The sequence below is a fragment of the Xenopus laevis genome, chromosome 9_10S, assembly GCF_017654675.1.
Source record: "Xenopus laevis strain J_2021 chromosome 9_10S, Xenopus_laevis_v10.1, whole genome shotgun sequence".
NCBI lineage: Eukaryota > Metazoa > Chordata > Amphibia > Anura > Pipidae > Xenopus > Xenopus laevis.
Window position 1 is genome coordinate 81,952,089 of NC_054388.1, and position 144,179 is coordinate 82,096,267.

The 144,179-nt window shown below is 37.1% G+C and overlaps 1 protein-coding gene across 1 annotated transcript; it reads right to left on the reverse strand.

The window, feature by feature from the left end:
• Nucleotides 1–8,651: 8,651 nt before the first annotated feature.
• col5a2.S (collagen, type V, alpha 2 S homeolog) lies at nucleotides 8,652–114,531 on the reverse strand. The gene is made up of 54 exons (XM_018239031.2): nucleotides 114,253–114,531; nucleotides 59,208–59,429; nucleotides 58,852–58,865; nucleotides 56,789–56,821; nucleotides 56,081–56,113; nucleotides 55,856–55,909; nucleotides 53,398–53,493; nucleotides 53,080–53,160; nucleotides 52,624–52,668; nucleotides 51,385–51,438; nucleotides 50,378–50,431; nucleotides 48,468–48,521; nucleotides 48,102–48,155; nucleotides 46,770–46,823; nucleotides 46,228–46,272; nucleotides 44,324–44,377; nucleotides 43,663–43,707; nucleotides 42,613–42,666; nucleotides 38,308–38,406; nucleotides 37,433–37,477; nucleotides 37,256–37,354; nucleotides 36,359–36,412; nucleotides 33,727–33,834; nucleotides 32,930–32,983; nucleotides 32,696–32,794; nucleotides 31,335–31,388; nucleotides 29,599–29,697; nucleotides 29,469–29,522; nucleotides 29,337–29,390; nucleotides 29,060–29,113; nucleotides 28,558–28,611; nucleotides 26,772–26,816; nucleotides 26,590–26,688; nucleotides 25,513–25,620; nucleotides 25,375–25,428; nucleotides 24,271–24,324; nucleotides 24,137–24,190; nucleotides 23,050–23,103; nucleotides 21,745–21,852; nucleotides 21,101–21,154; nucleotides 20,658–20,711; nucleotides 19,493–19,654; nucleotides 19,307–19,414; nucleotides 18,952–19,059; nucleotides 18,499–18,552; nucleotides 17,475–17,582; nucleotides 16,435–16,488; nucleotides 16,247–16,354; nucleotides 15,740–15,793; nucleotides 15,223–15,330; nucleotides 13,929–14,217; nucleotides 12,668–12,858; nucleotides 10,750–10,989; nucleotides 8,652–10,529 (listed from the first exon to the last, which is right to left on the reverse strand). The coding sequence occupies exons 1-54, from the start codon at nucleotides 114,344–114,346 to the stop codon at nucleotides 10,383–10,385; spliced, it is 4,482 nt and encodes a 1,493-aa protein (XP_018094520.1). The 5' UTR covers nucleotides 114,347–114,531; the 3' UTR covers nucleotides 8,652–10,382.
• Between the last annotated feature and the right edge of the window lie 29,648 nt (nucleotides 114,532–144,179).

Genomic DNA, 144,179 nt, shown 5'->3' on the forward strand with positions numbered 1-144,179 from the left:
TATTCAAAGGACTAATAAATTCCTGTTAGGACTTAGATCAAGGAGCCCATCCAACATGATCATCTTGCAGCCCTATGAAGAAAATTGTACATGAAATATGGAAACGCATTCCATAATATGACCAAAGGAAAATGAAAAGTAGAAATGATCCTTGATGACAATATTAATAATTTGGAAATATATAAATATAAGCTAGTATTGTTTTCCAGAAAAGGTGGCAACCCTACACAGAATCCAGGCAACCCAAGCATTGTTATTGCCTCAATCTCTCAGCAAGCACTAAGAATTCACACATAAGCACCTGTACCTACATACTTCACTATGCCCACATAAGCATAGGACAGTAATCTCCAAGTAGGAATGCATTCTCAAACTAAGAGTAGTGCTCCATTTGTTTTGCCTGCCTAAATTATAAGCTTTGGATTCTTAATCTAACATGATGCTTAAAAGAGACAGGGACCCAGATGCAATTTGCAGTCGGAACCATAATAAAACAGAACCCTTGTAAGAGAAGCACATCGCCATAACGGAAATCCAAACATTGACTGGGGTAATGGGGCTGCCAAGTTAGAAAAAGCTAGCAGGTTTGTAAATATGCTGAATGACAACTTTGTATTTCAGCTCGTTCAAGAACCAACTAGTCTCTTTCGGATCTTGTTATAACTAATAATACCAAACTCAGCTTTAGCATTTGCATGGGTGAGCATTTACGGAATACTGATCATAACATGGTCTCCTTTGAGATTATGTTGCAGAAACAACTCTATAAGAAAGCAACTAAAACACTAAATCTGACAGTATAAGGGCATTGCTGCAACATATTAAGGGGGAAATGCTTTTCACAGGGTTAAACACAGAACAAAAATGGGACTATTTTAAAATGCTGCTTAGTAAATATGCATGTCAGTATATTCCGCTTGTAAGCAAGGAACGTTGTTGGTTCAATAGAAGTGTTGCTGTTGAGGTGGGTAAGAAAAGGCTTTCAAGACAGCTGGGGCAGATAAAATGTTTATCAGGTACAAGAAGGCAATAAATCAAGCAAAAAAAGCTTATCAGACAAGCTAAAATCCATATGGAAAATGGTATTGCAGCAAGCAGTAAAAAGAATAAAAAAAATAAAATAAACAAAGGTCAGGTGCCAGATGATATTCATGTCAGGGTACTAAGAGAGCTTAGCTCTGGATTAATTGAGGTCTGGCACTGTGCCTAGAGAATGGCGTATTGCTAATGTGGTGCCGCTATTCAAAAAGGGACCCCATTCTCAAACCATAATACTATGAGTTTGACCCAGCATGGTTTTATGTGTAATAGATCTTGCCAGACTAATTTAATTTCCTTTTATGAGAAGGTGAGCAGGGACCTCGATTCTGGGATGGCAGTGGATGTGATGGCCTGGAACATAGTATTGGTACCTGGATAGAGAACTGGCTAAAATATGGTATATAAATATTTTATTTGGTAATATAATGACCTGGAGGTGGGCATTGAAAGTACTGTTTCTATTTTGCTGATGATACTAAATTGTGCAGAACTATAGGTTCCATGCAGGATGCTGCCACTTTGCAGAGTGTTTTGTCTAAAGTGGAAAACTGGGCAGCAAACTGGAAAATGAGGTTCAATACTGATAAATGCAAGCTTATGCACTTTGGCAAAAACACTATTAAGTTATACACTAAATGGCAGTGTGTTGGGAGTTTCCTTAAATGAGAAGGATCTAGGGGTCTTTGTAGATAACACGTTGTCTAATTCTGGGCAGTGTCATTGTTGAGGTCCCATAGTATCATTGGGAGCTGTGCTGATCCTATTGGACCATTTGTAATCAATTTGGACTTTTAAAGGTTTTTGGATTTTTCTTTCCGCTAGTAATTGATGAAAAAAAATGTCAAGGCTTTTGTATTCATTAGCGCACTATTCATCGTTTTTTTTTTTTATTCATACTTTTTCTAATCAGATCTTCTAATGACTTTCATGCTGTTTGAGAAATAGAGTTTAATTGTTGTTTCAAAAACCTTTAAAACCACTGAAATTCGACCTTTGATAAATGGTCCTCCCATCTCAGGTTGGCGGTGTTTAAGTTAACTAACAGATAATGCATATTTCTGGGGCAACTGTTTTTATATAGCCATGTATGTTTCATTTAATCATATTTGGCAACCAGTGGGAAAAGAATCTGGGGATACATGAGAGTCTGTGTTTAGGGATATTGTGCTTTTCCTTCTAAATTGTCTCTCTCCCACTGTAGTATTGCAAACTAAATTTTTTGCTTCATAAAGTCCAAGAGTGCCCAGGTTTAGTGCTCTTTTTAGCCTTTACATTATCAGTAAAGTAAAAACTTATTCTCCCTTTAAGAATAAAATATTAAATTATACATATATATGGCAGCAAAGTTTAGCAGTAAAACTTAAGAGAAATCCCATAAAAAGAACTTGAAAAGCTTGGAGTCAGAAACCTCTACCTCTGGGAATTCTCAAGTAATCTTTTTACAAAAGAGGGATTCAGGAGACAACTATTCATTAATTGCCAAGGAAGTGGCAAGGTTAATCAATCCTGTCATTGAAATGTCAATCAACAAAGCATTAGACAAATTGCATTTGGAAATAGGTAAAATCTCCCATCAACTGGGAAGCCACGATAAGAGGTTTACAGAGCTGGAATCTACTATCTCCACCATCTCTGACATAACACAAAAGAAAACTGAATTCTTGGGGGAAAAAGTAAAGTAAAAGAAATGTTTCTGAAAATCGATGATCTGGAGAATAGATCACTCCGGAATAATCTGAGATTTGTGGATATCTCGGAATCACATAAAATAGACTCTTTAGCAAAATTAGTCTCCAAAATTATACCTCAAAAGCTGGGCATCCCTCTGGTCATGAAATGATATGAAAATTGAAAGACTACACAGGATTGGATCCTTGAAAGATGTCCATCTCACCAGACCAAGAGTGTTTATTGCTCAATTCCTTGACTATTTTGAGAAAAATAAGCTCTTTCAAGCGTACAAAAAATCTAAAGGCTTGGATTTAGAAGGCAACAGAATTCTCATTTTCCAAGATCATTCAATCTTCCTATCTCAAAAGAGAAAAGAATTCTCCAATACCTGTCAGTTTCTGTTGAATCAGAATAATAATTTTTCCTTATTGCACCCATCAAAGTTAAAAATTATTCTACCTACAGGAATTTACATTAACAGTGATCCCAAAGATGCATCTCATTTTGTCCACAATATGAAGTATAAACAAATATGCAACATCCACATCCACTTGGCATAGTTCAAATTCTCCAGCATCTAACTCTCTTTCCCAAAGAGACCGGAAACTTGAAATGTCACGTCATCAAGCTCAACTTCCTTCAGTGGAGCCAACCAGGACCAGGGTGGCACTCAAAGGTCAAGTTCTAGATCCAGATCGCCTTTTTCATCAAAAAAGATTTCTCCCTGTCTCTCCAGTGAAGATGACATGGTGTTCGGATCTTAATAGTCTTGAGGTGCTGCGATTTGTCTGGTAGTTTTCTTCATTCCAGTTACCTTTCTTTACAAGAGGGTTAATTGTCCTCTGTTTCTAGGGAAAAAAGGAGGTCCGTATACCTGCTTTCCTAGGACATGCAGTTTAATATTGTGTATTTAGCTATAGTTATTGATTCATAGTTTTCCCCTCATCATAAGAAAGGAACTAGAATTGATTACATCCTTTTATCAAACAATCTGTTTGATAAATCAATAAAAGCAGACAGAGGCTCCATTGATCATTCGGACCATGCCCTATTTTCAATCTTACTTTCCAATCCCACTTTTAAAAGAGATCAGTGTCATGGTCTTGCCCTGTAACATTGGCTGATCATCCTGAATTTTCTAAAATGCTTTCTGACAGATATTTATTCCTTTATTCCTCTCCGGAATCCCAGGTACTGATTGCAGAAGTGAAATCAGCCCCTTTCAGAATTTTTAAAGGAACCAAACAAGGGTGCCCCTTATCTCCATTACTCTTTAATATTTCTCTTGAACCCCTGATTAAAGCCCTAGATAATTTGGACTCTTTCCAGGGATTAAAAATTAACAAAGTTCATTTGAAAATTCTAGCATTTGCTGATGACCTATTACTGTTAACTCAAAATGTCAACAATTCATTGGAGGAGATTTTCAAAGTTTTTAATAAATTTGGTTCATTTTCAGGTTATAAATGAGACATTAACAAGTCAGAGTTATTGAATATCAATTTATCTATACCTGACTCTTGCTTAAAAACTCTAAACCTCAAATTACTTACTTAGGTCTCAAAGTCCCATCAGATCTGAGGAAACTTTATACTTATGAATCTTACACCAGCCATCAATAAAGTGTCTTTGCTTTGTCAAAAATGGAGAAATGCTCCACTGGATTTGAAAGGGAAAATAGCATTCTATATAATGCAAATTTTTCCCAAACTCATCTATCCTTTATTACATTTACCACTTCTAGTAAAGCATGGTGATATAAAAAAAACTTGATTCCTCCCTGACTAACTTCATCTGGGGGAGTAACAAACCTAAAATAGCTCTTTCAAAGTTACATTGTCCCTATGAGTTAGAAGGATTAAGAGTTCCAAACTTCAGGATGTTTAACCTAACTGCTATTACCAGGTATTTAATTAAATGGATATCTGGGGGAGAAAGATATACAAACCCTAAATTAGAAATTCAACATGATAATTTGGAAATATTACATTATAAACGAAGAGAAATACACTTCAAATACAATTCAAAACTGATCCTCTGTTCACGGGCTCTTTATTCACATGCAAACTACTGTTTCTAGTCATGGATTTAATCATACTCAGAACGCCTTTATGCCTATTTAACTCCTATGGAAAAACTTGAGTTCCAGTTGTCCCCCTTTTCTCTCTTTCAGGAGAAAAATTCTTTCTTTAATGATCAAAGACATAATGAATCCAGCTAATGGCAATATAGTTAAGTGGTCCAATTCTAAAAATATGAACAACTTAAATCCGGGAGATTACTCTATTTATATTTGTATATCAAGAGTGGTTTAATAGGAGTCCCAGATAAAGAGTCATTTGCCCTCCAGAAACACTGGTTAGCTGATGCAATTCTTGTATTCATTGAAAATCCTAATCTACTGACAATAGATCATATTTTTCAAAAACGATGGTCCCCAGGCTATAATAAAAACATCCTCTTCAAAAAGTGGCGGATAAGTGGTCCAGATAATTGCAAACATAAATCACTCCCACCCAACTTTCACGTTCCATTAGTAATTATAATGTGATTTTTATATCAGAAAATTGGAGAGTTCAACATTTTAAACTGGTCCATTTAGGCTATGGGAAAATGTTCAAAACATTTACAGGCTTATTTTCAATGTCCTTTTGTCCTAAATGTTCCCAGTTAAATATTGACCTGTTTCATTACTTAGGGAGTTGCCCTGAAGTTCGTAAAGTCTGGCTTGCCTTGGAAAATTTCCTAAATCTTAAACTGAAATACCGCTTCAAATTAAACCCTGTCACAGCATTACTACACCTGTACAAACTAGGGCCATGGAAGAAGAAACATTTAAAATCCCATAATCAACTCTTCAACAACATTATTATGTTGTTTTCAGCAGCAACAAAACAACTGTTATTCTTGAACTGGTTACTTGTCACAACTCTGTCAATAGAAGATATCTTGTCTCTCCTAAATCATCTCTGTTGGCAAGAAACGATAATGATAAGGATGGCTGAACTCCATCATAAACAATCCTTTTTATGACATTTGGTCTATTTATTGGGACTTTTTTGACAGTTGCAAATCCTGATCTTTAGAATTGCTTCAATTATAACTTGTAATGTAATGGCTATTTCCTCCTGTATATCGCTTACAATTATCTTTTTGAGCATTGTTAGGTTTGGTTTAATTTAGTTCGCTATCCGTAGACTAAGACAGTTTAGATGGTGTTGCCACCAATGAATTATAGCCTGATACTCTTCCATTCTATGTACACCCTAAGCTGTAAATAATTGTATATCAGTCCATTGCTGGACTTTTGTTATAATCTTGTTTGCTTATGTAAAACACAATAAAAATTTATTAAATCCAAAGCTGCACCACAAAGATCATACCTGGATAAGATCATTATTATAAAGCTGGAGCTGTATGACACATAGATGTATAAAGATGCACCAGTAGATGTATAAATTTGGTACAGAATATCAGAGCAGTAAATTAAGTGAAAGAGTGTGTATAATACCTATATTTTAATAAATATTGGGTGTAGTAACCTATCCCTATACAAATACAATGCTTTTGGGGTGCCAATTTTGTGGCCAACCACCTGTAAATGAGATCACAAACTTTTTAACCTTGGATCAATGCTGTTCTGCAAGAATAAAAAAAATGTTGCTTGGTGGCATGGCGCTCTGGTAGAGAGAACATTGGGCCATTGATATTTGTACATAAGAAAAGCATTGTCCAATGGTAAAAAGTGAACAGTTTTTTATTGGGTATGGCTAACTTGCCACCCAACAGTAACTTCAGTTTTCCTTCTTCTTTGATAAAACCTAATGTAGCCTTTTTTCAAGGGAACTAAAATCATTCTCTTCTCTCCTTTTATTTAATTTATTTAAACTTCAAAGGTAAGCTTTGCCAGGCCTATTTGACTTATTAAGGGCAAATAAAATATAAATAATTTACTATATGATACCAAATCCTATTTTGTTTAGCAGGGTGGTTTTTTACCTGAAGAAGCTCCTGTCTGCCCTTTCAAAATACCATATGGGTTCATATTCAGCTGCAGCAGTGAGAGGGGCTCCCTTGTGGGGAAGCTGGTGATAGGAGTACAATGTGTGGGCATGGCAGGGGTCAGTCCTGGTCCCAAAGTGATGCAAGGGGCTGCTAGAAGGGGATTCAGTTATTGGAGAGTGTTGTAGGCTGACCCTTTATTATAACTGTTTGTAGTCTTCAGTGGATATTAAGTATTTGTTTTACGGTTGTTATTGGTATTACATTTTGCTGAACATTAAGGGGCATATTTATTATGCTGTGTAAAACGAAATTCACAACAATTTACCATGCCATGCAAATGGCAGATTTTATTCCATACATTGCTTCTGGCAGAAGTCACTCCAAGAAAAAAACATGTAAACATGTTACGCCGTTTTTTACTATGTTCTTTACACAGGGAAGCCTGGTGATGTGTGGTCTTTGATCCTGATTTATTTTACACAGCATAATAAATATGCCCCTAACTTTCACCCATTGATAAATATTCTTCTAAAATTTCACAGGAATGAATTGAAAGAAATTGAGTTTGTATGGTGAGCTCTAATTTCACACTATGATAATCTGCCCCATAATTAAGATTACAGAATGTAAGTGGTTCCCTAAAATGTTATTAAAAAGACAAAACCTATTTTTATGAAGAATATAGCTGTACTGTAGCACATTCTATTGTACTTTGTGTACTTATGATCAAATCGTCCCTGGTCTGTCATGTTTATATTGGAGATTTGAACCAGAGTTTTTTGGGGTTTTTTTTTTAACATTTTGAAACATAATGTATGTTCAACTATAGGAGAATCTAAAGTGTATTAATGTGAAAATTTGTTATCATGCTACAACAGCCACAAATGCCAACATCTAGAATCCAATGAAAAGGTAGATACAAATTCCACTGTATTTTGCTACCTTTGTACCAAAAAATGATTCATAACAATTATGATTGATTTGCAAAACTTTGTACATTTGGTATAACTTGTTGTCAGATGTATGTAATTCTTCATCCACCAGAATATAAAAGAAAGTTTTAATGTATTTCAAAGATACATGGTTACGTTTATGTGTAACACGCCCTTTAAATATTATACATACTGTAGTTCTTTTCCAAAGAAGCAACAGACCTTTGCACACCTTTAGTGATGGGCGAAAACATACGCCAGGCTTGAATTCGCGGCGAATTCCCGTGTTTCGCCGCCGGAGAATAAATTCACGAAAATTCGCCGGCTAAAATTCGCCTGTGGCAATTTCCGATTTTCACAATTTTTTCGTGAAACCGTTTGATTTTTTCGTGAAAAGGTTCGAATTGCTCGATTTTGCGTGAAAACGTCCGAATTTCACAAACTTTTTAGCCGTTTCACAAATTTTGCAGGAAATTCGCGAATTTTTCGGCGACGCAAAACGGGAGAGATTCGCCCATCACTTCACACCTTCTCATTTTAAACCTATAATTAGGGAACACACCAGAGTTTGTCTTGAAGAAACTTATTTAACACAAGTGTAAGCAAACCTAATGTTTTAGGTAAATATTTTTCAGGTAAATATTACCCTTTGGGTATAAAGAATTAGACATAATGGCTCATTTAAAATGTTATTGTAACATGTATTGATCCTATTCACTAGAGATCCAAATTGCACTTTGCATATGGTACTTGTGTTCATACAGTAAATGAGCCCTCAAAGCATTGTGTTGTCCTACAATTGCCAATGAATGAGCTACTGGGATTCAAATTTATCAATATTTTGGTGTGCTAGCTCCATTTTTATTTGATGAACCCAGGAATGCCAGGAACAACATTTTTTGTATCTGGATCCTTGAGGAAAAGACAAGTTTATGAAAAAAGAAATATTTGTTTATGCATAGAAAAACATAGCAAAAAAAAGAAAAAGACACAAGACAGGAAAAAAATCTCTCTATATATATTGCACTCACTTGATAAAAAAAAGATTTCTTTATGGCCTACAAGAAAATTCATATGACAAAGCACAGTTCAGCTTAACATTTAGAAAATAATATAATTTAGGGGCATCTGTAATTTTTTTTTTATTCGGGATTTTACAAAAGGAATTTTAGCACCATGAAACATATACACGGCCTCTCCCCATCCTCTAATGAACAATAAAGGAATAGCACCTTTTCATTATTGGACATGATAATACAACTTGCATCCCAGCATATAGAGATGAGGTAGCGTTTGCTAAGCAATGTTGGAACCTTTTGTACTTTGTTGCTAAAAGAGTAGGATGCTTTCCATGTACTATAAGTAACAATTTTGAAGTAAGAATTCAAACACTTCAGTTGTTTGTTCGTACCCAATGAGCAATGAAGAATAGCAAAAACATAGCTACTGTATTTTGGAATTAAATCAACTTGAAAAAGTAAATCAATTAAAAACAGAATGTGTTTCTTCTGCACTGCAAAGGGTTGAGGCTGATTCCATTTTCAGTATTTCTGGAGAAATAAGTTAATTTCCATTTTAAAAATGGAAGAATTTACCAAGCTTTACAATTATTTCATGCAACATATAATTATAAAACCAACAGGACATAGAAGGCATTTATATTAAATCAGATCAATTTGTTCCCCCTCATGGCCTCTAAATATACAAGTAAACATATGAAGATCAAAACATACAGAAGTCATGCAAAAACAAATTTCACAATTTTAGTGGTTAGGCTTAATTGTAGTAGAATTAACAGCAGCCAAAACTCCCAAATTAAGTATAAGTGTGGCATAATCAGTCTGACATAAAAATAAGGCCAATTAATTGCTCGTTGCTAGGTTTTTTTATGAGAAGTCTAAGATGTTCTGACAAATTCAAATCCATTATTCGAGACTTTCCTGTCTGGAAAATATTCAGTTTTGGTAAATCAGATCAAACTTACTAAATACTACTGAATTACCTAGTTTGACCTATCATACATCTGCCAAAGTGTTTGTTTTACGTATATGTCAGTTGCAAGTTTTCTCTTTTATACTCTTCATCTTGAAATCAGCAAGGCCACATCTTTGAACTCAACTGATGGATATGACTATACTAGTGGCTGTATTCAAAATAAGAGATTGGTTTGCCTTGAGAAAAATAATTATTTCCAATTAAAATGATTCAAAAAGTCATTAAAGCTGAAGATATCTTGAGAGGTATCACAATATGAAATGTAATTCATTATATCGAAACCTTCCGGGGTTTTAGAAATCTTAGCAGGATCCCAAGAGATGTGTTTATCCCAAAATAAATGTAATAACAATTTAAAGGTTGGTGCGTTCTAGCAATATTGTTGTATTCCATGGGGATGGATATTTTCTATTATAAGTGAGTACTGAAAGGAACTGAACAATATATTTTTTGTGACCACACAGCTGTTATTCCCTTTTTACATGTCCATACATGAAGAATACATTTTCTTTGGTTAAGAATCATCACAAAAGGGTCATTGGTCCTCTCAAATTACATTTCTGCTCAAAACTATTAAAAATGAATGCAAAATAAATACTTTGGAAAGGGGCAAGGCCATGAACAAAATGAAAATAATGGAAAACAGTATGTACATTTGCTGGCAAAACACCAGCTATGATTTTTCAAGAGTCTCAGGATTAACTTTGACAGTCTTATTTCTTTGATATTCTTTATCTTTTACAAGAAACAAACTGGCCCAATGTCAACTCCAAACTCTTGGTCTGCACTGCCAATGTCCACAGGGGCAATGTCGATAATAGGTAGGCGTGCTACTTTTTGGGTTCTGTATTCAAAGACAGTTTTTCCAACATTTCCATTGCGTTTCTGCAGAATTAAAGAGAAAGTTCACAAATGTTAATAAATCCTATGCTATTATAGGCCAAACCAAAATCAAATTCAATTTCCAAAATAACAGATCCTAGTTGATGATACAGCTGCATTATTTAAAATATGTTCTGCTATCAGTATTATTTGTGCTTACAGAAAGATTTCATTACTAGTGAAGAAAATATTCCCAAATGGCCCTAAACAAAAAGTTACTTACCGAGCAACTGTCTTCAAGAACTGTATACCTAAATCGGCTGTTTCCTTCTGCTCTAATATCAAGGTCATTTGCACCTTTAAGGATGACAGCTTTTTTCAGGTTTTGTGTTTTTTCATCCAAGTATCCAACAGCATTTTTACAATAGTAGGTTATATTCTGAGAAGCTTCCTTTGACAGAAGGCGGAGGAAGGTCAGTTGGGTGACAGCTGTATTCGGTGATTGAGTGTCTCCATAGACAAACTAAAAAACATATTTATATTTACTAATCACAGAATATATAGGTACAAATGACTATCATGTAACTAAAGTTATTTTCACAGTAACAAATTTCTTTTCAATATGACATTTATTAGTCTTATATAAAGAACAAAAAAAACAGATACACTGGGGGAGTCAATATGTTAGGCACCTCCTGTGAATCCAACACTAGGGGCATATTAATTAATTAATTAATTCCTAAACTTACTCTTGTTTTATGTAGTTGATTGCTTCGATTTTTCAGATCCTCATTTGTAAGCATTTTTTTAATGAACTGGTTTTTTTCAGTTGAAAAAAGTGACCATACCGTGTGTAGCCTCTCATACACTGTCTATCCACTTGGGCCTAGGGACATTAGAAATGTGGCCATGCTATGCATTGCCCCTCATACAGGATCTGTACATTAGGTCTACTGCTGATTATTCCAATACTGTTAGAGGTTAGCCCATAGAGTGGTTTCTCAGGCAGGTTTCATACAGATAAAATCTGAACTTGATGTACTTGTGTATTTTTATAAATTCAACTGTTATGTTTTATTATTTGACGTATATTAGTGTAGGGGATCATGTTTTTCGGTCTATGATATTATCCAGCCTGGTTATAGGTTGGATAGCTGTCCGAGCACCCCAGTGCATCCCTGCGAGAGGAGAAGGACCCAGGGGAGTGCCTGATGTTGGAGCCACATGCACAGGGTTACAGATAGATCTGATAAAAGGAGCCCCTGCTGCAACAGCTAGCCAGAGTCAGAGAGAGGCTGAGAGAGAGAAAGTGCAGAATGTAATGTTAAAGAGCTGCAGTACTATGTGAAATTGTGTGTTGTGCTCAGCTGGACAGATGTGAGTTTCAGCCTAGAAGGAAAGGTTGCCCTGCATTCCGTTTAGTGGTTGGATGCCAGTTGCAACTCTTGTGTGTCCCTGGTGTGAGGTGAGGACATGTGTTTCTCATGAGCCTGCCACATTGGGGCAGGCAGTGCTATCTGGCGATTAAAAAGCTCTGAGGAAAAAGGAAGTTTTAAGGAGTGGAGAGAACTGCTAGTTACTAGACAGAACCACATTTGCCCAGTCTAGGAATATTATTGCATTGCACTATTTAACCTATTTTTTCTTTATTCTTTATATAAAATTTCTCTTGGTTTACTGCAAACTGTGTGTTTTATTTTTCTAGTGGAATTCCCCTGAGGTGTGATCTTCAGTGCTCACTAGGTGGAGGCACTGTGTTGTAAATCCCAGTTCCTGGTATCTTTCACACACAAAGCAAACTTAGGGCCCCTTGATTGCAAAGGGTTAATCGCTTTTTAAGAGTGAGTGTAACCAAGATAGGGTTATATTAGTAATAAATGTGCAAAAGCCAAACAGTGGCATAAGTGTCTAATTGTATAAAATGCTAAATCCAGTTTTAAACAGTGGTTAGAACACAGCTACAACGTGTTTTATTATGATTTATTTGATGGATTGCACTAAAAATTACAAGATAAAAGCATTTAAAGCACATAAACCTTTGAAGGAAAAATTAAAGGTAAGATTCACACTGAAAAGTGTTTTGTTACAGTAAAGTCAACATTCCAAAATATTATTAGAAAATAATTAGTAAGTAATTTGGTATGATTATTATTGCAATATACAACACATTTAAATGTGCATTTTGTAGATTTCCTACTTACTTGAGAGCCTTTGTTCATATCAGCGCCATACCATATTGGCTTGAAGTTATCCACTCCTTTACCAGTCCACCATGTTTTTCGAGGTATTGAGGATGGATTTGCAGAAATACACGTTTCTCCAGTTTCCATGTTACAGAAAACCTTTACAGCATCTTCTGCGCATCCCTGATTAGGATCTATCCAATATTCACCTTTATAAATTACAAAAAGGAACCAATTCAAACTGGTGATCATTTAATAATTGTTTTTTTTATCTTTATCTTGTAATAAAATAAATCTCCAAATATAAGACATACTGTAAATGTAATCTGACATTTGAAAAGGTTACTTTTTCCAAATGATCCAACCTTCTTGATTAAATCCAATATTAAACATCCCTCCTTCTCTGTAAGTCAGAAATACTCAGATCAATGAAGATAAAAGAGTGGCTTAATGTGTAGGATTTTACTTAATAAAAGTTGCACATATTACACCACATCTAGCAACCCATAACTACTAATATTTAGCCAGGGCAGTTTGATCTGCAGGTACTACTAAGGTACTACTGTCCCTTCCTTCAATATAACCAAAAGCAGAGTTAATGAAAAATATACATACATTCAGGGGCAGATTTACTAAGGGTCGAAGTGAATTCGAGGGAATTTTCGTTAAAAAAAATTCGAAATTCAAAGTAATTTTTTGGATACTTCGACCATCGAATAGGGTACTACGACTTCGAATTTACTTCAACTTCGATTCAAAGTAAAAATCGTTAAATTCGTCCATTCGATAATCGAAGTACTGTCTCTTTAAAAAAAACTTCGACTTCAATAGTTCGCCAAATTAAACCTGCCAAAGTGCTATGTTAGCCTTCTACAACCATTTTCTAAGTCTTTAGAGGTCAAAGGAAAATCGTTCAATCGAACGATTTTTATTCGACCCCAGGATTGCAAATTTTGTTGAAAAAATTTAGAATTAGATTTTCGAATTCAAAGTTTTTTGTACTTCGCAATTCGACCCTTGATAAATCTGCCCCCTAGTGTAAGGAGTGTATTAAGGCAATACAGTGAATGACTAAGGAAGAAACAGGGCTCATAATGCAAGTTTTGTGGCTGCATCCAATGGGAAGAGCACCGAAGTAAAGGAAAGGAAAAGAGCATTTAAAAAAATAAAACATTTTTATAAATAGGCAGAATATTAAACTTCTGGGGATCGATCAGCATTCCCCAGTTCAAGCAAATGGCTTTTTGCAATACTTAAAAAAAAATAACCTTCCACTTACCACTCTTCTTATTAGAGTGACAAAGTTTTAGATCATCACATGTGCGTGCTGGGTTCTCCTTGGATCCATCAGGACTACGCATCGTTGCAATCTTACTGCTTAAAGATTTTATTGTAGCATGAACACCTGGGTCCGTTTTGTTTCCATCACCAGCAGCTTCATCGTCTGTGAATTCAGGAAGTGGTTCTGGCATAGTATCATCATAGCCACCCATTAAATCATCAAGTGCTGCAGTGAGAAGTCCAGGAGGACCAGGAGGACCGGGAGGGCCAGCATCTCCAGGAGGACCCTAAATACAATATGGCAATTAACTATCTTCAAACACACCACAGAATTAACACTGGTAAAAAAAAAACGACCATCGGGTGATGATCTCACCCATATTATTTGGCAATGTCCCACCCACAATAAAACCATAATGGATTCAAATTAAACAACTCCTACCTAGATTCATGAATATGACCAAAACAGACACATGTCCCTTCCTTATATTACATAAGGACAACATGTCTCTAATACAATATAAAAAATTGGTGATTTTAATTTTAATTTAATTGTCAAGGCATTAATACCTTTTTTCTGGAAAACCAACATTATTCCTACAGCTAAAAACTGGGCACTTAAAGTGCATGAGATATACCCGTTTGAAAAATATAAAACATAATTAAACAAACCAAAACAACAGGTAAAATTTTACCAGAAATGGCTTCAGTTTTTAGAATCTCCAGGATATTCCTATATTCTCTTACCATGACCCTGATGTGACCTGTAGCTATATTAAAATAGCAAATCATTGGATATCCCCCACCTTTCTGCAGGATAATGCTGGCTGCCCTCTAGCTGGAACTTGATGTTACTTGTTACTGTCCCCTAGCTAGCTAGGAATTGGATGCTTTTCTTTTATCACTGCTGCTTGCTTGCTTGTTATCTTTTTATAGTATTCATTATGTTCTAACTACATAATCTGTTTTATAAATCTTATAATTACTGCTTTCTAAAAGTTTGTTTCATGCAATGCATAGTACTATGTTCTACTGCTGTCCATTTACTGACATTGGCTGTATTATATAAGTAGTGATGGGCGAATTTGCGCTGTTTGCGAAACGGCGAAAAAGTCGTGAAACGGCGCTTTTTTCAATGATTTTTTTTTGACGCCGGCGAATTTTCACCAGCAAATTTTGGGGCCCGTTTTGCGAATTTATTTTTGCCCATCACTATATATAAGTCAAAATAAAGAATTTATTAAAAAAGAATAAACCAGTGATAATATAATAGATTTAATGCACAGGATTACCTCTGGTCCAGATTCACCTAAAGTTCCTCGAACACCAGGAGGTCCAATTGGACCAGGTGGTCCTGAATTACCTTCTTTACCAGGAGGGCCAACTGGTCCAGGGGGGCCCTATAAATAGACATTAAGATATTATGAAACATTGCACCTCAGTTACCAGTATTTGTAGTGCTAAGTGGATCTATGATGCTGTATTTCAGCTATAGGTCATTATTCCTATAATGATTGCTATAATCTTTCAGCTGTTATTGGTAGTTTCAAGTTACAGTGGGGTTATAAAACCAAAAATCGAATTTGGCAAATGATGGCCTTGGGCTGTTAGAAAAACTCAACATATATAGCATATGGGGTCAATTCTATACTGCATAAAAGAACACTTATGAATCAGATACCAATGATGAGAATATTTAGAGACAAGTATTCCTATGTTCATAATAATCATTTTTTAATAATGTACTTTAATGCCATTACATGCAAACCTGTTGATAATGAAGTGGAATGCCTTTCAAAATACACTTACTCTAGGGCCAAAAGGTCCAATAGGTCCAACACTACCTTGTTCACCAACTGGACCCTAAAACAGAGACAAAAATGCTTAATTCAGCAAATTTAATTGCAGTGCATTGTATCATTACAAGTTTTTAATACCTTAAAAAAGGTACACATGAATTCTCTAATTAAGGAGGAACTATTGTGATGAAAAAAATAATTTAAAACAAATATACTGTAGAGTATGAAAAAGCAAAGACTAATGCTTTGTTTTTTTATTAGCTGCAACAGATTTAATACTATTTTTCCCATCTTATTGCATTACAGATTGCATGTGTGCAAGATCAGCCCTCATGTGATTAATCTTTCAGAAAATGAACACATCTAAATTACCCCTGTGCTATTAGAGGATAAAAACAATAAACAAATTATACATTTTTGAAGAATATTTTCACGTGCTATATTTATTAAAATGTACACTACAAAACAATTTACTGTAGATGGCAGTTTCACATGAAACAAAAAAAGATGTACTTACTGGGGGACCTGGAAGGCCTTGCAAGCCTGTAAAGCCTCTATGCCCTTTTTGGCCCCTCTCACCAATTTCTCCATTATCTCCCTTATCACCACTTGGGCCTTGTGGACCCTGAAGAAAATTGGACAAATCAGACATTCAGTTTTATGGTTCAGTTAACAAAAAACAAACAAAATGGCAAAATAACTTACTGGAAATCCACGTTTCCCAGCTCTGCCTGGAGGACCTACCGGACCCCGAGAGCCCTTTAAAAGGACAATAATGTAAATATTAATAGCATGTAAAATAAATTAATTTTTTTTGTGCAAGAAATTGACATTGATCTACTGATCTAAGCAAATAGTCTTATTTGTATACATATTCCCTTCCACTTGTTAAAAACTGGACAGGTGATAACCCCATATCTAATTATTTAAAAAAACTTTTGCCTTCACTTACAAATAATTCTAACCTCATAATTATGAGGGTAGACTGTCAAGGTTGAGGTTGTTTTCTCCGGAAAAAAGGCGCTTGCGAGGGGACATGATTACACTTTACAAGTACATTAGAGGACATTATAGACAAATAGCACAGGACCTTTTACCCATAAAGAGGATCACTGTACTCCTTCAGACTAGAGGAAAAGAAATTTCATTTGAAGCAACGTAGTGAGTTCTTCACAGTCAGGACAGTGAGGTTGTGGAATGCACTGCTGGGTGATGTTGTGATGGCTGATTCTGTTAATGCTTTTAAGAATGGCTTGGATGATTTCTTGGACAGACATAATATTAAAGGCTATTGTGATACTAAATTCTATCGTTAGTATAGATATGGGTATATAGAATTTATGTGAAAATATGGAGGGGTGTGTGTATGGATGCTCGGTTTCTTTTTGAGGGGTTGAACTTGAAGGTCTTTTTTCAACCCGATTTAACTATGTAACTACTGTATGTAACAACAGTAAAACTTCTATTACACCAATTAGACCGCTCCCAGCTTACTCTCCCCCCTGCGCTGCTCTGTGTGCTCCTTGTTGGGTGCTCTGTCTGCAGCATCCACCACTGCTTATCTCACACTAAACCAAAAAGAAGACGGCACTCCATTCAAGGAAAAGGCAGGTTTATTGCAGATCCCTGTGGGATCTCGCGCCCCGTGAGATCCCTGTGGGATCTGCAATAAACCTGCATTTTCCTTGAATGGAGTGCCATTTTCTTTTTGGTTCGGTATATAACCACAGTAAAGTACAACTTACCGGTTCACCTCTTTGTCCAGCATCACCTGGGGAACCTACTGGTCCTGGAGTTCCTGGAGCACCTTGGGATCCTGCAAGACCCTCAGGACCTGGGTCTCCACGATCACCCTGAAATGTATTTTAAAAGATGTTGGTTATAGCCTGGTTATATCCCTGTAACTTTGACAACTTTGACAACTGTATATAGGGCATTAATTTTTAGATGATTCTGCCTCATAGGATAGACTATGAGGTGCTATGGGATTTCAGCTAATACAACCCTTTTCTTATCTCAGTATTGGGAATGTGGATAGCTTATTTTATCAGGATTCTAATTATATGGTACTGGTGTACTGTAGCAGGTTTTGAGGATTATCGTAATGGGAAATTACCAAATTATGAAAATTATTTTCTTTTTGGTTTTTAATCCCCTTTATATATTTTTGCAGCTGTATATTACCATAAAAGAAAGCTATGAAAAACAATATAATCCATAAAGGAAAAAGTAATTCTTGTAGGTATATATTATAACATTGTGAACTGGGATAAATATTATTCATTGCGTAGATAAATAAGACCTATCGGTAACTGACTAAGTTATAATACGCAACAACAGCTACCAAGAGTTAAGGCCAACAAGTTATCATACTGATTTACAAGGGTTGTTGGCTCAGATAACGTGTTACAACACTTGGGGTTTCCAGATAAGGGGTCTTTCCATAATGGATCTTCATGTCTTAAATCTACTAAAAAAGCATGTAAACATTAAATAAGGCCAATAGGCTGGTTTTGCATCCAATAAGGATTAATTAAATCTCAGTTTGGATCAAATACAAGCTACTGTTTTTATTACAGAGAAAAAGGAAATCACTTTAAAAATGCTGAATTATTTGATTATAAAGGAGTCTATGGGTGGGAGACAGCCTTCCCGTAATTTGAAGCTTTCTGGATAATGGGTTTCCGGATACCAGATCCCATACCTGTACAACAATTAAACTCACATCAAGAAATAATAAACAGATAATGATCATAAACATCCTTTTACCCGTTTTCCAATAGCACCATCTCGTCCAGGGGGGCCATCATTACCAGGGGAACCCTTAAGATATAAACAGTTTTCTAATTAGCTTTATTATCAGGTAAGAGCATAACATTCCCTAGTATCCATAACCCATGTGATCACCAAGTCACAAATCTTCTCTGAAACTACAAAGCAAACTTTTCCCAAAAACAACATAACATCATTTTTGCCTTTTATTTCTTTATCCTTATAAACGGCTTAATGCTACTGCCCAGTAGGGAACAAAAACATAGCATCACACTTATAATAGCATTAAATACTTAGTTTAACCCTTTTACTAATAATGATAATGTTTGTGATGGCTGACCCATTTATCGTTATCTATATAACTAAATTACAAGGAACTTAGAGATATCATGAAAACTAAAATGGTTTATACTACAGTTATTTCAAGCATCTTTGATTAAAAAAACATACCTCTGCACCTGGTTCTCCAACTGGACCATTAGTACCAGGAAGACCAATAGGGCCTGATGGACCTTTGTCCCCAGGAGGACCAGTAGAACCCAGTTTTCCAGGAGAACCCTAAAAATCAGAACAAATTCTACCATGACTACAATTATACAATGAATCTGATAACAAATAAATGTAATGCAACATCAATTATATTGCATGGCCTAAATTGCATCTACTGTATAAATATTTTATTTTAAATTAATGAATCGCATTAAGGGGAACAATCATTCTGGCAAGCATAAATGTATTTGTGGCAGATGTTTAACAATATATTGAACATTGTTTATAGATAGATTTTTTATTTTACTTGACTTACCGCTGGTCCAGGAAGTCCTGGCATACCTCTTTCTCCTCTTTGACCAGGCATGCCAACAATACCCCTTTGACCAGTTGTTCCAGCTGGACCAGGTGGACCATCAGGACCCTGGAAATGAAATCTAATTTAGACACATGGATGCTAAAGATTTTTTATAAACTTTTTAAATAAAATTGTTTAACTTACAGGCTGACCATCATCTCCAGAGTCTCCCTTATCACCGGGACTTCCAGTAGGGCCAGCAGGTCCTCTATCTCCAGTTCGGCCATGTGCTCCGGGGTCACCACGTAGACCGGGTGGGCCTTCTTTGCCAGGATCACCAATAGGACCAGCAGGGCCTACGGCTCCCTTTATTAAGGAAGACAGTAAATATTAGTAATGCCTAGAAAACTAATTGTTTTATTTGAATGTTTCTTCTGCTGAATGAAAAGTCTAGCAAAAAATCTGCTCCTAGTTCCTATTATTTTATTTATGTGCTGGTTTTTATTTTTGCAGCCTTCTTTTTTCAACATTATGGGGCCTATTTATTAACAATGGAATTGGGATTTTTCCACAAATCTCTAAACATTTCAAACATAGTTTTCTTATATTTATAAAGAACTCCAAAAATGTTAAATGTATTTAGTTTATAAACCAAGAAAACCTTTCATGCCAAACGTTGCCAAGTAAAAATTGTTGAGGTGCTATAGAAGTCAATGGGAGCTGCATTGATCTTATTGGACTGCATTTAATCAAATCAGACTTTTTAGAGGTTTACAGTTTTTTTTCACTAGAAATTGTATGAAACTGTATTCTAAGTATTCATACTCATTAGCACATTGTTCAGCGTTTTTTTAATTTGCACTTTTTATATTCAGATCTTTAGATCGTATCAATAAATTCATTGACAAGCCTCCACTTGTAGGAAATTTTTTTTTTTTTCTTTCTTAATCTGCAGTTAACAATTTAACTCTCCCTATGGGGACTGTTTATGTTGTTATATATAACCTGGGTAGAAGCATACAGATACAGTAATTGCTAAATATTTTTAATAATTTTTATTATTTCTCAAGGTTGGTGTAACAGTCAAAACATTTCCTTCAATATACGGGCAGCATGTGGAGGCTTAAGGTCAGATTTTAGTGGTTTTAGGGGTTTTTAAAACCACTAATAAACTAAATGTTTTGGGTTTGTTTAGCATTAAGCTACTTTGCTCCATATTACATAAAGATAGATAATTCAGAAAACCCTAAACTTAAAGTATTTTGTATAATCCTGTAAAAGATGTGCATAATGTTAAAATGTACAACACTCACTTTTAAACTCACACAGGACTTTTAAAACAATACAATTTGTGAAGAGATTTACTTACTGCTGAACCTGGAGGCCCAACTCTACCCGCAGAACCAGGGAACCCAGTTGCACCCTAAAAAATAATAATACAAAGTCAAAGCAGAATTACAATGAGCATGCTTGTGAAACTCATTTTAACAGACATAGCATGAATATAGCAGTAAAGTCAGAAAGTGGGGTATGCAAATCTTGGGCTTTTTAACTAAAGAAAAATGGAAAATTTAGGAATGTGAACAGCTATGCACACCTATGTAAGTTCTATGGACACCCACCAAAAAATAGCAATGTAGATGCCAGATGCACTTTAAGTGCACCAAGAGACATTACTTCTGCTATACAAATGGCTTGGAATCCACCATCACTGGGTATATTGTACATATACCACAGACAGCAGAAAAGGTAAAAGTTGACATTTAAGGGTTAATAACTAAAACTCGAAAAATAGACCAACTTTTTACTTACCGGTGGCCCTTGAGTTCCTCTGCCACCCTTAAGTCCAGTAACACCAGTAGGTCCCTAAAAACATTAGGACATAAAATTATTTAAAGTACTTCTACACATAATACTTTAAATTGTTATATTTTATTCCAGTGAATAAAACTGCTATAGATTAATGGTCAAAATATGTAAAATAATTTATATTTACAAGGACATTTACAAAGGATTAGAAAGCTTAAAACCACACTTTGCTGAAGAAATATTATGTAAGATAATACGATGTTAACAGCTCACATTCACTAAAGAAGCATAAACTGTATGTAATTTATAAGCATGTTTCATTTATATTCTGGAGCACAGTGTCTCTGCAGTCTCAGGTCTTTATCAGTTTCACTGCTGCATACTCTATAACCCTTACATGTAATAGAGGTACCAGCTATGTATTAAAATCATACTGATATTTTTATTAAAAAAAACTACATTATCATTTTTAATTTACAATGACATGTTAAACACCAAATCCCTCTTCAAACAAGGACTGCAACAATTTGTCTGAAATTGTGCAAAAAAAAACTTTGGCACCTCCATAATTACCTAAATTATAACTTATTTTTCAGTGGCCATGTTCATCTTAACTTGCTTTCCACTTTATAGTATTTCATACTTACATGTGGACCAGGAGATCCAGAAAGTCCCTGTGGACCTGGAGATCCAGCATCACCTTTTTGGCCTGGCTCACCAGGTTCTCCTTTCACACCAGGTTGTCCATCAGGGCCCTAGGAATAATGATATGTTTGCTCACTTTTAGGCTCATGGTGCACAGGGTGTATTTTCCAGCATATTTCAGATGATGGAAAAGTCCACAAAACAACCACTGCCTCTTTGCGTTCATTTGAATGGGAATACGCTGGCACTTGAGTATTTTTTAGACTGAAAATGTCAGTGCCAGCTCCAACATGTGGCATTGTTGGTATCTCATGATTACCCAATGGTGTCTGTGTGGTACATTTTTTAGGAGATCAGATGCCCTTTAAATGTTTGGCAAGAGTGGAGTGTAACCCTAAAGTAAACATGGAGCTTATATAATGACTGAATGTGGGTAAATGATGTATGTGCAACAAGTCTGAAAGTAAGTGGAGCTCAGTGACTTCAGTATCCCAGAACAGCTTGCCTTAGTTTAGCTAAAATTACATGTGCAAACAGCTGTTGAACAAGACAGGGAGAGTGAGTTTTCACAGGGGAAATACATCTGTAAAGCAATGGTTGGCACTAAAATATTCTAGGAGCAATGGTCAAACATAGTGAAGTAGCATTTTAATAAATAAAATAGGCTTGAACAGCACCAAATTAAATGATACGAGCATGGACAGACGTTTTATTTGTTCCAGTGTCTGAATGGGATGAATTCAAAAAATGTTGCAATTATGTCATAATGCCAGAAGTGGACTAATAAAAAGGGAAGAGAAAATAAGATGTTCACTAAATAGGCAACAGGGAGAAGGACAACAGTTGTCAGTGCCGTGCCAAGTTCTGGGTGCCAATACCCACTGGTCATTTATATGGACTTACTTTTCAGACTTCCATTTCCAGTTAACTTTGTTTATAAAATAATTTTTTTGCACTAAAAGTTTATCATTCTTTTTCATTGGGTACCCAACATGTCTACATCAGGATACACAGCACATGGACCCCTACTTACTAGTTCTAAACCTGAGATATATCCTGACAGAAATGAAGAAAATCAAAACTACATTACAGAATTTGGCACATTTTTAAATGTCTTCTTTATCCCCTGCTCATTAAAACAAATTAATGCTCTGCATGTATGAAAGCATATCAGAAAATTGAATATAGGAGGAAAACATACATCCAAAAATTACTGTAGTGGAAATGCAAATAAAACATTGAACATTTAACATTAAAGTCATCAGGTAATTCCAATTACTTCTTAGCTACTGATACTGTATACGTACTGGTGGGCCAGCAAATCCAACAGGGCCAGTTGGGCCATTTTCTCCTCGGGAACCCTAAAAAATCGAAAAGTTGGTCTTGAATATCATCTATAAATCATAGTATACAAGCTAACATGTAATGCCCAAAAATGTGGGACAATTTAATTCTATTCTTTTTTGTGGCCGGTGTTTAAAAAGTGTATTGTTTAGGTATGACAGAGCAACATGGAATGGCAACTGTCTACCCAGCAAGATTGTCAGTATTTACAAAACACCAATATATGAAAACATTTTATAATAGTTATTTTAAGGGTTCTGTTATGGCTACATGACATCTTCATCTTCTACAGCATTTTCTCATTTTAACAGGGCAATAACAAGATTTCACAATACTGTAGAATGGAAAGCTTACAGTATTCGGATACAATAGGCTTTCTGTTTTCAAGAAGTAAAATCTATTTGTAGGTGTGGACTTTATATGCCACTGTTCCTTTAAGTGTAGATTTTTTCTGTACATCCTGAACTGCTACTGCATCTGCTATCTGTTGGGAAGGAAGAGCTTCGGGGCTGATATATAGATCATTTTGTAATTCTCTATTTGAAATATTGTAGCCTACGTGTACTTCCTTCTTTAAAAGTGATAATAACTTTACTTGCAGTTTGAACCTTGTGTAAGGTGCCAATTTATTTTAGGCTGCCCTACTGGCCGCCACCACCTTTAAACAATATAATATACTCTACCCTTGTCTAAGTAAGAAAAAAACAACCCACACTGGAACCTGGAAACTTGATGTATAATTTAATAATTTTAAGGTTCTTTGGAATGCTTTGCAATTTGATGAAGAGCCCCAGGATTAGTATATATTCTTTCAAAAGTGATAAGCTGACTGCAAAATGATATGATATTGATGAGTCATGATTGTCATACTGAACATACTGTAGAGTACAGACAGTATGTGTAGAGACAGTATAATAATGAAAGTATCTAGAATAAATATTGCAAATAGTAACGGGTAGCTAAATATTGATAAAACAAACTGTAAGGCTGTATTTCCTTTAATTTTACAAACATTGGTGAAGGGAAAATTAGAGAAATGAAAATACTCACTGGAGTCCCACGTGAACCCACAGGACCTATTGCTCCTCGTGGTCCAGGCTCACCCTAAGAAAAGTATAATAATTAATCAAACTTCCTGTGGTTTACTGACTAAGATGCAGTTGTTTGGCTATTAGAATCCATACCTTCTCCCCAGATGGACCTGCAGAACCATGGGGACCCAGAGGGCCAGGCAGTCCCTAAAGATAATGGAAGGTAGAATAAAATGTTACAGCACTTAAAACCCCTGTGGAAACATTTTAATGAAATACAAGCAGGCTTTTAATCTCCAATATTGCATATGTGCCAAGTATATACTGTATAAGTGTACACATATATATATATATATATATATATATATATATATATATATATATATATATATATATATATATATATATATTGTATGTCCTGTGCATTATAAGGAGTTACATGACCTGTATAAAAGAACTCGGCCTAAGGTCTCAGAAATTATATAGTAACATCTCTCTGTGACCATTAATACCTGTATAAATTACAGTAGTGTGTACATTATCCACTATCTAATACATACAGTAATTATTATACATAATAATTAATAATACTTCATGTAAATAATATAGCTATAACAGTGTTAATGATGTCAGCAGTTATAATCAATGCTTAGTGATGTAATTGATCTCATATGACTCATTGATACTTGTATGATAAAACAAATAATGTACTCCCTCACCTTGGAGTTCCATGACCTGTATAAATGTATTTATATGGTTATGGAAGTTGTCATTGACATATTTTCCTTCGACTTTATGGGGTACAATATTAATTTTGTAAACTGAATTACTTCTTGAGCCTCCAACTGTACATAATAAAAAGCAGTAAAATAAGCACATAATAATACTGTTAGCCAAGGTCCAGTATCCTATAGCAACAAAGCAGAAGGTAACATTTACTGGTCACTTGTTTAAAACCAAACATATTGTTGGCTGTATTGGTTCCTGCACCTTTGTAAACATACTGCCTTTTATTACATATTGGGGGATAATTGAAATTCAGAAAACTAATATAAAACAGGATGGTGTTTCATTCCTTTACAATATCATTATTAAAATGTAAAGCTTACATACGTTAGACATCTTATACACATTTAAATAACATTGCAATACATGCAAAAGGTAAAGAAACCTGGTGATAAAAAGGTTAAGAAATGCAATGTGGTAAGTTTGCTTAACCAAAATTAAATTCTGACACATAGCAGTCATTTTACTTACTCTTGCACCATCGTTGCCGGCTGTACCTTCCGAGCCTTTTTCTCCAACATTTCCCTGTATTATAAAGCAAAAAATGGTCACTAAATCTTCAGAACTACATTTTGGAAAACATATAGATGGATATAAAATCAGACATACCTTATCACCTTTTGGCCCAGATGTGCCAGCTATACCTCTCTCTCCGGGCATGCCTTGTAGGCCAGGTGGTCCAACATCACCAGGAGTTCCAGATGGACCTGGGCTTCCCTAGAAACACAAGAAACACACGTGAGCCTATATTCCAGTATAACGTATGCTGTCAATTCTATTGGTTATTTATAGATACCATAAAAAAAATCTAAGCCTGATTGTTATAGGTAATAATCTAAAATTATAATTGAAATAAGAAAAAATGGGCACAGTATTTAAATAAAGGAGGTTTCTATGGCTAAAACAGGAGAGGGTACACTGGCAGTACAGTAAGATTATAAGTACTATATTGTGTGTACATCCAGCTTATGCCCCTGCAATGCTACACAGAAATAGTAAAAAAAAAATGCAGTGCTGCACTCCTCAGCCAAGAACCTGTGCATTTTTAAAAATACACACACCAGCCTAGGAAAGAAGTTTCGTCTCATTGGTGGTACCTAATAAAGTGACTGCATCCCTGTTATCCCCAACTGAAATTATCAGTTGGGGATATACAAATTACTCTATAATGCCCCTGTGACATTTGTGTACCAGACCCGCTGGTTTAAGAACAAAGATATATCCTTATAATTCAAACATAGACTTTTAGTACTGATACATACACTTTGACACAGATACACTCTGCATATGGCTGTATCTCTCTCGAGGTATATGCATCTGTTTGAATGTACAGTATTCTTTGATGGGGCTTGCATGTACTTTTTTGTGTGTGTGTCTGTGTGTGTGTGTGTGTGTGTGTGTGTGTGTATCAACATAAAAATTTATAGTGAGTATATCTAACTTAGTTTACATGAATATCAGTTTGCATTTCTTTTAAAAAAGTCAGCATGTAGACATTAAATTCTTTTCTGCATATAAGAGGTAAAAGGTGGCAAGCATGTACACAAAAAAAAGTGTATGTATCTTTATGCAGTGTACTAAAGGAAGTGTATATCTGTATCAAAGAAAAATAAGAAATATGTAGAAAATATATGGCTGTCTTGTTTATAAACTGTATTATCAAACATAAGGAAACTGTGAAATTACCTTCGGTCCATCAGGTCCATGGCCTCCAGCCATACCCTTTTCACCCGCTAATCCTGAGGCTCCGGGTTCTCCTCTTTCCCCTGGATTACCACGCTCCCCCTAAAAATAAAAATAAAGCTCTAAATATCCCAATTAAGATTTTAAACATAATTTGGCTTCTTCAGGTACAATAAGAAACTTACTCTAGGACCAAGTGGGCCTGCAGCTCCAGGATCCCCTGGTACACCCTGTTATCAGAAATAAAATACAATGTTATATTCACTTATATATATAGTAATGGGCGTATCTGACCCGCTTTGTAGAAAAGATACAAAACGGAGAAAATTTCAACAAATGCATTGAAATCAAAGGGTGACAAATTTGTTTGGCATGTGACAATTTTTTTTCACACATCTATGGGCGTCTTTTTCACTGCGAAACCTGGCAAAATAAATTCATTCATCACTACTTATCTACAACTAAATATTTAACATGTAATTATTTTGAACATTTTTAAAATGTAGGTATAGGAAAAATGTAAGTGATAGCCCCTTGTTTATTGAACAATACTATAATAGTAGGGCCAAGAGGTTACCCTTCATATATTTAGACTTTCTCAGCCAAACAGTGTTTGGATGTTAAAACAAAAATCTCATTGGTATGATCAGTTCAACAATTTAGCCTGACTGCAGAGTTTAAAGAATGCAACTTGCCCTGAGGTATTGTCTATTCCCAACTTGGAATGACCATGGCTTATTTATTGCCTTGGGAAATGGACTGGTCACAGGAATAGGAATGTATGGAATGATCACTGGGAAAGATGAACAATAGCGTTAATGATCAGCTTAATGAAAGACAGGCTGAGAGAGCTGGGATCCAAATGTTCCCATAGTCAGTCTGTGACACAATTACTAATGCTTGATGTATATTTTATTTCATTATAGACTGCATTTCATTGAATTGAATTAGCTTAGATTGAATTAATTTCGTACCTAATATCTGGGATTTTGGACTGGTATATACTATGTACTGTATTCAACAAAAGTTAATACCCAGTGTGATATTGATGCATTGAAAACCTCTTCCTCCTTAATAGAGTTAATTCAGATGTGGAAAATAATATTAAAAATTCCATTGTTCATTAACTTTTGGATATGAACAAGCACATGCATCCCTTCATTGACTTGCATCTATTTGATGCTCTGTACCTTGTGTAACATGCATATTTGTCTGCACTTCTGGCACAAGGTGCAGTGTGCCGCTTGTTTGTAAATGTCCCTTCATAATTCAACATCCACACTTAACAATGCAGAAAATTTCTCCATGCCTAATTAATGTCCATATAAATCTAACATACTCCATAAACATCACTACTAAGTCTTTTAAATACAATAGCTCATGGTCTTTTTTTTTTAAAAAAAAAAAGTGAATTCACAGAAACAAAATGATCCTTTCTGTAACTCAAATGAAATTCTGGTTGGCAAGAATTCTTTCTGCATACTGCAACGTGGATGTGAAAAGCAATATATGGACAGATTTAATTTAATCAGTATCAGTACTGACCAAACTGAAGCCCAGTTGAGCTTTCCTAGCCAACCGCTAACATTTAAATTCAATTACAATTCTTTCTGAATTAAACTAATTTGAACAGATTAATTATCTGCCTTTTTATATCCTAAAACTGCTGTAGATCAATCCATACCAACCCTAAACAAAAATCTGCCCCTTACTTTAAAATATGTATAAATGAATAAAATGATGTATACAATCTATTTATTTTTAAATACATCTACACCATGACAAGGTATACATAACTGTACAGGATTGCTAGAAAACCTAGCAGAGGAACTTTAGATCTGGCTTGTATATACAAATGAAATATTTACAGACAGGATTTCCGACTGTACAATAGAATCTAAGGCCGTAAATATGTTTTCAATAATTTATCTTTTCTATTGACCATTTTATGTTATGATGCTTAGAACTCACCTCATCGCCTGGCTTTCCAGTTTCTCCTGGTGGTCCTGGTGGACCCGGTAAACCCTAAAAATAAAACCAAAAATAAATATATATAATAAAATTGGATAACATCCTTTGTAATAAACAACAGTATAACCTGCACCATCCATTGATAAGAATGTGATTGAAGACTTTGTCACAGATAGAGCTGAAATTAAAATCTTACACCCTATCAATCTTCTACATATAAAGCTCTTGTTTTTGTTGCTTTCTGTTTCCTGCGACATTCCAGCCTTGAAAACCATATAAGATAATAATTTGCCTTAAACAAATAAAAAAACTTTTACCTTAAGCAATTGAACATCATTCTGTTCAATTGGGCTATAGTTCAAGCACTAAGAAATATCACCCATATGACTACTACTCCCCTATGCAACTGTTATGTTAAATGTGATATTGTCAATATTTCTGAATGAGCGGTAACCATTGTTACTATTGGGCATTACAATGTTGGCCCATAAATATTAAATACCTGAAATCCGGTTGGACCTGGAGGACCTTGTTCTCCTCTTTCTCCGGCTGGGCCCTAATTAAATGAAATAAAACACATTAGATTACTTTCAAATTTTGCACTCCACCTTAAGAAGTCTTTCACCTACTACACCACAAATAACGACAAATTATTTTTCAATTTGGCATCTCTGTACAATTTGTTTTTAAATGTGTTTGTTCCCCTCTTTAGTTTCCTACTGGCTGGTGTGTTATAACACCTACAATGCTTTTTAAAACGTACAATTTTGCCAACTTACTGAAGGGCCTGTAGGGCCAGAAGGACCGACTTCACCATCTTTTCCAGGAGATCCCTATTAATGAAATTTAGAATATTAGTAAAAACATAACCATTACAAACTAAACAAGCAATTAAAATAAATTAAACTTACTCTTTGACCTGGAACTCCAGCAGTGCCTTGTTCACCTGGTTTTCCTGGATCTCCCTATCAGAGAATATAATCATATTTATACAAAAATTAAGAAATATCTCAAAGTTAACTTTATTGCACTGTATCTTACACTGCTGCCTTTTGGACCAACAGATCCCATAATGCCAGGTTCACCACGTATTCCAATTGGGCCAGGTTGGCCAGGGCGACCATCTTCTCCAGGAGCTCCCTGCAAAATATTTTTTGTGTTTTTATACATTTCTTTATGTAACAAATTTCCAGAGAGAGCGAGAGAGAAGAAGAAAGAAGAAGAAGATGATTTAAGGGGTTATGTAAATAAAAGACACTACGTTTGACCAGGTGCAGTAAACCCATAGCAACCAATCAGCAGGTAGAAATTACTGGTGACCTGTTTAAAAGCAAACATCCTATTGGTTGCTATAGGTTACTGCACCTGGGCAAACATAGACCTTTATTACATATGGTGGTGTGAGCCTTACTAAGCATTTCATGGGTTATTAGTTATGTCTCCAAAATTACAGAGTCATTCCTAATATGGTTTATTGGTTTCTAGCAAGTCGTAAAATTTCAATGCATATTCATATAATGTGTAATATATGTCCCAATCAAAAAATATCCTATAGATGTCTAATAGAAGGACATTTTTTTGTCAGAAAAAAAGCTGTTTTTTGTGCCAGAAAAAACAGCAAAAGCATTATTAGAATTTCTTCATGTTACTGGAAAAAATGCCCATTGACTGCAATGCATTTGGAGAATATTTACTTCACGAATTTTGGGAATTTTTCGCTAAAGCATCACCACTATCCACCGTAAAAATAAATTCAGCTTCTTTTCAAACGAAAAAGGAATTTCTGCAGAACAACATTTCTACAGCTGCCATAAATTGTAAAGGTTCTCAGCAGTGATGGGCGAATTTGGGGCATTTCGCTTCGCCGAAAAATGGCGAAAAATTTGTGAAAATGCAGCAACATCCAAAACAAAACAAACGCCGGCGCGACAATTTTTCAAGCTCCAAATGCATTAAAGTCAATGTTCTTATGGGTGTTTTTCTGTGGCAAATTTTTACGCTGCAAATTTTTACCGCAGTTTTGCGAAAAATTCACACATGGTGAAATCTGGAATTTCATCGCAAATCCATGGCTGGTGAATAAATTTGTTCATCACTACAATTGGGGGCCCATTTACTAAGGGTAGAAGTGAATTCAAAGTGAATTTTCAAATTCAAAAACTTCGAATTTCGTAATTCGTAATTTTTGGGTACTTCGACCATCGAATAGGCCAAAATTCGATTTGAATTGAAAAAACGTTATTTGTACTGTCTCGTTAAAAAACTTCGACTTCACCACCTTTAACCTGCCGAATTGCTATGTTAGCCTATGGGGACCTCCTAGAACCTATAGTCAGTATTTGGCTAAGTTTTTAGAAGTCAAATTTTTTTTTGAAAATCGTTCGATCTATCGATTTAATCGTTTGATCGAACCATTTGAATACGATCGAAAACGGCTAAATTCACTCAAAAAAAACTTTGACTATCAAATTCTACAATTCGATGGTCGAATTTCGAAGTTTTACCACTTCGAAATTTGACCCTTAGTAAATGTGCCCCTTGATGTATTTTGGAAAGTTGTTTAGAAATTAAATTTCTTTTATTACTCAAATTTTATATTTTGGTCACATCCCCTTTGAATAGACATTTGAAAATTTGTTTGTTAATATAACTGCTGCAAAGAGGAAAGGTAGCTTCTATCAACAGCATCAAAACATAATATGTTTAACTAAATTCTGTAATAAACAGCACAATGCTAATGTATCTAAAAATTGTTTTATACAATTCACAACACTTACCACTGGTCCTGATTTGCCTTCAGGGCCCTGGATTCCAGGATTTCCAGTTAAACCCTGAAATGCATTCATAACAGTACATGTTCAACAATGAGATACTCTGCAATTTGCTTTGCAAAAAAAAGAATAAATAAATGATAAGACAGAAGAGGCTTATGCCTCAGTTGCAACTTGTGGGAGGAGTGAAAGGGGCAGCAAGTCAAGAGAGCCAGTGGGCAGAAAGTGGTGACTGTGCAGACCTGAGTTACAGGGAGTAGGGCACCAATATCACATGGCCTGGCACAGCTTAATTCATGAAAACTAGAGGATTCCTATAAGAGTAAAACAACATGGGTAATTTCCATCCATTTCCATCAGATCCGACGCGCTGCGCCAAAACGCTGGCATCAAGTCGGGTACAACGGAAAATAAGGTAAGCAGCAGCAATGTTGGACGGTGTTGCAGCGTTCATCCGACACAAAGCGACTGTCGGATGCAGACGCAACATGCAGCGTCTGCATTCAACAGTCATGTCGGATGAATGCTGCGACACCATCCAACATTTCTATTTCTTACCTAATTTCCTGCTGCATCCGACTTGATGCCTACGTTTTGGCGCAGCACGTCGAATCTGCGAAACGCCCATGTAGTTCTATCCTTAAAGGAGAAGGAAAGCTACGGAGGCATTTTATTGCCAATAGATTAGCTGCAATAGTGCAAGCTATAACACTATATTTATTCTGTAGAATGTTTTACCATACCTGAGTAAAAAGCTCTAGAAACTCTCTGTTTGTTTAGGGTAGGAGCTGCAGTATTAATGTTGTGTGACATCACTTCCCGCCTGAGTCTCTCCCTGCTCTGGGCTCAGATTACAGTAGAGAAGGGAGGGGGGCAGGGGGAAGAGGAGCAAACTGAGCATGCTCTTGCCCAGGGCAATGAGGTTTAAGCTGAAGGCAGGAAGTCAGATACAGAAGCCCATGTGTACACAATAGAAGGAAAGAAATGCGGTGTTTCTTTTGACAGGGGACTCAGAGCAGCATTACATTGGGGGTTTACTGGTATATTTAGATGGACCTTTCTGATAAGGCTTACTTAGTTTTAACCTTTCCTTCTCCTTTAAAACTGTGTTGGTCTGGCCCACCAGGATAGTAGGAAAACAAACCATTTGTCTTGTATGTTTACACAATGGCCACTTCCCATTTCTATATGAGAAGAGAAATAATGGAGGGACAAATTGGGGATAATAATATAAATTATAAATAATGAGAGTGAGTAAAGAGAGAGGAATAACAGTTTGGAAAGTGGGCCTGTAGTCAAAGATTTTCTGGTGGGCCCGTGGCACCCGAGTTTGACACTGATAAAAACATCATATTTTAATTTCTTACCCTAGCACCAGGAAGGCCAGGCTCACCAAGGCGCCCAGGGTCTCCATTTGTTCCTTTTGGACCTGAAGTTCCTGCAACTCCTCTTTCTCCTTGTGCTCCCTGTGTGTTATTGATCAACCAGAATCATTAGCTTTTAACTCACCTCTAAGTAAAACAGACATGCTAACATTTTTTATTCTTTAATGTAAAAATCCTCTTGTGTTTTACTTATCAGGGCATAATGTTATATATTACCTTTGGTCCAGGCAATCCATCTGATCCAGGAAAACCACGGTTACCAGGAGTACCCTGCAATAAAATACATTTGCATTTTTACTGTTTGTAAAAACTTAAAATATTAAAGGTTGAACAGCCGGAAAACACTTCATAAGAGACAATGTATATTATATACAGAGCCAACACAGGAAGGCTATATAATGGAATTTACCTACTGATATAATTGTATTTGTAATATGTAATAATATGGAAATGAATTGAATTGAAATGTGAATGTTTAAAATATCTGTTCCACAGCTATCATTTTTTATTAGTTCTTTATATATTTAACAATTTATTTAAGTTCTCAACTAATAGATTTGGCTATATCTAACTGTCTAATTCCAGCATGAGTCAGCAATAAGCATGCTCTTCTGTCAAACTGCATGGCTGAGCAGGAAAAAAAAATTAGGTTAAAAAAACACTATAATATATCCATGGGTTCACACACTAAAAGATACAAAAATTCAAAGACAAGAGTGGTATATTTAAAAAAAAATGTATTACTTTTGCTTTAGTAAATATTTTGCTGAATTGGTGTGCCCTCCATCCATTGCTAATTAAGAAAAACACTTTATATCTCAAAAACTAAAAGAAAAAACTTGTACAGTTTTAAAATGGGAAAAAACATTAATTATCGGTCCTTAACCTCAGCTTGTATTACAGATGTAACCTCACGTTCTAATGTGGCTATTGGCAACATTCATAGTGCAAGTTAGCACCTAGGTTTAGAAATGCTTGTGACAGGAGCCATTTGTGTTTAATGGGTTTCTTACCCTTTCACCAATTGGTCCAGGTGGTCCCACACTTCCTTGGTCTCCACGAGGACCTCTTTTTCCCTCTTCACCTAGTGGGCCTGTTGCACCTTGAGGACCATGTGAACCCTATTATAAATATCAATTGTGTTGTTAATAAAAAAAATATATATATAGATACATATTGACATAGTGTAAAGGTTTAGAATGCAATTATGTGGTATAGTGTAAAGCACATGTAACAGGGGCATGTTATCAGTCAGAATATTCAAGAAAATTAAGAAATGTCCCACAGCGCTTCTGATCCCTCATCCTGAGATGAACCAGATAAGCAAGCTAAAATTGTGTGATTCGAACTCACCTGACCAGTTCTGTTTTTTCTCCTAACAGGAGCACCAGCCCAAGGAACAAACCTAGCTCTATAATTAGCACCTGCCATAAGCAACTTGAAAATAGTACCATGTTTTTTGCAATTTGCCTTTTTTCTTTCGCCTTAAACAAAGCTCTTTAAGCTTTTAGAATGAAGTGCTACTGACATTGGGTGGATGGGTCAATTGAATTTCTTTTTACCTGACCTGACATTTCTTTTTACCTGTTGTTTACCATATATATTATTTATACATGCATATTGTGCTGTGAATTTAAAGGTATGCACAGGTTTAATCCAGTGTTTTGCAACAGGACATGTCCCACTACATTCTTATTCTACCTCTTTATGTACATGTACATGTGACATATAAGACACTATACATAGAGGACCCTCAGTACCAACTTTTTCATTCTGTCCCCTGTATGCTGAATGGTACAAGTACAAGAGTGTAGGGTCAGTGATAATCAAGATTAGCCTGATCAAATAAAATTAACATGCTGGTGTGGGTGCAATCATCACTGTGACATGTTTACTGAATATAAGAGGATGCCAGATTGCCAGATTGCTAGGCTCATGTCCTGATTCTTAAGTTCTTGTGTGCCCTATTATTATTTGATGTTCTGGTTACCAACGTTTTGCCGGACCCTGACCATTCCGGTTGCATTACTTTACCAGTGCCTGATTATTGGACTTGCTTAATCCACCAGATACCTTGCTATTATTAATATTATTATTATTACCCAGATCCACCCTCAATCACCTCTTCTCTTCCTTTTGTCACCCATGATCCATCCTTGAGCCTCATGTGACATCTTAGTCTTAGTTCTGCTTACTTATGCTATCTCCCAGCAACCCTGAGTCTCTGTCCTACCCTTCTACAAGATCCCCTTTCCTCACCACCCCTAATGGCTGGTAATTATGGATGGGTGAATTTTTTCACCTTGTTTCGCAGCGGAAATGAAGCCCATAGACTTGTATGCCGGCGTGCGTCAAAAAAATTTCACCGCCCATCCAAAAATTTTTGACGCCCATAGACTTTAATGGGTGTCAGCGACATTTTGCTGGCGGCAAATTTTTGCCGAAACGGGTCAAATTCGCCCATCCCTACTGGTAATTACTTTAAAAAAAGGTATTGACACTATGTATATTTATTCAGAACACTATGGGGCAAATTCATCAAGGGTCGAATATAGAGGGTTAATTAACCCTCGATATTCGACTGGGAATGAAAATCCTTCGAATATCGAAGTCGAAGGATTTTGCCAAATACTGCGATCGAACGATCAAAGGAATTCAATCCAATGATCGAAGGATTATCCTTCGACCAAAAAAACTTAGCCAAGCCTATGGGGACCTTCCCCATAGGCTAACATTGAGTTCGGTAGCTTTTAGGTGGCGAACTAGGGGGTTGAAGTTTTTTCTTAAAGAGACAGTACTTCGACTATCAAATGGTCAATTAGTCAAATGATTTTTAGTTCGAATCATTCGATTCGAAGTCGAAGTCGTAGTTGATGGTCGAAGTAGCCAAAAAACACTTTGAAACTCAAAGTTTTTTACTTCGAATCCTTCACTCGAAGTTAATGAATTGGCCCCTATATGTTGATTGTATTTATTGACACGATGTATATTTATTCAGAACACAAGAGGGTGTTCTTCACAAAAAAGCAGGAAATCTGAGATCATTGTATGAACTTTTAAGATGATTTTATCACTGATTGGATAATTGTTTGAGAAGGTGGAGCATTGTGTGGTTTTAAATTTGTACACAGCATGGGCTAATCACACTTGGAAAAGGGTCCTTGTCGATTCGAAACACGTGGAATTTCGAATAAAAGTTACAGCACAGTACTGCGAATGTTTGCGGCCTCCTTCATACTAAGTGAATTGTCGAATAATTGGCCTTTACAGTGTGACCTAACTAAGAAGGTGAGCCCACTTAATAAGAAGTTAAGGGACGTGCTGGGAAAACTGCATAAGATTATTAAAAAAAAAGGTGGCAACCTTATACTGGACTTAAGAAACACTGTTAGAACTTGGCAAAATTCTGCAGTGTGTGTTTGTATACAGTATTCTGATATTCTTTAGGGTGTTCTAATCAGTAGACTAAATTAACCTTGTTTTAAGACAAGGTGGAACCTAAACAAAACTGGCCACAAGTTAGCATTTCATAAAAAAAATGTCTGAAATTTCCCACTGTGTAAATTAGCTAAATGCTGTTTTCTTTTTTTTTTATATTCTAATGACTATTACATATACGGTCTAGTTGTTAAAAAATGTACTTACAGGTTCTCCTTTGGGCCCTGCTTCTCCTTTGAAGCCTGATACTCCTGGATCACCCTGTAATATAAAAAAAAAAAGTCATATGAATCAGCATTCAAATTTTTTTAGAATTACTTTAGTACAACAACAGTTTATTTGATGCAAAGGCCTGGATTGTATTGTTTAGATTGATCCTTAAGATATCTAAATATACCATAATGGAATAATCAAATTCAGACATTAAAGCACCTATAAGGGGTCACTTACTTAGACACAAGCACAAGAACTTTAATAGGTGCACAGGCATGTCCCTTAGCCCCTTAGAAGTCAGCAGGTGAAAGGAAGCTCTGCCCTTACCACCTGCCATAGGATAGGCAAAAAGCACAGGGCCTCATTGATGTTTATGCCTGTCTGTGCACAAGTAATGTGGAGTGTAGGAGGGGGACACCTATGTGCCTTCCCTTGCCCACACCTCTCTGCCACTTTTATAGAACACTTGAAGATTACGCACAATAGCCAAACAAGCCATTTTGATTCAATTTACCCAATAAACTAGTTTGATTCATTAAATCAAAATTCCCCACAAGAACAAACAGCTAGAAATTGCAAGATTCTCCATTTGATCTATGATAAATCTGTTAACCCTAATTATAACTTGTTTAACGTGAACTTTCTGTAACATTTCTCATTCTCAAAACTGTCAGTGAGATGTGAATGTTCTGCAGCTTTCCAGCTGTTGTTGGGGAAACAACAGCTGGACTGCAGCATTAGTCATCTCTGGTATGAATAATCAGAAGAAATCATTTCATCTGGGGAGAAACTTCCTCGACACCACACAGATTATGTAAAAAAAAAAAAAGAGGACAACTATTGTCGTAAACCTTCATAAGTTGAGATTTATGTTTAAGAGTTAATCATTACCATAGAGCCTCTGATTCCCATTGCACCAGTGCTTCCTTGAGGTCCAGGAGATCCAGGTGGGCCTATAAGTCCAGGTGCTCCTGCAACTCCAGAAACCCCCTGCAACAAAATCAACAGTGATTTTATTTCATATTCAAACATATAAATGACAGTTACACATAACTTCCGATTACTTACAGTTGGTCCTTTTGCTCCTGATGCCCCATCAGTTCCTACAGTGCCCTAGAAAAGAATGTTTTTAAATTGAGACATTTTTCAAAGTAAATTCATGTTCCCATGTCTCTGAAAGTGGTACTGACACTAAAAAAAAATATTTTCAAAATACTAATCTACATTAAAAGTTACCTATAGGTCATGTTGTTAGTTTTTCGCTGATAGTTCTGCTTTTTTAAGTAATTGTTACTTGAATTTCCTAAACTTGACTGTTTTGCCAACCTGACTGTCCCATCTCAGCCTGTCAGTTAGAGTTTCTAATGCTAACGGACTCCTGCTGCACAAATATGGCAGCCACCTCATACAGGAACATGGGGGTAAGAAAGACAATGTAAAAGCATCAGGCAAATACTTTTATGGCAAAATTATAAATAGCATTCAGGCAATGTTATAATAGATAATAAAAAAAATGACTATTTTCTGGTGTCAGTATCTCTTTAAGGGCTAAGTATCTCTTAAGTGCCATGATATGTCATTGTTTATATAAAATAATATGATCTTTATATGGACTAGCAACATGTAAGTATTTTTTCCTATAACAGTTGTTCAATATGATCCATTACTAACTATTTTGAGGAACTATATGTTACATTAAACATGTTACAAAATAAATGGATGGGTAAATTATATAGCATATTATTATTATAGTATAGTATATAATATGTTATTATTATAGTATAAAAATTAATAAATGGGCCTCATCAGCTAATGTTTAAAGTTAGTGTAACAAAAAGAACGTGCATAGCATATTATATAGAATAAGTGCATATTTTTACTGTATAATTTTTGAAACTAAAGTCAATTGCAGAACAACATGGCCCCGATTAGAACCAACTTACTGGAAGTCCCTGTGAACCAGCAGGTCCTTGGTGTCCGGTTTCCCCTCTCGACCCTTGTGGACCTTCAGGTCCTCGAGCGCCAGTTGGACCAGCTTCCCCCTAGGAAAAAGCAGAATACAAATCTTTGTTAATCAGCAATAAACTAGATATACTATGTATACAAAGCATATGAAGTATATTAAGCTTTATCTGAATACTCTGTTATTAAAAAAATGTAATTTGGGATAGCATAATACATTTATGATTGGTATTTTTTTGTAACTGTAGATTATTTTATATTTATAAAATACTAATCATGCATTTTAAAGGCATGTCATACATTTTAAATAAATATAAAGATTTAGAAAACTCAGAATTCCATCCCATAGATTCCATTCCATCCCATAGATTTCTATTTGAATAAAATAATTCACATTTTAAACTGATTTTCTTTTTATCTGTGATAAAACAGTAGTTTACACCTAGGGGGTTATTTATCAAATCCGAAAAGTTCTCACTATTTTCTGAAAACTATTCTGACCAAATCCGCACATGACTTTTCCCCGCTATTTATCAATACATTTTTCCAAAAGTTTCCTGTGCGGGAAAAACCTTGATAAAATCATGAAAAAAATCTGAATCGTACTAATTTTTAGGATAAGTCGCCAAACTTTTTTGGATTTGATGCCCGAAACCATGAAATCTTCAGATAATTTAATGAAAAAAGTGCAGACCAGGATATCAACGGGACCTCTGACATTGACTTCTACATGAGCTCAGCAGGTCTGAGTTGGAATACTTTTTTATTTGGCCCTTTAACACATCAGAGTTTACTAAATCTAGAAAAAAAATTGTTTGTTTTTTTCTATGAAAAATGTGTGTTTTTCCCTCTAAAAGTTTGACCAGAAATAATTGGACTTTAATAAATAACCCCTTAAAGTATGGAAATCCCAATTATTGAAAGACCTTTATCCGGAAAAGGTTCTGGGAATTCTGGTTATCAGGTCCCATCGCTGTAGTACACAATACCCACTTGACTTAAAAAAAACTTTCAATTACCATGGAACATGCAATGTCTTAATACTTTTATTATATTTAATGTTTATGTATATGCAGTTTACTAATCTTGTCTGTGGGTGGGAGATTATAGGTTAGAATCCATAACACCTGATTATTGCAATTTGGTTGGCCTGCCGGCCCAGAGATCAGGGCAATGAAATTTGGTCATCCCTGTGTATGGTCAAATTCAGTAAAGGTAGTTTACTAGGACTACATGAGAATCAGCCACAAAGGCCCGGCCTAGGGAGGCAAACATTTAGGGGTGGCATGAGATGTAGTCGCTAGGACTGAGCTGCCTCAGGGCGCCGCCAAGGAAAATCCGGCCCTGGCCATCTGTCTGGTTTGAACAGCTCAGATTTTTGATGGGCTTCCCTATGATTGACGCAGCAATTGGCCAATTATCAATCTTCCCATCGTAACCCTGCCTCTGACATCTCACCCCCCTTGGAGCGTCATCACTCCACCCCTATTACATCACATTTCCGCCCCCTGCCTGGAGTCAGATTGGGCAAAAAGTGGCCACCCTAAATATAGACAAGGGTTTAGCAAATAGATTTGGTTGTTTTTATGTTTATATTTATTGGAATTAAAAGCAGGCTTTTATGTCAGTAATATCAATTGTACTTCACAAGGTTACAAGTTATAATTTGAAATAAATATGTAGTATTAGTATTGTTTCTGAATGTTTGGAATTTTTACAGAAATGTTCTTTATACAGCCATTGGGAATTCTGCCTTTGACTTTTATTATGTGTTCTAGATTAGTATACCAAAAGTAGTCTTCCAGTATTTTTTAATTTTCTAAAGCCAAGAAAGCATGAGAAATAAATTTACTACATACCATTTAAAAATGCGGTTGTTTAATTCAATCTGTAACTCATTATCTAACTAAACTAACTAAAGCATAGAGCAAAAGGGGTTTGCTGGTTCTAATGCAAAAACAATTCTCTCTTCAGCTAAGCGAGTAACGCCTGCACATCAATGGAATATTGTTTTTACAGCATTATTATTTTGTACTCCCCTAACACAGAATTAGATGCAGGATGTATTGTGATATCAAAATTACAGGTATAGGATCCGTTGTCGGGAAACCTTTAGTCCAGAAAGTTCCAAATTATGGGTAGGTCAATAATAGAATCAATTGTTTTCAAATAATTCACATTTTTAAAAATGATTTCCTTTTTCTTGGTTATAATAAGACAGTACTTTAAATTTCGGCTACTTCAGATTAAGTCAGTCTAATTTCGCATTTCAGCCTTAAGGGGCAGATTTATCAAGGGTCGAATTTCGAAGTAATGGGAGTTTTTTTTTGATTAAATATCAACGTTTTTTTCTGCGGATGAATAGGCTGTGTTCGATCGTTCGAAACTAAGTAAGATCGTATTCGATCGAATCCGATTCAGAGTATTTTAAAAAAAACTTTGATTTTTCAAAGCCAATTGACTCCAAATAGGTTTGGCGAATGGTTGAAGTCAAAGTTTTAAAGAGAAAGTACATGATAAATTTCAATATACGAATTTTCTAATTTTATTCCCTAGTTGAAGTACACAAAAATATCTCGAAATTCAATTTTTTTTACTTTGAATTTTCAATTAGATCCTTGATAAATCTGCCCCTAAGTGTCAAGGAGGAATTTGGGTCATTTCTAGTGTGTCTGTATTTTGCTTATCTAAGGGGCCCATTTACTTAGCTCGAGTGAAGGAACAGAGGAAAAAAAACTTCGAATTTTGAATGTTGTTTTTGGCTACTTCGAGCATTGAATGGGTTACTTCGACCTTCGACTACGACTTCGAATCGAACGGTTCGAACTAAAAATCGTTCGACTATTCGACCATTCGATAGTCAAAGTACTGTCTCTTCGACCCCCTACTTTGCCACCTAAAACCTACCGAAGTCAATCAACTGGCCTGGTTTCTAAAAGCAAATATTTATTGCTGAAGACCAAAATAGTAACTGTTAAAACATTTTCAGATTTCAGTAGAAATACCTGCTGAGATATGTGTTAGCTAAGACTGGGACATCACTTGAGGGCAATTGTATGTAGAGTCTGTACTGCTGGCTAGAGCAACTACATACAGTACTTTTAATTAGTCCTGTTAAGTGACCTGTCTTTATTAAAAATCTGTATAGACAAGTTTCCAAGCATCCTTTAGAAGTTTTTACATAGTTATTACAACAAGCACTTTATTAAACATGTTTATGTTAGAATGAATGTACCTTTAATGCATTTTTGGTTTATTTATTTTTTTTAGATTGCCCTTTAGTATGATTTAATTTTGTCTTCCTCATACTTTTATTTCAGCACTTGGCAAACACAACATTTTTTTTTGTGGTTTATTTTAAGGGGGTTATTTATTAAAGTCTGTTTTTTTCTAGTCTGACTTTTAAAGGGGAAAACACAATTTTTTCAGAGAAAAGAAAAATGGATTTTTTCATGATTTAGTAAAGTCTGATGGTGTTAAAAGTCTGAATAAAAAAGGAAGCCAACTCAGACCTGCCGAGATCATGTAGAAGTCAGTGGCAGACATTCAGAATATTCTGATTTGCGCTGGGTTTCCAAAAAAAGTTGCAGTATTCGGGCGTCAAATCCGAAAAAGTCACAGTTTTTTTTACAATCTTATTGAGATTTTTTTTACACGCAAGAATTTTTCAGGAAAATATCATGATAAAAAGAGAGAAGAATGATGAATTCACTGATGTCTGGAGTATTTACAACATCAAATTAGCTTTTGCTCTACCTAGTGACAGAATGCAGAAACTATTAATAAATGTTAATATTTAGAAGCCTTGTCTATTGCAGAACTACAAAAATAAAAAAATGTGACTTTACATAACATACATCTGAACAGTAATTGAAAAGACAAAAATGATTTCCTTTGCTTTAATGTAGTTTGGCAATGGGAAATGGAGTCATGCATGTGAGCGAGATAAGATTAAGACAAAGACAGAAGGAGCCAGAGAGCAATAGTATAGGGATCAGGAAGCAGAAAAGCACAGGTACTAGGGTAGACCTGGATCTGAGAACCAAACTGCAAAAAAATAGGGTGAGACACAGCTGAACAAAAGTTTCTTTGTGGATTGCAACTTAAAATATAATTTTTGTTAACTTACAGTAATTTTACATTTAAATAACAAAGATCCATTATTTTGCTTAATTTATCCTAAACTATTCATAATTCTAAGAAATGTCATTATTTAGAGTTCAAAAACTTCTGCTAATATGAAAAACAAGATTACATAGAGGAAAAAATAGAATGGTAGATATTACCTTCATACCAGGGTTGCCTGGAAATCCAGGTGCACCAGTTAACCCAAGAGGGCCCTGTTAGATAAAACATATAATTCAGCAAATGCTTTTCTGTCCATATTAAAAATAATCTTCCGCTACCTTATCACTAAACTTCAATACTATATGGCCGATTTACTAACAATCACATTTCTATTTATTTCACAAATCTTGAAAAAAAAACAGTTTTTTCTACATTTCTTAAAAGCTCTAAAAATACAAATTCAAGATCTATTAAGTGTAAATACCACGAAAACCTCTAATGAAAACATAGTTGTCGAGGAGACCATTTTTAATCAATTCAGACCTTTTTTTTCCGCTAGGAATTGTGCAAAAATTAAAATTTTTTAGAGGTTTTAGACGTGTTCATATTTTTATTTAGCATATTGTTCAACCTTTTACACAAATGTCATGACATTTGTGGTGTTAGAGAAAGTGAGTTTAGTTATGGTTTCAAAAACCTCTACAATTCGACCTTTAACAGCTCTGTACTTTTTCACTATTTACTGTATTTCAGCTCAGTGGTTCTTTAAGGACATGGGGATTCTATGATCTATAAGGGCTATGATTCTACAGTCCTTAGAACTCCTGCAGTGGTGCCTGGTGCTCTTCAGAGCACAGAGACCTGCAAGTAGGCCTTTGAATAGAGTGATACCTGTTTTAAGCAGAACTCTATCCAAGAGAAGTGGGCAGGGGGAGGCACATAGGTGTTATCTCTCAATTCCACTAACTTGTGATACATTCAGACCGGACGCTGCATTCAGCTCCTCAGAGCAAATTTTCAAGCTTAGGTTTTCCCATGTATTTTTATTCAGGAGCTCCAAACACTGCAAAAGTATTTATTAGCTCTACTCTATATTATAAGCTGTTATTGCCTCCAGACTCTAGAATGTCCAGGAACTATATTATCAATTGAATGAACCATGTTCCAGAGTAAAAGTATTTTATTTTATAAACATAGCATAATGTTAAATGAGCTTTTATTTTTGAAAAATGCCTTATGTTTTATAACAAAAACTTAAACCAACTTACTATTGGCCCAGCCAGTCCAACAAGTCCATTAGCACCCCTTGTACCCTGAAATATAAAGAAACATAAGTTTCAAAAGACTATTCAAATATAATGAATGAATATTCATGTTATAGTACATCTGAAGAACTGATTAAGAACAGAATACATAAATCTGCCAAAGACCATAGCTTTTGGTGCATAGTGGGGTTCACTTACTAATACTGGATGTTCTCCAATGCAGTCCCCATAACAACAATTTAACAAATAGATTTAATCAGTAATCTGCAGGTAAAATACTAACAGCATATTTCAGTGGTTACTGCATTGATGCAAATTTTCCAGTTTAAAAAAAATGAGCTCCAAATGTGCCTGTGATTAAATGCTCCGTGTAAGCACAAAATAAATATGGCTACCTTTTTTATACAATGTAAGGGGTGTTGGAACCTCTTTCTAATAAAAAGTTTAAACAGCAGCAGCAATCAATTGTGGTCCAGTCTTTGTTTTAAACAAACAGTGAGATAATGTAATTTGTTTGCAACTTGCCTAGTAACTTATAGTATTTGCCGATCAGCTAATTGAAAACAAACATCTGATTTGCTATGGTTTACTATATGTGAGGAAAGCTTAAGACTATTTATTGCATTGCCCAGATATATTTTTAAAAATAAATTATTTAACTTACAGGTGTTCCCTGAGATCCGATCCTTCCTCTTTCTCCGGGCATTCCCCTGGGTCCCTTTAAAACAGTTTTATATTAAATTAGCAATTGATAACACCAACTCTCGTTCAAAGCTTTATTTAATAAAGTATAATATGTAATTTTAAGAAGAATACATGATTATTTCCATTATATTGATCGTGCACCCAGGCAAACAAACACTTTATTCAAGAGTGCTGGCTCTTTGCTGGTTATATATATATATATATATATATATATATATATATATATATATATATATATATATATCTCAAAGTCATTAATTATCCGCATTAAGTACTCATTAACTTACCGGATGCACGGTCAATTTTGAATACATTTGATTTGGAATAAACAATTTCCGGACCAGCACTCTCCTTCGTGATACAGTGTCTGTCTCTTTATTTCATATTGCAACTCTCCAACTTTTCGGTCCACTTTGGGACCTTTCTCAAGGATAATATGGGAATTGTTTATTCCAAATCAAATATATACAGTATATATATATATATATATATATATATATATATATATATATACATATGAAAAAGTTTGGGAACCCCTCTTAATTCTTTGGAGTTTTGTTTATCACTGGCTGAGCTTTCAAAGTAGCAACTTCCTTTAATATACAACATGCCTTATGGAAACAGTATTTTAGCATTGACATAAAGTTTATTGGATTTACCTAAAATGTGCACTATGCATCATAACAAAATTAGACAGGTGTATAAATTTGGCCACCCCAACAGAGATATTACATCATTACTTAGTTGAGCCTCCTTTTGCAAATGTAACAGCCTCTAGACGCCTCCTATAGCCTTTGATCGGTGTCTGGATTCTCGATGGCGGTATTTTTGACCATTCGTCCATACAAAATCTCTCTGGTTCAGTTCAATTTGATGGCTGCCGAGCATGGACAGCCTGCTTCAAATCAACCCAAAGATTTTCCATGATATTCAAGTTGGGTAACTGTGTCGGCCATTCCAGAATATTGTACTTCTACCTCTGCATAAATGCCTTTGTAGATTTCGAAGTTTGTTTAGGGTCATTGTCTTGTTGGAATATCCAACCCCTGCGTAATTCTAACTTTGTGACTGATGCTTGAACATTATCCTGAAGAATTTGTTGATATTGGGTTGACCCAGGTCCTGAACTAGCCACACAGCTCCACAGCATGATGGAACCTCCGCATATGCCGCTCCTGTATTTTTCTTGGCCTGCCAGACCTGGGTTTTACAGCAACTGTGCCTGTGGTCTTCCATTTCCTGATTACATTCCTTACAGTTGAAACTGACAGTTTAAACCTCTGAGATAGCTTTTTGTAGCCTTCCCCTAAACCATGATACTGAACAATCTTTGTTTTCAGATCTTTTGAGAGTTGCTTTGAGGATCCCATGCTGTCAGAGGAGAGTCAAAAAGAAGCACAGCTTGCAATTGGCCACATTAAATACCTTTTTTATGATTGAACACACCTGCTTAAAAAATGTAAGGCTTAACAAGCTAATCCAACCAAGTTGGCTTTGCTAGAAATCAGTATTGAGCAGTTATATGCATTCAAATTAGCAAAATTACAAGGGTACCCACATTTTTGCACAGCCAATTTTCACATTTGGTTTAATCCCATACATTTGAATATTGCTTCACTAAAAGTATTTGTTCAGAAAACACCCCAGAACTCAGATGTTCCTGGGAAATGAAAGTCATACCACTGTTATCTTTTTTTGTTGAAAGTGGAGTAAATTATTTTGCAGGTTAGAGGGGTTCCCAAACTTTTCCATATGAGTGTGTGTGTGTGTGTTATTTCAGGTGCAGAGTTCTCCTCTTTAGAATATATATATATGAGTCAGTATTATAATTAGCAAAAAAGCACATCAAATAAGACAACTTACAGCAGGTCCATTTAATCCCATTGGTCCGGTAGGGCCAGATTCACCCTAAAAATGCAGAATTCAGAAATATAAGTATATACGAAAACAGATTAAATAACAGGTATTTAGTTTATACAAACTAAAAAAAAATCATTGGCAGGTAGATAAAAAATGACAGTGAAGACAATAGGATTAGAGGCAATCCTGTCTACTGAGCAGAAAGGCAGCCAGTTGGAAAAGAGAAGATATGTCCTACAAATTGTCTTTTTATTTTCTATTGGCTGCCACTTGGTTCAGCAGCCCTCTTGTTCTAAAGCAGTGATTAAGCTTTTGTATTTTAAAACTGATCCAGAATAAGCAACAACATATTGCAAAGCTGCTTATTGTGCTCTACAGATCACCTTTAACTAAAACACCCTTGTAACCTATCTTTGCCCCATGTTTTTACAAAATACACTGTAATCTTTAAGGCTCTTAGAACTGCGCTGCAAAACAATTATATACAAATAAATATCTTATAAATAAAAATTGTACTAAATATTTGGAACATTGTATTAGGGTACCTTGGATCCAGCTGCACCAATTTCTCCTTTGGGCCCAAACAAACCTTTATGACCCTTAAAAAAGAATAAGAAAAAATGTTATGCAATAAAAACCTCCAAACCTGATAGAAGTACAAATTGAATAAAACAGTGCCAGTATGGATACATAACAACTCCATCTGTCACATACAGGGTTCATTAATCCTTAAAACCGGGTTTAAATTACCTGAAACCAGACCAGGTTCACTAAGTTTTATAACTACATACAAGCTCATAATGATAACAATGATTCTCTATTACAAGACTATAAAATGAAACCTTGTTTTCCAAAAACATCTCCTGATGTCTCATCCATACCTCTAGTTGTGGTGTTTATGCAGATGGCCTGTAGGTGTCACTGTGCACAAGAGTTGTACTGTGTATGCATAGTACTTTCTATTCTGCTTAAGGCGTTAGAGTTGAAGCTACTGTTGAAGTGTAATGGCTGCATACTATGCAACTTTTAATTTCCAGTTTTAAACATACCAGGACTTGCAAGAGAACTTTTGGAGTTGGGAGATGCTTCATGTGGTTGCAAACTACCCAATCTGTCTTTGAACACAGATTTTTCACATTACACATTCCCTATGACAAGATAGTACTATATTTTTTGTGTTCTAGCTTTTCCTTACGCTTCCCTTTACTTTTAAGCACAACAATACCTAATATAACTTAGGTACTTCCCCAAGATGAATTACAGTTCATAGTTTGACAATGACCATGTAACATAAGCTCCATTTTTAATCAAAATATTCTCTTCTCATTTATCCATGTTATATCTATAGAAATAAGTCAAATAAACTGCACTTGCTGTATTTTCTTTTTTCCTTGAAGAAGTTTCACAGCCAACTGGCTTTCTCAATTCTGAATAAAGCAAGTCCAGTTCATTTGACGTATTACTATAGATATTTAATCAAAGTAATTCCGACATACAGACAACCAATACAATATTAAACTGAAAATAAAAATGTCAAAGATTTAAGTCCACAGGTTACTATTCAAGAGTTAAATACCTTAGGGTTCAATTAAAAAGTGCTTTTCAAGGTGAAAAGTGCAAAAAACCCACACAAACAGTTTTGTTTCTTACCCACCCTGCACTTTTATGAATTGCCAGAGGTCTCTGTGCTTTAAAATGGATCACAGAGAGCCATAAATACAGTGCTACCTACTGTGCTAGCACCTATATTTATAAAATGTAGCTTGTAGATATCAAGAAGTGTCAAGGTGTGCTTTGCCTATGAATACAACACACAACATTAAGGTTGGGAAGGAACAATGAAAGGTGTAAAATATGTATTAACAATGTTTACTTACTCTGTGTCCTTTAAGACCTGGAAGTCCAGGGGCACCGGGGAAACCTCTAGCTCCCTAAACAAGGACAAAAATATTTAACTACCCTTTTTTTAAAAAAGGAAAAACATACTTTTCAAGATCTTTTGTATAATATATAATGACTATGTACAATGTGTTTGATGTTTTAATATTTCACAGTTTAAATGTTTTCTTCAATTCAAAACAAGTATCAAAGCATAACATATTATTCATAGACACCAGTGATCTAAATATACCGTGAATATAATAAATCTGGTCAGAATGCATCTGTCTTTTTTCTGAATAAACATAAAACAAATACGGCACATGAACAATATGAATAAGTAGTGTTTTACTGGGGGTTCATACCGCAGATCCTGGGAATCCTGTTTCACCGGTTTGTCCTGGTCTTCCAGCTTCACCCTAATAAGATACATTTGCACACTGTTATGCATTATTCAAGAATGGTATAAAATAAAGTGGAATTGGAATCATAACATATATTCAATTGGGATCTATTTATTTAGAAAATGTGTGGGGGTTTCTAGCTTTTCTAGGTTGTTAAATCCATTTTGCATTGCAGTCAACCATCTTTTACCTGTAAAACACTTCATTCAGTCTGATATTATGATCCTACATAATACATATTCATGACCTGCCTACAATATCCCTATAAAGAAACTATATATCATTTTAAATAAAATGCCATACTGTTTAGGGGCTTTTATTTTTAAAATGTAAACTTACTCCACCTTAATAAATATGCCTCATAAAATCAAATTTTCAAATCCTGAAAATTGTAGACCATTTAACATTGAGATGCTGGTGTGTCATTTATGGAACAGAGAGACAAACTACTCCCATGGCTCAAAATAAATATTTGAGTGATGAAATATGTAGTACAGCAGTGCTAGCAGTCACGAACAGACTGTTAAAAACGGCAGAAAAAAGACTACATGGTATATAGTGGAAATAAATGTACTTGCTTTTTATCACGTAGTAAGTAGAACTAGGATATTCTTAGATTTTGCCAGGCTTTTGATACAGTGCTGTAGATACTTGCTTTTTAAACTAAGGTCTTTTGGTTTTGGCAAAGCTGTTTGTACATGGATAGAAAACTAGGAAGGCGAACAGAGGTTCTTAAATCTATTCAGTATGTCATCTTTGGAGGAGGATTTGTGCAAACTGAATGTCTGGGCAGATAACATTCAGGGGCACATTTACAAAGCTCGAGTGAAGGATTCGAATTAAAAAAACTTTGAATTTCGAAGTGTTTTTTGGGCTACTTCGACCATCGAATGGGCTACTTCGACCTTCGACTACTACTTCGCCTTCGAATCGAAGGATTTGAACTAAAAATCGTTCGACTATTCGACCATTCGATAGTCGAAGTACTGTCTCTTTAAGAAAAACTTCGACCCCCTACTTCGGCAGCTAAAAGCTACCGAAGTCAATGTTAGCCTATGGGGAAGGCTTGCCTGTGATTTTTTGATCGAAGGATATTCCTTCGATCGTTGTATTAAAATCCTTTGAATCGTTCGATTCGAAGGATTTGCGCTAAATCGTTCGACTTCGATATTCGAAGTCGAACGATTTTAGTTCCTAGTCGAATATCGAGGGTTAATTAACCCTCGATATTCGACCCTTCTTACATCTGCCCCTCAGTGTTGATAAATGATTGAATTTAAAAATATGCAGGCCTGTAATACCATGGATCAACTGCTAAGGCATATAACAAGATTATACAATTCACTGGGACAAAGAGGCTGAACTTGGTCAAAGTTTGTCTTTTTTCAACTTCACCTACTCTGTTACTATTGGACTATGTGATGCAAATTGATGGAAAAGCATTTGGGGGTACTTGTGGATAAAAAAAAAACGTGGCTGTAGCCAGCAATGCCAGTCAGCAGAAGGAACAGTCAGTATGGTATTGCACTTTATTAATATGAATAGGGATATAGATTCACAGGAGGATAAAGTGATTCTTCCTCTATACAAAGTACTGGTAAGGCCCCATATAAAATACTCATAAAGATATTGTTCCATCAGTCTAGAGAAAAGCCACTAAACTGAAAAAGGTATCTAGGATCTTCTACACTAGGTCCTTTCAGAAGATTTTATGTAATCCCTTTAAATTACATGAAAGAAGGTTTCAGCATAACATACGATAATGATTTTTCACAGCTGCGAAGTTGTGGTATATAAAATTGATAATGTACTGAATACATTGTGAGTTTTATCATAATCAATTATTACAATGTAAAGAAATGAAATCTTACATCTTCACCAGGTTTCCCTGAAGGACCCTCAGGACCACGAGGACCGACTGGCCCCTAAACAAACCAAAACAGTTACGTGAACCATCGGGAATCATATATTCACATTTTTACATTAAAGGAGAAGTAAATGTTTAACTCCATCATCACCATCTTCTTCTATCTCTCCATCTTCTTTCTGGTCTGGGCAGGCACATGCACAAAAGGGTGAAAGCTGAACTCAGATGCAAAATGACAGCTTTTGCACTCTAATGCACAAGCGTCTGCCTGGGTCCAGATATAAGTAGACTGAAAAGGAAGAAGATTCTGGTGGATGAGCTTCTAGAGAAATAACCCAGGCCAGTACAATTTGCTGCTAACAAGAGCACCGACCCAGGTACTTAACATTTTGGTCCCCCCCCCAGTTTATTCCCTTTTAAATAAGAGAAGGGTTTATGTAGATTTTTTAATGCAATCAAAAGCAAGTAACAAAATTGATCATGTGATTTAGTGTGCTATTTAGGTGTTTTTCTCTTTCATAACTGCAACTAAATTGATGTCATTATGACATTTATATTGCTTGAGATTAAAATAGTGTCACAATATCAAATCTCTTTATTGTGGTATCTTAACAAGAAAATACTAGGAAAATACTAGGCATAAAATCTCATTGAAGTGCAATTAGTGGTGTTTGACCATAGGAAGCCAGTACGTTTATGGCTAGATTAAAGGGGTACTATATGCCTATGTTCAACATGAGTTCTCTAGTGGCTCCTGTGTTTAACGCAAAATTGCAGAAATCGTGTAAATTCATAAAGATGTCAAAATAATGTTTTATAAATATGCCCCTATGTAGCTAAACATTTTAACTGACATTTACATCTGAAGAAATATATAAAATGTGTCTGCATCCGGTGTGTCCATCCATTTTTTTAAACAATTTTCTTTCTAATTTATATAAGAAGTAATGCATGTTAAAGTAGCTATATTTAGCTTTCATTTAAGCATTTTATGTCACCATTGTAACTTACCATAGACCCTGGTTCCCCTGCTTCGCCATTAGGACCTGGAGGACCCATGCCACCCTAGATTATATAAAAGATCTCAATTAATACAATAATGTAAATTCAGAGTGACCAATGTAATCTGATGATTTCTTTCTCCTTGTGTTGTCCCTCTTGATGTCGTGTACCATAGTTTTTCAGCCACTGGTATATTACTAAAAATTCAATGGTATATATGCCAACAGTTTTGTACTTGAATAAATATTTATATAATCATATCCATTTGTTATATGCATCGTTTATAAACAATGTAATATTTTGATAGGACAAACAAAAGCACATGGAGGTCCACATTTATCCTGCAGACCTGCAGTTAGACGACCCTATACTAGGGGGCCCATTTACTTAGCTCGAGTGAAGGAATAGAGGAAAAAAACTTTGATTTTCAAATGTTTTTTTTTGGCTACTTCGACCATCGAATGGGCTACTTCGACCTTTGACTTCGAATCGAATGATTCTAACTAAAAATCGTTCGACTATTCGAACATTCGATAGTCAAAGTACTGTTTCTTTAAGTAAAAACTTCGACCCCCTAGTTCTCCACCTAAAAGCTACCGAGGTCAATGTTAGCCTATGGGGAAGGTCCCCATAAATGCTTAGGCTTCCTAAAAAAAATCGTTCGATTGATGGATTAAAATCCTTCGAATTGAACAATTCTAAGGATTTAATCGTTCGAAGGATTTAATCGTTCGAAGGAAATAATCGTTCGATCAAACGATTTTTAATTCGATCGTTTGATCGAACGAATAGCGCTAAATCCTTCGACTTCGATATTCGAAGTCGAAGGATTTAACTTCGACAGTCGAATATCGAGGGTTAATTAACCCTCGATATTATACCCTAAGTAAATCTGCCCCTAAGTCATTTTGTTTGAGATATATATTTGCCAAAATGTTATAAGTAATTAGTATAACCAACTGTAAGAGTTTCTTACACCCAAGATAAGGGTTCCTTTCCTATTCATATCTATTCATATTAAACTAACCGATTATATACATGATGTGCCCCTCTACTATCTAATCAGATGGACTATATGCATGCATCCCTCTAAAATGTATAGTCTACACACTGAACAGAATTGCTTCAAATGTCTTTATTAGTATAAAACTTGACTTCTCTACTCCTGATAACCACCACCCTCCAACATGTTTAATCATTTAACAAACTGGTGGACATCTAATTTGTCATGGTACGCCAATTACTTACTGGATTTCCTGGATTACCTTGAGGACCTCTAGGACCTACTTGACCCTACAATAAAAAAAAACATCTGTAGCCACCAACTGTTAAAAAACAGAAACACGCCATTTAAAGGTAAAAACTATTACAGAAGTTCCAAAAATAACTGAACATTTAAATGCTCAGTGACATTAACTCTATTAACTTATTATATATTCTGTCAAGCAAATGTCTTTAAAAGGGGACAGAACAGTGACAATCATTTTTGCAAATCACTGGCCACTGTACCAGATATCAAGGAACATCAGAAGGCCATTTAGCAAACAATCTTAATCAATATACAGCCACACATCAGAACAGGCGATCAAAAGAGAAGTACTCATGATGAAGCACATATGAAAATCAGAAAAAAGCAGGACCAAATTCCACCGGGGAATTTTGGAAATCCAGGATCATGCACTAATCTGAATAACATGCACTTACCACTGAGCCAGGCATTAATCCCATTTGTGATCCAAGTCCAGATTTTTCATCAAAACCACCCTGCATGTGAGCGGAAAATGGCTGTGCATAGAGAAAAGTTATACTTTGTAAACAAATCCAAAACAAGCAACATTAAACACATTCTGCATTTTCAAATGATTGTGACAAAAAATATAAATACCACATAGTAAAATGCAAGATATAATTTATAAATATCTTGTGAGCTTTATCTATGTAACCCAACTGAAAAATGCATGTATATTTTAACAATATTGTTGCCCTTATCCCATGGAGTTTGCTAATTTTGTTTTTATGTACCTGTCCAGGTAGAGATGGATGTCCGGGTGGGCCAGGGTCTCCAGGCTGTCCAGGGATGCCAGGCTCTCCATCCATACCAGCTGGACCACGTGCACCCTATGCAATACACAATTTGATTACATTTCATAATACAACTACTTATTTAACATCCCTGGCCTTAAAGGAGAACTAAAGCTTAACTAAAGAAGTAGGCTAGAAATGTTGTACATAATGTTTTACTTCTGGACCAGGCCAAGGCAACACAGCACTTTAGCAGGAAAGATATGTGTCTACAAAGATGCCCCAGTAGCTCCCCATCTTATTTTCTGCTGATTCACTGCATGACTCACAATGTACAGTACACATAGAATATAAATAGCACAATATAAGGGTGCTTAGTAGTTAATACAGATGATAACTACATGGCAGCACAGAAACCAGCATCAAAATTTAATAATCAGCCCTGTAGCATCAGCTTATATAACAGACCAACCTCATTTTGTGCTTGATAATTTGCGTCGACCCCTAAGCTTAGCTTCTCAACAGCTGCTCAGAGCCCACTGAGCATGTGAGCGTCACAGACACTTTCCAAGATGGTGACCCACTGTGACAAGTTTGAAGTCCTGGATCATTGCTGCTGTTGAGAAGCTGAAACTTTAGCCTGGTGCAATAAGTTCAGTATCTAAAATATGGCATATTTAGTTCTCCTTTAAATTGAGCATATTGTGACTTGTTTAATGTTTCTATAGTATGCATTAAGAAAATAGCTTTAATTTCTGACACAAGATTTGCTGTCACAGCTGAGTATAATAATGCATTTGGCTTCAGCTCTATTTGTTCACAAGTCCCAGTCCATTCTATATTCCTAGACCCTTCAGTCTTTAGTCAAAATTATGGCATGTATCAGAACATAAATGGTAACCTAAATAAACCAAATTAACTTGCCAGAGCCGGGCCAAGCCGGGCAGGCGCCCTAGGCCGGCTGGATGAGCGCTTCTGCGCATGCGCGAAAATACGCTTCTGTGCATGCGCAAAATATACGCTTCTGCGCATGTGCGAAAACCGCTTCTGCGCATGCGCATTGACGCATGCATGGGACAGTGGGCTGTAACAAGAGTTGGGGAGCAAAACAAGCATGAAAAATGTTCCTGGCTAGTGCCAAGTAAGGGTTGTGATTGACTATTGGTAGCCACTATGTGGACTGGCAGCCTACAGGAGACTCTGTTTGGTAGGACACCTGGTTTTTATACAACCTTCAAGCCAAAAATAATCACCACTGGGAGCAACATCCAAGTGGCCTAACTTACTATGTTACCCCTTATACAGTAAAACACCAGGTCCTGAGCATTTTGGATAACAGGTCCCATGCCTGTATATTATCTGAGAAATGAAGTCATGTCAAATCAAAGCAGCAATGATTTTTGAATCCTCAATATTAATACATAACCAAGGGCTTGCAGATATGGAGCATATTAATTCTATTTTTCTAGCCAACTTAGTTAAAGGTCCAATCTTGAGCTATTTTCCCATAGTTCAGGAGAAAAAAGAAAAAAAATCATTCCAGCTGTTTTGCAATCTGCCACATAAAATGTTGTTTCTTGTAGCTATGCACGGAATAAACATGGGCTTACAAATTTCAATTACTGCATCAAAGTCTTTCCAAACTATTTGCATTTGAAGATTTTCCAATAGCTCACAAACTTTGCTTAATGTTATGAAGCAGCACTGACATCCAGTGTTGATTAGGAGCAAATACAAATTTCATCTTGATTGCCTTTATTTTAATAAAATAAATATTTGTATCTGTATTTTTAAAATCAAGAACCCTCTGATATGCGTAAGTAGAATTTGCCACACCTTAATATTGTGCAATTTTTAGAAACTGCTATATACTACATAATAAGGGGGTTATTCATTAAGCTCTGAATTTTTCTAGTCTGACTTTTAAAGGGGAAAATACAATTTTTTGGAGGGAAAAACTTGATTTTTCCTGGAATTATTTAAGTCCGATGGTGTTAAAAGTCCAATGAAAAAAAGAACTCCAACTCAGACCTTCCGAGAACATTTAAAAGTCAATGGCAGATGTCCTGTTACCTTCTGTATATGAATAAGAAAGTGTATTTCATTACATGCAAAGTCCAAAGTTTCAGTTGCTACAGCTTGACCAGGTGTGTATCCACAATTCTTGTATTTATCTACTTAATATTTAGCATACAGCAAGTCAGCCACACAGAAATATCCAGATTTATACAGCTATTTTCACACACTTAAATATGTCCAGGTATTTATTTAATGATTTCATTAATAACCGCTTATGAATTATAAGCCATACAAACCAAATAAAACAATGTCATTACATTTAACTACAGAACACAAAGCAGTTGTCTGTTGTTCTATTTGACCTATTCACAAAGCAATGATCTAACGTTTATAACAACATGTAATTAAAATACTACTTTATGCTTGAAATCTTACTTACAGGTCTCCCCTTTGGGCCCCTGTCTCCTCTTGATCCTTGGGATCCTGGGGGTCCCTGTTGTGAACAACATTTTATTTTATATTTGTATAACAGTTGAGAAAACTACAAAACTGTATTTCAGAGGCAGATTTCTTTTTTTTTTTTAATTCTTTTTTTTTTTTTTTATTCATTCATTGCCTCTGCTTAAAACATCATGTTGATCATTTCATCGGTGTCAGTACTTACCGCAGGACCCGGGCGGCCACGAATACCAGATACCTAGTAAATGAAACAGGTAATTGCCATTAGCAAAGCAAGTTATGGCACTGCTGTAGTGTACATTGTATCATTTCATTGTCAACATGTGGTCACTTGCATAACTGGGATAACTTACAACTGGATGTTAATCAAGATAGAAATATCTAAGGATTTTATGCGGATGTAATTAATATGGATGCAAAATCAGTTGAATATTTTAATCTCTGGTGTAATACTGTGTGATTAAATGTTTCCTAAGGTTGCGCAATGTTGAAACTGAATTTGTTCTTCTATCAGCCACCAAAGAGAACAGAATATGTGTATTGGCACAAACACATTTTTAAGATTGAAGTGTAACCACACTTATAACTTTCTCCAACTTCTGATTTATGCAATATACCAATATCTGTCCGTTGCACCTAGTCTTATCTTAATAAAACTGAGATTTATTCACCAATCCTGTGGCATAATGGCTGGAGCCTTAAACCATGCCTGTGGGATTTAGTGCAAACTCTGCTCTGCCCCTTGTGCTGGATTAAAAAAATGTTTGCAAAACAATTTTATTTCATTGTGGCATTTTGTTATAACCATACATGTTTAGCCACTGAATCAATGTTATGGCTGACATTCATAATAGATTTATGCACACAGAATATGATCCTGCTTCAGTCCAAAAACATAAAACACAATACTTACAGCTGGAACATCACCAGGATCCCCTTTCTGGCCCTGGTTTCAAAAGAGCACATAAAATCCCATTAAAAAGACTGCAAAATCTAAGAATCAGACTAACTACACAGCATTTAGTTACAGGGATACTGTCATGATTTTTATGGTGTAGTCAACATTACTAAATTACACTGTGTACACTGAAAATAATTTATTTTACCATTTAAAATGTTATTCTTGAACCAATGAATATATTTAAATGTTGTAATATTGGTGTGTAGGCAGTCATCTCAGGTCATGGGGCCAGATCCTGAGCTTTCAGAATTAGCCAGCACTGCAAAATGCAACTGCTTTCAGATAAACTGCTTCTACTTTTCAGTGCTATCGTCAAAGTTGCTGAAAACACATTAGCTGTCTCCAGCTTTGGTGAAATTCTCATACCTACCACTTGGTAGCGAACGGAAGCCTTTTTAGCAATGCAAACTATTTTTGGGTTCATTTTGATCTATATAATGTGTAAACCTTCTCTAGACTTTGTTAACCTGGAAGGGTAAGAGAGGTCTTGGGCTAAAGTTCCCACTGCCTTTCACTTTATATAAGTTATCTGGAGTTTTGATCTCAGATGTTAAACATGGCTGCAATCTGTCTTAATTGCTGAGGCATTTCTCACGATTAAGATGGATTGCTGTACATAATATGTTTCACATGTGACAAGCTCAATGTAGTGACAGTAGTGCAGATTTATAGAGATTGAAACATCTCTTGGTCTATTACACTGGGAGATTTGTCACCCATTGGAAACCTGTGATGCTCACAAATCTTGTTGTATGTGTGAATTGAGAGAGGTAAAACAAATGAATCGCATTACTGATGGAAAATGTAGAAGGCACATTTCTGTGGTTACTCGGTTCATATGTTTTGCATAGGAAATTTCTACTGATACCAAAGTAAATGTATTTTTGAGAGATTTGTCACCTACACCTACAGAGCAGATTTCCTGTGGGCAACAATTCTTAGGTGTGTCATCGCCCTAAAGTGAATGGGAAATTATTGTTTTTACTTTGCCAGTCTGCCAAGCAGAGCAGGGGCAGCAGCATTGGAACATAGAGGTGCAATCAATTCAGGCAGCTGAATCCTTGAGCAGAGGTGTCAATGAGCTATTATCTGGTTACCTTCCCACTGTCCAGTTAATAGGCTGCTGGGGAGAAAGGGAGGAGAGTGATATCCCTCCTCCTTGCAGTGCAGCAGTATAGAATGACTAAAGTTTTTCAGCACACATGTCACATGGCTAAGGGCATTTGGGAAAATAAGAAAATGTCTAACCTCATGTCAGATTAAAAAAATTAAATATAAACAAATCTGTTCACTCTTATGAATAACAGCTTTAGTACAGGATTTAACTGTATCAACTCAACTCTATTAACTCATGTATTTTGAAAAATCACATATTTATCTAAACCTCAAAGGTAGATGACTGAATGGGAGGCCTTTTGGTGTAGAGTCATGGATAATTTACAGCAGTGGCTGCCTGTGCAATGGCCTTGCTCGGGATGGAATGATGTGGGCAGATTAGAGAGAGCGTACAGAGGGATTAGACTAACTCTCAGGGTACAGTAATAATAAATTCAGCAGTGTAGCAGAAAAAGTCCCACATAGATACATCTAAAACTTCAACTGACATCAATTGCTCACTAATGTTAGGAAATTTTATCAAAAGAAATTTGGCAATGGACAAGATAGCTGCCACGTTATACAAAAGGCTACCACCAACTCCCACTGGAACCCACACAAAAAAAAACAGTTTACCCCTTAACAAATGAAGTGAAGTGGCAGGATTCTATTTAATGTTAATATAAAACCTAAATAGACCATTACTTATTGATAGACTAATTGGCTTTCCCAAGTAAAGGAAGAGTTATGGTTAGTACATGCAACATTTTAAATTCCTCTCTAGTTGTCCAGGGGGGAGGGGTTAAAAAAAAAGGAGCAATGCCAATATAGCTGTATCCCTTTATATTGTTACTATAGTTAAAGTAAAGTACTTTCATTCAAAGTGCACCGTTTTTGGTTACTATTAGAGATTTACTCACCTTGGGCCCCCGTCCTACAATAGCAAAGAAAGAAAGAAATAATATTACTGAATGTATTTCAAACTCTTGGGATAATTTCAAATCATTTTTTACATGAGTTAAGGCAAAGGACACTGAGAGCATTTTTCTAAACCCTAAACTGCAGATGATTTTTTTAGCGCTTTAAATAGAGGGTAAGATTTTTCTAACCGAAATTAATTTGCAAAATGTTCTATTATGAAATATAAGGTGGTCTAATAGACTACACTTAAAATAACAATGTTGTTATCACGTTCATTGCAAGATTTTTTTTTAATTACTTAATTCCACAACACATAATAAAAATACCCCAGTGACTTAATGTGACAAGTAATTACCAGGGTTATTTGGGCGACCACCAGATGTACTTCTGCAAACTGGACAGCATTCTCCAGGAGGGATTTCCGGACTATCACAGTCTAAGATTTCAGGACACTGAATTTCATCACATAAGGTTGCACCATTGTCACACACACAAATTTGACAGGGGGAAGGTTTCCAGACATCTCGGTTCATGTACATTTTACCATCATGCTTACAGACAATGTCATCCACTTCACCTGAAAGAGAATCCAATGAATAGTTATGGACTGTTTTTTTTTTCTTCTTTACACTACTTTTGATGTTATGATTAAGTTGTATGTGAATATTTCATCAACGTTAAAAATAATACATTTTAAATGAATATTGGTACATAAGAAATCATCAAAGATCAGCAGAAGACCTACAACATAAGAAATGAATTGCTTTTTCTGTGATTCTACTGATCATTCATTCTTTAATACTGATGGATACTTAAAGGAACAGTAACATCAAAAATTCAAATTGTTTTAAAATAATAAAAATATAATGCAGTGTTGCCCTGTACTGGTAAAACTGCTGTGTTTGCTTCAGAAACACTACTATTGTTTATATAAATAAGCTGCTGTGTTGCAATGGGGGCAGCAATTCAAAGGAGAAAAGGCTCAAGTTACACAGCAGATAGCAAATAAACTCTGTAGAACATAATGTTATCTCAAAAATGTTATCCTCATTCAAAGGTGTGGACTTAAGGTGACCATACACGGAGAGATTCGCTCGTTTGCCGATGTCGCCAAACGAGCGGATCTCTCCCAGATATGCCCACCTTGAGGTGGGCAATATCGGGCTGATCCGATCGTGGGCCCTAGGGCCCAATGATCGGATCCTAACGAATAGTATTGGATCCTAACGAACAGGTGCGGCCGCGATCCAACGGGATTTTTAGTCCCATCCGATCGAGATCTGGCCGACTTTCGGCCAGATCTCGATCGGGGAAGCCCGTTGGGGGGGCCCAATACACAGGTCAATAAACTGCCGACTCGGTCTATCAGCAGCTTTTATCGGCACGTGTATGGCACCCTTAACACAAAAGTTTTTTTTTTATTGCCCGCCGGCAGTGCCAGGAGGCTCTCACCAGAGGCGAGCTGCCATGTCATTCATAGCGCATGCGCATAATGCTCTTCTGATGTCACACATATGCGCAAAATGGGCAAGTTGCGGCATTCGCTGCATCCTGCTGTTTATGCAACATTAATGGGGGAATGTAATAAAAGTCGCAAAGCAAAAAACAATTTGCACAAATAAGAATTACAAATTTGTATTTAGCAATGTAATATTGTTACTGTTTTTGCAGGTGTCATAATCTTTTGGAGTAAACATAACTTTTTTAGTAAGAAATGTTATGACACTCACTGCGCAGTGGTGCAACCTATAAAATTCGCAAACCTTCAACAAGGTCGTTAAACAGTCATAGTTTTGCAAAAGCTTTATTAAAGGCATAACTTTTCGTATTGCGACTAATTTTCCATTACAAACTTTTATTACATTTCCCCATTAGAAGGTACAAAGTTTACCCAGTTACCAAAAGTGTGGCTGATGATGTATTGCTATATATATATATATATATATTACTAGAACTGGGGCAAATTATCCCATTTATGGCCTATGGCCTCTGCATCCTGCTGTTTATGCAACATTAATGGGGGAATGTAATAAAAGTCGCAAAGCGAAAAAACTATTTGCACAAATAAGAATAAAAATTTGCATTAAGCAATGTTATATTCTTACTTAAACTGTTATTGCAGGTGCCATAATGTTTTGGAGCAAACATAACTTTTTCAGTAAGAAATGTTAATACACTCACTGCGCACTGGCGCAAACTATAAAATTTGCAAACCTTCAAAGAGGTCGCTAAACAGTTTCTGGGTTCGAAAGGGCTATATTAATTTTACGTTTGCGCAAAGGCATAACTTTTCGTATTATTATTCTTATCATTTTCCATATCCGACTTTTATTACATTCCACTATTAGAAGGTGCAAAGTTTACCCAGTTACCAAAATGATGTATTGCTATATATATTTCTAGAACTGTAACAAATTATCCCATTTATGGCCTATGCAACCAAGTTGCTTACACAAAGAAGCAAAAAATGAAACCTTGCACTATCATTTCTTTCCTGTGCCAGGATTTTTGCTGCAAAACTGGCTTGTACACATGCACAACAGAGTTTGAGAGTTTTGCCACACCCCCTAATTTTCATGTCCATTTTACAAAATTTGGCAGGTTTTGAAAGTTTGAACACATTTCTGTGGTTTTTATTTATAATTACAGTTTTGCTAATGAAGGTGAATTGCCCTTTAAGTGCAGTGGCACAAGCTGCTACTCGGGGAGATTAGTTGCCCAGCGACACCTCGCCTCAACTTTGGGCAACTAATCTCCCCTTAATGCCTTCCCGCCGGCTAGAATATATGCTGAAGTTGTCTCACGAGGAAACTTTGGGCAACTTAGGAAAGCCGACTCAATCAAAAAGTAAGTCGGGACAAAAAGGAAAATCGGGACAAACCCAGGACTGCGAGTTGAACTGTCAAAACGGGACAGTTGGGAGGTATGTACTCTGCTAACCAGAGTGATATCACCAAGGAGCTACTCTATTTCTCAGGAAACTTTGCAGTTAGTAGCATTAGAGCTGTACACTTGGGGGGCCCATTTACTTAGTTCGAGTGAAGGAATAGAGGAAAAAAAGTTTGAATTTCGAATGGTCAAATATGGCTACTTCGACCATCGAATGGGCTTCTTCGACCTTTGACTACGACCTTCGACTTCGAATCGAAGGATTCTAACTAAAAATCGTTTGACTATTTGACCATTCGATAGTCGAAGTACTGTCTCTTTAAAAAATTCTTCGACCCCCTAGTTCGCCACCTAAAACCTACCAAGGCCAATGTTAGCCTATGGGGAAGGTCCCCATAGGCTTCCTAACAATTTCATGATCTAAGGAATATCCTTTGATCGATGGATTAAAATCCTTTGAATCGTTCGATTCAAAGGATTTAATCGTTTGATCGAACGATTATTCCTTAGATCTTTTGATCGTAGGAATAGCACAAAATCCTTCGACTTTGATATTCGAAGTCGAAGGATTTTACTTTGACGGTCGAATATCGAGGGTTAATTAACCCTCGATATTCGACCCTAGGTGAATGTGCCCCCTATAGTTTTTCTTTGCAGAGTAATCTGCTATTTTTCACTCCTTTCACTAAGTAGTTCTCTGATTATATATTTTTTTTTAAAAAAAGTAAAAATCTATGTTTTTTTTGATCAGTAAATTACATTTTCCATCACTTTTTTTAAAAAAAGTCAACAAGGATTTAGGCAGAAATATTGTACTTCATGCACAGGGTGTTTTGGAATCATAGCACTTTGTTGGGCTCACTCGCTTTTTTTACTTTAGAGTTTAAACATTGTTAAACATTGTTCGTGGGTGGCTTGATTGTTTTAAACACAGCTCATGGGTACATAATGGAAATGTTAAATAATATATTTAACAGAGAGAAAAAGATAAATATCTCATATAATAATAACAACATGCAAAATAACAGAAGCAACAATTATAATATCACTGATACAATGCTTTTATTTTTACAATTTGCCAAAAGTTTCAGTTGATTTAAAGATACAATGTGTTTTTTCTTGGGAAAATAACTTTTGCCAAAGGAACATACCGCTTAAAGGAACATCTGGTCCCAAAAGTAAACATTTTTTTTAAACAGTTAATCAAACTTAACTCATGTGAGAAAACAGATTTGACAGCTGAAATTTTCACTCTGGATGGAATTCAATTTAATTCCGCCTTCTAAGCATGATTATATTATGCATTGTTTGAAAAACAAATGAGATGTCTGCCCAGATGTCTAACATATGATTTGTATCTTCCAGTCTCTACTACAGTGATATGACTGAATCGAATGTTGAATTAACATTATTTGTCTTTAGCAAAGGCATACAGGATTCTGTGTCATGATACCATGATGTACCATTCACATAATGCCAGAGCATCAACAGACAATTCATTTTAATCAAACAATTTAATTTTTAAAAATTGATTTCCTTTTTCTCTGTAATAATTAAACAGAACCTTGTACTTAATCCCAGCTGAGATATAATTAATCCTTATTGGAGCCAATACAATCCTTTGGATTTAGTCAATGTTGAAATTATTTTTTAGTAATTTAAAATTACAGAAATACCTCTTGTCCAAAAAAAACCCCAGGTCCTGAGCATTCTGGATAACAGGTCCCATACCTGTATTTTCAACAATATGGCCTAGTAAATAGGTAGGGTTCATTTAAATAAAGCAGTATCCCCCATATTTAACAAAAGGCACTAAGTTTGCCCTGGAGCAGTGACCCATGGCAACCAATAAGATGTTTGCTTTTAAACAGGTGACCAGTAAATGCTGATTTTTTTTTTTTGGTTGCTATGGGCAAACTTAGTGCCATTTATTACATACCCCCTATATGTTTTCTTCATTGGAAAATCGAACACTTGGGGGCACATTTACTAAGGGTCGTATATCAAGGGTTAATAAACCCTCAAAGTAAAATCCTTCGAATTCGAATATCAAATTCGAAGGATTTTAGCACAAAGGATCGAAGGATTTTTCTTCGATCAAAAAAAGCTTAGCCTATGGGGACTTTCCCATTACTTTTCTAACATTGTAACTCGGTAGGTTTAAACTGCCGAAGTATGTATTCAAAGTTTTTTTTAAAGAGACAGTACTTCTACTATCGAATGGTTGAATAGTCGAACGATTTTTAGTTTGGATAGTTCGAATTGAAGTCGAAGGTCGTAGTAGCCTATTCGATGGTCGTAGTACCCAAAAAAAATACTTTGAAATTCAAAGTTTTTTTCATTCGAATCCTTCACTCGAGCTAAGTAAATGTGCCCCTTGATGTTATAATTAAAAGCACCGCCCACATCAGAAAAGTCTTAGATCTATGGCATTTAGTCAGTTTCTTGAAAGTCAAAGTTTATGATGATCTTTTCTCATCAAGGAACATTCTAACTGAACTGATCCCAAGGTTATTAAACATTCTGAAATGATCTCCTTTTGACATACAGTATATGGCATGAAATAATCTATTTTAGCCTGCAGGTGATTCATTCTTTCACTGTGCAAATAGTTTCATAGCATTATTGGCCGCTAAACAGTAGTAGAATAGTTTGTTCTTCTCATTAGTAGTGATGGGCGGATTTATTCGGCAGGCGCGAATTTGCGGCGAATTTGCGCGATTTGCCGCTAGCGAATAAATTCGCGAAACGCCCGCGAAAATTTGCGACAAAAATTCGGCGCCGTTTCGCAAATTTTTCCATCACTACTCATTAGCAAAAACAAGGTTAATTTAAAGCTGCGTTAAAACAGTGTAAAGCACGGAATATGGCATGATGGACTGAATGACATCAAAACTATGGCCTTGAAACTTTAAAGGAATTGTTCAGTATAAAAAAAATGTTTCTTATATAGTTAGTTAAGCAAAAATGTAATGTATAAAGGCTGGAGTGACTAGATGTCAAACATAACAGAACACTACTTCCTGCCTTTCAGCTCTCTTGGTTTCCACTGACTGGTTACCCAGGTGAATAAACAGTAACCAATCGGTGACTTGAGGGTAGCAAACTTACTGAACAGATATGTCCCATGTGAACCCCCTTCAAGTTGTTGACTAACTCAGAGTTAGAGAGCTGCAAAACAGGAAGTAGTGTTCTGTTATGTTATGTTAGACATCCAGTCACTCCAGCCTTTATACATGACATTTTTGGCTAACTAACTAATTATATTAGAAACATTTTTTATTTTGCACATCTATTTTTCCAGTTTTTTTTTTATACTGAACTGTTCCTTTAAGACAACTTCTAAACTGCTAAAAACGGTGAATTGGAAGTCCCAGGAAGCACAGGTGGGAAAAAAAAGAGAAGCACAAGTGTGTATGAGCACATTATTTAGCATGAAAATGCTCTAGTGAGCCAAAAAAAATCACACACCTACCTACTCTTTCCTGATGTTTCACATTGAAGTGACAGTTAGTTGTCAGAGATAATCAGCTAAAATATATCAGCCCCCATGTGACAGTAGCCTCAGGTTAAAGAGAACACATAGGCACATTGGCAACTGTGATAATGAAAATGAGATCCTGCTGCAAATACAAATGAAAATAAACTTTGTTTTGACATCACACTGAACACATACCCACATGGCAGTGATGTAATAATGACCAAGTGGAATGAGAGGTGGTTGGACATGTCTGAACAAAATGTCTAGGAAATGGCTGTTTCATTTCTATCTCTTGCATATGGGATCATTTGCCTGGTAACCTGACTAATCTTATTATACATAAAATGAAAATATAATTGGTCAATCTATTCAGGAAATAAAATTGCACATCTAATTCTCAAATGTACAGCCAGCTTTTGCCTAGTCTACTTTTATCCCATAACTAAAAGCTTTAAAACAGCTTTATATATTTTCATATAAAGATGTTGCCATCATGTCATTAGAATAACCACAGCCCTATGATGAGTTGTTCTGCCATGCTAGCAAGTCATTGAACATTAGAGAATGTCTGTAAATAAAAGAGAAAATACATCCGCCTATGGTACTTAAAAAAGATCATGAACTTATATCCTGTCATTATTTTGCAGCTTTTTTTTTCTTGTTTATTTATGATATTATACCTATTTTATTATAAATGCAGTACTGCACTGATGCCAGAAAAAGATACAAAGTTTCTGAAACTTAATTAAAATAAGAACACTGAGTCACTGCACTTTGATACATTCGTAACAATGTAAGATAAGCAAAGAAACAATTGTAACTATTTTAAGATAAGCAAGTCTCTTGGGGAAACTGTGGCTCACAGCGTAAAGAGCAATTTCAGCTTCATTAGCAAAATTGTTATAACAGATAAAACATTGTCCAATGTTCAAAGTGAAAAAAATATTCTGTAAAATGGACATGGTAATTATGGATGTGGCCATAAAATGGGTGTGGTCAGAAAATGTTGCCGCGGGTAGTTCGGCTAATGTTTTTGTCCCTCTTTACATTTTGGGAGGTATGCTTATCTTCTAGTAAATTTTCTGTACTACTAATAAGGTTTACAATCTTACTTTCTAAATACAGTGGATTGTGCCTCATCAGTATCTATAAAAAAAAAATCAGCATTGAATAAGACCACAGTATTAATACATTCAATAAGAGATGAATAATTTATATATTGTATCATGTCCCGTTTTAGTAACAATCACATACAATTATCTTTACTTAGAATGACAATAAATCAAAGCAATAAGTAAAAGCAATAGCCTATAAATTCATCTAGAAGTTACTGTTTAGTAGGTAATTGAATGTCTGTAAGGTTAGAACTAGGGGTAGGCAACAGAAGCAAGTGTCTCCGGGGCACAACAGGGTAAGAAGTGATCATCAGAGAGGGAGCAGTGAAAAGGAATGGGCAAAGCAGGTGGGTTTCTTGGGTGCCAATACTGCTTTGCCTGCCTCATGTCCCATTTCGTTTGGTCTTCATTTTTTATTTTGATAACTGTCTCAGAATATCACTCTCTATATAATATTAATCATTAATTTAAAGGGAATTGTAATAATAAAATAACAGTACCTTGTACTTGATCCAAACTAAGAAATAATTAATTCTTATTGGAAGCAAAACCAGCTTGTTGGGTTTATTTAATGTTTACATGATTTTCTAGTAGACTCAAAGGTATGAAGATCCAAATTAAGGAAAGATCCATGATCAGGAAAACCCAGGTCCCGATCATTCTGGATAACAGGTCCCATACCGGTACAAATATTTTTCTTTTTGTTACAATGACAACATGTATGTCACTGGGCAGTGGGCACATATTAGTTCAGACAATACCAAAGGTTAAGCACAGTGATAACATTATGTATAACTTTAGTATGATCCTTCAAAGCACCATGTCTACTGCTATCACAAGCATTTCGCTTAGAAATATTCTTTTATATGGATAGATGAAATGATTGTTTTATAGTATGGTTTAAGGGTTTAGGGTGCTTTTGTTTTTCGTGCAGCTCATACAGTATATGTGCAACCTGTTGGAGTTTATACAAGACATGAGTATGTATGTATTGTAAGCCATACATGCGAGACAGACACATGTAGTTCATAAAAATTCCACAAGGAGGCATCACATAGCCACAGGCTCTCTAATTGGCAGCGGTTTTCAGTAATTTCGTTTTTCAGATCACACCCAGTCTGCATTGCATTATTCATGTCTTTTGACTTTTTTCCAAGAATCCCTCATAAAAAAAAAACTGATTTCACAGTAGAATTTTCCTCCACATGTGACCAATCAATGTTCTATGCGGGTGGATGGGAAGTAGGAAAATTGCTGACCCTGTATCTTAAAATTATATTTTTCATTAACTCTTCACTGGCCAAAGGTTCCATCTTTAAGAAAATACTGTTATTAAAAAAAACATCAAATTTAACTTTATAACATGGGAGATTGAGGGAAGATGTTGTTCTTTAGATTGCAGCACTGCTTTTGTGCTGTTCCTCATTAAGGAGCCAAAAGTAACTTAAACTATGTTCCACCTATCTCCTCTGTATAACTACTGACTGCTCATTAGTATGTTGGTTGGCCAAATAGATTTTCTCTGTAAATTACTGCAGAATAAGTCATACTATATATATTGCAAAGACAGAGAATAATGCATACCTCCCAACATTTGAAAAATGTAATGAGGGACATTAGTGACATGCACATTCTATGGCAACACCCCCTAAGTACCATGACCATTTTACATAATTTGGCAGGTTATGAAAGTTTGAACACATTTCTGGGAGTTTTTGTGCCATGTTTTGTGTGTTATAATAGTTTTGCTAATGAAGCAAAATTTGCCCTTTGAGCTGTGAGTCACACTTATATCAAGAAAGTGTCCACTGTCCCGCAGAAAATGGGACAGTTGAGAGGTATCATAATGTACCTCCTATTATAAAATATAGGAATATTATGAGTCACCAAAGAGTTCCATGATCATATAAAGGGACAAGGCTGAAGAGTGTTTTCAAACAGGTCATGGAACTCATTTTTTAACAGGGGGTATATTATTTCTTTTAAAATATAAGTTTCAATGAGACCAGTGACAAAATGAAGTGATCCGAGTGCCATCCCGCCAGCGATTTAGATTCTAGCCGACAGGGGAGATTAGTCGCACGAAAAAGAGGCAATATGACTAAATCTCCCCGAATCTTCGCATCTGTCTCTGCCCTAAAAGCTGCCGAAGTTCAGGCAAACTTATAAAGACTGCCAAGCTTTTTTTGGCATGAAAACCCCATGTGATCAGTAAACTCACACAAGGTTTCCTTTATGACCCACTCAACCTTATAAAATACATGGCCAACACCATTTCTAAAGTCACTTTATATATTTAATTAACTTTATTTAAGTGTTTGGAGACATGGGAATCTGGTTTTGAAACAGTCTGTGTTATCTATCAGATAATCATACAATGGGAGGTTCCCAAATGGCAGGATGGACAGATTTCTTTCAGTCTTCGCAAAACAGATATTATATTAATTTAAAACAAATATGTGCTGAGATCTTGGTATCTGAAAACACGCAAAGTATTTCACAACAAAAAGCACTCAAGCATGAGAAACAGTACAAGCAACACATGCTGTACAGCTGTACAATACAATCAAAATTAAAGAGAACTTGGAAAAGCTATTTAATGAGATGCATGGGCATATAAATAAATTCAATGAATAGGGTATACTTTTGCCTATTGTTTTAATGAAGAGGTGAAGTAATTGAAATCTACTTCACTTTCCAGCTTCCTGGGGTGGTTGTTTATACAGAGCAGACAATCTCTGTTTTTAAAAAAAAATACCCCTTTGACAGGTGGTGGAGGGGTGCTCAGGGAAAAACAAAACAATTTTGAATTAGTGATATAGAATATTAAACCATTTTGAAAATATGGATTTGAATAGGCCAAATAATTTGAATAGGCCAAATAGATTTTCAAAACAAGTCCTATTTATGGTGCTCATGCTGAGCAAAGGTACATATTGGTATCTGGTAGCTATGAAAAGTTAACATGCCTATAAAGTGATTGGATAATAAAAATTATTATTAAAATTAAAATAATTAAAAGCTTGATAAAGGGCTGGAATAGCCCGAAACGTCGCTCTGCTAATGGCATGAATAAATAATTGATTCACATATTGGAGTGCTGCTGGATTTATTGCTTTACTGTGTATTATTCCTTGGCAGAGAGGAACACAGCTGTGCACCCAAAAGGCGATTCAGTGTAAGTGTGGCACCTTTACTGATTTGATTGGATAATAAAAATTAATACAATATCAATAGTGATGGGCGAATTTGGGGCGTTTTGCTTCAGCGAAAAATTCGTGAATTTCCCACAAATTCACGAAACAACGAAAAATTCACGAAACGGCGCCAGCGAAAATGCACCGGTGTCCAATAAAATGGTGCATTTTTTTAATCTTCATGTTTCCTTATATTTGTCAGTAGTTATAATACGGTCTTTGTGAACCAGCAAAATAACAAAGACTGGTGAAGGATTTTTACTCAAGACCAGTCATAAACTATGTACCTTAGCAACAGTTTTACAGCTATTACTGAATCTGTATATTCACTAAAAATGTACACAAGGGTGGAGAAGAACACATTATAACAGTGAAAGGAGTTAAAGAGAATCCAGCCTCTGTACTTAACTCAAATTTAAGAGTTGTTCGTTTTCATTTCAACCACAAGCTGACAAGTAGTTGCCTCAGGCCTTATTTATGAGCAGACAGGCCCATGAATGTTAAGATGTAGTAGCAATGCTCCAAAACCCCACTGATATAGATCAGTGATATAGATCAGCAATTTCCTTATGCCAACTTATCTGTGCCCAATTAAGACTGCTCTGCCACCACACACCATCTGGACATGTAATGGTAGGAGTTATAGTATATGGTACTTTGGCATAACATATTTTTAAGGCAAAGTTTTACCTGCTGTTACCTTGTCTGAATTGATAATAAATCCTGTTTAAGGTGTTCATTCACTTACATTCACTACGAAATATTTCAGGAATACCTGTGCTGTTGTAGTTTTATTCTATTTCTCATTACAGGCAGTGTCAGACTGGGACACCAGGGGCCCACCCAAAAACCTGTGACCAGGGGCCCACCAATTAATCTTAGACCAGGGGCCCACTCTTAGTACTATTTTTCTTCCTCTCCTCACTCAACCTCTATTCTCCTAGTCTCTTTTCTTTACATACTTTACTCTATTATTCCATCTCTTTAGCCTCTTTGTTCTCAGATAATAGGGAATGGCCATCAAATAGGCCAAATGTTTAGCAGCATGAGGCCCACTGAGACCTGGGCCCACCGGGACTTTTCCTGGTATCCCGGTGGGCCAGTCCGACACTGATTACAGGTTAGGAGAAAAACTAGAGAGTTGTCCCTACATTTGAGAGTGACATTTATAGCCCAATTCCACTGATGTTGAAGATAAAATAATCCATGTGCTATAATTGAGAATAAAATAAATCAGCCATCAGCAAGACAGGTAATGATATACAATAACTAGGTGTATTATTATTAAGTAAATGGATTCTCAATCATTCAAAATATTTTATATTTAATGATGATATTTACCCCCCACTGCATACTGAAACTCAATGCAATGAAAGAAGTATTTTGTGGAGTATCGCCAGCCCTTCATAAGGTCCTTATGGAGGCAAAACTGCATGTAAGAACGGGGTGTTCAAAACTGAAATGTTAATAAACTACTGGGCATATCATATGTTTTTGAATGATATTCTTTCTGTCACTCCACTAACCCTGGTTAGTGGAAGAATAATGCAAGAAACCTGTGTCTACAAGAATGGCCAAACTAGAATACATGAAGCACACAGACCCCCATGATCCACCATGAGTACTATTATTAATAGGGAGGAACGATAACTCAAAGAGGTAGGCCAATATTTAAATCCAGAAAAAGTTCAAGTTGAATAAGGCAAAAAAAGCTGTTTTTTGACATAGAAGATAACAGCTGTACAAAATATAGTTTTCAGACTTTGAAAAAAAAGATTAAAAAGGGTTATATGACATTCATGTATCTCTACATGACCCTAGAATAAAAATATAAAAGAGGACAAAACAGTTCTGAGGCAAACAAATATTATTAGGGTTTTTAGGGACAAAACATGCAGAAAATATTTAAATCAGTCTGTGTTGTATATTCATTGAATTAATAAAAGGATTATGTAACCTTTATTATACTTTTATACTTTTAGAATGGTATAGAATGCTCTTTTTAAACTTTGACTATGGGAACAAAAACTTTATAACTTATCCTTCTGTTCAGGCCCTATTTTATATATCTTCCATTCTCTCATTTAAACCACTGTCTGGTTGCTAAATTTGAACCTAGCAACCAGAAAGCTGCTGAATTTTTTTTTAAAATGAAGACGAGCAGCAAAATACTTTTAAATGAAAGAAATACAATAATTGATAGTCCCTGCTGAATACAGCAACTCCCAGCAATGTAAAAGCAGAATAAATTAAACTGGATGACAGGGTCATCTATAAATCAGCTATAGTTTATATAGTTCATATTATATATAGTGCTCTTAGAGAGACTTTGATCCTGTGGATCTCAAAATAACATGACATAAACGTTTATTATACTTTTACATATAGTTAGTTATGTTAACTGAAATTTCACTTAAAAATATGGAGGACATAAGTATTGTGTTGCTTGTGCATAAAATGGTTGGATAGCTTAGGGGGTTATTTATAAAGGTCCGAATTTATCTCATTATCGCTGCAACAAACTCCAACCTAACCCGCTCGGGTTTTTAACGCTTATTTACTATTACATTTTCCCGACAATTTGCTTTGCGGGAAAAGCACGAATTTCAGAGAATTTCAGGTATTCGGAGCTTAGTAAATAAACCCCCTAATGTCAAGGAAATATTCAGATTATTAGACATTTGGAGGTTTAAGGGTCAGGAAACATTTTTTTACAAACATTGAAGATGCCTTTGACTAGGCTGAAATGCACATACTACATTCTAAATTCAACTTTAGGAATTTGACCTCACAAAATAATTGGACTACAGTCGCACTTTAAAAAAAAATGTAATTGCTTAACCACAATGTTATTTGAGTATCTAAAAACGCCATGAAAATACTAATTATTCTAAGTAGTATTCATTGGCCAATTTCATTAAACATGCAGAATTTAAAAGTACTCAAACAAACCATTGAGTTTTTAAATAAACACAAGAACTTAATGTGCAATCTAGTTGAAAACAATTTGGTTTAATTATGCATGTGTAAGCATTTACAAGACTTTTCAGTGGTGGGTGTTTTTTTTCTGTGGTCCAGCACTGGTCCATACATTTTGATGAACGATCTACGTGCTAAAAGCACCATTCATTTTGCATCAAAGTAACTGACAACTTAGTATTGCACCTTTAGAAACAAGCAATGTGTTATTTATTACAGACGTACTCTTTCTCTTTAATAATTAGACTGTTGCTTGAACTTGATGATAGCTAAGCTTGCATACATCCATACTGATGGCAAAACAATACTGTTCTTTTTAAATACTTTTTAATACTTTTCCACTGGTGTATACATACCTCCCAACATTTTGGAAATAGAAAGAGGGACAAAAAGATTTGCTGTGCTCTGCGCAGTGGATAAATAAGACCACGCCCATTTGTGTGGCCATGCCCCATGCTCATTTTACAATTAAATCATTTTATTTTATAAGCTGCAAATCACAGTTTCCCCAAGAGGCCTGCTTTCCTTAAATTGTTACAAAAGTATCAATGTATCTATTCTGGGCTCTCTGACAAAAAACAATTAGGCTAAGGCCACACTAGGCGATAGCGCCGCGATTTGACTCGCGGCGACTTTTCGCCGCGACTTTTAAGCCGCAATCGCTGGGGAAACTTTTGCGCTGGCGTCTATGGGGAATCGCGAAAAATCGCCAGCGTAAAAACACACGCGATCTTTTCTCTACTGTCGCTCGAAATTGCCTCGCTAGGAGATTTCGAGCGACAATAGAAAAAAGATCGCCGCGTGTGTTTTTACGCTGGCGATTTTTCGCGATTCCCCATAGACGCCAGCGCAAAAGTTTTCCCAGCGATTGCGGCTTAAAAGTCGCGGCGAAAAGTCGCCGCTAATCAAATCACGGCGCTATCGCCTAGTGTGGCCTTAGCCTTAAGTTAGAACTTTGTATCTTTTTCTGGCTGTTCAGTGCAGAAGATCAAAGGAGAATTTTGGACGTTTCAGTAACAATCCGGGACTGTGGGTTGAGTTGTCAAAATGGGGACTGGCCCGTTAAAAACGGGACAGTTGGGAGGTATGGCGTATATACCAATCCATGTGCCATTAGCATGAGCCTTGATGCAAACTACAGAAACAAACATATTGAGAACTTCAACCTCAAGCATTCCAGATTCCAGGTCCTATACCTATATAATATCAATGGATCATTATTTCCTTCAGATCCAGAATTCATTTAGTCCTACCACCCAGTTCATGACATTTTTTATAAGACCTTGTTAGGGTTACCATCTTACCCATTTAAAGTAGGACACGTAGGGGCATATTTACATAGGGTCGAATATCGAGGGCTAATTAACCCTCGATATTCGACCGTCGAAGTAAAATCCTTCGAACGATTCGAAGGATTTTAATCCATCGATCGAAGGATATTCCTTCGATCAGAAAATTGTTAGGAAGCCTATGGGAACCTTCCCCATAGGCTTACATTGGCCTCGGTAGGTTTTAGGTGGCGAACTAGGGGGTCGAAGAATTTTTTAAAGAGACAGTACTTCGACTATCGAATGGTCGAATAGTTGAACGATTTTTATTTCGAATCGTTCGATTTGAAGTCGAAGGTCATAGTCGAAGTAACCCATTCGATGGTCGAAGTAGCCATATTCGACCATTCGAAATTCAAACTATTTTTCCTCTATTCCTTCAATCGAACTAAGTAAATTGGCCTCTTATAGTATTAAATACACATGCTTGGATGCATGGATCAAGTATTTCAAAAAATGTCCTACTTTAAAGTATATAAGTTAAAGTTTATGAAAGTATTTGTAATGGAAGTATTAGTGTGTTCTATGAAAATAAAAGCAAATGCGTGTTAGCTACCACTGCCTAATAAGACAAACTTAGCAGTGAAAGCATTTCGAGTGGATTGCAGCTTTAAGGTATGTCGCAGTTCATGTTACAACAAGAACTTCAGCACAGTGCTGGAACCAGACACTAATGTTTGCAAGTGGGGGAGGTAAGATGGCTTTGTTTCCACTGGAAAGTGAAATGAATAAAGTGAGGATTCCAGACCAAAGCTATTCATTTGGCAAAATTATGTGCCTGTGGGAAATGAAAAAAGAAAGGCAAGCAAAAATGTGCATGAACCAAGCCAAGAATAAAGACCTCAAAATGTATTTTCATAGCTGATTCCTTGCCTGTGGGTATAGTACTGTTTGGAAATATGGCCTCCAGATTTAGATCAAAAGTACCTGTACTATTAAATAAAAAAATAGACATGTTGTATGCTTAGATGTTTAAAACTTAAATACAATATCCACTATGAAAGAGCACATTGCACAATTAAAATACACATATTTGTAAAGGCAGGGCTGCGACATACAAGGATAAAGTAGGAAAGTGCAGTGAAGATAACTTTATTATCTCGCGGCTGCTGATGCATAACTTTGGACATAGGATGAAGCTGTGCACATATTTCCTAACACAGATTCATAATGCACAATGAAGTGCTAATCTAACATCTCCATCACCTTGACCACAGGTATCAATTCCCAGAAATGTCAATATATGTACAAAGCCGACCCTCCTACCCAGGTCCGGACTGAGAATTAAAATAGGCCCTGGCATTTCAGGTACACAAAGGCCCAATCAGCCCACACAGAGGCCCAAAGAGCCCCCAACAGCCCACTAAATACTGACTTTCTATGGGACCTTATAGCAGCCCTTCTGGCATTTGCCAGAACCCACAGATTGCCAGTCCGGGCCTGCTCCTACCCTGTTGTTTAACTACAACTGTCCCCATAATAATTTGCTAATTTCACAACCCCCTAGTTCAGCATAATGGAGGAATGCTAAGGGCTGCAGCCTGGGGAACATGAGTCCGACATGGGTATGTATCTGGGTATAGCACAAGGAATCTTTGTAAAGTGTTACGGATACATTTTTTTTTAAAACAAAACAGGCAGAAGTCAATATTCCTTCAATAATCAGAATACTATTATAGCATAAATGTATACCTCCCAACATTTTAAAAATAAAAAGAGGGTCAACATTTTTTTGTGGCCACACCCTCTAATTACCATGTTCATTTTACAAAATTTGGCAGGTTATGAAACTTTGAACATATTTCTGTGGTTTTTTTTCAGTTATTACAGTTTTGGTAATGAAGGTGAATTGCCCTTTAAGCTGTGAGTCAAATTTTTCCCAAGGGACCTGTTTTGTTACATTGTTACAATTACTTATTTCCTTATCTTGAAATTGTTACAAAATTATCTTATCTTATTTCTAAGTATCTTATCTCTAAAAAAGGGACAGTTGGGAGGTATGATAAATGTGCCATTAAAAAGAAATACTAATTTATTCCTCTATGCTTTTTGGTGCTGTATGGACACACACAACACTTGTAATGTTTTAGTCTGTTTTGCAACAAACACAGCTAACTTCAGGTGGTTACAGGGGGAGCTGACTTCCATGAGGCTGGGTACCTACTTTTAGTCTTTAAAGTAGAAATAAACAGGACTTCCTGCCCCAGGGCCACATGGTCCTGGCAGCAGCACCCCTCCCCCACACACCACATGCGCATGCGCCAGAGCAATGGGGAGCTGCTTGTCCATAAAAACCCACAATTTTTGCCTCCATAGGCTCGGGCTTTTGTGGCCTCGTCACAAATATGGGCCTGGAAACAAAGCCTTATGAGAGTGAAAGTAGATTTGTTCTTAGGGTTGCCACCTGTCCAGTTTTTGAAGGGCTGTCTGGGTCAGAACTGCCTGCCCAGTTTTCCAAATTAGGAAAACCGGGCAGTATTTCCTATGATTGACGTGGCTATCGGCCAATCGGAGATTGCCACATCATAGTTCCGCCCCTGACATCATGACCTGCCCCCACCATATCACGGACCAGCCCCTATTATGTTGTGGCTCTGCCCCCTGCCTGAAGTTCCACAGGACAGACGGTGGCAACCCTATTTGTTCTGGCATCCAAAAATTTCTTCAAAGATATTTTGTGATGAGCCATTGGATAGTGGCATTATTTAGATGTCTGTGTGCCCCAGAGGGGGAATATAAAAGAAACCTATGCTCTGGAAAGAAAATCTCAAACCTGATTCCCTGAAGCTGCAATGAAAACTATTTGGAGAGAAGAATATGAATAGCTGGAGATATTGCTGTAGGGGAGCTAGACATTATGCATTCTTCAGCCCATCTTAGAGACACTATTAAAGATAAAACATTAAAGTATGTTCTGATGCAGCTTAGTGCAATATCACTTCAGTGGTTCCTGGGACAAAACATAAACTGCAAATATCCCACGTTGCCTTTGATGTGTGTGATGATGGTATGTTGTAGTCAATGCAACTGGAGAGAAAATGAAAAAATGGAGGCAGACTGACTTCAAATGATGGTCTTCCAGTGCTAAAGGGAGATGGAGCATGTAAGGATGTACATGAAAGACATTAATTCCACATGTCTAAAGCAAAGATTTAAACCATATGCTACTAACAAGACCTCCTTCTTTGCCTACTCCGCATTTTATTATCCTCTCTTACTGAAAATATATTGTCCCTGTGGATTTGCAGTAGTAGTGTGTTAAACTAGAGTACCTGCCAGGTAGCTTACACTATAAAAAAACTTTTATGACAACATTTATGGATATGTGTGCATAAAGCAAGCTCTATTACATGGGTTCAAGAGAAACATATGCTAGAAAACATATCTGCTCAGTGGTAATAAAGCTGACTGCTAAGTTTTGATATTTTACTAGTACTTGGCAAATCGGATACTGCTTATGCCACGTCTCATGCATCCTATCTGGAAATTCTTGCAAAACCTTCTTTAACAAGATATTTTTCATATGCATAATACACAGTTTCCCTTCTTAGCCACATGTTTCTTTATGGTAACCTGTAATAAAATAGCACCATTTGACAAACACTAATTCCAGCATTCCAAGTCAAAACCCCAAACTTCTGCTGCCTCTTTGTAGTGTATAAATAGAGTATATAAATAGAGAGAGTTACTGAAAAAGACAGAGTATAATGCTCCCCCTATAGTAAAATAAAAAGGAAATTAAGTCAGAGTAGAAGAATTACATCACTAAGAACTGATTATACCTGATGACATCACAACTTTTAGAAGGATACATTTTACAGGATATTCATGGCTCTCTCTCTCTCTCAGCTGCTTATTTTGGGACCTACTGTATAAATACTAATCCAAAGAGCGAATATAAGCACAAATGCTACTACTTTATGTAGAAACCAAGGTGAAGCAGTTGCCCAGGTGCTCCTGCCCCAGGCCCTCAGCTAAGGGGGGCGGTCAATCTGTATAGAAACAATGAAAGGTATAGGGCACTCTCAGAATCACATGCAGATCAGACCAAATATATCAGTTAAAAAGTAGAAAAAAACTTTATTTAGGCAATCATATTACACATTTTGTGCCCTTGTTTGTGGGCATGTATTTCTTAACGGCAAATAGTAATACTAAGCAAATAATGAGGATTGGGTTTACTAAAATATCTGCATGTGCATATTGACGGATATTTTATAAATGGGGTCATGCTTGCATTTGCTTTACATGCCAGTTGTTAAAAAACAGTACAGAGCACAATCACAATGCCCCATGCAGTGTGCAAAGTGCAATCTGCTATTTTTTATTTTTTTTTTGCACTTTGCCCAAGCACTGGGGCATTGTGCAAATAGCAACAGGTGGGGCGCAGAGACCAGGTGGCTGAAATTTGAATACTTGTTGGGCTGCACTACATTCAAAAGGGGCAGACAGTAAGGACTGGGCTGGAGTGTGGCTCCTTTTTGCAGGGACTGCTGGGCGCTAGTGCTCTTAGAATGAGCTCTAAGGCAGGAGTGCCCATACTTTACTAATTCAAGGTCTACTTTTAGTGATGTTGTCCCATTATGATCTACGTCCATAAAAGCATTGTTAGCATTCTGTTCCATGGAAAATATTACTTAAATATTGATATTTATGAGAAAGTGTATATTAAGCATCTATTTCTTATGTAGCCTTAACATAATGAATATCTGAATGAAAATCATGAAACGGGAGGGTGATTTAGACAAGCTGTTTGTTGACAGTGTCTTGAGATCTACTGATCACCAGCTAAAGGTCTACTAGTAGATTCCAACCTACCTTTTGAGCACCCCTGCTCTAAAGGGTGAGCTATTGCAGTGGCTTAAAGTGGACCTGTCACCCAGACACAAAATAATAATGTATAATAAAAGTCCTTTTCAAATTAAACATTTTTTTAAAGCATTCAAAGCTGTTGTAAGCTCTTTTAAACATCTCAGCTGTCAATCAATATTGTCTGCCCCTCCTCTATGCCCTGGGCATAGAGGCAGGGCAGACAATTACTTTCACTTTCCATTCAGCACTTCCTAGAAATCACTGCTCTCCCCACATACCCCCAGTTCTCTTCACCATTTAATTGTGTAGCCAGGGCATGGGGATGGACATCAGATCCCCCATTATATTCAAATAATTTATATAGTGTAATTAAAGTTCATTTTACTCAGGGTCGGACTGGCCCGGCGGGACACCGGGAAAATACCCGGTGGGCCCCGACCCTCATGGGCCCCCGCCGGGCCAGAACCCCTCTCTAAATATTTATATTTAAAAAAAATAAATAAAAATTATCGGCGCTGAGCAGCGCCGCCTGCGCATGCGCGCCAAGCGGCGCTGTTGCGCATGCGCACCGAGCGGCTTCCTTGCTCGTCCCCGGCGCGTCACAGTGGGGGGACGGGTGGCCGGAAGGGGGCCCTCGGCAACAGTCCCGGTGGGCCCCGGTCCCCCCAGTCCGACCCTGATTTTACTTGACTAATGTAATAAAATAGGATTATAAATATTTTTTTTGGGTGACAGGTCCCCTTTAAAGAATGAGCCTTTTTGCCTTTAGATTGTATACCTTAGTGAGACGGGCCTTCTTTACCTTGTTTTTGCGTAATTTGCATATTTTATGTATACAGACTTCTATTGTGTAGCTCTGCAGAATATGTTGGTGATCTCTAAATGCTTGACAGTAATAATGTCAGTTAGTTTAGTGGAATACACATGCTGATGGCTGGCCGAATTTTGGCAGAAATTATAGAATTCCCCCACTATGGAGACTCCAATTATAATTTTTCCCCTCATCCACCCCACAGCTGCCATGACTCACCAGGAAAGGTTCCGTTCTGGCAAACAAGATGATATCATCACAAAGAAATGGAAAGTTTAATTTTATGAATAATTAGTCTTCCATCTAAGAAAATGCACATATTGTATAAAAAGAAGTTTGGAACAATGTCCAGAAAGTGATCGGTTAATCCATTGTACAGCACTCGATTTCTCCTCCCTGCCTTCCTTATAGGAGATAGCCAGGGAGGAGAAATTGAGCGCCGCGCGATGGATCGTCGCCATGTCGCCTTTTCTGAAAAGTGGCGTTTCAATAAGTTACTTCTTAATAAAAGCTTTGCGATTTTAAAGTTTAATTTGTCTTGGTGGTTTTTTTTTTCTATGTATACTAACAAATTTTTTAAAAAAATGTTTTTGATGTTTTTAACTAATTTTTGTTGATTTTTTTTATCTCTTATTGTACAGTGCTGCAGATTATGCTCATGCGTTCCAAACATCAAACATAATAATAACAATAATACAGTAAATAATGTAATGTTGGAGTCTGTTTTGCTAGACGGGAACTTCTGTAAAATGAAACAAACCAATACAACTATGTAAAAGGAGGGGTTTGATGCCTGTAAGATATGCTTGAAAAAAAAAGAAAATGTATACAGTTGGTTTTCCATTAAATACACAATACCCATGGTTTTCCACCTAATACAGAACCATGTTAAATGCAGTGTTACAAATGAATATACTAAAATAAAGACAGCAGGCTAATCCCTATGCAAGCTCACCCACCTCCCAGGCCTAACAAAACAGCTTTTGAATCAGAATAGAAGAGGGTGTTTAGTTACTCTTATGATAAAACTCAGAGCTCATACAGCAATAAGTGTCAGTGTCCCTTTATGTAGTGCACTCCATGATGTGTCTGTGCTTGGATAAACATTTGGTTGTTATTTCCTAATATGGCAATAGATGCAAGATGTCTGAGCATAAAATCCATGCGCTCTTTAAGCAGGACTGCCACTGACTTTGAAAGTAATAAGTCACACATGTGATATATAAATTAACTTATGGGGGTTTCAATTTAAAAATATCCAAGCTAATATGGCAAATTTGTCGTAAATCAAGTAACTTGAACAGATTAAAATCATCACTGCAAAATAAAAAACGGGTGCTGAAAATCCTCTTGGTTGTTCACCTTCCAACACTTTTTTCAATTCAGTTGTGTTCAGATCGTTTACCAGAAATTGTTTTCAATTACTTTCTGTTTCTATTTATCTAATATTTATCACCTTCTTGTGTCTTTCTGAAGCAGCTTTGTGGGGGTCGCCAACTCTGTGACTGTTCTAAATTGACACATTAGTTGATACATTTCTTATATTTGGCCCTGTTGAGCAGAATCACTAAAAAAATTTAAGTTTATAGTTTTATATATCTCTGCTTTCTTGTTCTGCATTTGAGACTCTGTGTGTCTTATTACCACTCACAGGGCCTAGTTTCTCTGTTATATCGGACTCTAATATCGTAAACTGATACAATCCCCCAATCCTATATAAAGACAAAGATTTAGGAACAAGAATTACTTCAAACATTGGACTCAAAAGCCTTGGAGAGAATTTGGGATGGAACAAATACATGTTCTATAAATTAACGCCAAGTAGAAACCTCCTATAAAGTACTAACTTGATCATGGGTCATATATGGTGGCAATGTCAGAATTATACAAAGGTTTTGGTCAAGAATTTTGGTATGATAGATTCTATCATTAACATCCACATTAGAAAAGACACCTGAATAGTTATGTTTAATCAACAGTTTCCTACTATTAATAGTTAGTCCAGGAAATTGTTTATTTTTTATTCACAGCAGCCAAGCAATTACTTGCCAAATCATACATACCCCTTTTCTTTAAATTCATAAACTAAAGACACATATAACTGCTATAATGATGAATGAAAAATTGACTTCTATCTTATCTGGTACCAATAGTACATTTTTACAAATTTGGGAACCTTGGGCTCCTCAGGCTACAAATTCAGGATTAGACCTGTCTACCTTCTCCATAAAAGGTTAACAGTAGCCTTTACTTTTACTGTGATGACTCCATTTACTATACTTAGTTCTGTGTTGAAAAAGGCTGTATTTTCAGAAGAGCGAACTTTTTTCATGCTTTTCATTGATACGATTACAAGTATATAAGGGCACCTCTGTGATCCTAAATATGAATGTATTATTATTAGTGTTGGGCGAATTTGTGAATTTCCCGAGAAATTCGGGAAATGGTGAAAAATTCACGAAACGGCATCGGAGTCTCGTTTTTTTTTTTTTTGACGCCAGTGAATTTTTTCGCCAGTGGTGAATCGCAGGAATTTGCTGTGAATTCGCACCTGGCGAATGAATTCGCAAATCACTAATTATTATCTATGTAGATTTTGTTCCTAAGATAAACATTGTTGCAAAAAAAAAAGAAAAAAAAAGATTCTGTCAATCAATATATTAAGTTAGAATTAATACATTTAGGGGCAAATTTACTTAAGGTCGAATATCGAGGGTTAATTAACCCTCGATATTCGACTGTCGAAGTTAAATCCTTATCGAAGTAGAAGGATTTAGCGATATTCATTCAATCAACGATCAAAGGAATAATCATTCAAACGAATGATTAAATCCTTCGAATCAACGATTCGAAGAATTTTAATCCATCGATCGAACGAAATTCCTTCAATCAAAAGGGGGTCGAAGTTTTTTCTTAAAGAGACAGTACTTGATGATTTTTAGTTTGAATCGTTCGATTCGAAGTCGAAGGTCGAAGTCGAAGGTCGAAGTAGCCCATTCAATGGTCAAAGTAGCCAAAAAAAACATTCGAAATTCAAAGTATTGTTCCTCTATTCCTTCACTCGAGCTAAGTAAATGGGCCCCCTAATGTAAGTTTATTCACTTTATTTTTTATTGACATTTAGAAGAACACTGGTCTTACTGTTTCTTTATATATAAACCTTTATAATGGATTTTGTATGCTGTGAAATAGTCTTTTAAGAATATAACATTTGTATTCTATTACGATTTACGTTTAAAACTTAAAGGAACAGTAACACCGAAAAATGTGTTTTAAAGAAATGACAATATAATGTAGTGTTGCACTGCACTGATAAAACAGGTGTGTTTTCTTCAGAAACTCTACTATAGTTTATATAAACAAGCTGCTGTGTAGCTATGGGGGTGTCAGGACCAGGCCCGGATTGGCAATCTGTGGGTTCTGGCAAATGCCAGAGGGGCTGCTATAAGGTGCCATAGAAAGTTGGTATTTAGTGGGCTGGTGGGGGCTGTTCGGGCCTCTATGTGGGCTGATTGGGCCTCTGTGTACCTGAAATGCCAGGGCCTATTTTAATTCTCAGTCCGGACCTGGTCAGGACTCTTGGGAATTCAATCCCTGGCTTGCTTAGCAATCATACAGTGCACTATCCTGTTGAGCCACAAGAGGCTTTTAGTGTTTATTGGTGATAATAGTCTAAGTAACCATACCCTCTCCCTGTTGTTTCCTCAGTCTTCACCTCTAATCGTGTTAAGGCCAGGTGCTAACAATCTTACCATCAAGACCCTATACAGTATAAGCGAGCGCCTGCATCCCAGCTATTGCTGGACCATTAACTTTGTGTTCTAGCCCCCTTTGTGCCTGAGTTCCTGATTTCCTTGTTCCCTGCTACAGATTTGCCTTCTAGTTCCTGCTTGTCCTTCAGTCCTGTTATTCCCTTGCTCCTGCTACCCAGCCCTTATTCTGATTTCCTAGTTTCGACCCCTGGCCTGTTCCACAGACTTGTATTGCCTGCCGCCTGCCAAAGACCTCTCACCTGTTTACATGGACTTGCCTCAACTTGCAGCCTGCCCCGACCTCTAGCTTGTTATATGGACTCCCGACCTCTGGCTTGTTATACGGACTTATCCCCAGGTTATATTTTTTCATTCTTTGTCATCTGTTTTAGTTCCTTATTAAATCTAATTCTGAGTGCATTACATACGTCTGGTTATTTCTAAACACCGAACATGTAGACATCATGTTACCAAACACCTAAGCTCCTACCTGCCAACCACACACCTGTGGTCAGTCCTTACAGGGACACCCATTCAACTACAGGATACACAGTAGATAAGTTCTGTAGAATCCCATTGTAAACTACAGAGCGCATCTGTTATCTGCTGTGTAACTTGTGCCTTTTCTCATTTTACAGCTTTGAATGGCTGCCCCCCGTGGCTACACAGCAGCTTGTTTATATAAACTATAATACAGTTTATGAAGCAAACACACAAGTTGTACCAGTGCAGCACAACAGTACATTATATTTTGGTGATACTGTACCTTTAATGATCCTCCCTCTTGGTTTGGGCAATTCCTCTCTCTTAAAAGCCACAAATGCTAGCGGCAGGGAGGCTTTAGCCCTTTCATTTGAAACCAACGCCTGTGAGACACTTATTATATTTGCTGCACTTATCACTAGGTAACACCTCTGCACATACACTACACCTATTACACTTCTCATTTAGCTCTTCCTTTTTCATTTTCTGTTCACATCTATACCCTCACCTGTACTTATACCTATACTCACACACATACACACACAAGTGTGCACCTATATATATAAAGTTTTACTTTGCCTTTGTTATAGTCTCTTCATTATCACATTTTTTTAAAAAATGAGCGTTGGTTTGGGCAGTCTCTCTTTAAAAAGCGGCATACGCAGGTGGGGGGGGGGGATCTAGTCCACAGATTGAAACCAAGCCTCAGGAGATTTTTACTCCGAGTAATGCTGTTAAGCAGAGAGGTAAATGACCTTTTATATTTTATTAACAAGTTAGGGACCACCGTATGGGGTTTACCTTGACGTGGTATGGTGGCTTATCAACTTTATGATCATAACTTTGTAACAAAAAAAACCTGTTTTTCTTTTTTAAATACATGCACTTGCTTATTCATTGAATTATTTAGACAGGGGATTATTGTACTTAAATATGTTTTTATATGGCCTTAGGAATGCATCCATAACCCTCCTTTTTTGTTCTTGCAAGATGAACAACCCCTTTAAAACCATTTCTCATAAAGTGTCACCTGCAACTAATTTCTCGCTTGCATCACAGCAGAACAAACATTGTTAGAAGATGCACTTACAATGGTGATGATATTGTGTTGGAAGCAGCCAAAGGGCGAGTCATGAACATTTGTATGCACAGTTTTTATTTTGTTTTCTTTACATGCCACATACTTATATCTTATAGCCTATAGTGCATCAAACTGTTCAAAAGGTTTTATCTTTGTATCTAAGAGCAAAACGGCGATATGATGATTTTTGCGTAAATGTTCTGTTTTATTCGCTTTGAAGCAGTAAATTTGACAGAATATGCACTTTCCGAATATATATGGTTGTTGTTCTGTATTATAATATGCACTTTCCGAATATATATGGTTGTTGTATAAAGGTGTTTGGAACTGAATAGATTCTGTGGAGCCTGTGCTCATGGGTTAGTCAATGTAGTGCAGATTTAAGATTTGGTTTTACAGGTTATATTTTGACAATACACCTGAAAATTCAACTAGTTTTTATTTCAAGCACATGATTATTTGCACTTAATGAAGCAGGTATATTCTTCCTATTCATAAAAGTGCCTGTGTATATTGTACAAAAAAAAAAAACCAATAGAATATATAAAGTATGCTTATATTATCCACCATTTTTTATGGCAGTCAGTGGGGCTGATTTATAAGCACTGGGCAAATTTACACCTGGGCAGTAACTCATATCAACCAATCATTGATTATGTTTTTTTAGCAAGATGCAAGTTGAACACTGAAAGCAATCATCTGATGGGTTGCAAACAGTAACTAGGGTCACGTGTGACATCACTTCTGGTTTTCACGGGTGCCAGGTAAGGGGGGTGAGCTGTTGGGTAGTGGGTCTGGGTGGCAGGGCATAGTGGGTGGCGGGTGCAGGTTGGAGTGCAGGTCTGCGGGTCCGGGTCAGGCACGGGTCTGCCCAATTGGACCTGTGCAGGACTCTCCTGCAAGGTGTTCCCAAGCAATAAATGCTGAACTTGTGAGTAGATGGTGCTGCTATTTTTCATGGCTGCCTATTTTACAGCACGAGCTCAAGCCCAAACTGTTTTTGGTCAAGCAAGACATTTTGACACTATTAGGGATGCACTGAATCCACTATTTTGGATTCGGCCAAACCCACAAATCCTTCGCAAAAGATTCGCCGAATACCGAACCGAATCCTACTTTGCATATGCCAATTAGGTGTGGGAAGGGGAAAACATTTCTTTCTTCCTTGTTTTGTGACAAAAAGTCATGTGATTTCCCTCCCGCCCCTAATTTGCATATGCAAATTAGGATTCGGTTCAGCCTGGCAGAAGGATTTGCCCGAAACGGAATCCTGAACTGAATCCTGGATTTGGTGCATCCCTAGTCATTATAATCACAAACGCAGGAATCATAAGAAAATGAGCTTGTTCCTGGCTTTTGTGCAAGACAGCTCCATATTGGCCCCATTCTGAGGTTTCAGTCCACTAATGTTCTGTTGCCAAAGACTATTTTCCAGAATTGCCAGTGTGCTGGCGGGACAGCTCCTGTCTGTAGGCTGCAGCAGCAAGTGACAGCTGTACAATGTCCTGGACTGGATGTACAGAGTACTGATACTATGTCTGCCTCTTGGTTTCTCAGTCCTCAATAACCTCTTTTGAAAGCCACTGACCTTGACAGTAAGAGAAGGCCCTCCTGAAGGCCATCTCCTCCAGTATCATTACAAAATTGATACTTCTGAATACAAATCAAGCTTATATAAAGGTAAATATAACAATATTATTAACACAGCAAGAGTTAAGCAAGTGCATTACACCTTAACAAAAGAGACATACAAATGTAAAGCAAAATTGATAAATTATACATCATAAGAAGCCATATTGATAGCAAGCCCTCAAGCTGGAATCCTGCTTTATAACATAAGTGGCTGTGCACAGCTCAAAGACACCCAATTAATTCTAGAAGAACATAAATGTTAAAAAAAACACTGATGGTGTACTCCTTAAAGTCACAAAATATTGATATTTCCTGTGCAAGTCTACGAATTATGTTTTTTCCTAAGCTATTACAGCTGCACTGTGTTATTAATTGGGTTGAGAGTACAGAAGGAATCTAGAATTGTATTACTCAACTTTAGAGCAGATATTTGTATAAACAAATAAGCATCCTATTTTTCATGCCTTAATTCATCCAATCCATCTGGTACATTGCCTTGTTGTTTTCTGTTCACTCTGCTCATACAGTTACTGTACATACCAGTCAGCTGTGGAACCATATTTACATTAGTGTCCAAGTAATATAAGGCACAGCTGGAGCTGGAACTGATTTTTCGTTAGAGCAAGTCCAATTAAACAGTGAGAAATGCACTTTAGCAATGAAACATTTTAGGCAGAGTCCTAATCCAGGAAAGTTCCTACTCATTGGTCTCTTGTGGCAGCAAGCCTTCCAAATCATATATTTGTAATGGGCCATATGCAATAAAGCATAAGTTTCCAACTAGAAAAGGAAGCACATAAGAACTATCTCTCACTGGAAGAATTGGAAGAACTGGAAGAAAACACACCCTGGCAAACGCAAGCTATTTGTATGAAAGAAGAAAAAAAGTAATACTGCTGGGTGCCCAGATTTACTGAAGTCCCTAAAATGGCAAAGGAATTCTTACATTTACAGTAGGGATGCACCTAATCCAGGATTCAGTTCGGCCAGGATTAGCCGAATCCTTCTGCTGAACCGAATCCGAATCCTCATTTGCATATGCAAATTAGGAGCAGGGAGGGAAAACAAGGAAGTAAAAAGTTTTCCCCTTTCTACCCCTAATTTGCATATATAAGGATTTGGGGGGTTTGGCCGAATCCAAAATAATGGATTCGGTACAGCCCTAATTTACAGTAACAATAAGATGAAGATGTATTGTGCACCACCTAAAGTTTTTATTCTATACATTTCCCTCACTACTGCCATAGTCAAAATATTTACACTTTTTACACTATACTATGCCAATGAGATATTTGCAATTAAATCACACAAAGTACATGTGAAGGGTTTATATTTAGAAAAACAGATTGGGCCAAAGTGTTCACCCGAACCAAAGAAGAACTTTTTGGGAGTAATTTACTAAAATCTGAAAATGTCTCAATATATTCTTAAAACCACTTCGACCAAACTCCCATCCACATTTTCATAGTATTTATCAATGAATTTACTCAAATATCCGGGGCAGGAATAGACTCCAAATCATACTATTTTTTTGGATTTGAAAACTCAGTTTTTTTCAGATTATCACCCAAAAACCCTGAATTAGTCGTATTATTGTACGAAACCAAAGCAGATCATGATATCTTCCAATTGTAAATGGGACATCTGGCATTGACTTCTACATTACTTTTTTTTATTCGGACTTTTAGCAGCATCTGTGTTTAATAAAAAATCTTTTTCTCCAAAAAAATGTTTTTCCCCTCCGAAACTCAGGCCACATAAAATCAGACTTTAATAAGTAACTCCCTTTAAGCCATGTATGTTTAAAGCTCGGAACAACTGATTCTGACAGTTTGCTTTCATAAACAGTGTTTTAATCTTTCTTAATTCTGAATAGGCAATAGGGTTAGGTTTGAGTTCTGTATTGGGCCAAATATTTTGTGGAAGATTTGTTATTTGACGAAATCCCACAGGCAGCACCAATGACTGCAAAATGATGGACCTGATTCCTTCAAGAGCTGAATCATCTTTTAAAAAATATATACTGCTTTACTTACTGTATGTTAAGGCATGTTCCACAAAAGACATAATAAATAGTACTAACGACATCTAAAAATGACTCTGTGAGCAAAGTAACATGGCTGCTGGTATATGTGGGCAAGGAATCTTCATAACCATGTTGTTATTTTTAAAGGAGAAATGTGTAAACAGTATTCAGCAGGGTTCTCTTTACCTCCTATTTGTATAAACCCATCTATTGTACTGTGCTATAGAACATGTCGGTGCTTTATGGATACATACAGAATTTCTTAATATTGACTTCTAATGACCTTGTTGCATGAGGATTTTATATGTGTCTGATTGAAGTAAAAATGTATATCCCCTAAACTGCCTTTCATATTGTCCCTTTGAAAGAGTAGATCATATCTGAATTTATAGTCCTAGCTTTATAATAGGTTTGGTATGTCTTAACATATGGCAGCCACAGAGCAGTAACCACAGGAGAGATTTAAAGCTGATGTGAATATTTAGTTTAAAATACACACACACTCAGATGTGATTGGCTCCAGATGGCTCTTTGGATTCAAAAAAGGAAAAATAACTTTTTAGCACTGGAGAAATTGTTCTTTTTAACTTTCCAAATAGGAAAGTAGTATGTCCTGCTAATTCACACAAAACTCTTTCTGGTAAAACTCTTCTTATGCATTTTAATTATAAATATGCATACACCTAGATTTTAGAGAGCAGGACCCTAATAACATGGTTCCACAAGGGAAAGGCTTACTTGCAAGCCAGAAGGGTTTCAGTGGATAAAGAGTGTCTGGACAAAACTGGCCAAGGCCGGGTTAAATCCATGGGTCAGACCTTTGTACATGCTTGGTCCTCTGAACATGAAATGCCACCTTTTCTGAAAAAGCACCCTATCTTTTTATCTTTCTTCCGTTTTAATAACATTGGTAGTGATGGGCGAATTTAAAAAAATGTAAAAAAATAAATAAAAAAATTAATTTGCGAAATGCCTTCGAAAATTTGCTGGCGAAAATTCACCGGCTTCAAAAAAAATGGACGCCGGCTTCAAAAACGGACGCTGGCATCAAAAACGAGACGCCAGTGCCATTTCGCAAATTTTTCGCCTTTTTGCGAATTTTGCTGGAAATTCACAAATTATTCGGCGAAGCGAAACGGCGCAAATTCGCCCATCACTAAACATTGGCATCAGGCACGATGCATTAGCATTTTTTTCTACTGGTGCTTTTCCTGCAGAGAAAATGTTTTTTTTCACATAAGCCTTATTTGTCAAATGGCTTAGAAATAAAAGCAAGCTAATTTTAAAGTTAAATGGGCAAGACTTGTAGTTTAATTGTTTGTCTATTCAGCTAAAGACTATAAATCAATTATTGTAAGGAACAGCCATCTACAACATATTTCTAGAACACAGAATCAATGCAGTATGAGACAGGCCTGCTACAGTATATAATTGTTTGATTTTTTTTAAACGCACAAAATTATGGAAGAAAGAAATGTCAGTACTATTCACCAGTTGAGAAAATTCTGAAACTCTTCCCACGTCCCAATCCCAACATCACTCTGAAATGTACTTTCCCTCCCAAATGTGTTCCTTTGGTATGCAATTCTGGCCCTTAGCCATCCTTCTCCCAGGAAAAAGGATTTGTTCTGAAGGTTGGAATTGAAATGGTTATTTGGTTGTTAGGGGTTAATTAGACAAGCAAACATGGAGCAGAAATACAAGATGAATAGCAAAGGGTCTAAAATAGAAAACAAGTATTACAAAAATATAGATAAAATAAAACTGAAGTTTTGCAGTCTGCCAGAGCACTATAACAACCATAGAGTATAGAATAGGAAGGCTAATAATTCAAAAACATACAAAATAAATGAAGAGAGCCATTAGTAAGTTTGCTTAGAATAGGTCAGTCTACTGGATAACGTACTAAAGGTTACACTGTTCTATACACTTGCCTTTGTACTACTACTATTACCTCTACAAATGCTTATGCATGGGCCATAAATTGATGGACTGACATATGGTATCTTCCCTATTTTTGTTCTTTAAAGGTTGAATTTGATATAAAGAAGTATCCCGAGGCAATGGAAACTGATTTACAGCTTCCTTGCAGAGGTAATGATGAGGAGAAGATAATATAGACTGTTGCCAGGTAATAAATCAGGAAACTACAAAGACTAAACATCTATGACTATAGTTTTTGTACTGTAATTGTTATTTTGAGCACAGTTACATTGACTCTAAGTAAGTGAACTTATTTAACTAGAGCAACTAGAAATGGGATTGTTTAAAGTGGAGAAGAGGCACTTAAGGGGAGATACCCATCCACTTAGACTGTAAGCTCTACTGGTCAGGAATCTCCTTCCTCCTGCTAATGTTTAGCACTTAATGTTTCTGTAACAGTACTTTATATTTATTATTATATTGTATCCTGCTTGTTCTATTAATTTTTTGCTCTGCTGTACGGACATAAGTAATACTATGGGGTAGATTTATCATAGGTTGAATTAAAAGGTTGAATTTTTAAATTCTAATTTTGAGTTTATTTTACTGTAATTCGACTAGGGAATAGTCCAAATTTGATTTGAATTTAAAAAAAATTCAAAATTCGAATTTTGAAATTTATCATGTTCTGTCCCTTCAAGAATTTAAATTAGACGATTCCCCATCTAAAATCTGCCAAATTGGTGTTTTAGCCTATGGGGGACCTCCTATAATCAATTTGGAGTGGTTTATTTGGTGGGCTTTTCAGAAAAAAACATTTTGGGTGAACAAATTCAATTTGATCGAATTTGCAGCTCGATCCTATTCACCCATTTTTTTTTTTTAATTTTTTTAATAAATTTCGATTGGTCATTTTTTAGTTTATGGGAGTTAATGGGAGTTTTTAGAGACTCCCATCAACTCAGAATTCGATCTTTGATAAATCTGCCCCTATATATATAAATGTAAACAATATGCATCCAAAAATATATTGAAACCATGTACAATATAATGTAAACATATATATGGAAACTATGTACAATAATAATATATATATATCCTTCCTTGCAATTGGCACTCACCAAACTTGCAGCCAAAGGCCGGGTGCTCACCTTATGTAGTACAGTTCCCAATTCGAAAGCACTCACAGCAGGTCGCTCACATCAGCGTAGAGGTAAAATTGCATGCTTTATTTAAATTACATTTAAAATCTATCGACGCGTTTCGATCTGGAGGAGATCGTCATCAGGATATATATAAACAGTGTCGGACTGGGACACCAGGGGCCCACCCAAAAACCTTTAACCAGGGGCCCACTCTCAGTACTATAATTCTTCCTCTCCTCACTCAACCTCTATTCTCCTAGTCTCTTTTCTTTACATACTATAATCTATTTTTCCATCTATTTAGCCTCTTTGTTCACATAGAAATAGGGAATGGCCATGAAATAGGCCAAATGTTTTGCAGCATGAGGGCCCACTGACACCTTGGGCCCGCCGGGACTTATCCTGGTATCCCAGTGGGCCAGTCCGACACTAGATATATATATATATATATATATATATATATATATATATATATATATATATATATATATATATATATAATAAACTCTTTGATTTTATATAGCAGTAAGTCCTTCCAGTAGACACAAGGTTACAGATTAGAAGAAAGGAGGCTACATCTTAATATTTGAATATAGTTTTTATAGTGAGAGCTGTGAAGTTGTGGCATTCTCTCCCTGAATAAGATGAACTGGCTAAAAACATTAGATAGCCTCAAGAAGGGATTGGATGGGTATTTAGCAAGTGAGGGAATATAGGGTTAAACTTCAGATGGGGGTTTTCACCTTTTTCTTGATCAACTAACAGTCAGGCAGGCTTCAATAAGACGAAAAGGTTGAACTCAATGGATGTTAGACTTTTTTCAACCTAAATGGTTATGTTACGCTCTTTATCACATGGATGCATGTAGGAAAACTACACCCATTTCACTGCAGTTCTCTTTAAACAAATATCATATGAAACTAATGATGTGTGCCAGGGGATTATCACTGAAGGGCAGGAAAGTTATAGATTTCCCTTCCAGGAGATTTCATGATGGCAGATCCTATTAATGCACAATATTCAAGCACACTTCGACCTTCGACTACGACTTCGACTATGAATCGAACGATTCGAACTAAAAATCGTTCGACTATTCGACCATTCGATAGTCGAAGTACTGTCTCTTTAAGAAAAACTTCGACCCCCTAGTTCGGCAGCTAAAAGCTACCGAACTCAATGTTAGACTATGGGGAAGGTCCCCATAGGCTTGCCTGAGTTTTTTTGATCGAAGGATATTCCTTCGATCGTTGGATTAAAATCCTTCGAATCGTTCGATTCGAAGGATTTAATCGTTCGATCGAACGAATAATCCTTCGATCGTTCGATCGTAGGATTTGCGCTAAATCGTTCGACTTCGATATTCGAAGTCGAACGATTTTAGTTCCTAGTCGAATATCGAGGGTTAATTAACCCTCGATATTCGACCCTTAGTAAATCTGCCCCTTAGTATGTTATAGAATGGCCAATGCTAAGCAACTTTTCAATTGGTTTTCATTATTTATTTTTTATAGTTATTTACCTTTTTCTTTTGACTTTTTGCAGCTTTCAAATGGGTGTCGCTGACTCCCTTCTAAAAAAACAAATGCTCTGTAAGGCTACAAATGTATTGTTATTGCTACTTGATATTCCTGATCTTTCTATGCAGCTCCTCTCCTATTCATAGTCCAGTCTCTTATTCAAATCAGTGCTTGGTTGGTAGGGGAATTTCTACCCTAGCAACCAGATTGCTTAAAATGCTAATTGAAGAGCTGCTGAATAAAAAGCTAAATAACTCAAAAGCCACAAATAATAAAAAATGAAAACCAATTGCAAATTGTCTCAGAATATCACTCTCTACATCATACTAAACATTATCTCAAAGGTGAACAACCCCTTTAATGAGGCTCATTTCAGCTTAGTTCAGTTTGTTTTCAGAGAACTATAAACAAAACTATAGGAAACATGGATTTTATAAAGAAAGGACGAGCTTACCACTTACCACAGTGGGTCCTGGTGCTCATGCCCCAAACCTTCAACAAAGGGGAACAACACACAGAAACCTTGAGTAAGGGCAGGTACCACTCCAGAACACCAAAGTCAGTCAGTCAGTAGAATCCAGGAGCCCAAAAGTTTAAATATTACAAAAGTCCTTATTTTACATTATGCATAAAGAATAAAAGACTGACGCGTTTCGTGAATCTGAAAACGTTTTTGAAATCTGATTAAGATTCGCAAAAAACTGTTACTGAAGAATATTACACTGCCACAGACAAATTTCTATTGGCAAAGTTTAGCTCTTTGTGAATTTTATTACATTTCCCCCATAGTGTATTAATCATATACCCCGGCTGTGCCTACAATGCATGTGTGAGCATTTCCTATGTTACATTATTTTCCTACTGCTAATTGTAGAAAGTTGTTATAATGGAGCCAGAATGTGGTTTGATGTCTAAGATTCCATTTTTACATGCCCATCTCTGTCACCACAACATCCTTATTTCATCTATTGGCTCCTGTAGTATAAAAGTCCTCTCTTGCAAAAAAACAAAAAACATGTGGCCTTGAGAAAAAGCATCATAGTCTAAAGGCAGTCATACATGGGCAGATTTAATCTAGATTTAGGGGCAGATTTATCAAGGGCCGAATTTTGAGGTTATGAGAGCTTCTAAAAACTCCCATAAACTCTTATAAACTTGAAATTAGGGGGGAAAAAACACCAATTCGGCAAGTTTTAGATGGTGAATTGTCAAATTCTTAAAGGGACAGTACCTCAATAGACCCACCTCATCCAACTCTGGCCAAAAATTATCCAGGATTGATTATTCCGGTCCTCGCTCCGATGACTCGTATACCCACTGTTGTAATCCCATCATTTGGATTAAAGACCATTATCATCCACCTTTGGTGGGCGTATCGGGAAAGATCTGATCATCTGACAACCTCGCCAAACGAGCAAAACTTATAGTGTATGGCCACCTTAAAGGGGTGGTTCACCTTTAAGTAAACTTTAAGCATGTAATAGAATGGTCAATTGTAAGCAACTTTTCCATTGATTTTCATTATTTTTTTTTTTATAGTTTTATAATTATTTGCCTTTTTCTTCTGACTCTTTCCAGCTTTCAAATGGACCCATCTAAAAAACAAATGCTCTCTAAGGCTACAAATCTATTGTAATTGCTTCATCCTTCTATTCAGGCCTCTCCTGTTCATATTTCAGTCTCTTATTCAAATCAATGCATGGTTGCTAGGGTAAGTTGGACCCTAGCTACCAGATTGTTTATTTTGAAGAGCTGCTGAATAAAAAGCTAAATAACTGAAAAATTTTAAATAATAAAAATGAAAACCAATTGTAAATTGTCTCCGAATATCACTCTCTATCTCATGCTAAAAGTTAACTCCTTTAATGCAGTGTTTCTGAAACATTTTCTCAGTGGACCCAAAGTATGTTTTAAAATTAGCTTTAGAGCCCTCATTTATTTATTGCATTTTATTAACTTTTTTCTATTGTAGGAGGAAAATTACCTGTATTCAGAGGAATCGATAATATCTACAGGTTAAGAATCCTGGGCCTAATGTGTCCAGACGAAAATGACTGGTAAATAAAACGTCTAAACTTCTTTTGAATGGAGGACCACTACTGCCGGGGGAATGATCTATTGACATGACATCACTATACTTAAAAATGACATGTTAATTGAATTGTATACTTTCATAGAAAATTTTTAACAGGAAGCACTGAATTCGTTTATATAGCACTATCCAAACATCCCCAGTGTATCACATTATTTGTTAGAATTACAAGAATAGATAAACCATTTATGAGTACAATTAGGGGATTATTTACTGACTTTTAAATGCGTAAACTTGGGTTTCACCGGATTTATCATGTGCAATAAGCTGAAGAAAATGTTAGAAGACATTTTGCAATTTTGGCAACAGAAACTATGGTATCCTTTACCACCAGAGTTGGACTGGACCAAGACCCACTCCCTGAGTGAAGCCACTAGCACGACTTCTGACTTCCCTCCCGGCCCTCTGTGGCCAGAGGGGGGGGCATGGGGGTGTGGTGGGCCCCAGGACCCCCAGTCCGACGCTGTTTATCACCAAAGGAAATAGCAATGCAAATACACTACAAATGAGTTCAGAAATATCATAACACAAAAGATAAAATATTATTAAAGGGGACCTGTCACCCAGACATAAAAATCTGTATAATAAAATCTATCTCAAATTAAACATGAAACACAAATTCTTTTTTTTATTAAAGCATTCATAGCTGTTGTAAGCTCATTTAAAAATCTCAGCTGTCAATCAAATATTGTCCGCCCCTCCTCTATGCCTTAGGCATACAGGTGGGGCAGGCAATTACTTTCACTTTCTATTCAGCACTTACTAGATGTCACTGCTCTCCCCACATTGCCCCTCTCTCTTCACCATTTAATTGTGTAGCCAGGGCATGGGGATGGACATCAGGTCCCCCATTCTGGTGCACAAACAAGATTCTGAGATGATGCGAGGCTTGTCTTAATAACAGTGTCCACAAAATGGCTCCTGCCTGCTTGCTATAATTATTAATTCCCAGAAGGAAGAAACAAGATTCAAATAATTTATACAGTGTAATTAAAGTTCATTTTGCTTGACTCACTTGATAAAATAGGTTTTTGAATTATTTTTTTTGGTGACGGGTCCCCTTTAAGCAAGCAGTATTCAATATTTTGGCACATACAGTACTATTAATACACTCTTGCCTGGAATTTTTGACTGAAATTCTAAAAAAGTAACTCTATACAATTAGAATTATTTAAATGTAATTTTTTTTCTAGTGATACATGTTGCAATATTCAGGCTTCTTATATAAATCATGCTAAAGCTATATCGTTTGAAACGGGAAATCATGTTGATTTGGGGTCAAGCTTCTAACAAGATTCCTCAAGTTAGGAAGAAGGTGTTAAAACACTTTTTTTAGTGCCAGGAAGTATCCTATTGACCTTATTCTTGTAGTGAAGGGGAATAGCAAGCAAATCAAAGGCAGGACACCTACAGTGTGTTATGGTTTCAACCAGTCCCCCAAGACTACAGCAACTGCTCACAGTTTATTGTTTTGATTAGCCACTGGAAGTTGCCTGTTTAGTGCAGATCTCTAGCAGAAGTTGCAATAATATTTTTCTTTAGCCAGTAGTGAGAAAAGGATACTTGAATTTACTGATACGGAATCTCCATCAGGCAAATGAAATTTGTTAATACTGTGCCAGCATCAAACCATTGAAAATGTTAATTCCCCTAGCAACAGGCCACTGGTGACAATGTATAAAGTGGAAGAAAAAATGGGGCCATTCCCCATGAGTGCTGCATCATTATTGTGGGGTAAAATTGTAAGCTCTTTTGGGCTTGCCAATCTCTATCTCATAGTGATGTGCGGATCAGGGTTTTCCTGACCCACACCAGACCCTAACCCGTCCTGCTCCAGCCTGCGCCACCCCGCCAATGACTTCACAATGACATCACAAAAGGGGCTGGGCGAGCAGACGCGAGACAGTACAACCAGAAGTCGGCATTTGAAGGTGGCGGGCGAGGAGAACAGAAGAAGAGCTCAACCCCACCCGCGAGGAGCAGTGCGATGTCGACCTGAAACCGCCCGACCCGCTGTTAAACCCGTGGGTCCCGCGGGTATCGGGTCGGCCCGCACATCACTACTACCTCATATATATATTATTGGTTGTTTTGTATGTAATATGTTTGCTCAATGTATATACACATATTTATTCTGCAGTGCTGCTGAGTACTTTGCCATTTTAATTTATTACAATTATTAATAAATAGACATTAAGCCCGTTAAATTAACGGGCGCTAGACGGTCCGTGTGGCACATGCGCAGTAGCGCAATCCCAGGGACACAGGGACTGGACGCAGAGACACTTCAACTTTATTATATAGGATAATAATAGCCCCCAATGCAAAAGGATCAGTACAAATATCTTGAACAAAAGCCATATTCTGTTTAAACAAAAAGGTTACAAACATTGGTGTCTTGAATTATGTCACTTGATTACATAGAGTTGTAAAATATATCAGACTATCTACTTGTCTATTAACTTGCTAACCAAAACGTACCACTTCAGTACTTTAAAAATTGGAAGTAATATGTGAAATATGTATCTTAAACAGCTTTTTACTTTGTATCAACCTAAGGTCAAATATGTGTGAGAAGTCTTCCCTTGGAGTGAGAGGCATATTTATTATCATGGGAGACAAGCATCACCGGTGATGTTGCCCATAGCAACCAGTCAGATCTATGCTTTTGTATATGCTCAAATATAATTGCTGATTGTTGCTATGATATTTGCCTCCAAAGGTATGCATTATCTGGAAACCCATTATCCAGAAAGCTCTGAATTACGGAAAGTCTGTCTCCCATAGACTCCATTATAATCAAATCATCCAAATGTTTAAAAATGATTTCCTATTTCTCTGTAATAATAAAACAGTACCTTGTAGTGATCCAAACTAAGATATAATTAATCTTTATTGGAAGAAAAACAGGCCTATTGGGTTTATTTAATGTTTACATGATTTTCTAGTAGTCTTAAGGTGAAAGATCTATTATCCAGAAAACCTCAGGTCCTGAACATTTTGGATAGCAGGTCCCATATTTGTATAAACTTTACAGCTAATGCTTCTTTTGGACCACACTATTAATTTAGTATAAAAAATGCAGAGTCCCTTCAATATAACGTGACCCTAGCAAATGATCAAGATGCAGAAATGCAAATTCCCGATAATAAGAACTCACCTGGGATGTTAATTACTTTTCCACATTGTAGACCTAAATGGTATTACCGAGAGCCTTGGGGCCAGTGTGTGAGTACTTCAGCGCATCATTTGCCCAGCTCCACAGGATAGGATGTGACTAAGAAAACACAGCAGGGAAGAAGTATAATCCTAATCAGACCCACATGTACCAGAGTGGTGCAAGAAAGGGTCAAGAAGTTGGAGACAAGTTCTTGTATTCAATTATTTGTGGGAAAGTGATTCATTAAGAACACCATGTTTTAAGGGAAAGGGGTAGCTAATAAACTGGATTTCAGTGCTATTGCTGTTTGCAGTACATATATTATATATATTTGTTTGCCAAGGGATGCTGGAAATTATTTTCACAGATCTCTGAGATTTGTTAGTAGCCAGTATCTAAAAGTTATCCAAAAAGTGGAAGCAGATCTCTTGAACCCTGTATTCAGAATATAAAAATGAAAGGTAAAATGTTGCAGTCTTGCATGGCCTGTCACTGGCAGGGAGGAAGAGGCAAGTTACCTACAATTCTGTAACAATTATGTTGATTGTTTGTCTTGTATATAAAACAATGAGCAGCTCATTTACATTTCTATCAGCTGCCTGTAATGAAACTCAGAGATTCATCAGGGGCAAAGATCAGAAATGTATCAAATAAATGTATCAATTTAGAGCTGTTTTAGAAGGTGAAGAATTTTCTTTACTTTACGTCTTCACTTTACTTCAATATTATAAGAGCAGTGACGCATAGAAAATAGAAAGTAAATGGGAAAAGTTAATATTTCTGGTGATCTATCTGAAAACAGTTGTTTGAAGGTGAACAACCCCTTTAAGAATAAAACAAAATAACTATAATTTTGAAACAGATAAGATCAAGCACTTTCCTCCCATTCGTACAAAAATGACTTTTATGCTCATATTTCAGTGGGAAAGTGAACATGTCTGGTTACAGTCCTATACACCTAATGAAATGGAATGCTGAAAAACTCTGACCTGTTTCCTTACCACCTGGTTAAATCCCACTTACAGTATCGCTAAGCAGAACAGCTGTAAAAGGAGTTTAAGCTGTTTGTTCAGGTGGAGCCAGCACCACACACAGTGGCTTTTAGAAGTCAAACTACTGCTACAGAAAAGTTTTTCTGCATGAAAAATTATTTTGTAATAGTATCACATATATACACAAACACAGAGGCCTACCTATCAGCAGTCTTGTTTTAGTGGCTTTAGAGGTTTATGAAACCATGACTAAACTCACTTTCTGGAAAAACCACAAATGAAAAAAAAAATCGGATCCACTTATGAGAAATGCTGAGCAATTCACTAAAAATACGAAAACCTCTAAAAATTCTAGTTTTTCAGACAATTACTACAAAATAAAAATCCTCAAAGTCCGAATTGATAATGGGATTGACTAATTTATAGGATCAGCGCAGCTCCGATTGATTTCTTCAACGTGACAAATTTCTGTATTCAATTTTTCATGGTTTTACACTAGATGAAACTCAATTTTTTAGAGCTTTAAAGAAATAAAGAAAAAAAAACATTTTTAGAGATTTGTGGAAAAAAATAGAAATACGTATATAGAGTATATCCCTGTAAATGAACAGTTTTTTAACATACTCTGCATTTATCTATTGCAAAAGTATTTTAACAGGTATGAAGAACTGTGTTTTACCCACAGTCAGGTGTCTGTAGTCTAAAACCAAAAACATGGAGGGTTTAGCCCACCTCACCCTGAATCTATCAGGAAGAGGGCTCTATAGTCACCACTAGCAATCTGCATTAGTCAGGTCGTTTGATTAGCATGTCACAACTACTAGGGCAGCAGTGGAATACTTGCCAAGAGCAGGATAAGGCCCAGGTAGAAATGGCAATGAGCCAGGTGTAGTTATTTCACTCTCAATAAGTCTGGATCCCCAGGAAGATGGTTTCTGGTTGTCTGAGCTATGTGCTTATCCAACACAACTGCAGAGGGAAGCTAGTATGGCAGGTCACCCATTACATTATTAAAGGAAAACTATACCCCCCAAACAATGTAGGTCTCTATTAAAAGATACTGAGTAAAACAGCTCATGTGTCAAACCCTGCTTCATGTAAATGAACCATTATCATAATAATATACTTTTTTAGTAGTAGGTGCCATTGGGTAATCATAAATAGAAAATTGCCATTTTAAAAAATAAGGGCCGCCCCCTGAGATCGTAAGATTCACTGTGTACACATACAAACCACATGTTAGGTCACATGAGCCAATTAACAGATAGAGTTCTGCCTTTTGCTTCCACACTTCTTCCTGTTACAGTTAGAGTTGTAGTATTTCTGGTCAGGTGATCTCTGAGGCAGCACAGATAGAGTCACGAAATGGTGGTTCAAGGCAAGAGATGTAAAAGGGCAATATTTATGTAAATATATATTCCAGTTTGGCAAGATTCTTTAATATGTCATTCAATTTGATATAAACTATCTGTTGCTTAAGTATTCATTTTGGGGGTATAGTTTTCCTTTAAAGAGTTGGGCCAGTATTCCTGAATTTGATGTTCATTTGGTTATAATGTTAGTCTAATGTTGTAAATATAGTTGTACACTTGTTAATAAAAGCCATGGCCTTTTCAACCCAGCCCTGAGTGGTTCCCTGTGTTCTTTGTGGGGTTAGTAGGAAGTGACAGATGTTTGAGTAAGGGAGGTATGGGGTTAGGAGGCCTGGACTGCTTGACTCTGCTCCAGTCAATGAAGTTAAATAGTTAATAGCACATCCATGAAGATTAATTTCCTTTCTAGCACCTTTATATTCTGCAGGTAATTGTGAATATTGGTTATACACCAATATTATATACTCAGCATTACCCACAAACCATCCAGGCTTTCAGGCAAATTGACCACTTACCCAAGCTCAGCTCATTTAAAAACCACTACTGACCAGGTCTCTTAGTCAAGCACACACGCCGCCTCCTCAAGCCCTGGTCAGCTGCCAGGCACTTACTTGTTTGTGGAAGGCAGTGACTACTGACTAGGGCACTAGTGAGGGGGACTACCATGCAGTAATCCCCATAATCCAGGGCCCCTCCCCAGGTTGGTCTGCTGTATGGTAGCTACACCACTATCTTCAACAGTGAGTAGTTGTTTGATACTTTGGAATGGCACAATCTAATTGTATAGATGAACAGGCCTGAAGTTCAGTACCTTTGAGCACCTTAAGTACATGTTTTGCCTTTTACCATGATGATGGCCCCCATAGGGTTCTCCTAACAGCTGGTGTAGAAGTAGCTTCTGATACTAAGAGATTGCAGACAAACTGCCCCACATTGAGTGCTAGAATTCAATGCCATCAACATCTTCTGTAAACTGGAGGTTTCCAATGATACAAAGAATTAATGCTATTTGAATCTAATATATAAAGGAATGCATGCTAGGTCTTGTTTTCAAGCATGAATACAAACCAGTAACAGTAAATTAAAAGTTACTTCAGAGGCAAATGCATACCTGATTATATACAAAGCAATTGTGCATGCCATTGTGTAATTGTGTATGCCATTGACTTCTACCTTAACAACATTTCAAAAGTTAGCTGATTTTATAGATTTTAATTTCTGTACTGGTATCAGGAATTCTTTTAAGTAAAGAGTGCTGACCGTCTAATACCCAAATTGTACTGAGAGCTGTCTCTCCTTCAGCATGAGCAAAACACGTCACAACCTAATAACATCAGTGATATAATCAAAAAGATATCGAATATCAGGATGTGACAATGCTGAAATGCTGTGGAAGTCATTGATTTTGAGTACTTTGCACGTATGAGTCAACACATTAATGAAATATTGTTATATTATTGCCCCACATTTCTGGCAGAGACGTGCAAATCTCACTGCTCCCCCTCGCCTGTTCCTGAGCCTGTGGGCACCAGGTGAGCAGGTGATAAACAGGGGGTGATGTGTTGATTTGTTGAGGGAGCATGCAGGGGGAAGGGGGTGCTTTTGGGATATCCAGTGGGTGTGCCAGTGAGGGGTGGGTGGTAAGATGGAGCAAGGGTCGCAGTACCCGGCTCTGGTCAGCAGCATTGCTAATTTGCCTTGAACTGAATCACTTCAATATATTACAGTTTACCAAAATTCTGTATTAAAATTGTCTGGACATAGCATTCTATAGAATGACAAATTTTATAACCTAAAGATAAAATGTTCCTTTTTTATTTTTGAGACCCAATCTGTGTTTGTGATTCAGTTCTGGGTGTTTTCTTGTTGTATTGTAATTATCACCTTACTTGGCTGGCTGTATATTTCCCCATTTCCTTTCAACTTTCCATGTTTTTGATACATTTCTCTTCCAACGAAAGCTTTCTAGTCCTTTGCCATTCTAGTTTTGCTGAGCAAATATTCCACTTGAATCATAGCTGCTTCCAAAACAAGCAGTACAAGAGACATCTGGAAATTGTCTCCCCATCACATTTTTATGCTGGAAAACACTTTGACTCATAAATTTTGTTCTCATAAATTCCCCAAGAGATATCTAGACTTACCTTATACTGTTACAGCACTAGTCTGGAAAGTATTCCCATACTATACACTAATTCCATAGCAATGTGGTATGTAAGCAAAAAGTATTTTTAAAGGTACAGTTCCTATGCTACAAAAATTCACTGTTTCCAGAAAATGAGAACTGTTTTAACAAGGACCACTTTAATTCTATGAAAATTTCAGCCCCAAAATTAAGATGGTATACTATAATTTTTCAACTGCAATCACTTAAAATTACAGTCAGTTTCTAGTGAGTCTTTAAAAAGAGTTTACTGCAGATGCTTAGCAACAGATGTGTATTTACAACCGACATAAAAGTCGGTAGACCTCAAAAACCTTTATAGGGAACAGTGGACTACAAATAGCAACTCGGATCAAAGGAGGGTCAATAACTCACAAGTGTCACCACTGAGCATTAACAAAAGAGATTCCCTAGATTATGGCAAAATGTTACATATCGAAAAGATATGAGCATGAACCTGAACTTTGCTTAATGGCAAGACAAAAACACATCAGTATTTGTCCTTATAACCACATAAAGGTACATGAACTACATGCAAAGGTTTAACTGCAGGAGGAATTATTGGGTAGTTGCATGAAGGTCATGTACCAGTTGGATTGTGTGTTTAGATGAGACAATTGTACTTTGTATGTTCTCACTCAATCCTAACCCATATATGTAATAGACCACAGCTCAGGGAGGATCTATGGGCACTTCCAATTAAGGAATCATTTTTTAAGTTAGCAAGTTTTTTTGCCCAGAATGAAATAAGGCATTTATGGGTAGGATAAATTTGAACTTGGAAAAGCATTTTTGAGGAGAAATTTAACCATTGCACAATGGTAAAATTAAACACATCTTGATAAGTTCGCCATTTATTTTGCACAGATTTTTACACAGTTTTTTCTGCAAATGTAGTTTTATAAGGTCATGTCCTTTGTACAAATCTTTTTTTTTTTTTTCACATCACAGTTAGCAGATCCAACTCGCTTTAGTATTTACACCCTAAACACTAATGAACTCTGTATTATTGAAATTGTACAGCAACAGAATGAATGGGAACAGTTTCTTACCAGTGTGCATATATATAAAAGCAAAACGTACACTACTCAGCAACGTACAATATATGTGATGCTTTACTGATATCCTACCAGTGTGCACCAGGCAATTACATGTAGAAACTGTGCAGGTATCCCTGAGAGCATATCATTTTCAAACTACTTTCAAGTTTAATAAAAATAGCACTAGAAGAAATCCCACAGCTTCCAGAGCAAACCAGGAACACTGGCAGGTCCGCAAAAATAATAGCAAATGCCAAATGATGGAAAAGTGATCAGACTTCTACATGAGATCCAATTTCCTGTTCCCTTTCAGTATTAAGGATATTGTACTAATTAACTGCTTTACATTTAAAGCATAAAAACAGCATTTAGAAATGTCAGTCATTGTTTATACATGAATTGACTTATAGCAGCACTTGGCTAGCTGACAGGTCAGTTTATTTATATTGTCAACTTCTCTGAACCTGAAAGGCAGTTTAACACTTACATGTATGTGTGATTTATGGTTGCTAGAAAATATCCTAAAATAACCAGTCAAAGTGGCCTAGGGACTTGTTACTTTTTTCCTGTTATTTATTTTCTTGTGCAGGCTCTTGTATGTATCATGGCATAAAAGCATTATCATGACAGTGGTGCCAAATAATCTTAATAACAGGGAGCTAATAAAAGATCACATCCCGAATATTTCTGCTCTAGAAACTCAAGCAGAACATAAAGGTTTTCACATTCATTCACTATTCTCAATGTATAGCTTTATCATTATCAATTATCATATTATTTCTATCACAGCAACAACTTCTAAAAGCACAGGTATGGGACCTGTTATCCAGAATGCTCAGGACCTGGGGTTTTACCGATCATAGATCTTTCTGTAATTTGGATCTTCATACCTTAAAGGAGAACTAAACCCCCCTACCAAAAGTCCCCCCTAATCTTTCAGGCATTGCCCCCTTCCTTCCTGTGATGTCCTTTCGGGTAAAAAAGAAAACTTAAAAATTCTGACCCTTAAACGCAGCGGAGCTCCCAGTCTCCATCTTCCAGATCTTTGTGTAGTTTTGTCGATTTGTTGAAGTTGAAGCCAATTCCTGACTTGGCCCAACTGCCCATGCGCCGGCAGGATTCGTGATGGCGAAGAGAGCTCCACTGCATTTCTCTGCATCAGAATTTTTAAAAAGGTTCTTTTAACACTAAAGAACATCGCGAGGAGGGAGAGGGGAGGGGGCATTGCCTGCAAGATAATGGGGGGCTTTAGTTTTCCTTTAAGGCTGATTTTGCCTCCATTAAGCATTAATTATATCTTAGTTGGGATCACGTACAAGGCACGTTTGGCACCCTAAATCCAGAACTAGTGGTAGGCTCCCTGGCATTTCAGGTACACAGAGGCCCAAACAGCCCACAGAGAGGCCCAAACAGCCGCCACCAGCCCACTAAATACTGACTTTCTATGGCACCATCTGGCATTTGCCAGAACCCACAGATTGCCAGTCCGGGCCTGCTCCCTGGTCTCGGCTCTTGCTTCTGCCTTTAACAGCCGCCTTTCACTTCAGTCTTAATATGAGAGGCAGACTGGGCCAGCACAAGCAGCGTACAAGAATAGCCAGACAGGCTGGGTCAGTGCAGGCAGAGTCCAAGGAAAGTTCAGACAAGCTAGGATCAGGATTGGAGAGCGCAGAATAGTCAGCAGGCAGGCAAGGGTCAGTTTGGAGAGTTCAGAATAGTCAGTAGGCAGGCAAGGGTCAATGCCAGTAATAATTAAACAAGATTCACAGAGAACAGGCACCCAGGAACTACACAAGATAGACCTAACAACGGCAACATGCATATACAGAAGTCCCTTCATATAGCTTGAATTTCGCGCCAGTGCGTGATGACGGCATCGCGCTGGTGCGTAAAACCCGGGAGTGCGCGCCACATGTGCCATCAGGGCCGCCATCAGAAATCGCAGGGCCCCATACGACAAAATTTCCTGGGCTGCGCCCACCACAAGCCCCGCCTACAGGTCCGCCCTCCTCACTCCATAGGTCCATCCCCCACCACACAGTAAAAAAAAAAACATTGGTGGCTAGGGTTACCACATGCTAATAAAAAATGAAAAAATATTGGTGGTCAGGGCCCCCCCATTAAAAAAACATTTGTGGTCAGGCCCCCCCCCCATTAAAAATAACATTTGTGGTCAGTGAGACAAATGAGTAGTCAGCCAATAGCAGATGGCCTGGCTCTGGATATACTGCTGCCAGTCTATATGATGCAATAATTGGTTTATTTGAGTAGGAATGTGTTCATTATTAGTGAATCAGTATTAAAATCACCTTTATCTTCATTAAGTATTAAGGTATTCCACTACAATCTTTGTCTGATTTGAAAGTCTACTTATAGTTTACACTGTACAACAAGTGTTTATTGCTGCCAATGTGCCAAAAGGTGCCTTCTTATTACTAGAAGTGTTGGCATAGACATATTGAAACCAATCCTGATCCATAGATCAAAGTCAGCAAATTGTTTGATCTTCAGCATGAGAGGCATGTTTAACAAGTATAATGAATCACACATGGAATAAGAAGGTTAATGGTTTAGTAAAAGGTTGGAAGCAACAGTGATGGAATTTATCTCAAAGTTATAATATATTCCAGGCTTGGCATTTATATACAGTATCTGCAGCACAGCATGTTCCACTTTGGACACACACACACACACACATATATATATTATATAGAATAAACAGTAACCTCAATAAGGTTTTTGAAAGCTGAATGGTGCTGAACTGCATTTGAAATACAGAACTTTTAAAATTTAAACCAACTACACAAATTGCATAACTATCACACCAAATAACACACATGTTATCATTCACTGAGAAAAGCATAATAATATCAAAGTTAATAACCCAAAGTTGTGTAACTAACATTCACAAGCCATAAAGCACAGGATGAATGGTATAATTGGCAATAGGACCTGTGCCAAAATCAGAGGAATGTGGAGAGATCTGAGAAGCGCAGTGGTTTAACCAAATAACCATCTGGAGTCCCTTAAACAGCTCTGTGCAAAGTATATCTGTTGTTTATGGCACGGGGTGGCACATTTACACTAATGAACATTCAAACTTGTAAACATGAACTATAAACTACAACATCAAAATTCACATTTCATGTTTCCTTGCTATGAAGAGCCACATCCCCTTCATGAACAGGGTGAAAGGGCCAAATGCAATGTTGTGTGCATGGACTGTTTCCCACAACTAAATAAGGAAATAGGGAATTCTTCAAAGGCTGAATCTACAAAATGTCTTCCTATAGAGTAAAAAAAAAGCCAGATACTGCTTGAGGCAATATTTAGGTTATGTGTTGTTTTTTAAGTGAAATTCTACAATGTCCTTACAAACGATCTGTCTTGAGAATGAATGCTATACTGTATAATATACTATAATTTTGTAAATAATCTGATCAAGAGAATTCTAAAGGCTTCCCGTTAGTCTGAGATGTTTTTCATACTACCTTAGTGTTCAGTTACAGAGCACTTGCATTCAGGGAACAGTTATAGGGCTTTGGGTGCAACAGAGCCATAGGAAGGCAGTAAAAACAGGGCTCCTTTGGTAATAGCACCCATTGGCCCTTCTCAATTGGGAGCCCATGTGCCCCCTGTCTGGTAGCACTGTATTCGTGCGAAAATGGGTACTAAATTGCATATTATTATTTCTAAATTACATTTACAAAATAACATTAAATTAACAAGCAACTTGACAAAACTAAAAAAATAACAAAGATATCTGAAACGGGAAGGATAGAATGTAATACTAATCATAAATGTTAATGCAAAAACTAGAATAAAAAAATCACATTTTGCAATGTAATATTGCTAATCATGCAATATAAATGCCCATGCAGCAAATTAATAGATTTTCCAGTACACACATGTGCCCATACAACACAAAAGTGAATAAGGCACGACCAGTTCACAAAAGCTTTATAAACATATATAATATATATATATATAATTTATCCTTGATAAAGGTCCTAATGGGGGCCGAAACGTTGGGTACACAAATATGAATTAAGCTTGCCATAGACGCACAGATCCTATCGTACAAATCGAGGATTCGTACGATTTTCGGATCGTGTGTGGAGAGTGCCGTCATCTTTCGTCCAGCGGAGATCGGTCGTTTGGTCGATCGGACAGGTTTGATTTTGACCCGACCGAGCACGCCGGAGCCCATTGCACATCGTAATCGGATCGTTCGGCCATACGGCCGAACGTTCAGATTACCCCCGATATAGCCAAGCTCGTTAATGGCATATCGGGGGAAGATCTTTGCGTCTATGGCCACCTTTAAAGTTAAGGTTGAGGTCTCTGATGAAGTGCAGTGAAACAAGCGATTCTGTTTGAAAAGGACCCTGGAGTGCGCTGTCCAACCAATAACCTGCAAGTTGTGGATACGTTTTCCTTGGTGACAGACTCAGGGCGGCAGCACCTGGGTCACAGCATATCCTGGGTAAGATATTTTGTTGAACCTGATATGAGGGGAGTTTCTACCGCTCCGAATTTACTAGTGTGGGGTCCGGGGCATGAGGCACCAGGGCCACAGATTTTGAACGGTGAGCGAGTGTCAAAACTAGAAAATGTCTATACCAGGAACTGTTGACCATAGATTGTGAACTGGGAGTTTTCCTATTTCAGCGCCAGCATTTGTGTTTGTCCACCTTTAAAGTTAATACATTCACAAAATCGGAGTGTGGGTCCTTTGAAGATTAAAATATACATATTTGCCCCAGCACCCGGAGTGTTTCAAAAGACTGCCTCAGAGTGCAAGCGCTTGAAACTGTATATATATATATATATATATATATATATATATATATATATATATATATATATATATATATATATATATATATATACACCAAAGTCTATGCGAAGGAAATTAGAAAGAGACAGGGCTTCTTAATATCTAAAGAACAGTCTTTTTCAAATGACTACTTTTGCTCTGCAGCTGGAACAACCATAAATCCATCACATCATCAGACAGGAAGCCAACACTTTTACGGGATGTAACTAAGCCTTACATTTTCTTTGCTGTTGAAGGGGAAGGCAGCAGAACGTAAAGCTCGGTCATCTACAAAAAAAAGCAGCTTACAAAAAGCTTTTTCATTTTTACAGTTTTTTAATATCCAATTTGTTAAGTTGCTATATATGACAATTACTTAACAAAGCTGATATTAAAAGTAGACTATTTAACTAATAGTTAATACTGGCATAATTATTAGGCCGTTGCAACCAATCATGATGGGCTCATTCTACCAAAGCTGGATACATCTATAGATGGCAAACAAGAACTATATTAATTAAGGCAAGATAATTGCTGCCATATTGATTTATTCTCTTTCAGAATGTTAATTCAGCATCAAACACATCTGAGCATTGTAGGTACACTATTGCTGTACTAAAGTTGCAGTACTTCACTGCTAATGATGACAGTGCCCATATGCTAAAGTTACACAATCCTGAACAATGCTGCCTGGAATGTACATCTAGAGGCCAGAAAGCCCCAGGGGTTTGATTTTTGGACTAGCAGTTTTCCAGACACTCAAGCCAGTACCGTCTCAACTGCTTTACATTAAAATACCATTTTGTAATGCAAAATAAGCATTTCACCCTTCAGACCATGACAGCCGTACACCCACATCATATGAAACGTAAACCATTTCTATCGGAAATTATGACCGGAATAGTTTAAATCGACGCAGCTTTGCCTACAACAATGAACTATCTCCCATATGCAAGTAAAAAAGTAGAAAATACAGATGGAACTGAACTAACATCTTGGAAACTGCTCTGTATATCCACCACTTTGAATGATATTAAGGGTGAAAGCACATGGGCACTTGGGAAAATCATGCCCCCCATGGGTGACAAAGTGCTGAAAATATTTTATTTTAGCAGTCAATGTGAATTGCCTTGACAAAATTGCGTTTTGGCATGATTGCTTGATACAAATTTCCATGGCTCATATCCACTGCCACGGAAAGGTGTTTTTTGGTGCCTTGTTTGATAAATAAGGAATGTAAAGAAAATGTTATTCTTAGCAACTTTGTATATATTTTACATATAAAAAGTAAAGTTATTTAAAAAGTAGTTGGCACTGAAATCAGTATCTATCCCTATTTTTGCACTGCTGGTTCTAATTATTTAATTTATTTTATTTGTATCAGAAACCAACGCTCATTATGATGATAATGATGATGATTAATATTACTAACATGTATTTATAAAATGTCAACATAATCTGCAAGGCTATACAGTAAATGGGTGATAGATTGCATTCAAAAAGAATAACAGATACAAAAGGTAAAGGGTCCCACAATGCCTTCCATGTTCTATGATTAACAGACATGCACGTGACCATGCAAGGCATTATTGGAAATGGAGTCTTGGATAGACGGGTGATGGCTACGAGGACTGGCAAAGCAGGGAATACAAATACAGATACTAATTATAATATCACTGTATATGCTCAAAAAACATACAAATGTTTTAATGAATGTATTTAAAATTTAGCTTAGAAGTACATTTTCATTCATTATGCAAAATGCCGGTGGGGGGGGTTCATTACTTGGGTGGATTTCCCCCATTAACGATTATTCAAATGTAAAATATGTATTCGCCACTAGAGGTCTATAATAGTGATGCTTAGAATAATTTCATAAGACAAACCAGTAATATGAACACGTCTCCTCTGTGCATGCTGTACATTTGCTAATCATTACCGCTGCACATATGTAAGACATTAAGCTAAAACCTTGAGTTTCTTGGGGGTGGATGCTGCAAAAATTGAGAAAACTGAATCTTAATTTAAAAAGACAAGACACTTACAATGCTTCTGGGCAGAAGAGTACTAAGGGACTGAAAGAGGGGAGCAAGGGCGGAGAGCACTTTTGCCTGGGAACCGGCTACAGAGCACAGCATTTGTGGGTACAGGCCAATCCTGCAGGTGGTAAATACAGGGCCCTGCTGTGGTCCCTTCATGAATGTTGGGGCCCAATGAGTTATTTTCCCAGTGTTCTGCTGGTTCAGAGCAACCCTGTTGAACCTTTCTGCCTTTAATTATTATTATTATTAACATGTATTTTTAGAGCACCAACATATTGCGAGCCACGTTTAGTAAGTGTCCTCTATACTAAAGAACCAGGCCCACCTATGATGGTAGAGTTAGCAATATGGAAACTCTGGTGGAAAAACCAAAGTAACTAAAATGTAAAGGAGAACTAAACCCTAAAAATTAAAAATGCCATATTTTATATATTGAACTTATTGCACCAGCCTAAAGTTTCAGCTTGTCAATAGCAGCAATGATCAAGGACTTCAAACTTGTCACAGGGGGACACCATCTTGGAAAGTGTCTGTGACACTCACGTGCTCAGTGGACTCTAAAAAGCTAATGAGAAGCTAAGCTTAGGGGTTGTCACAAATGATCAGAAAATGAGGTTGGTCTGTGGTATAAGCTGATGCTACAGGGCTGATTATTAAATTCTGATGCAAATTGCACTGGTTTCTGTGCTGCCATGTAATAATTATCTGTATTAATTACTAACCAGCTTTATCTTGTGCCATTTCTAGCTTACTTCTTTAGTTAGCCTTTAGTTCTCCTTTAAAGAATGACAAAGCTAGCTAGCTATTTGTACTTGAAAATAGTCTGTTATCAGTCAGTGCACGGGCCAAGTGCAGGGCCGGATTTACATAGCAGGTGCCCCTAGGCCTGCTGATGTTTATCGCCCCATCATCTCCCTTTTATTCTCTCGGGGAAATTAAAAACGATCGTATCTCCTGCGCATCCCCAGTGTTTCTAAACCAATGTGGGTGTGGTTGAGCAGCATGCCGCCCCCTAAAATCCTGCTGCCCTAGGCCCGGGCCTTGGTGTCCTCTCCACAAATCCGGGCCTGTATATTTTGAAATGGCAGAAAATGTGACATTAGCCTGAGTATAACTAAAAATATAACTTTTTGTCACCGCAATTTCAAAAGCAAAAAAAGGTCACATAGAGCATCAGATCGAAAAGGCAAAGGGGCCTAATTATCATGCTGCAGAAAATGGTGTTTTTCACACAGTGATGCCTGGCGATCAGATAGTGATGTGTGATGTATTTGATTTTTTTTAACACAGTTTGACAAAGTATTGAAAGCATCTGATACTATGTTTCCATGCATAACTCCCTTGATGTATTTCAGGGCTGTCCAACTGGAGGCCTGTGGGCCGGATGTGGTCATCAAAAAAGATTTTTATGACCCCCCCTGCAGGTCAAAAATCTTCACAGATCTTTCCTATGGCATCATTTAATTGATGCATTTAATTGGTACACAGCATAGAAATTGTTGAAGAACGACAGTGATTTCTTTTATTTGGAAAGGTTTCATTACAGTTAGGTTTTGTAACTATCCAATATGGAGTGATGGCTGCCGGGCTGGGCTCCTTGAGCTTTTGTTCTAAACGAATCCCTACAGTTAATTTGTACTACTATTCCTTGTGAAAGGAAATGTATTATTTGTATAGGCTTTGTACTTGCTGTTAGGCAGTGAAACACTGCATCACTGCTCAACATGGATGCAGGAAAAAGTCCAAGTATATGTATATAGAGAGAATCAAAGATAGTACCAGAAATCACTGCCAATGCCAGGACAAGGTGTTTCTTGTAGTTCTGACCAGCCAAGCAATGAATGAACATGTAGTTTGTCATTCTGGATTGCAATATGCAGCATACCGCATCTTAAAGTGGACCTGTCACCCAGACACAAAAATCTGTATAATAAAAGTCCCTTTCAAATTAAACATGAAACCTAATTTCTGTTTTTTATTAAAGCATTCATAGCTGTTGTAAGCTCATTTAAATATCTCAGCTGTCAATCAAATATTGTCTGCCCCTCCTCTATGCCTTAGGCAACTACTTTCACTTTCCATTCAGCACTTCCTAGATGTCACTGCTCTCCCCACATTCCCCTGTTCTCTTTACCATTTAATAGTGTAGCCAGGGCATGGGGATGGACATCAAACCCCCCATTCTGGTGCACAAACAAGATTCTGAGATGATGCAAGGCTTGTCTTAATAACAGTGTCCACAAAATGGCTGCTGCCTGCTTGCTCTAATTATGAATTCCCAGACTGAAGGAAACAAGATTCAAATAATTTATATTGTGTAATTAAAGTTCATTTTGCTTGACTTATCTGATAAAATAGGATTTTGAATAATTTTTTTTTGGTGACGGGTCCCCTTTAACTAATGTATCTTGTATGCAATTTACCAGCCATAGCCTTTGGTTATAAGTAGATAGGGTTGACACCTTTTTTAGCAAAAAATACTGGCCTTCAAATATATTTATTTCCCCTCATAATTGTTACCGGCCAGGCCAGTAAAATACAGGCCAGGTGGCAACCCTATAAGTGTATGAGGGTAGGCAGAGATCAATCAAAATATTAAAAAGTTAAACATCAGTAAAACTAAACCAAAAGCTTATATAAATGTTAAAAGTCCCAAGCAAACTTTTAAAAAGTAATCTTTCCTTTCAATGGTCAAAAGCTGGAAGGCATTCCCTGCTAATAAATGTACTGACTCTATCTTTACATTCTTCTTCTTCCTTCCATATGTAAAGAGTTTCCATAAAAAAAAAAGTTTCCATAAAAGCACATTCATTAAGCAGGATCCTATCTGCCAAGTGTACAAATACGTCACCTCTGCCTAAACCCCCCTTTGTTACACTTACCAGGTCCCAGAAGGAAATAACTTAAACCCCCCCCCCCCAGCCAAAAGGCTACAATTAATCAACTTCTTATAATTGTTCAATGTTCAATGTATTGGCATAACGATCTATAGATGACAAATACAAAGCAAGGGGAAGGAGAACAAGAGACAATCAGGTTGAAGAACTCTTGGTGCCTGTGTGTGTCCATGTACACCCATTTATATTCGTTTGAAAAGAAAGAACGTTGAAATAAAAAGGGAAAAAATCAACCAAAAGACAAACTAGTAAGTGAGATTGTAAAACAAAAGCTGCAGTGAAAGTTTCCTTTGACAAAGAGCGAGCTCCACGAATCTATGAAGGGCTCCACCCTTGCTGGATGCAACAATCGCACAGATTTTCGCCTGAAACTCTAGGAAACTTCAAAACCGCGATAATGTCGTTCTATTTCGCTTATACAGCAGTAATAAAGTTTCACCTTTACTTGCTTAATTTTTTTTGTTTTAATGAAACATTGCTTATGTAGTTTACATTAGTCATACTGTGGATGTAAAGTATCGGATTAAAGTCTGTGGTGCAACAATGTAGCAGGCAGAAGGCGTCAAGTCGCTCCTTTGCTACAGGAAAAGAGTCGCGTCGCAGCTCTCACTCACATCAAACAGCGGAAAGTGGAGGAAATCGGCACTTACCACTTTCTTCTTCTTGCGCGCGGATTGCTAGAAACTGTCCTATGAGAAATATACAGGCTGCTAGTAGCAAAATCCTCCCTTTTGTGCCAGACATGATACCCAGCGGCTTGTGGGCATGAGCTCTGTCCTTGCTGAGGGATAAACAAAAGTTTAAGATCTTCTCAGCACCATGAAGCCCCCGTGTGTCTTTCCTTTTCCAGCTCCAGCACAAAGTCTGCAAACAAGAGGTTTTTTTCAAGTGTTGCAGCTTTAAATAGGAAGAATGCAGCCTCCGCTAGTTCTCCTGCCCCTTTTCCAGCCCGTGCAGTTTATGGGATCTCCTCCCTGACAAGCCACTGGGATTAATGGTAAACAACCCACTCACAACTGCGTCTGTCTTCCTCTCGCTTTACTTCTGTTGCATGGGAAATGCGACTTGTTCTGTCAGAGGAGAGATGCCATTGCTTCTTCTTGTGAGCTGGATACAGTGTTAATGAACAATATACTCCCTGGCATTTCCCATAACAAAATCTTTTGACGCCTTCAGACTTTTTAAAAGCCATTTTTATAGGTTGTTGATCACTGCAGTAGCAGCTATCAGTAATACATGTTATCAGTAGCGCCATATACAGTCTGATGGTCTTCTTGGAGTCTGTTAAATCTGTCTCTGTTGCTTTAGGAACAATAGTAATAGTTAGTAAGTCTGTTGTGGAATTAAGGCCCCACTGATGACAGACCAAGTCGGTAGCTTATTGGCTGGTGTCTGGGGCCCTCTGATCAATATCTGGTTGAAAGTCGGGCAGATGTCGATGGGTCAGGGTAAAAAATCCTGTTGGATCGCAAGCTGCATCTGTTCGTTAATGCAGTCCTGCAATCCGACCCCCGTATGGTCTCCATTCCAATCCAGTCGTCCAGGGTCGGACTGGACCAGAGGGAAACCGGGAAAAAACCTGGTGTGCCCCAGCCCTGAGGGCTCCACCAGCCCAGACACTCTTCGCATGGCCTGCTCTCCAAAAACTCCACCCCCCACCTGACATGAACCGATACGCGCTGGTGGCAGAGGCAGCAGGGCAGAGCAGAGCTGGGAGGGGGGCAAGTGATACTCCAAAACTTGTGGGCACCACTGGCTCAGACCTACCTGCGCTCCTGACTTCCACCCCCTGATAGAAGAAATTACGAGCACTGGTAGTCACCAGGGGGGGGCTTGGGAGCAGAGCATGATTTGTGGCTCGGGAGGGGGCCTGTGGGGGGGGGTCGTGCGGCCCATGACGGGGGCCGTGGGGTCCTTGATGCGGCAGAGCTGGGAGGGGGGCAAGTGATACTCCAAAACTTGTGGGCCCCACTGGCTCAGACCTACCTGCGCTCCTGACTTCCACCCCCTGATAGAAGAAATTACGAGCACTGGTAGTCACCAGGGGGGGGCTTGGGAGCAGAGCATGATTTGTGGCTCGGGAGGGGGCCTGTGGGGGGGTCGTGCGGCCCATGACAGGGGCCGTGGGGTCCTTGATGCGGCAGCCCTGACTTCCACCCCAGTCCGACACTGCGATCATCAGCCCGATATCGCCCACCTCAATCTTCCTGTATATGGCCACCTTTAGGGCAGGGACCCACACTCAGATTAGGGGAGATTAGTCGCCCAGCGACAAATCTCCTCTTCTTCAGGGTGGCTAATCTCCCCGAACTGCCTCCAGCCAGCTAGAATGTAAATCACCGGTGGGATGGCAATCGGTGCGCTTTGTTTTCCAAAGTTGCCTCATGAGGAAACTTCAGGTGACTTCGGAAAATGAAACGCTCCGAGTGACATCCCACTGGCAATTTGGATTCTAGCTGGCGGGAGGCAGTTCGGGAGATTAGTTGCCCCAAAGAAGAGGCGATTTAGTCGCCGGGCAACTAAATCTCCCCTAATCTGAGCATGTGTCTTTGCCCTTACACACAAACTTTTTATTAATGCATTCAGGGTCAGATCGGGCCAGGGGGGACAAATGGTGAACCCCAGACCTCATGGGCCCCTCCGACCCAAGCCTGGTCCCCCTAAACTCCTCCCCCCTCTTCTCCAATCACAACAGAGGAATAATCTAAAAGAGACATGTTGCGCCAAGAGGGTTGGGGTGACACCAGGGGATGGTCCACATGGACGTTGTGAGGGGAGCGGTCTTGTGGAATGTTAGGAGGGGGCCCTTAAGGTTGAAGCCCAGAGGGCCCCTGACACACCAGTCCAGAAATTAAAGGAGAACTAAACCTTAACTGAAAACGTACGCTACAAATGTTGTACATTGTTTTGGGCTTCTGTACCAGCCCAAGGCAACCACAGCCCTTTAGCAGAATTTAATAATCAGCCCTGTGGCATCAGCTTATATTACAGACCAACCTCATTTTCTGCTTGCTAATAAGCAATGACCCCTAAGCTTAGCTTCTCAACAGCTGCTCAAAACCCACTGAGCATGTGAGTGTCACAGACACTTTCCAAAATGGTGACCCCCTGTGACAAGTTTTGAAGTCCTGGATCATTGCTGCTATTGACAAGCTGAAACTTTAGGCTGGTACAAGAAGGTCATTATAAAAAAAAAAAAGACGAAATTTTTAGCCATATTCATTTCTAGGTTTAGTTCTCCTTTAATGCACTTACCAAAGCATGCTGAGCATGTAAAACTATTGGAATCAATAAGCTAATATGTTTAGATGCACTAAAACCTGTGTCTCAATCTTGTATCAAACACATTAAAAAAAATGCCAGTGTTTAGGAGTCCTTAGGGCTCTTCCTCACAGTCATTTTACCCTGCATTTCCAAGCAGTCAGTTTTTGTGGTGGAATGAATTTAAACTGACCACAGGGGAAGACAGGGCAAAACAACCACGAGGAAGAGCCCTTATATATATATTATATATATTGTATTTGTCTATATGTATTTTGTGGTTGCAGCCTCATTGCACCCCCGCCTAAAGGTTTTAAAACATAGCGGTGAGCACAAGTTTCCCTTGTTTGTTATAGTTATACAGGAGCAGTGACCAGCTCCATGTTGTAGCTCCCACCCTTCCCAGCTATAGTCAGGTGATCCCACTGATGTCTAATAAAAGGGCAGCCAAATTTGGGAGTTTTACTTTGAAAGCAGCTAGTAAGTTGCAGGTAAAACTTAGTCCCTTTGTAAAATGTATAATGAAGCAATAGAATTCTAAATGAATCAGATGAAAATTGAGCATATGACTGGCCAGATATGGGATGACTTTGACGTAGTTGGCCAGCTTAAATATATTGCAATATATGGACAAACAATCCCTGTTTTGTTTAAAGGGTAAGGCATTTTTCAGTAGCAGTATGCACAAAATGTCTCTGTCTTAAATATATTGATAATGGGTTGAGTGGAGAGGACTCTTGTATTTGTCTATATGTATTTTGTGGTTGCAGCCTTATTGCACCCCCGCCTAATGGTTTTAAAAAATAGTGGTGAGCACAACTTTCCCTTGTTTGTTATATAGATATATATATATATATATATATATATATATATATATATATATATATATATATATATATATATATATATATATAAACCTCATACATCATGGGGTCCTATATCAAGTTATAAGCTTAAATAAAATCCAAATGATTATGTATCCATGTTACAAACACAGCCAGTTGCAGCATGGAATGACGTAGTAGCCAATAGGAGAGATGTTCCACTGTGTAAAATCATTAGTGCTAGCTCCTAGGTTCTAAGTTTAAGTGCACAGTGCTAGTGAGTGAGTAAATGACTAGGGATGTAGCGAAAGGCGGAAAAAATGTTCGCGAACATATTCGCGAATATGCGTCCAAAAATGCGAACGGTTCGCGAACGTCGCAAACCCCATAGACTTCAATGGGAAGGCGAATTTTAAAAGCTAGAAAAGACATTTCTGGCCAGAAAAATGATTTTAAAGTTGTTTAAAGGGTGCAACGACCTGGACAGTGGCATGCCAGAGGGGGATCAAGGGCAAAAATGTATCTGAAAAATACATTGTTGACACAGCGCTGCGTTTTTGTGCTGTAAAGGGCAGAAATCACACTACGTCACTCAGGTGATGTTTCTGGACACGGAATGTGAAAAAGCTCACACAGCTAGGTGGCACTTGGTTAAAGACTGGGCAAACAATGCCTGCAAGGGCAACGTATACAGTAGTGGATACGGAATATATTATTTCTGCTGTAAAAACATCACTCAGGTGATGTTTATGGACACGGAATTATTATTGTTATTTAGACAGAATGTGAAAAAGCTCACACAGCTAGGTGGCACTTGCATACCTCCCAACTGTCCCTCTTTTGACCACTCAACCCCCTGTCCCTCTTTTGTACTGGAAAGTCCCTCTTTTCTCTGCACTGAGCAGCCAGAAAAAAAACAGTTTCTAACTTAATTGGCTTTTGGCAGAGAGCTCAGAACAGCTAACAGGTGCAAATAAGATACTTTGTAACAATTTTGACTCTGGTTGGTGCTGGTAGTGGTGAACTACTAGGAGGAGCAGCACACCAGTCCCTCTTTTCTCTGAACTGAACAGCCAGAAAAAAACCAGTTTCTAACTTAATTAGCTTTTGGCAGAGAGCTCAGAACAGCTAACAGGTGCAAATAAGATACTTTGTAACAATTTTGACTCTGGTTGGTGCTGGTAGTGGTGAACTACTAGGAGGAGCAGCACACCAGTCCCTCTTTTCTCTGAACTGAACAGCCAGAAAAAAAACAGTTTCTAACTTAATTAGCTTTTGTCAGAGAGCTCAGAACAGCTAACAGGTGCAAATAAGATACTTTGTAACAATTTTGACTCTGGTTGGTGCTGGTAGTGGTGAACTACTAGGAGGAGCAGCACACCAGTCCCACTCCCCAACACAGCTAGACTAATAGCACTGGGCTCTTATAGTAGCAAAGTAAAAAAACAAAAAAGAAAATAAAAGCAGTCCTTACAAGGACTATTGGGTTACAGGCAGCAGTCAGCAGATGAGAGATCAGAAGCAGTGCCCACAGCCCACAGCAGCTACATACAGAGCACTGCAGTAGAAGGTAGATTACTAGCCAGCAAAGCTACCTAACCTAAAATGTCCCTCAAATCCCTGCAGAGTTCTGTCCCTACAATACAGAGCAGTATCAAGTAGATTACTAGCCAGCAAAGTTACTATCAACTGTCCCTCAAATCACTCAACAGCTCTCTCCCTACACTAGCTCTTCCAAGCACACACAGGCAGAATGAAAAAACGCTGCAGGGCTTCAGTTTATATATGGAAGGGGAGTGGTCCAGGGGGTGTGGGGGTGGTCCAGGAGGGAGAGCTTCCTGATTGGCTGCCATGTATCTGCTGGTCTGGGGTGAGAGGGCAAAAATAAGCGCCAGCTAAGGCGAACCCAAATTGGCGAACATCGCGCGACGTTCGCGAACATTCGGCGGACGCGAACAGCCGATGTTCGCGCGAATTAGTTCGCGGGTGAACAGTCCGCGACATCCCTATAAATGACTACTAGTTGGCATAGCATGAACACGTTTGTGTAGAAGCCGGTTATTGCCATGTTATTTTTACCCTTTTTAAGTGCCACCTGCTGTAGAATCTAGTACCATATTTGCTGACACCATAGTGGTTCTCGGTTCTCTTTTGATATATGACGTCCTGCAGTTTATGGCAAACCACAGCAACATCAAAGGGACCCTGGCACAGAAAGAATGAAACGAAAAATGATTTCTTCTTTTCTCCATAATAATAAAACAGTACCTTGTACTTGATCCCAATTAAGATATGGGTAAATTTATCAAAGAATGAAGTTCCGCCACTAGAGTGAAATTCCGCAGCTCTCAATTCATTTCTATGGGATTTTGAAAGGCGTATTTTTCAATGGGTGAAGTGAAAGTTCACCCTTTGATAAATACGCCTATAAAAATCCCATATAAATGAATGGAGAGCTGCAGAATTTCACTCTAGTGGCGGAACTTCACTATTAACTTCACTCTTTGATAAATATACCCCATAAAGTGAAGAGTAGTTAAAAAACAATCCTATTGTGTTATTTACATGTGTTTAACCTATTTTCCAGAAAGTAAATTATAGGAAGGTCGCATTCCATAGACTCCATTTTATCCAAATAATTAAAATGTTCAAAAATTATTTCCTTTTTCTCTGTAATAATAAAATAGTACCGTGTACGTCATCATAAGTACAACGTAATTAATTCTTACTGGAGGCAAAACCATCATATTTGGTTTATTTAATGCTTTAGTTATTTTTTTAGGAGCCATATGGAAATTCCAAATTATAGAAAGACCCTTTATCTGGAAAAAAAACAGAGAGAAAGTCCTCCTTTCTCTCAAGGGATATTTCGATGTTCTGGCACTTTCGTCTTCCGCTCCTGATTCACTGAGGGAAGGATTTCCTTTGTTCCTTCAACTTGATCTTTTATCCATATTGTTTTTTTATAAGAGGGAAGGACTTTGGATTAGTGTCATCTCCTGAAAGGATTTCATGGACTTTCAGATTTTTTATTTCCTGAGGAGACAAAGGAGAGGAGGAGCAGCCACCAGTATCTGATTCATCACAACTATCAAAGTCAGTGCCAGAAAAACTGAACTGTTTGATATTTGGAGTTTTTAGCATAGATTTTTGGTAACCAACTCTTCTTTGACCTGCTCTATACATTCTTTATATCACCCAGTTTAGACCAATTGCATAGCTCCTTGAAATCATAATCAATTTTATCTCTTTTAAATGTATTAGTGTTTCTGTCCATCAGTTCTCTGTCTACATTCTCAATTATTTTATTAATAGTGTTTGTTGATGGTCATAATGTTCACTCAATTCTAAATGATAATTTTTTAATTTGACTATTTTGTTTTTTAACTTCTCATACATCTGATGTTTTCTATCCATAAGAATAGTCATTAGATGTAGAGAGCATTCAAATAGAATTTGATTCCATCGTTCCATAAATTCTATATCATTGGTTAATGATGTTAGGAACTTTTTAATACTTAGGGGCAGATTTACAAAATTCGAGTGAAGAATTCGAATGTAAAAAACTTCGAATTTCGAAGTATTTTTTGGGTACTTCGACCATCGAATTGGTTAAATTCGTTCGAATTCGAACGATTCGAACGATTCGAAGTAAAAATCGTTCGACCATTCGACCATTCGATAATCGAAGTACTGTCTCTTTAAAAAATACTTCGACCACCTACTTCGGTAGATAAAACCTACCGAAGTCAATGTTAGCCTATGGGGAAGGTCCCCATAGGCTTGCCTGTGATTTTTTGTTCGAAGGATTTTCCTTCGATCGTTGGATTCAAATCCTTCGAATCGTTCGATTCGAAGGATTTAATCGTTCGATCGAACGAAAAATCCTTCGATCGATCGATCGCAGGATTTGCGCAAAATCGTTCGACTTCGATATTCGAAGTCGAACGATTTTAGTTCCCAGTCGAATATCGAGGGTTAATTAACCCTCGATATTCAACTATTGATGAATCGGCCCCTTAATCCTCCCCTCTTCTCTGAATCCTCTGTAATTCAATAATGTCCCTTTTGAGCACTGGAGACCAAAACTGTGCAACATATTCTAGATGGGGCCTTACCAGTGCTCTATACAGTGGAAGAATTACCGCTTCCTGCTATGAATCTATGCCCCTTTTAATACAGCTCAAGAACTTATTTGCCCTTGATGCTGCTGACTGGCATTGCTTGCTACAGCCAAGTTTATCATCTACAAGGACTCCAAGGTCCTTTTCCATAATGGATTTGCCTAGTGCAGTCCCATTAAGGGTATAAGTGGCTTGGATATTTTTACATCCCAGGTGCATGACTTTATATTTATCAACATTGAATCTCATTTGCCACTTAGCTGCCCAGATTGCCAGTTTGTCAAGATCATGTTGCAAGGATGCCACATCCTGGATGGAATTAATTGGGCTACATAGATCTGTGTAAACAGCCATTAGTATAAAAAGCAGTTGTTTGTGGGGCAAACTCCTTGTCAAAATCCAAATAAATCACATGTACTGCTCCCCCTCTGTCCATAATTTGACTTAACTCATCATAAAAATCAATCAAATTTGTCTGAAATGACCTACACTTCATCAAGCCATACTGATTACCATTCATAACGCCATTCACCAGGACAAAATTTTAAAAGTGATCCCTTAACAAGCCTTCAAATAATTTGACCACCACATATGTCAAACTTACTAGCCTATAATTGCCAGGCTGAAATCACAATCCGTTTTTAAATATAGGAATTAAATCAACTTTCCTCTAATCCATAGTTACCATACCAGATGAAAGAGTTTGAAAAAATCAGATATAGAGACTGGTCTAAAACAGAACTAAGTTCTCCTAGTACCCGGGGCTGTATGTCATCTGGTCCTGGTGACTTGTTCACATTAAAAGTAAAAGACTAGTTTGAGGTGAGCCAACAGTGCAGCTGTGAGGTGGGTCTTGGAACTCATACCAGTCTATTGTACACACTGAATAAAATAACTGATTTAGCATATTTGCCTTTTCAGTATCTGTTACAGCCATGCTGGTACCATTACCATTATTTAAAGGTGCCACACTCTCAACCTACATCTTTTTACTATTAATATACTTTAAAAACCTTTTGGAAGTTAGACTTCTGCTGAAATTTGTAAAGCATAATAATCAAGCATTGTACAGTGTAGATACATCCAATTAAATGTATTAAAATCTATTTAAGATACTCCATGTTCACAGACTAGTTAATAAATACAAAGTACAGGTATTGGATCAGTTATCTGGAAACCAGTTATCCAGAAAGCTCTGAATTATGGAAATGCAATCTCCTATAGACTCCATTTTATCCAAATAATCCAAATGTTTTAAAATGATTTCCTTTTTCTCTATAATAATAAAATAGTACCTTGTACTTGATCCCAACTAAGATATAATCAATCCTTATTTGAAGCAAAACCAGCCTATTCAGTTTTTTTTAATGTTTATATGATTTTCTAGTTGACTTACAGTAAGGTATGAAGATCCAAATAAAGGAAAGATCCATTATCCAGAAAACCCCAGGTCCCGAGCATTCTGGATAATAGGTCCCATACCTGTATGCAGTAAAATTAAAACAGTTAAGCAAATAATTAAATTAATTAAATAAGAAACGTGAAAACTGTTCATATCATTTACACCATTAGTAGCAAATGTATTCAGCATCTGGATCGGCTGGCATTCCCTCTTTAGAAGTAGCTTAGCCCTATCAACTCCTCTGGCTGACATTGAACAGTGAGCACTTCATATATATTTAATTGCTTGAAGGGGTGTATGTTTCTATCTAGCAACTGCGTAGTCCCATCTATATCAAACCACAGTGATTCACTATTCAGTCTCTAAATACAACTACAGGTATGGGATCTGTTATCCAGAAAACTCTGGATTTGGGGGTTTCCAGATAAGGTATCCTTCCATAACTTGGATCTTTATCCCTTAAGTCTACTAAAAAACAAATTAAAGATGAATTAGTACAAGGTACTGTTTTAAAATCAAAGGTTTTTAGTAACAACATCATGCTACAGTACATCAAGGAAAACCTTATATGTGGTCCTAAGCACTTACCTTTGGTCGTATTGTTCCTGAACAATATTTCCTGACTGGTCTAACAGGCTAACCCTCTACCACTGTAGCTTTTAGACCAGCAACCACTTTCAATGGCATAAAACTACAAGTAAAGGGGTTGTTCACCTTCCAAACACTTTTTCCAGTTCAGTTGTTTTTAGATTGTTCCCCAGAAATAAAGACTTTTTTTAATTACCCTCCATTATTTATTTTTAACTGTTTTTCCAAAATCTAAGTTTAAATAAGAATGTTCGCGTCTCTGGTGTTTGAGTCTGACAGCTCAGTAATTCAGGTGCAGACTCTAAACTGTTACAATTTTGTAACATTTAGTTGATACATTTCTCAGCAGCATCTTTGGAGTATTAGCAATTATTGTATCAATTCTAAGGGCAAGGCCAGATGTTGCGCTTTTGCAGCGTTTTTACGTTGCATCTTTAAAAAAGAACAGCCAGGCGTAAATACGCTACTGAAACCACATGCGACTGTCAACATGCGTTTTTCATGTGTTTTTCAGCACCTAGGATTCTTTTCCCAACATGCACTTCTCATTGTTCTCATTGAATTTGGACGCCATATTTAAAATACGCTGCGTATTTACGTAAAGTGTGGTTTCAAACGTGCAGATACCATAGAGTCTATTGATTTGGTAGTTTCTTCACGTATTGGCTTTTCTGCTAAAAAACGCCTATACTGGCGTCCTGTGGCGGATTTCAGCATGCAAGCACCCTGAGTGAATTGCCATAGTGCGTTTTCCATTCGTTTCAGTGATAGTGCAGTTTATGCGTATTTACGGCTGGCTGTTCTTTTTTAAAAATGCAACGTAAAAACGCTGCAAAAACACCACGTCTGGCCTTGCCCTTACAGCTGCCTGTAATGAAACCCAGAGTTTCTGCTCAACAGGGACAAAGATAAGAAATGTATCAACTAAATGTATCCATTTAGAACAGTTTAAATGGGTCGGTGACCCTCCCTCCCAGAGAAGGTGAAAAATTACACTTTACACTTCAATATTAGAAAAATGGTGACAATAAAAAATAATTGGAAAAGTCGTTATCTCTGGTGATCTATCTGAAAACAACTAGTTGTTGGAAGGTGAACAACCCCTTTAAACAAATGGGTGTGGGGGTGGTGCAACCACATAGAGGCTTGGCTATTATTCCCACAGAGTAACTCTACTAAAGTGCAAAAATTCAAACCCCATAGTACGCTTGTATTTTAACAGAGTTACTGTTAAGGTTATCATGATTTCTGTTCAAGCTAGGGTATTCTAGGGTCATCCTTTGGCCTTTCTCTCAATAATGATATTCTCCACCATTTGTGCTCTGCATACCTCCTTGCATACAGGATCTACTCAAGACTTTAAAACTGCTAGCAGACATACCAGACACTGGACATCAATAAGTGATACACAATTATTCCCTGTTATGCAGGGATTGAGTCCATTAGACAAACAATTACAAGTACTGTACTACATGGGAATTTGATCAACTGCTAAACAAACTGCTACATGAACTTCTCAAACATGTCCTCACCAAAAACAACTTTTTGTTTGATGACACATAGAACTCTAGATCATAAGTACTGCAGGATCAAATATCGCTCCTAGTGTGGGAAGAATATATTTTTGTGTAGCCAAGGGGTTTCTTATGCAGAGAAGAGACAAGGACACAAAAAACAGAAAAATAGGACTTTACCTTTACTTTATTAACTCCGAAAAACACTCCAGGGTTCTTGTCTTCATATGGCATCACATAATATGGCAATCTCTCTCTCACACATGAGATTATAGTCTTCCTGACTACCCCAGGGCCTCTCCCAAACACTGGACCACCACAATATTAGCACTAAAGGAGGGAGGGAGGCAGCATGTAAAGTGAAAAAAGGCAGATTTTGCAAGATTTGTGCACTTTGACTTTACAATTGTAAATGAGCCCTAATGATAGTTGGTGGACAGAACACCCTTTAAGTAAACATCGGGGAATGCTTATACTGTAAAATGTATTAGAAAGTGTTAATTGCACAAACATTGCATACTATCAAAGCCATAATTTTGGCCACAAAACTGTACTTGACAAAAAAGTTTGTTCATCTCTATAAATGAACATTAGTAGATATGAGAAAAGGGTACAGAGATGGGGCTTATGTCAATAAAACATTTAATCGCTCATTTTCCAATAAGCAGTGGAAAGGCTAACTCAAATACATTCTTATTTTGGAACTAATAATGAAATTGGTTTCTAACAAAAAAAAAAAAAATAACATGGTATTGGAATCCTGCCAATTATAACAATTCTTTTCCAGTGCAAACCTGCTTCTTATATCCTGAGAAAGGACTGTTTGGCTTAATATAAATTAACTGCTATGTGAAGTGACAGAAAATTAGCCAAAAAGTATAATTTCAGCTGTACGGCACCTTATAGTATATAATGAGATCCAAACAGTTCAGTGAATAATGCATAATTCATCATCATGTGTCTGGTGTAAAGTTTAACCCTTGTTCAAACTGTTATTTCAGTTCTTGACATACATCTAAACAGGATTATTTTAAGAAATAACATTAATAAATTAGAGTGGGTGTGTCTCATGGGATTCACTTCCTGTTTGACTCTTTATATATTGCATACATGTGCTTGATTGATACTCTCGACAAAGAGGCAGTTAGGCTCAAAACATGTCCTGCCATTAAACAAATTATGAGCTTAGTCTTGACTAACCTAGTGTTCTCTTTACACCATTATTATAATAGTTTCAGGTGGTTACTTTAATGGATAGTTCACGTAGTCTAGAGAACAGAAGTGAAGGATGACCCTGGGAGAAAGGCAGAGCTCTGTGTAGGTTGGGGAGAAGCTTAGATCATATGTTGTTCTTGCTTAAGAATAAAAGTGTACTGTAGAACATTCTACTTATTATGCAGTCAAAAACTCCCCAATGAGGGTGAGGGTTGATATCTGAGTTGTGTTCATCAGCACAGAGACTCAAGTATATAGACTCAGGGTAGTAGAGATTCCATCAGAAGATCACTTTAAGGGTAGCTGTATGTTGTGAAACCTAAGGGGCAGATTTTTCAAGATTTTATCAGATTTATCGAATTTCAAGTTTATGGGAGTTTCTAAAAACTACCATCAACTCCCATAAACCCGAAATTCAGAAAAAACAACCAATCAAATTTTTTAAAAATGGGTGAATAGGATTGAGCTGCAAATTTGATTCAAGTTTTTTCACCAAAAAAAGGTCAATTTAAAAAAAAAATGATTTTGTTTTTTTAAAAGTCCACCAAACGATGGCAAAATAGTCGAATTTGAATTCTTAAAGGGACAGTACATGATAAATTTCAAAATTTGAATTTCAATTTTTTTTTAAATTCCAATCAAATTTGGACTATTCCCTAGTCAAATGACACTAAAATAGTAATTCGAATTTAAAAATTCTAATTTTAAATTCGACCCTTGATAAATCTGCCACTGTTAAAAATCTGTTACTGTGTGTGTGTGTCATATCTTGAAACAATCGATTACAGCAAAAATACACTTTTTGTGAAAGAAACAGGAAGCTGTTATTTAAGGGATTCTATCATTATTTTTATGGTGTAGTTTTTATTTTTAAATTACACTGTTTACACTGCAAATAATTCACTTTACCATGTAAAATTTAATTCCTAACCCAACAAGTGTATTTGTTTTAGTTGTAATATTAGTGTCTAGGCAGCCATCTCAGGTCATTTTGCCTGGTCATGTGCTTTCAGAAAGAGCCAGCACTTTAGGATGGAACTGCTTGCAGACAGGCTATTGTTTCTCCTACTCAATGTAACTGAAGGAGTCGCAGTGGGACATGGATTTTTACTATTGAGTGCTTTTCTTATATATACCAGGGAGCTGTTATCTGGTCACCTTCCCATTGTTCTGCTGATGGCTGATGGGTGTGGGGGAGGGAGGGGGTGTATATAACTCCAACTTGTAGTGCAGCAGTGTTGTTTTTACCATTTTTTGCCATTGTTTTGCTTAGTGCACTGTGCCTTCTAGTCTAAATGAATTGCTGCAAGTGATAGAAGGCAGAGATACCCAACATTCAGGCGTATTTAATGTGTAGTTTTAAATATCTTTCTTGTTATAGTTTAAATAACTGCATTCCTGTTGTATTATGCCCTACTTTTATAGAGCAGTAACATAAAGTTACCTTCATGCAAGTAACTTCAGAGACGGTAGGTAAGATGCATTTTTGGTTGTCGTAAAAGTAATGTGTTGGCTCTTTGGGTAGAATTGTGTTTGTGCAGAAGTGTAAACTTAAAAAAACAACCTTTAATGCACATAGAAGTTTGTAAAACACATTACTCACTACAATCCAATTTAATTGCAGTAAAATGCTTTTCGCATTTCCTTTGACAGAGCTGGAGTAATGTGTTTTGCATGTGGCAAGCCATTTGCTACAAAGAAATCAAAATTGTAGCATTATGAAGATGGGGGTATTTTAAAGGGTTAGTTCTTTCAAACATGCTTCCACTTCCACTGTTTTCTAATAGTTCACCAGAAATAACATTTTACAATTGCTTTTTATCTTTAAGTTTTTTTATTGTTTGTCTAATATTGAAGTTATCATTAATGAGATTAAAGAACAGTAAAGAATATTAATATTTTTCACCTTTCCAAGTCTCCCTGGATCAGCTCTCTGAGGGGTCACTGACTATATTTTAATTTGATTAATTATGGTCGAATTTGACGCCGTTGACAATTCGCAGGCACCAAAATTGACGCTGGTGTCGCAATTGTCGCCGGCATCAAAAAACTTTGACGCCGGCAAATTTACTCAGCAATTTGGCAAATTTTGCTTTGAATATGTGCCTGGTGAAAAAATTTGTCCATCGCTAAATTTGATACATTAGTAAATACATAACTTAACTTCAGCCCTACTTGCACATAATCACTGCATGAATTCAGTATTAGTACTTTAGCATCTATCATTTCACAGAGGTAACACCGTAACCACAAAAACATATTTTAATTCAGTTTTCACAAAAGTCTAGTAACTGGCAGCTGGAATACTGCTTTAGAATTAGACTTGAGAATTGTGCAATGTGTGCTGGAAAAAGTAACCAGAGCATTGCTTTTGATTACTATTTCAGTGAGCCATATTTTAAAATATGCCCTGTGGGAAATATATAAGAGACTGTGCAGTGGAAAGAAAATGTAAATACACACTGGGAAGAGCACAGATCATCACAGACGTATTATTTAAAGGGGTAGCTTACATCTATGTTAAACTTTAATGTGTTATAGAATGCCCTAACAATTTTTTAATTAGACTGTATTTTTATTTTTAATTGTTTGCCTATCTTTTCTGTTCCTTTTCAGCTTCTAAATGGGGCTCACTCACCCTGACAGGCAAGAAACTATTGCTCTGTCAGGCTACTATTAAAGGTACTTTATATTACTTATCTTTCTATTCAAGCCCTCTCCAATTTATCTTCCAGGCCTTCACTTAAACCATTGCCAATTGCTAGGGTAAATTGTATCCTAGCTACCAGAGAGCTACTGAACAAAAATGGAAAAAAAATGTAAATGAAACAAAAAATAAAAACTTGTCTACTAGAAGGTGTATTTACCCTTTAATTTATTGTGACTTTAGTGTATGGATAATAAAATTAGCCTTTTGTTTTCATTTGATATAGTGCAGCAACTGTAAAAAAAAATACTTTTTAAAGGAGAGGGAAAATCATTTAATACTTGGGGGTGCTAAAATTTAGGCACCCCGAGTGATTGTATTTATTTATCTGACACTCCGGGCCGGTGCTTGTATCAGCAGAAAACTGCACCGGCCCAGGGGGTTCCAGTGAGCACCACAGAGCGATCCTCTTCCTGCTTCTTTGCTCTTCAAATTTCCCAGGGCAGATGCATGTGCAGTAGAACAAAATAGCCGGCTTTTTCATTAAAGTTCAGCTTTTCACTCTACTGCGCAGCTACAAGCTGAAAGAAGAAGCATGAAGAGGATCGCTCCGCATTGCTCACTGGTATAACCCCTGGCTGGTGCAGTGCATACTGGAAAATACTGGAATGTTTCATTTGAGTACACATATCTGTGCACAATTAAGTATGGTATGTTGGGGACCAGGGCCGGAACTAGGCAGAAGAGGCACCTGTCTCTAATACTGCCAGTATGGCCACCTTCCTGCCAAAGATATAAATTCCTCAATCAACTTTATTAACTACCTGCAGTACCAACCTCAACAAACAAGAAAAATAAGTATTATTACATCCTATTACAAATGTTTGTACTGAATGGATTTAGTGAGAATTGTTTGTTTTATTTCTAGCTTCTCCACTGTGCAGGAAAGCTCTTCTATTTAGGGTTGCCACCTTTTTCCTTGGCCTTTGGGTCGGGGAATGGGTGGTAACTTCTTATGGGATAAGGCAACAGCAACACTTGGCAGGGTAATGGGCAGGAAATAGGTAAGCCTATCCATATAAGGGGTTATCTGTCAGCAGAGAGGGTTTTATAGGGTGTCACAAATATTGATTAAAGGCTGCTTAAGCACTGAAAATGAACAGTTTTCTAAAAAAAGAGATACAGCACTGGTTCCTTTCTTAATGCAACTCCCTCTTATATTATTCATCCGAATTTTGTTAACCTCCTAGCTGCTAGAGCTGCTTACCCCAGGGTTCTCTCATATACATTTTGAGTAAATTTTATACATTTTTAGTACATAAATATATATTATATGCTATATGCTAACATAAGCTGAACATTTTACAGTTACTGTGTCATTAAGCAAATAGGAGATACTGTATATTATGTTCCCTGTGGCCCAAGGGCAAATGAAAAGTGCAACTATGCCGGGTCACAGTTACTTAAAATAACTCTAGATAATTAGCATTGCGAAAATTGTGAAATTACTTATACAAATACATATCATATACCTGTTATAAAACAAAATCTTTACTAGCCTTAAGAGGTTTATTCTATGTAAATAATTGTATAGCAAATGCTTTCAGAGCACGATTCTTTCACAAACAACACTAATCAATGCCCTTATCTTATCCCGTTTAAGCTGACCATAGAGGAGCAGTATATCGGACGAACGGTCGGTGCCCTTTCCCGACCTGCCACTAACCATTCAGATAAAATACAGCAGCAAAGAGAACAAACCAAGCAATGTCCTGCCTGTCGCAGCAATCATGCGAAAGTATGCAGACAAATTCAACTGGGAAGCTCACAGCGATATCGTCGCAAAACATGCCGAGATATTATCGTCAGCTGACAGAAATCTTTTAACCTGGCCGATCGTCCAAATGACCGATCTCCATGGGACGAAAAAATGTCGGGACTCTCCACACACGGTCCGAAAATCAAACCAATTGAGGATTTGTACGATCGGATCTTTGCGTCTATGGCCAGCTTAAGACTATTGCAATCTCCTACGAACTGTTCTTCCTGACTCACATCTCTCTCCCCTCCAATCAATCTTAAACTCTTTTCCATCGGCAAAAAAAGTGAACCTGCTCAACCGCAACTAACATCCTTAGCATGGCTGCCTGTTAAGCAAAGGATAGCATATAAAATCCCTCTACTAGCATTCAAAGCCCTTCACTCCTCTGCACCTCACTACTTTCTTCTCTTGTCTCACTGTACATTTCTGGATGTCTTCTCCGCTCCTCCCAGATCCACCTTCTCTTCATACCATCCACTGCCACCTCTCGTCTCAAACCTTTCTATCTTGCTTCTCCTTACCTCTGGAATTCCATTCCTGAATTCCTCCATAAGGAATCTTCTCTCAATCTCTTCAAGAAAAATATAAGAGCCTACCTTTTAGAGCACTAGAACATTAGCCTAGTCCTGTACCTGCTGACTATGCATTGCTTTGCACTTTTTCATTTGGCACCTGAAATTAGTGCAGATTTCCTCATATGCCATTACTAGTGATGGGCGAATTTATTCGCCAGGCGCGAATTCGCGGCGAATTTGCGCGATTCGCCTCCAGCGAATAAATTCGCAAAACGCCCACGAAAATTCGCGGCAAAAAAGGGCGGCAGCGTCAAAAACGGGCGCCGGCGTCAAAAACGGGCGCCGGCATCAAAACGAGACGCCGGTGCGATTTCGCGAATTTTTCGCCGTTTCGCGAATTTCGTGCGAAATTCGCGAATTTTTCGGTGAAGCGAAACGGTGCAAATTCGCCCATCACTAGCCATTACTTCAAAGAAACAATAGGTAGTTACACAGATTAAAATCCACATCATAGATAATAAGGGTCATGGGAGTTGGACAGTGCAATGAAAAGCTTTTATTTGCCCAACTAAACCAGGTAAACATATCTGGTATTTTACATCCATCTGGTTGTTTCATTTAAGGCTGGATTATTTCCTAGACTCTAAGACCTTTTCTACCAGTGAACCGCATTTACTTTCTTTCTTTTTCAATTATATTTATTAGCATTTGAAAATGCACAGTGACAAATAATAACAGCGCATAATAATTGCACAACAAAAGTAAGTTAGCATATTTAAGATGGATAAAAAGAACTAGATTACAAAGCAAAGTAAAATGGTATCTAGAAAACATTGCAAAATTTCACATTTAAATGTAAAATAAGTTGGAGAGTAACATAATCATGCAAGAAGTATGGAATATTATTGGCATTTGGTAGCCCATATGTGGACTTGTAGCCTACACAAGGCTCTGTTTGTCAGTACATTTGGGTTTTGTGCCATTAAAACTTGCCTCCAAGCCAGGAATTCAAAAATATGCACCTGCTTTGAGGCCACTGGGAGCAACATCCAAGAGGTCGGAGAGCAACATGTTGCTCACGAGCAACTGGTTGGGGATCACTGCTCTAAGGAGAAGGTATGTGCCTCTGGTTACCTGATCTGGATCTGGAGATCTGGAGTTGCCCTTTAGCAATTGTCTTATAAAGTCAAGTGACCATTCATGACTTGCCTCTGCTTGTTGTGTAACAACATCTGTAAGCATGCCTATTCATTTTCTTTTATCCTGATATTATCTCCTATGAAAATACATAGGAATGAGTCAGTACAAAAAAACAGGCACAATATTCTTGCCTTCGAAAAAAAAAATGACACTAAGCCGCCTCCAGACCGAAGGTAATCACCACTCCAGCGCCCCCCATACAGCCCAGAACAAAGTGATATTCATTGGGGGGTATCACTATCTAAATTCCATAGATTAATAATGACATAGCTGGAAGGGACCTATTCGGAAGATTTGCCGTGTATGGTAATGGGTAAATGGGCCACTGACATAGGGAACTATTTAACAAAATCTGAATTTTTCTGAGTATTTAAATAAACAAAAGTCAGACCAAACTAGAATTCACGATTGGACCTTATTTATTGTTTTTAAAAAAAGCACAATTTAATTGGATTGGGGACAAACTCTATAAAATCAAGCGAAACCCCTAATAGTATGTTATTTTTACTTTTTTCCAGATTAGGTAGATTTTTTCTAGCCTTTTTCCCAATTTTTTTCAGGCTAATCCCACCGCAGACCACAGAAACTTACAAAAAGTATAGGGACCTCTCCCATATACTTAATATAAAAATATAAATATATAAAATATAAAATCTCGGTAGGTCTGAGATGCCGGGTTTTCCGATACAGACTTTTTACAGCATAGGGCTTTAATAAATCCACTAAAAATCGGATTTTATAGTAAAAAAAACCTAGATATTTAACATTTAGGGGCACATTTACAAAGCTCGAGTGAAGGATTCGAATTAAAAAAACTTCGAATTTCGAAGTGTTTTTTTGGCTACTTCGACCATCGAATGGGCTACTTCGACCTTCGACTACTACTTCGACTTCGAATCGAACGATTCGAACTAAAAATCGTTCGACTATTCGACCATTCGATAATCGAAGTACTGTCTTTAAGAAAAACTTCGACCCCCTACTTCGGCAGCTAAAAGCTACCGAAGTCAATGTTAGCCTATGGGGAAGGTCCCCATAGGCTTGCCTGCGTTTTTTTGATCGAAGGATCGAAGGATATCGTTCAATCGAACGAATAATCCTTCGATCGTACGATCGTAGGATTAGCGCTAAATCGTTCGACTTCAATATTCGAAGTCAAACGATTTTAGTTCCTAGTCGAATATCGAGGGTTAATTAACCCTCGATATTCGACCCTTAGTAAATCTGCCCCTTAAATAAATAACCCCTGAATAAAACATGATGAAAACTTTACCTCAGTATAATAGAGTCTGACCATTTATTCTTTCTGTTTTCCACTAAAGGAGCTTGTACATTGTACATGTGGCAAAGGGCTGTCAAAATTGCTTCCAGATGTCTACTATATTTGTCATTTGGTGATCAAAAGAAGTTTCTTTAAAGCTCAGACGCTCTTAGCCTTGTAAATGATGGTTTTAAAGAAAACATGACAAAAGTCTTTGCAACTGCCCAATATTATCTTTCAAAGGTGAACAAAAGCCCAAAAATAAATATGTGAATATGTTATTGAACTTACTGAACAGCAGTTTGACAGCTCTATAACAATAATGATCCAAGGGGGGTTATGTAATGAAAGGCACTAATGGGGGAATGTAATATGTTTCATTAGCACAAAAAAATTTTAGTGCAGAATTCTGCTGGAGTAGCCCTATTAACTGATGCATTTTGAAAAAAAAACATGTTTTCCGATGAGAGGACCCCTTTAAGTTTACCCCTGAGCAGTAACCCATGGGAACCAATCAGCAAGTAGAATTTATAGAATACATCTTATTGGTTGTTATGGGTTACTGCTCCTGGGCAAACTTAGGTGCCGATTCACTAACTTCGAGTGAAGGATTCGAAGTAAAAAAAACTTTGAATTTTTGTGCTCCTCGACTATCGAATTAGAGAGTAGAATGATTCGAATAGATCGAGCGCAAAAACGCTGCGACTATTCGCCATTCGATAGTCGAAGTACTGGATCGAGCGCAAAAACGCTGCGACTCTTCACCCATTCGATAGTCGAAGTACTGTCTCTTTTAAAAATACTTCGACTGCCTACTTCGCCACCTAAAACCTACCGAATTGCTTTAAAAGCCTATGGGAAAGTCCCATAGGCTTGTTTTCAAAGTTTTTGATCAAATAAAAAGGCATTCGATCGAATGAAAATCCTTCGAGCGAATATTCGATCGAGCGCCTATTCGCCTGGCGAATATTCGCCAATTCGACTATTCGCCAGCGCGTAAATTCGCCCGAATTGTCTATTCGATTCTATTCAAATCTATTCCCCAGTCGAATTTCGAGGGATTTAACCCCTCGAAATTCGACCCTTGATGAATTTGCCCCTTAATGTAAAAAAAATAAAATCTTTTGCCTAGAAGATGTATTAGAGCTTACTGTTTCAAAATCACCACCAATCCTGTCTCTAAGTCAGTTATTTTTAGATTTTGTTTGTGTTAGAATCGGTTATCTGAGTCAGCTCTAATACATCTGTAAGAAACGCGACCCCCCCAAGACCCACCCACCCAGAAGATATACAGTATTAGATCTATTAGAATGAAAAGAGCCAGATGGTCAAGGGAAGAGAGTAAAGAGTAAAGTTGTTCAGAAACAGTACGTAATCCTGTATTACATTGCTTGTGGCTTACCTATATATATATATATATATATATATATATATATATATATATATATATATATATATATATATATATATATATATATATATATATATATATATATATATATATATATATATATATATATATATATATATATATAAAATATTTGCTTACTTCATGCACCAGTCTGTCTGTCTGTTTGATCAAAATTGAACGCCCCTCCCATTCTAATCTGCCCTAGGCACATGTCTACCCCTAGTTCTATTTACGAATCCCACCCAACAGTCCCGTACATGTGGGATGAGGTCTCTGAGGAAGTGCGTAGACACGAAACACGTCAGACCTCAGACGCTTGCTTGTTTGTCAGATAACTTTTTAACCTAAATCCTGGATTTGGCGGTCTTTTATGGAGGTCGGGAGTCTGCTCCTGTAAAGATTGGTTATTGAAATTCTAACCCTATTCCCAAGTAATCCATTTCTTACCTGCCACTTAAATCATTTGGGTCAGCACTGTTTTGGGGAAACAGCGGTGGCAATTGGCAGGCAAGAGACAGACTTCTTATATGTTTACAAAAAATTTACTAAACTTTATATATAATATATATGTGTATATATATATATATATATATATATATATATATATATATATATATATATGGATAATAATGCTGTGTTACCAATAAAACACTTTTTTCACTTCTACGAGTGTGCTGATCCATTACTACTGCATATTATGAACATTGATCGTCTACCTCTACTCTACCTGAGATCAAGTGCGGACACCCAGAGCATTTCTATATTTATATTTCTATATATATGATATATAGGTCTATAAGAGTTGACAGAAACATTACTTTGAAAAGCACTTTTTCTTTAGTGTTGTGGCCCATATTCATTGCATCAAGAAAGTGCGTTTCACAAGGTGTATGTTTGCTGGACATGCTGAAGGCAATTGACTTACTCTATTTCATGTGGGTCAAAGTACAAAATAGCAAAGTACAAACTGCTAGACAGACATGTTTCTGGGGGCAATAACTCACTGCATTTAGAGTAGACACAAGACTGGAGCAATAACACGCCATTGTTAACTAAGAAACTGCTGGAGGCAATAGCACAAAAGAAAAGGAATTACTAAAAAGAAGACGTAATTACTACAAGCAATACCTCTGAACCAGGCCCATGTAATGTTCTTTGAGCTCTTTTCAGTGCCTATTTAATACTTTGAAGCAGTATTTTTAGTATAAAAAAGAATTCACTTTTCACTATTTTACCCTTATCTGCCTCACAATAGGTTGTACCTCCAGTGCAACAGCGACAACATGTGACTGATGTACACCTCTGATTTCAAGCACATTTCATGATACATTTGTGAGTATGTCCGGCATCAATCCCAGTGTGTTTTCTCCTTCACCACCAAGAATCCGAAGGCCTCCTATGGACATCTAAGCTAGCACATATGACTTTCCCAAGACTTACTCTCTGCTTATCTACACCCTTTGCCTGCCCTTAGCCTTTACCTAGCTCAGGCAAAAAAAGGAAAACTTGACACCTTTTTACTGATGCCAGTAATAAGCTCAGATAAAATATTTTTTTTTTTTTTTTTAAATTCTGATTTATTGAAAATTTTCAATAGGGTACAGAAAGAAGAAAAGGGGGTAATACACACAGGGAAGCCAAAAAAAAAAAAAAAAACAGGAGAAGGCATCCATTTAGTCAAACATCACATAGAATCAGATAAAATATTTTATCAATTTTTCTAGCTGTATGACATTTTCTCAGAAGAAGCAGATCAATAGAACATGAGGATTGTGTTGGAGTGTGCCTTTCCTCTTTGTTGATGCTATGCAAACCTTCAATACTACATTCTTGTAAGTACAATTGTTTGTATTTGGATTATCGTTCAACAAACATTTAATGCATTGAACAAACATTTAATTTGCAACTCTTCACACTCACAATATTGAACACACCATTTTGCCACTTTCCTGCATCACTGCATAGAGGTATGCAAGTAGTTTCCCCTGTCACACCACCTAACTTGTGTGTCAATTAGATGCACAAAACTAGGGAGTATCAGCAGGTGTAGATGAGTCCTGTGCTTATTGCCTATAAATAGGGATGTAGCGAACGTCGGAAAAAAAGTTCGCGAACATATTCGCGAACTTGCGCAAAAATGCGAGCGGTTCGCGAACGGTTCGCAAACCCCATAGACTTCAATGGGAAGGCGAACTTTAACATCTAAAAAAAGACATTTCTGGCCAGAAAAATGATTTTAAAGTTGTTTAAAGGGTGCAACGACCTGGACAGTGGCATGCCAGAGGGGGATCAAGGGCAAAAATGTATCTGAAAAATCTGCCTGTGTGTGCTTGGAAGAGATAGTGTAGGGGGAGAGCTGTTAGTGATTTCAGGGACAGATGATAGTAAGTTTGCTGGCTAGTAATCTGCTTGATACTGCTCTGTATTGGAGGGACAGAAGTCTGCAGGGATTTGAGGGACATTTTAGCTTAGGTAGCTTTGCTGGCTAGTAATCTACTGTTCTCTTTAAACAACTGCCATACGTTGACCTTGTAGGCATTGTTTGCCCAGTTTTTTTGGACGCAGCCACTGAAGCACAGTTGCCAGAAAAAATATGCCATATAAATGCTGAAAATAGTAATTTTTCGCCATACGTTGACCTTGTAGACATTGTTTGCCCAGTTTTTTTGGTTGCAGCCACTGAAGCACAGTTGCCAGAAAAAATATGCCATATAAATGCTGAAAATAGTCATTTTTTGCCATACGTTGACCTTGTAGGCATTGTTTGCCCAGTTTTTTTGGTCGCAGCCACTGAAGCACAGTTGCCAGAAAAAATATGCCATATAAATGCTGAAAATAGTAATTTTTTGCCATATACGTTGAGTCAACGTATGGCAAAAAATGACTATTTTCAGCATTTATATGGCATATTTTTTCTGGCCTCTGTGCTTCAGTGGCTGCGGCCAAAAAAACTGGGCAAACAATGCCTACAAGGTCAACTTATACACTACTACAGCGGTAGTAAAATAAAAAAAAGTAAAATAAAAAAAAATGAATATTAAAAAAAAAAAATTAAAGTTGGTGCTGCTGAACTACTAGGAGCAGCAGATTAGCACACCAGTCCCACTCCCCAACACTGCTAGACTAATAGCACTGGGCTCTTATAGTAGTAGTAGTAGTAGTAGTAAAACAACAAAAAAATAAATAAAAGCAGTCCTTACAAGGACTACTGTTATTGCAGCAGTCAGCAGATGAGATCAGAAGCAGGACAGCTGCCCACTGCAGCTACATACAGAGCACTGCAGTAGAAGGTAGATTACTAGCCAGCAAAGCTACCTAAGCTTAAATGTCCCTCAAACCCCTGCAGACTTCTGTCCCTCCAATAACAGAGCAGTATCAAAACGATTACTAGCCAGCAAACTTTCAACTGTCCCTGAAATCACTAACAGGCAGCAGCTCTCTCCCTACACTATCTCTTCAGCACACACAGGCAGAGTGAAAAAACGCTGCAGGGCTTCGGTTTTTATAGGGAAGGGGAGTGGTCCAGGGGAGAGCTTCCTGATTGGCTGCCATGTACCTGCTGGTCTGGGGTGAGAGGGCAAAAAAAAGCGCCAACAATGGCGAACCCAAAATGGCGAACGTCGCGCGACGTTCGCGAACTTCCGGCGAGCGCGAACACCCGATGTTCGCGCGAACAAGTTCGCCGGCGAACAGTTCGCGCCATCTCTACCTATAAATACATGGCTCCTTTGTACCTGGGCAGGCTTCTTCTGCACTTAGCCTCAAGGCAGTGGCAAATGAACCCGCGGAGGTGGGGGCCTATTTATTGAAGGCTGAATTTTAGTGGATTTAGAGGTTTTTGAAACTATGATTAAAACCTATTCCTATAAAACTACGAATTCCATGGAATTTATTAAAAGTTCCAATTATAAAAAGTATATATGGAAAAAAATTAACAATGCGCTAAAAAATGCAAATATCTCAAAAACAATTACTACCGAAAATCAACCTACTGAAAACCTCTAAAAGTCCAAATAGATTGAAAATGGTGCAATATCAGTGCAGCTCCCATTGCATTTTATGGGACCTCAACAGCTTTTGCTTGGCTCAGTTTCGTATTAGAGGTTTTTGTAGTTGTTACACTTAGGGGCAGATTTATCGAAGGTCGAATTTCGAAGTGAAATATACTTCTAAATTCAACCATCGAATGGCTATACTTCGACTTCGAATATCTAAGTTTTTTTTTACTGAATCATGCCGTTTTGCGGTCGAAATAAAATCGTTTGATCGAACGATTAAATCGTTCGAATCGAATGATTCGAACGATTTCAGCGATCGATCGAACGATTTTACTTTGACTACAAAAAACTGAGAAAAATGCATTAGAAGGTCCCCATAGGCTAACATAGCACTTCGGCAGGTTTAATTTGGTGAACTATTGAAGTCGAAGTTTTTTAAAGAGACAGTACTTTGTTTATCGAATATTCAAACTATTTTACTTCGAAACTGATTCAAAGTAAATTCGAAGTCGTAGCATCCTATTCGATGGTCGAAGTATCCAGAAAATTACTTAGAGATTCGAATTTTTTTACTTGGAAAATTCCCTCTAATTCACTTCGACCCTTGATAAATCTGCCCCGTAGGGTCAGATTTATCAAACTGTGAGAAGAGAACTCACCATAGAACAACTCACTCACTTTCTATTCATTCCAATGGGATTTTTAAAAGCATATTTATCAAATGTTATTGATAAATACAATTCTAAAAATCCTATAGGAATGAATAGAAAGTGAGTGAGTTTTTCTGTGGTGAGTTCTATTCTCACATTTTGATAAATCTGACTATTCATGAATCTCAAATTTTTTGAATTTAAAAGAAATACAGAGAATTATTCTTTGGCTCTAATTTTTTCAGACCACAGTATCAGGTGCTCCAAGCGTACCAGAAACCTTAGGTATTTATATAGTGAATAAAGTACCCCCTCTTGTAAAATATAAGGATATTATAAGTTACCGAGGAGTTTCATGACCATATAAAAACACGAGGCCGAAGGCCAAGTGTTTTTATAAAGGTCATGGAACTCCGAGGTAACTTCTAATATCCTCATATTTTGCAACTGGGGGTACTTTATTTATTATAATACACAAGATTCAGTGAGTCTTGATAGAAATGACATTAGAACTCACCGTTTATAATTGATGACATCAGAACTCACCGTTTATAAGGATATAATTTACAAGATATTCATGGCTTTTGTGGATTATATGCTGATATTTCATGGTCAAGTTACAGACTTGAAAGTTTCCGTGTGTAGTGGCAAAATTCATGCATTACCTTATCATTTCTCTAGAGGTCAGATTCTGGTTTCGGATCAGCTATGTTTTTACTAATTCCAAATGTGTCCTTTTAATTAAAAATGTGTGTCTGTGCCTCCTTCCTTTGCTGCCATTCATTTGCCTAAAAGCTCCAGATATAACATTTAACTCCAAACTATTGCTATTGTTTTTGGCCATCAGTATGATTTGTTTTCAAATTCTGTACAAATTGAACTGCCTGTCTTTTGCAGAGTAATAGCCTTACTGAAAAAAAGCATCAGTGCATGAAGCAGTTCCTTTGTTATTTAGTCTTCCAAAACTAAGGTAATTGGATGAACTCCTTCTTTGGATAGAATATGGACAACATAACCCCTGGCTTGTATCCATGGACTGCTGTTTTTTCTTTTGTGCGTATGGTTCCAGCTGCTTCTCTCCTGCTTCCGTGAAACATAATGTTCCTTCAACTAAGGCTTTGATTTGAGATTTTAATATTATCTGGCCTCAACTCCACTAAGTCTGCCTTTAAGGTTAAGGAATCGGTTTGCTTGTTACCTAACATATCAGTATATTGAAGTTTTAGTGATTGGTCAATTTAGCATCCTTTTTGGTATTTCATTTGCTATTACAGGTGTGCTTGCAAGTGTCATATCTTTATAATATATTCTGTGAATGTATATGTATACAGGAGGGAATGCTTTGCCATGTAACATACAACAACACTTTACAAGTTACAACAAATATATAACCCCTAAACACATCTTGTGTAGGATATACATGTTTGGTAGCCCTCCCCTTTACTTTATTCCCAAAATGCATTCCTAACACTTCCTAATTCAACTTAAGGGAAATTCCTGCCCTGGTTTTCTTGTAGGGGATTTTCCATTTTGCATTTTTACTACATTTTATATGAAAATATTGTAAAATATTTGAAGGAAGCTTAAATAAAAACAAGTAATGAAAAGTATATTACAGGAGAACACCAAGAGCATTTTGCAAAAAATACAGTATATCATGCCTTATAGATTAAAGACACATGGAAAAGCCATCAGTTTAGCAGTACTGTGTTTCCAAGCCTGCAACCAGAACCAGGCCAATCTCAATGTTACATCATCTCATCATAATTACATGCACACAGATTCAACCATATGTCTTCAATTACTGATATAAGTTGGAAATGTAATACCTCTCTCTCTCTCTCTCTCTCTCTCTCTCTCTCTCTTTCTCTCTCTCTCTCTCTCTCTCTCTCTCTCTCTCTCTCTCTCTCTCTCTATATATATATATATATATTTGGGTGTGTGTGTGAGTTAGTGTGGACTTTTTAAATACATTTATTTCAGAAGTAATTTGCAAAGTGCATGCAAAAAAAAGTTAGATCATTGGTTTCTTGAGTTTTCAGATCTATAGGTGGAGACAATATGTTAAGTCCATAGCATTTTTAATTTAGACAGATACAATATTATGGATGACTATGGGATTACCAAATGTGAAAACAGATGCAGAAGTCGTTATATCTATATATAACGGCCGATGTTGCACATAGCAAACAGTTGCTAACTCAGATCTAGTATGGACAAAAATGTTGGTATCATATTACTGCATTATCATTACTTTATTACATTAGTTGTCAGTAGAGTTCTGCAGCGGATCAGGTACCCACGGGTTACCCACAAAAAGGGCAGAATGAGGGGAGGATTTTCAGGTGCGGGTATAGCCGCGGGTCGAGGGTAGGGTTGCCGGTCTCATCTAAATAGCTTATGTAATATTGTCTATATTTTACTCCTTTTAAAGTTTTACAAAACTTGTCTGTCCCCGCCTACTTTTTATGACATCACTTCTGGTTTGCAGCACCATCACTTCCTGTTTGATGGTGGTCGGCGGGTTGCAGGTCGGGTTGCGGATAAGGCAGTTGCGGGTCCGGGTCGGGTAGCAGATCAAAGTGGGTAAATATGCAGGTTGCTTGTTCGGGTAAGGTCTGGGTCTTAGAAATTGGTTCCGCCCAGACTCTAGTTGTTAGTGAATTAAAAATGAATACTATCTAATAGACCTTTAGCTGGTGATCAGAAGATCTCAAGACACTGTCAACAAACAGCTTGTCTATATCACCCTCCTGTTTCATACTTTTCATTCAGATATTTATTATGTTACAGTTACATAAGAAATAGTTGTTTGTTAAATATAGCAATATAAATTATCTAAAATCAATATAATATTTAAGTAATATTTTCCATGGAACAGAATGCTAACAATGCCTTTATGGATTTAGATCATAATGGGACAACATCACTAAGGGGCAGATTTAATAAGGTTTGAGTATATTTTCTAAGTAAAAAAAGTTCGACTTTCGAAAGTAATTTTTTGAATACTCCGACCATCGAATAGGATACTACGACTTCGAATTTACTTCGACTTCGATTCGAAGTAAAAATCGTTTGAATATTCGACCATTCGATAATCTAAGTACTGTCTTTTTAAAAAAACTTTGACTTCAATACTTCGCCAAATTAAACCTGACGAAGTGCTATGTTAGCCTATGGGGACCTTCTACAACCGTTTTCTACGTTTTTGTACATCGAAGGAAAATCCTTCGATCGTACGCTAAAATCATTAGAATCGTTCGATTCTAATGATTTTATCGTTTGATCGAACGTTTTTCCTTTAATCGTTCGAATGCTTAATTCAGGGGGAAATCCCTAGACTTCGATATTCGAAGCCGAAGGATTTCAATTCGAGGGTTGAATTTCAAAGTTTTTTTAACTTCGAAATTCCACCCTTAGTAAATCTGCCCCTAAAAGTAGACCTCTCATTAGTAAAGTATGGGCACCCCTGCTTTCAATCATTTTCTGTACAACAGATTTACAATAAGGTTAACTTTAGACCATACTCAGTGGTGTAAGCATTACCCACATCTGAGGTGGGGCCCAAACTGCAGGGTCTGCTTCCTCTATAGAATCACATCTCCCAGCACTCCCCCAGATGGGGCCAGGTAGGGATGTATGTTCACAACGGATCCCTCCAAAGGTTTGGGTGGGGGGCTGTAGCATATAATTACGCCACTGACCATACTGACCCTTGGTAAATGTATAATTTTTACTGTCGTTATATGCATCCCAGCAGGGATCCCACGTTGCCCTTTAGTGAATCTGGCCCAATGTTCGATCAAAGTATAATGAGAATAAAGAATTAATGGTGGTACTTAATTAATGTTATTCATGTAAAAATTACATTTTGCCAGTAATTAGTAATTCACAACAAAGTAATATTGTTAGATATTTCCAATTGTACTGTTGATTCTTACAAAGGGGAAACCAGGAATTTATTAAGTGACAATTTATTAAAGTGAAAAATGTGTCTGAATAAAGGAGGTTTATGTGCGCAAGTTTTTCTCAGAAAGGCTGATTTTTTAATAGCAATAGAGTTAGAACAAATTTGTTTTAGCTGGAATGTACACATATGAGTCACAGAATTTCCCCTCTGGGCACATATAATATGTCTAGTGCAG

What these genes read in the sequence shown, in the direction of transcription:
- col5a2.S (XM_018239031.2), bottom strand. Translation starts at nt 114,346, where the DNA reads ATGTCTGGCACAAAAGGGAGGATTTTGCTACTAGCAGCCTGTATATTT. An exon ending in CTGGAAAGCCAGGCGATGAG is followed by an intron (nt 26,817 to 28,557) that starts GTGAGTTCTAAG and finishes TTCTGATAACAG; the next exon opens with GGTGTACCAGGGGATCCTGG. An exon ending in CAGGTCCATCTGGGGAGAAG is followed by an intron (nt 24,191 to 24,270) that starts GTATGGATTCTA and finishes TACTTTTCTTAG; the next exon opens with GGTGAGCCTGGACCACGAGG.